This window comes from Bufo bufo, chromosome 7 (assembly GCF_905171765.1).
Source record: "Bufo bufo chromosome 7, aBufBuf1.1, whole genome shotgun sequence".
NCBI lineage: Eukaryota > Metazoa > Chordata > Amphibia > Anura > Bufonidae > Bufo > Bufo bufo.
Window position 1 is genome coordinate 28,110,048 of NC_053395.1, and position 115,997 is coordinate 28,226,044.

A 115,997-nucleotide genomic window follows, 5' to 3' on the forward strand; every position below is an offset into this window, starting at 1 on the left:
CGGGGCGCAACTGGGCGACAGTCCCTGACCTGTGTAAGTGCAAACAGAGAGATAGAGACAGCAGGGAAGCGATCAGCCAATGAGAGGTAGCACTCGAGCGGACACAGAGGTGGAACAAGCAAGGTACCACCAAAAACGGAAGGGCGAGGCGGGTCAACTAGCCGGGGTCAGTCCAGGAGGTCATGTCAGTACAAGAGAAGAGGCAAAGACAAAATCCAAAAGCAAGCCGAGGTTAAAATCCGAGAGGTAGCGTCAAGGTTCAGGGAGCAGGCAGAAGAGGTGTCAGGAAGCAAATCAAGGGTCAAATCCAAAGGTAAGCTAAATAACAATAATAATACACAGCCTAAGGGACAAAAATCACAGGCAACCTGTAGCCAGCAGGTTGCCTGTATTTATAGTGGGGAGTGAGGGTCATGTGACGCTCAAAGTGTCCCTCTGGAGTATTAAAAGCAGTTTTCCACTCATCTCCCTCCTTAATACGTACTAGGTTATACGATCCTCTCAAAACAAATTTAGAAAACCACGAAGCACCCAAAATCTGGTTAAACAAATCAGGAATCAACGGGATGGAATACTGATTCCTATTAGTGATTTTATTCAAATTTCTATAGTCAATGCAGGGCCTGAGACCACCGTCCTTCTTTTTAATGAAAAAGAATCCTGCTCCCAGGGGAGAGGTGGAGGGCCTAATATATCCCTTCTTGAGACTCTCCTGGATATAGTCTTTCATGAACTTGCGCTCAGGACCGGAAAGATTATAAATCCGTCCTTTAGGAAATTTGGAGTCGATAACACAGTCATAAGACCTATGGGGAGGGAGAGTATCTGTCTCAGTGGTGCAAAAGACATCTGAATAATCAGAAATAAAATGAGGAATAATATCTGATGAAACCCCAGCTTGAACTACGGTTAAGCAAGAACTCCAGTTAGGCCCCCATCTCTCGAACTCGCCCGAACTCCAGTTAATGACCGGATTGTGTTGCTGAAGCCAGGGCATACCAAGGACTACCTAAACAGGAAGATTCTCTAAAACAAAGAAAGAGCATTTCTCTGAGTGGCAGACCCCCACAGACAGGGTAACCTCCGGAGTACGGAGTTTTACCGTGCCCCCTAGCAGGGGGGTAGAATCGATGGCGACAACCTGGATCGGGGTGGACAATTCAAGTATAGGAATTCCCATTTGTTCAACAAAATTGCAATCAATAAAACTAAAATCTGACCCTGAATCCACAAAGGCATTTCCTGACCCCTTTAAGACTCCAAAGGCAATAGAAACCGGCAATAATAATTTACTTCTTACCACCTCCGGGAGTACCTTGTCCGTGGATCCTTCAGACTTGGATGACTTTCCAGAAGGCGGAGCTTTAGGACACTGACAGATCCAGTGGTCGGGATCCCCACAATAAAAACAAGACCCCCGACGACGGCGTAGCTCTCTTCGCGTCATCCCGAGTTGCATGGGCTTGTCCGAGTGGGCCTCCATCTTGGGTTCAATGGGGGAAACCTCAGGTTGAAGAAGGGTATGAGGAGAAAACAAATGCTCTCGCTGTCTCTCTCTGATCCGTCTATCTAGTCTGATGGCTAGCGTCATGGTCTCCTCTAAAGAGTCAGGACAGGGATAACAAACCAACATGTCTTTTAACTTCTCAGTCAAGCCTGCCCTAAATTGACATTTTAGCGCTGTGTTCAAAGTAATAGCAGTGTGTTTAAAAAAGTAAATAAAGCTCAAAATCCTTCTAATAGCTTCTATTTCCATACACACAAATGCATTGGGAACACTTCACATTCTATTCCAAATCAAAATATGAAGAAAAATATATATAATTTGTGTTGTTCCTCTAAAAAAAAATATAAGAAAAGTAAATATTAGACTGTTCAAAAAAATAGCAGTGTTTGTATTCTTTACAAACTCAAACATTCACTATATAAACTGAGAAATGTTTGAAGATTTTGCTTTCCTTTGGATCACTTAGCTAATAGTTAGTTATATGTTTCTGAGAACTGCTGTACATCTGTGTTGCTCGGAGTCAACCAACTTCTGGCCCCTGTGAACAGGTATTCCAGCCCAGGATGATTGGACTACATTCCACAGTTCTTCTCTATTTCTTGGTTTTGCCTCAGAAACTGCATTTTTGATGTCACCCCACAAGTTTCCTATTGGATGGTCTGGAACCAAGATGTTGCCCGTTTACTGGTGTGTTTGGGGTCGTTGTCTTGTTGGAACACCCATTTCAAGGTCATTTCCTCTTCAGCATAAGGCAGCATGACCTCTTCCAGTATTCTGATGTATTCAAACTGATCCATGATGCCTGGTCTGCGATAAATAGGCCCAACATCGTAGTATGAGAAACATCCCCATATCATGATGCTTGTCCACCATGCTTCACAGTCTTCACAGTGTACTGTGGCTTGAATTCAGTGTTTGGGGGTCGTCTGACAAACTGTCTCCGGCCACTAGACCCAAAAAGAACAATCTTACGTTCATCAGTCCACAGAATGTTGCGCCATTTCTCTTTAGGCCGCTCTTTGGCAAAATGTAACCTCTTCAGCACATGTCTTTTTTTCAACAGTGGGACTTTGTGGGGGCTTCTTGCAGATCGCTCGGCTTCACATAGGCGTCTTCTAATTGTAACAGGACTCACAGGTAACTTTAGACCTTCTTTGATCTTCCTGGAGCTGATTGTTGGCTGAGTCCTTGCCATTTTGGCTATTCTTCTATCCATTCGAATGGTAGTTTTTCACTTTCTTCCACGTCTTTTAGGTTTTGGTTGCATTTGCGATCATTTTAGCTGAGCAGCCTATCATTTTCTGCACTTCTTTATATGTTTTCCCCTCTCCAATCAATTTTTTAATCAAGTTATGCTGTTCTTCTGAACAATGTCTGGAACGACCCAATTTCCAGCATGTACAACATTTGCTGCCTTCTTACCTTAAATAAGGGCAATAATTGCCACCTGTTTTTCAAAGAATGAATGACCTCACTAATTAAACTCCACACTTACATTTTGAACATGCCCCTTTCAATTAGTGATTCAATTACACAGAATCAGCAGCATGCATGTAATGACTGTTGGGTCTGTTGGATTTCTATTACTCTACTACACCTGCTAGTAAATTCTTTGCCATGTAGAAATATCATTTCTACCAAAAACAGTGATTGATCAGGTTAGTGATGTCTGACTGCTATTATTTTGAACAGAACTGTAATTCCTGTTCATGACTCCAAATGCAATGTACGCTGCCCCCTGGGCCCTATTTGAGAATGTACAGAGTCTTGTGACGCCAGCTGCAGCATTTTCCGTGACCCAGGGCCGTCTTTTCAAGGCAATGGTGGTGGGTACCCAGGTGTAGAAGTGGTATAGGGTGGCCTACAATGACCTCGGGTGCTCGAGTAGAACACTTTGGGATGCTCGGGTGCTCTACAGAGTACCCGAGCACAATGGAAGTCAGTGGGAGACCCCGAGCATTACACCAGGCCCCCCTGCTCTGAAGAGGGGAGGGTGTCTGGTTCTCATGAAAAGGTCATAAATTGATGGAAACACCACTGAAATGGTTCGGGAACAGCATGAGGAGGATGTCTGGAGGCATCTTGGACTCCCAGGTCGCTGCTGGGAACGATGTTGTCCGAGTAGTACGCCACTTTTACAGACTGACAATTATATGCACCAAACCGAAGATAAAATCAATTTTAGAGGAGAAATTGTTAGGAAACTTATTTCCTGTATATTTACTTGTGTATAAAGTGCAAGTGCTGCCAAAACTTACAAGGAAGAGGCACTCCGATACAACCTGTATATCACATAATGGAGGGCCTCATTCACATTGTGGTACAATTGTTCAGGTAGTGGGACTCCTACACTCATAAAGCCTATGCACTAAGTGAAAGGGCTGCCAAAAATTACAAGGAACCGGCCTCCAATACACCCTTTATTACACATAAAGGAGGGCATCATACACATCCTTGAAAAATTATAATTGCTGGCCTGCTGGTGACCCTCACAAACATTAGGATCAAGGGCCTGCTGGTGACCCTCAAAAACCGTAGGACCAAGGGCCTGCTGGTGACCCTCTAAAACATTAGGAGTGAGGGCCTGCTGCTGATCTGACCATCTAAAACATTAGGGGTGAGGGTCTGCTGCTGAGCTCACCCTCTAAAACATTAGGGGCGAGGGCCTGCTGCTGCTGAGCTGACCATCTAAAAAATTAGGGCTGAGGGACTGCTGCTGAGCTGACCATCTAAAGATTAGGGGTAAGGGTCTGCTGCTGATCTGACCTTCTAAAACATTAGGGGCGAGGGTCTGCTGCTGAGCTGACCATTTAAAACATTAGGGGCGAGGGCCTGCTGCTGACCTGACCATCTAAAAAATTAGGAGTGAGGGTCTGCTGCTGAGCTGACCATCTAAAACATTCGGGGTAAGGGTCTGCTGCTGATCTGACCTTCTAAAACATTTGGGGTGAGGATCTGCTGCTGAGCTGACCATTTAAAACATTAGGAGTGAGGGCCTGCTGCTGACCTGACCATCTAAAAAAATAGGAATGAGGGTCTGCTGCTAAGCTGACCATCTAAAAAATTAGGGATGAGGGTCTGCTGCTGAGCTGACCATCTAAAACATTAGGGGTGGGGATCTGTTGCTGATCTGACCTTCTAAAACATTAGGGGTGAGGGTCTGCTGCTGAGCTGACCATCTAAAACATTAGGGGCGAGGGTCTGCTGCTGAGCTGACCTTCTAAAACATTAGGGGTGAGGGCCTGCTGCTGATCTGACCATCTAAAAAATTAGGGGTGAGGGTCTGCTGCTGAGCTGACCATCTAAAACACTAGGGGTGAGGGTCTGCTGCTGAGCTGACCATCTAAAATATTAGGGGCGAGAGCCTGCTGCTGACCTGACTATCTAAAAAATTAGGGGTGGCGGTCTGCTGCTGAGCTGACCATCTAAAACATTAGGGACGAGGGCCTGCTGCTGGCCTGACCATCTATAAAATTAGGGGTGAGGGTCTGCTGCTGAGCTGACCATCTAAAAAATTAGGGGTGAGGGTCTGCTGCTGAGCTGACCTTTTAAAACATTAGGGGCGAGGGTCTGCTGCTGATCTGACCTTCTAAAACATTAAGGGTGAGGGTCTGCTGCTGAGCTGACCATCTAAAACATTAGGGGTGAGGGCCTACTGCTGAGCTGACCATCTAAAAAATTAGGGGTGAGGGGATGCTGCTGATCTGACCTTCTAAAACATTAGGGGCGAGGGGCTGCTGCTGAGCTGACCATCTAAAAAATTAGGGGTGAGGGTCTGCTGCTGAGCTGACCATCTAAAAAATTAGGGGTGAAGGTCTGCTGCTGACCTGACCTTCTAAAACATTAGGGGCGAGGGCCTGCTGCTGAGCTGACCATCTAAGGTGGACGCTGACACGGTCTGATACGTACTCCTTCACCATCTTCCAAAACTTTTCCCTCCTTGTGACACTAGGACGCGCATCAGGGTGAGGGTGCTGGCGGGTGTCATGAAACTGTCCCAGGCCTTGGAGAGTGTTGCCCTGCCTCTGTTGAAACTGCTGTGTGTTCCCCTCGTCTCCCCTCCTCGGTTGCCAAGGAACTACTCTGCCGCCAGCGTTGTCAGCTGGAAATTTTTGGAGCAATTTTTCCACAAGGACCTTCTGGTATTGCGCCATTTTGCTAGTCCTCTCCACCACAGAAATAAGAGATGAGAAGTTCTCTTTGTAGTGGGGGTCGAGTAGGGTGAACAACCAGTAATCGGTGTTGGCCAAAATGCGAATAACGCGAGGGTCACGGGAAAGGCAGCATAACATAAAGTCAGACATGTGTGCCAGAGTCCCAACAGACAAGACTTCGCTGTCCTCGTCAGGAGGGTGACTCTCAATCTCCTCATCCTCTTCAGCCCATCCACGCTGAACAGATGCAATAAACCTGCTATAAGTACTACCCTCTGTAGCAGAGGCAACCGGCTCCTGCTCCTCCTCATCCAATTCGCGCTGAGAAGATGAACTGAGAGTGGTCTGGCTATCACCCTGTGTACTGTCTTCCCCCATTTCCACCTCTTCCACATGCAAAGCGTCCGCCCTTATTGTGAGCAGCGAGCGTTTCAGTAGACACAGAAGTGGGATGGGTACTCTGATAATAGCGGCATCGCGGCTCACCATCTGTGTTAATTCCTCAAAGTTGCGTAAAACCTCACAGAGGTCAGACATCCATGCTCATTCCTCATTTGTGAAGAGCGGAAGCTGACTGGAAAGGCGACAACCATGTTGCAGCTGGTATTCCATTACTGCCCTCTGCTGCTCACAAAGCCTGGCCAACATGTGAAACGTGGAGTTCCAGCGCGTGCTCACGTCGCACAACAGTCGGTGAGCGGGCAATTGCAAGCGCTGCTGCAGCGTTGCCAGAGCGGCGGCAGCTGTAGATGACTTTTGGAAATGGGCACACACGCGGCGACCCACACGAGTAGCTCAGGCAAATTGGGATCGTTTTTGAGAAACCGCTGAACCACTAGGTTGAACATGTGGGCTAGGCATGGGATGTGTGTGAGCTTGCCGAGCTCCAAAGCCGCCACCAAGTTACGGACATTATCAGACACAACCATGCCTGGTTGTAGGTTGAGTGGCGAGAGCCACAGCTCAGTCTGGTCCCGTATACCCTGCCAACGCTCTGCGGCGGTGTGCTGTTTGTCACCTAAGCAAATTAGCTTCAGCACGGCCTGTTGCCGCTTCCCCTCTGCAGTGCTACACTGCTTCTAGCTACTGAAAGATGACAATTCAGAGGTGGAAGTGGAGCAGGAGGTGGAGGAGGAGAAGGGGGGGTTGCAGCCACTAATGTAGGTGGTGGTGGAAATCCTGATGGAAGTAGGGCCCGCAATCCTTGGTGTCAGTAGCACCTGTGCCATCCCAGGGTACGACTCGATCCTGGCCTCCACAATGTTCACCTAGTGTAGCGTCCTCGGCCAAAAGCACTTGTCTATGTGTCAGTCGTTAAGTGGACCTTCCCAATAACTGCGTTGGTCAGGGCACGGGTGATGTTATGGGTCACATGCTGGCAGGGGTGTAGCTAACGGCTCATGGGCCCTGGTGCAAGAGTTGAGCTTGGGCCCCCCTTCTCTCAGTGTGTTGTGTGTCTTCTTATGTGGCACAAGGGTCTTTGGGCCCCCTCAGGCTCCTGGGCCCGGTAGCGACTGCTACCTCTGCACCCCCTATAGCTACGCCCATGCATGCTGGTGTAAGGCGGGGACAGCACACCGGGAAAAATGGTGGCGGCTGGGGACTGAGTAACAAGGGACACTGATTGTGGACCCAGGCGTTCGGCCCACCTATTAGGGTGCTTTGATGCCATGTGGTGGATCATGCTGGTGGTGGCGAGCTTGCTAGTGTTCATGCCCCTGCTCATTTTGGTACGGCACAGGTTGCAAATGACAATTCTTTTATCGTCCACACTTTCCTCAAAAAAACGCCAGACTGCGGAACACCTACCCATTGGCAAGGGAAATTGCTGCAAGGGGGTGCTCCGGGGAACAGTTGTGGGCCTGTTTGGTGTGGCCCTCCTTTTGCCACCCCACTGCCTCTTCCAGCCTGTTGCGGTGCTGCGGATCCCTCCCCCTCTGTACTGCTGTCCTCGCTCGGCTTGCCACCTTCCCAGTTTGGGTCAGTGATTTCATCATCCACCACCTACTCTTCCAGTTCCTCACTCTGGTCATCCTCCTGACTTGTTGACCTAACGAGAACCTCACTTATTGACAACTGTGTCTCATCCTCATCATAAACCTCTTGAGACACTAATTGCGGTTGACTTATTGGCAACTGTGTCTCATCATCATCATCCACCTCGTGAAACACTAATTACCGTTCCCCACCGTCATCTTTTTCTGACTGTGGATGCTCAAGAGTTTGGGAATCAGTGCACAAGATCTCCTCATGTGCCTCTTCAAGCGGGCTTGGCGAGAGGGCCAAATCAAAGAATGGCAATTAAAAGAGCTCCTTGGAATAGCCGAGTGTGGGATCACTTGTTTGCCAAGACTCTCCATGGTGGGAGGATCAGGGTGAGGATTCTGTTGACCAGACTCTTGGCTACTGAGACTGGACTTTGTGCAAGACCGGGTGGTGCTTAACCGACTGAAAGCATTATCTGCTGCAATCCAACCAGCCACCTGGTCGCACTAGTGTGACTTCAAAAGTGGTGTCCTGCAAACTGGGCTTCCCCATCCCTTACTGCTCGCCTTGAGCATATTAAATGGTTTATATGCTTGCAAGTATGTTACACGTACAGTAGCGCAGGTTTTGTAAGTGTATGTGGAAATAAATTAAACCGAATGTCACTGATATTTAGGATCCTCAAACGTTATACAGGAGATGTAGCGCAGGTAATGTCGCTGTCACCAGCGGCAAAAAAATGTAACTGAATGTCACTGATATTTATGATGCGCAAACGTTATACAGGAGATGTAGCGCAGGTAATGTCGCTGCTATCACCAGCGGCTAACGTTATACAGGAGATGTAGCGCAGGTAATGTCGCTGCTGTCACCAGCGGCTAACGTTATACAGGAGATGTAGCGGAGGTAATGTCGCTGCTGTCACCAGCGGCTAACGTTATAGAGGAGATGTAGAGCAGGTTATGTTGCTGCTGTCACCAGCAGCCAAACAATTGCACGCAATTTATTGCACATTGCGCTAATATATTTCACAGCCAGATAAAGCAATAGTCCTTAAAAGGACTGTTGGGTCTCTAACACCTTTCAAAACTCAAAACTCCCTAAAAAAAAACACAATTCCTCTCCCTACACTATTTGTCCCTTCTGCTGCAGCTCGTCCCGTGCCTGTGCTGTGGACCGCAAATTGTGGTCCGCTAAGCACGGGCACCTGCCGTGTGGCAGCCGCATAGGGATCGCGGCCCCATTCACTTGAATGGGTCCGCAATCCCTCTGTTCTGCAAAAAGATAGAGCAAGCTCTATCTTTTTGCGGTGTGGAAGCATGGAACGGAACCTCAGAAAGCACTCCGTAGTGCTTCCGTAGTGTTCCGTATCTCTGGATTTGCGGGCCCATTGAAATGAATGGATCCGCATCCGTGATGCGGAATGGCCACGGAACGGGACCCGTGTATTACGTATCCGCAAATGCGGTCTGCAATACGGGTACAGGCTTCGCACGGTCGTGTGAATAAGCCCTAAGTCTGAGCCGAACCATGTGTCATTGGGTGCTATATAGCACCCGATGACGCGTTCCGACCAGCCAATCACTGTAATGCCAGTAACCAACAAGGCTACGGCATTACAGTGAGTGGCACTACTTCCCCGCACGTTTATTGGCTGCGTAGCAGCCAACAAACGTGCGGGGTGAAGACTCGAGCATAGAGGGGGGTGTTAGAATGGAATGCTCCATTCTACCTAACTGTATGTCACACCGGTGACAGGTTTTAGAAGGTCTGACAGATTATCTGCACATTAGTGATCTGATAGCCTCTTTTGGTTTTGGTTTCACTTTGTCTGTGTGTTGCTGGTATGTCCACACCTCCTGTTCAGGTGAGGATCATGTGACCTTTACCTCCCCCTATTTAGTCTGACTTTACCCATCACTCCTTGCTCTGGACAGCTTCATTTGGTTTTTGGAAGAGCTGGAGTGTGGTTCTAGTTGAAGTCCTGTTCATCCATCATTCTCAGAAGTTAAGTGTTTCGCTTGTTGTATTTTGTATCCCCCCCCCACCTTTGTTGTTTACTAGGCCTCAGCGAGACGCTGGTTCCTTCACCAGGGAAGGAGCTGGTTGTCTCTGCCCTGTCATTACCATTAGGACATCCGAGGGCCACCAGGGTTTTCTAGGTTCCTGTGTATGGGCATCATTACCATTGAGAGGTTCCCATACGGATAGGAGTTAGGGCCAGGAGCAGGGTTTTATAGGTGGTGACCCTTTTCCTTCCCTAGCGGTGACGCCTAGTGTCTTTTACCTTCCTTTTTGTTGTCTTTTGGTGTTCTCCCCTACTACATCCGTGACACTGTAGCTCTGCAGTGTTTGCTGCCACCTGCTGGTGAACCAGGCACATTACATATAAACATAACAGTTACAAAATAGGAAATGCACAGTGTTTGGACCTGAAAGGTGGTAATGCCACTCTGAGGAGTTACATATCTATTCAGAAATTAGCCCCATAGTCTGTAAGAAATAGACATCCGTCCATCCAGTTCCGACTATTCTCCTGCTACATTGATCCAGAGGAAGACAAAAAAACCCTCATGAGGTAGAAATAAATTTTCCCATCTTAAAGGGGTTATCCCATGATTAATGTAAAAAATTAAAATATCATATAGTCCATGAAAGCGTCTTTCTAACAAACTTAAAACCAGCCCTGTACCTCATAAGGATCCAGGGATCTCCCCACTCATTGCTCCAATTGATCTGCTAGATTTATTTCAAGATGGCACCTTAGGGAGCGTGCACTCTCAGGGGGTGTCAATTGAAAGATGGAATTGGGCATGTGCTTCCATCTAAATGAGCAGGACAGAGGAATAAAAAACAAAAGAGCAAATAGCAGGTGGCGCTATACAGCTAGAGTTCAGTGAATAACTCAGTGGCTATACCGAATTTTTAATTAATGCAATTACAAAAGTATTTAGATTCAGGTGTTGGTTTGAAAAATGAATATTTTTTGTTGGACAAACCCTTTAAGAGAAAAAAAAATAATTCCTTCCCAACTCTAAATCTGAATAACTCCCTGGATCAACAACCCTTCTCCAGAAATCTAATGACTAGAACATGTAATAATATTATTACGCTCCAGAAATACATCCAGGCCCCTCTTGAACTCTTTTAGTGAACTCACCATCACCACCTCCTCAGGCAGAGAGTTCCATAGTCTCACTGCTCTTACCGCAAAGAATCCTCTTCTATGTTGATGTAGAAACCTTCTTTCCTCCACATGTAGAAAACGCCCCCTACAGTCCTGGGGATAAATAGATGATGGGAGAGATCTCTGTACTGACTTCTGATATATTTATACTTGGTTATTAGATCTCCCCTTTTTCTATAGTGAATAACCCTAATTTTGATAATCTTTTTGGGTACTGTAGTCCATTCATTACAGTTATTACTTTAGTTGCCCTCCTCTGGACTCTCTCCAGCTCTGCTATGTCTGCCTTGTTCACAGGCGCCCAGAACTGTACACAGTCCTCCATGTGTGGTCTGACTAGTGATGTGTAAAGTGGCAGGACTATGTTCTCATCACGGGCATCTATGTCGTTTTTGATGCACTCCATTAGCTTATTGGCCTTGGCAGCAGCTGCCCGACACTAATTGCTACAGTTTACTGTAAACTAATAGTCCTAAATAGAGATGGGCGAATCGGGTACCGGCGCATGCAGTCACCGCTTAGCCTCTGCGCGTGTGCCGTTACTTGCTGCAGGTACGAGACTGGCAGGGCTGGGCAAGATGCCTGGGCCTGTCAAAGGCAGGGGGGAGCCCCGTGCTGCGCAGGAACTCTGCTTGCTGAATGAATTAATACAGACCCCTGTGGTATCCCACTAGTAACAGTGACCCACTCCAATACTGACCCCTGGTGGTACCCCACTAGTAACAGTACCCCCTCCAATACTGACCCCCTGTGGTACCCCACTAGTAACAGTGACCCCCTCCAATACTGACCCCCTGTGGTACCCCACTAGTAACAGTGACCCCCTCCAATACTGACCCCTGGTGGTACCCCAATAGTAACAGTACCCCCTCCAATACTGACCCCCTGTGGTACCCCACTAGTAACAGTGATTCCCCTCCAATACTGACCCCACTAGTAACAGTGATTCCCCTCCAATACAGACCCCTGTGGTGCCCCACTAGTAACAGTGATTCCCCTCCAATACAGACCCCTGTGGTGCCCCACTAGTAACAGTACCCCCTCCAATACTGACCCCACTAGTAACAGTGACCCCCTCCAAAACTGACCCATGGTGGTACCCCACTAGTAACAGTGACCCCCTTCAATACTGACCCCTGGTGGTACCCCACTAGTAACAGTGATCCCCTCCAATACAGACCCCTGTGGTACCCCACTAGTAGCTGACCCCCTCCAATACAGAGCCCTGTGGTACCACATTAGCAAGTACTCTGATTTTATGCACCAGGTGGAGGCACAGACGGTTCAATTATGGCTAGTGATCATTGATACTACTCATAATTCTCTATAGTTCATGTGAGTCTAAAGTAAAGAGATTGTACTTTCAGCCTCACCGATCACAGGGACTGATGTCAATTGTCCACAGAATTTGTGTTCTACACTGAGGACCACGTTGGTGCTATATTACAAGCTATAGCGCAGTTTTTGGTAGTCATTATGCTCTCACAATGTTATGAAATCCTAGATCATGCACTGTCCTGAGCAGAGCGGTCCAGCACTTCCTCCATTCTCCTCCTGGAAGAGTCCACAGCTGTGTACACAGGTCACCATTTGCCATTTATGCTTTTTTTAGCTGGTCAATTATAGCAGATTCTAACCTTTATCTGCCGTTACAGAGGGCGTTGTGGGGGTCGTGTATAAAAAAAAAAAAAAAAAACGAGCGCACGGGTCCGTGAAATAATTGAGCATCTGCAGCCAAACCGGTGACATTTCATTTACTACGAGACCACACTTATTATTTGGACACTAACCTGGTGTACATGCTGTGCACCTAATTTACTAAGGGGTTTAGAGGATTTTTGCACCTTACTGGATATTGTTGTAAAGTGTTTTGAAAAAGGTGCATGCTGTGTGGATTCAGAAGATGCATCCGTTATTTGGCATAATAAATGGTGTAAATTTAGACCATTCACATACAAATGGTGGTTTTAGCTCACAAATTTTTAAAAAAAATGTAATTATAATAATATTCTGCCACAGAAAGCACTTGCATTTTTCCCAAACTACATGTTTATGGTTTTTTTTTCTAGTTCCTTTTTTCCTATAGAGGAGAAAACGAAATAAAAAACAAACAAACTTCAGGATGCAGTGTTTAAATTAAAAAAAATCCACAAAATGAACACAAGTTATTTTAAAAAAACAACTTCTATGTCCTGCTTTTCATATTCCCTGTACACTTGCTAGTCTTTGTACCAGACACCACCAAAACTGCATCAACACACCAGAACCGCGCGCCGCCCCCCCCCTTCCCCAAACGTGCCAACTACAAATGCAGAAAACCGCAATTAAAAACCTAGGGGGGAGATTCATCAAGACTGATGTAAAGGAAATCTGGCTTAGTTGCCCCGAGCAACCAATCAGATTCCACCTTTCATTTTCCAAAGGAGATTTGAGAAATGAAAGATGTCATCTGATTGGTTACTAAGGAAAACTGCCCATTACACCAGTTTTGATAAATCCCCCCCCCTTCTCATATATATATGAACCTATCCTTAGACAGCATTATTAAATAAGCCCATTTATATTTGGAAAGACAATGGTCAACATTTACTAAGTAGTGCCTAGAACTTGGTGTAAAATATACCAAAATTTGGCGAATACCATATCCCGTATATAAAAAAATATGCAGACTGCCCTCTACTGGTCTGTTTTGTGACTGCTCTCCTTTGATCCCCTTCCCCCTCAAACACTGATCTGTATTGATTCAAATAAAAGGCAATCAGTAATTTAGGTATTTTATGGGGCAGTTTTGGGTTAGAGTCGCTGTTGCTCATGGCAACCAATCACAGCGCAGCTCTTATTTTTCAAGAGCAAAATGTAATAAAAGCTGCACTGTGATTGGTTGCTATTAGCAGTTGTATAACTCTCCCTCATATCTGTACGAGCAGAGTTTACACAAAGTGCCCATAATTCACCCAATTACTATACAATGGGTATGACAATTCTAAGATGCCTACTAACACACCACAGAGCCACATGCAAAAAGAAACAAAATACAGAATGCATAGTAAAACAGCGCTGGAGGGGTTAAAAAAAAATGTTTAACTCACCTTAGTCCACTTGATAGCGCAGCCGGCATCTGCTTCTGTATTCTTTTATTTAGGACCTGGGTAAAGGACCTTTGATGACGTCACTCCAGTCATCACATGGTACGTCCCATGGTGAATCACCATGGTAAAAGATCATGTGATGACCGGAGTGACGCCATCAAAGGTCCTGTAACTGTATTTAATGCTCACCATAGGTCCTTCAACAAAGGAGACACAAGGAGATGCCGGGCTCCGCGATCAAGTGGATTAAGGTGAGTTAAATTATTTTTTTTAACCCCTCCAGCGCTGTTTTACTATGCATTCTGTATTCAGAATGCTATTATTTTCCCTTATAACCATGTTATAAAGGGAAAATAATAATGATCGGGTCTCCATCCCGATCGTCTCCTAGCAACCGTGCGTGAAAATCGCACCGCATCCGCACTTGCTTGCGATTTTCACGCAACCCCATTCACTTCTATAGGGCCTGCGTTGCGTGAAAAACGCACAAAGAGGAGCATGCTGCGATTTTCACGCAACGCACAAGTGATGCGTGAAAATAACCGCTCGTGTGCACAGCCCCATAGAAATGAATGGGTCCGGATTCAGTGCGGGTGCAATGCGTTCACCTCCCGCATCGCATCCGCGCGGAAAACTCGCTCGTTTGAAAGGGGCCTAAGGGTTCATGCACACGACTATGTATTTTACAGGCCACAAAAAAAAAAAAAAAAATTGCGTTTTTTTTGCGGATCCATTGTAACAATGCCTGTCCTTGTCCATAGAACAGACTAGAATAGGATGTTTTTTTTTTTTTTGCAGGACGGACACAGAATGCACAGTAATTTCCGTTTTTTTTTTTTTTTTTTTTGCAGCTCAGCACCACGGAACGATTTGTCATTTTTGGAGGTGGATTCCGAGGCTAGAGTGTTCTTTTGGCCTCCGTTAGGTAATTAAAAATTTTTTTTGCCGGGTAAGGACCCCTTCACACAACTGTAACAATTTCTGGCAAAAAAAAAAAACAAACAAAACAAAACACCGGACACCTGCATTTTGCAGTCCTGCAAATTTCGCCCTATTTTGGAAATGCCAATTCTTGTCCGCAAAACAGTCAAGAATAGGACATTGCGGCTGCGGAACAGACAGCACATGGTTCATATGAATTGGGCCGAATCCAAGCTGCAAAAAAAGGAGGATTGGATGCGGACCAAAAATAAGATTGTGAATCTGGTTGGTTAAAGTTATCCACAGGTCCTCCCGCAGGGGCCCCGTACTTCCTGTAGGCCCCTGAAATGACCGGCGCGGCCAGTCACATGTGCAAGGCAGCTCTGTTCATTTCTATGGGAGTTCCAGAAAGATGCTTCAGACGCAGTGTGAACAGCGCCTTACACCACACCTCAGCTATTTGTGTATCGGCCTTGGATACAGACAACTTCTCCATCGTTGCCATAAGCGCAGTAATAAAAGACAAGACAAACGCATTTCTAAAAAACAAAGTACAAACTTTTTTTTTATTTTGTTTCTTTACAAAGGCCGACGCCTTGCAGGGTTTTTATGTCACTTTCTTAACAAAATATAAAATAGCTTTTATTTTCCCTCAAACACAAGAGCTGAAATGGTTAAAAAAAAAAATATAATGTAGGAAGATCAATCGGTAAGGTGAAGAGGAGGGAGGGGGAGGAGTGCTGGGAACACCCTCCTGTGTTCTATGCCGAGGGGTAACGTGACATAACCGACAGTGGGGAAGAGTTTACCTCACCTATAGAAAGGTCAGAGCGTGGCCAAATTCATGCAAAATGGACTACACACCAAGAGTCCATCCAAATAGGACTTCCTCATCAGGTTTTCTAGTAATAGGATACCATGGGAACCAAGTTAATAGGCCTTGATTTATAAAGGGTACAGGGCAAACATTGCAGCCCCGTCAGAGAAACATCTGGCTGGGAACACGGTCGGCATACGTGTCAGAAAAGCCCCCGGCGCATACGCTGAAAGTAGCCATAGGCCAACAGGGGGAGAGGTTTTTCTAATGTATAGAAGAGCGCAGTCAACTAGGATTTTCAATGCAGACATTCTGCAAAAATTTAATAATAATTTTTTTTTTTTTTTACATGAAAGAACATGGACAGCACACGTCCGTGAGTCACCAAGATGTGAAGGCCTCAAAGGGGTTGTCTGCATTTCTAAAAAACTGATGTCACCCTCAGGACAGGTAATCAATATTAGTCCCCATTCACACAACCATATTTTTTTTTGCAGATCGGATGCAGACCCATTCGTTTTAATGGGGGGGGGGGGGGGGGGGGGTCGCAAAAAAAATGCAGCCATTCCATGGCCCTGCAAAAAAAAAACACCATGGATGCAACACAGACATCGGTATTTTTGGCGGATCCACGGTTTGCGGACCACAAAATACATATGGTTGTGTCAATGCACCCTTACCTCGCCGAGGGTCCGAAAACTTGCACTTGCAACCAATCTACTGTTTTCGGCAGCCATCGGCACCAGAAACAGTGGACGGAGCCTGAAGAAGACGCCGCCCACTGTGTATTGGCCATGTCAGTGTATGGCATCCAAGCTCCCTTCTGACGCCCGAAACAACTGATTGATAGGGGTGGCGGATCCTTCACCGATCCGATATTGATAAACTATCCTGAGTCATCAACAACTATACAGCAGAGAACCCCTTTAATATGTACCTACCACCATAGGAGTCAATGGCTAGATAAACTGCATTCACCACTGTAAGTCAGCGCACGTTAACTTGCTCAGCAGCCATCGAGGAGGTGGCAGCGATCTACCTAACCTTTAGCATTGTTACTGGCAAAATGATCCCTAGCAGACGAAAAGAAAAACAAAAATATATTTAAGTGCTTATGATCCGAGGAACTATTTAAAAAAATAAAAAAAACATATGGATGAGAAGTAAACGGTGAAGGCGTCGTATGAGCTCGCACCTCCGCGGACAGAAAGCTACTGACTTCTGGCATCTGCAGACAGCATCAAATCTCATGGGTGCAAATACAAAAACACTCCGGCGCAAGGTGACTCCGGCGCCTTGATTGGCTCAGTCGAGAAGCGACGTCACTAAAAGCGCAACCTAATGGCCGGTCACAGTGAAGCGTCCGCTATAGCCGTTCCTCAGAACTAGAGGCGTTATGTGGGTCTTCACCGTGTCCGGACAGTAGGTATACTTGTAGTACCGCCATCACCTAAAATAATCTAAAAGTAGGATTGCTGGGTTTTAAGACAGACATTCTTGGTCGAACGACTTAGCTACTGACCCCCGTTTTAAAGAAAGGTTGGCAAATTCTCACGGTGACTCAATCCTTTCCCACCTGTTGCAAGCTATGCGAAGCAGCAGACAGTCCCTCCTCGAATTTTTTTTTACTGCATAGCCCCCCCCCGGGAGTATCCTTTACCTACAAGCAATAGAGGGAGCCATTGTGGGGGCTTTAAAGGGGTCCCCACCTAAATATGTTTGTACAATAATAAGATTAATACAGCAGTGAGACCGAGAAACTGTCTGGAAGTTAATTTAAAGTTAGTTATTTTAGAGACCCAACTTGACAACCCCATTCTCTGGCCTCTTAGGGCATACGGACAACGTAATAGCCAAAAATAGCTGGTGGGGGGAGAGAGGGGTAGGCTCCCATCCTGGTGAATTCAGCATGGTTGTCCAGTCATTTATATGGGAGCCTTGCAGTAACACATCTCCCCTGTAGGGGACGCTGAATGGGGGAAAGCGTGGCATTAGGCAATTTCAACAGCCTTTCTTCCAGAAACAGCACCACACCTGCCTACAGGTCAAATGTGGTATTACAGCTTTGGTGCCGTTTTTGGTAGGAAGCAGACATGCTTATTAGCTCATAAAGGGCTGCTTAACATCGAATGGGGATTTTTAAAAAGGGCCATGAACCCCCCCCCCTCTCTGTTTTACTGTAACCCCCATTTACAAAGGCCTGGTAAAACAGCATTCAAGAGGCCGGTTCCTACAGCCTAGAAATTTACCAAAGTTGTCTGCGGGTGATGGATACCCCTCCAAAAATAAGACGTGCAAGACCATAACATATGTTTAATTTTGCATGAAGGGGTTGTCCAGGTTCAGAAATCATGGCATCGGCTCCACACACAGGTTGTGTCTGGTATTGCAACTGCTCTCCATTGAAGTGAATGGAGCCAAGCTGCAATACCACAGACACCCTGTGGACAAGGGTGGCGCTGTTTTTAATAGAAGCAGCCATATTTTTCCTATACTGGACAATCCCTTTAACCTGATACCATTCCTTTAGACTGGGACTATTTGCATTTGCAATGTCTTTCTCATTTTTTTAATGCAGTAAAGCAATATTTCAGCAACTTGGGTGATAGCATAAGAGTGCATCTATGCTAGGATAAACCCAACTTTGATCCTGGGTATTAAACCAACCCTGATTTCATAACAGATGCAAACATAAAAAAAAAAAATATATATAAAAATATTATAATAATAAATGAAGGTCACAGCGGAAAAATAAAATAAAAAAAGCTAGTATATTGAAATATGGAAGCCAGAATGTAGTGCTAAGACTCTGCGTGGTCTGCTTACGTAGAACTATAACCCTGGGGTCCCTAAGACTTTATGAAAGTTATACATTTTAGAATGCAAGATCCTAAAGGAATCTCTGCTCTCCACAGCGCCATCATGTGGTGAAGAAGAGAATAAGGCCTGCACGGTATTCGCTTTCAGGCAGCTAGAAGTGTAATAGGAAATACCATGGAAATTTGGGTGGCTCAAAATAAGGTCGGGCTTGGTGAAGCTAGATCCATGAACGTGCCCCAACTGGTGCTCGATATAGGTATATTATACATAAGCTATAAAATATAGAAGTATAAAATGTATCTATAAAGGTATAAATTGAATGGTACGGTTGCATCGGTTAATACTACCACATCCCGTGGGTGGCAGGACTACGCTTATCTTTCTTATACCTATATACTGATGAGAGGGGACTTCATAGTCACAAGTGCAGGCCTTAATCCCTTTGACTGGGAAAGGCATAAAAAAGAAAAAAGGTTTGAGGATTTGAGGGACTGCTGCAAATTTAAGGAACAGAAAAAAAATGTAAGCACCCCCTACCACAATGACACTCCTCCTCTGTCTAACAGACCGGGACATCCCCTTAGTGCTTTTACCCTTTTTCTCCCTCAACAACCTCATTACAGTATCTTTGCGGTCAGCAGTAGACCACCCTATAAAACCCTACAGATTTGGGGAGGAGGCCGGCAGGGAGCAACCCCCGACTGTGCTCCCTCAAGTACCCTTAGCCTCCTCCCCCTCCAGTTCCCCCCCAGTCTCTTGCCCAGTCCTGGGAAGGGCAGCAGATGTCAGGGGTCTTCCATGGCATCATCCTTGTTTTGATCTGCCTCGCTGTCATCGCATTCTGTGTCCGACGCGGTGTCCGAATCTTCGCACGGGCGCACGGCGTTCACGATGACCGCCCTTCGCTGCTCGTCGTCCTGCAACTGTTTGTCTCGTGTGCCCTCTATGTGCTGTATGGCCTGACGGAAACAAGGAAAACAGCGGGTTAGCCAAGTGGCAAGTCTAGCATTCAGGACCCTCATCCATTACAAGAGGGGCTACAAAACGGTGTGCCTTGGTTTCCTTCTGGAGGACCCTACACGTCCATGCATTACATGGGCAGACTGTGGATTTCAATTGGAACGGTGTAATGCTTCATTTCCCCTGTGGAGGCGCTGCAGGGTAACGCTTACTGCAAACTAAGCCAACCAATCATTGGTATAGACCTAGACAAAAGCATCTATCCCGAGCCACTGTGAGAAGTATGGTGCAGGTCTAGACAGCCAGTCTAAGGTACGCCATTGATAGGATTAGTAAATCTAACCTACTGTTATCAGCTAATTAGTGGGGGGAGGGGGGGGGGGGGGACAGTCCAACACAAAAATAGTTTAAAAGAGGACAATCCCTTTAAGTGAAGCTACCATGACTTACAATACCAAGTCATAGATGTGGCACCTGATGAGCCTAGTAGGTCACTAGGTGCACCATGAATGACCACTATAGCTTCAACTGGAAAGCACAAGGCCTCTTTCACACGAACTATACGGATTGGCTCAGGATGCGTTCAGTTAGGCTTCATGCACACGAACGTTGTTTCTGTGTCCGCAAAAAAGCGGATAGGATGCGGACCCATTCATTTCAATGGGTCCGCAAAAAATGCGGACAGCACACCGTGTGCTGTCTGCATCGGTATGTCCGTTCCGTAGCCCGCAAAAAAAAAATAGTCTAGCCTATAGTCTATTCTTGTCCGTTTTAGGCATTGTTACAATGGATTCGCAAAAAAAACTGATGGCGTACAGCTGTCATCTTTTTTTTGGTGGACCGCAAAACACATACCGACGTGTGCACATAGCCTTAAACTCACACCATTTTGCAAGCAAAAAAAACAAACAACTGAAGGTTTACAAACATCTCCTAGCAATCAGTGAAAAATCACTGAACCCCTATTCCCTTCTATGGGACGATTCTGCGTGAAACCCCCCCCCCCCCCCGCAGAATATGGCCTCATGCACACGACCGTTGTGTGCACCCGTGGCCGTTGTGCCGTTTTCTGTTTTTTTTCGCGGACCCATTGACTTTCAATGGGTCCGTGGAAAAATCGGAAAATGCACCGTTTTGCAGCCGCATCCGTGATCCGTGTATCCTGGCCGTGAAAAAAATATGACCTGTCCTATTTTTTTCACGGCCAACGGTTCACGGACCCATTCAAGTCAATGGGTCCGTGAAAAAACACGGATGCACACAAGATTGGCATCCGTGATCGTAGGTTAGTTTTTATACAGACGGATCCGAAGAGGTTGTTAATGCTATAGAGGGAGGGGGGGCCAATGGGGGGCGCACACTCTGCCACCAACGATTTATTACAATAGAGGGAGGAAGGGGGGGGGGGCGCACACTGTGCCAACGATTTATTACAATAGAGGGATAGAGGGAGGAAGGGGGGGCGCACACTGTGCCACCAACGAATTATTACAATAGAGGGAGGAAGGGGGGGGGGCGCACTGGCCACCAATGATATTCAAACTGGGGAGGGGGGGGGGTCTGCCCCCTGCTGCCTGGCAGCCCTGATCTCTTACAGGGGGATATGATAGTACAATTAACCCCTTCAGGTGCGGCACCTGAGGGGTTAATTGTGCTGATCACGGCCCCCTGTAAGAGATCGGATGCTGCTAGGCAGCAGGGGGCAGTCATGTACACAGTTTGTAGTATATTCTAACTAGAAGCGTCCCCATCACCATGGGAACGCCTGTGTTAGAATATACTGTTGGAAATGAGGTTTCACGATCTAACTCATATCCGACAGTATATTCTAACAGAGGCGTTCCCATGGTGATGGGGACGCTTCAAGTTAAAATATACCATCGGATTGGAGAAAACTCTGATCCGATGGTATAAAAGGGACTCCAGACTTTACATTGAAAGTCAATGGGGACGGATCCGTTTGAAATGGCACCATATTGTGTCAACGTCAAACGGATCCGTCCCCATTGACTTGCATTGTAATTCAGGACGGATCCGTTTGGCTCCGCACGGCCAGGCGGACACCAAAACGACTTTTTTCATGTCCGTGGATCCTCCAAAAATCAAGGAAGACCCACGGATGAAAAAACGGTCACGGATCACGGGAAAACGGAACCCCGTTTTGCGGACCGCAAAAAAATACGGTCGTGTGCATGAGGCCTTACAAACATCTCCTAGCAATCAGTGAAAAATCACTGAAGCCCTATTCCCTTCTATGGGACGATTCTGCGTGAAACCCCCCCCCCCGCAGAATATGGCCTCATGCACACGACTGTTGTGTGGTCTGCAAAACACAGATGGCGTCCGTGTGCGTTCAGAAATTCGCGGACAGCCATTAATATAACTGCCTATTCTTGTCCGCAAAACGGACAAGAATAGGACAGGTTATACATTTTTTTTTTTTGCAGACCACGGAACGGAGCAACGGATGTGGACAGCACACATAGTGCTGTCCGCATCTTTTGTAGCCCCATTGAAGTGAATGGGTCCGCAACTGAGCCGCAAATGCTGCGGCTCAGATGCGGACCAAAACAACGGTAGTGTGCATGAGGCCTATAGAACACGCTGCGGTTCTCACACAAAGCAGAGACGAAGCGTGAGGGGGAAAAAAAATAAACAAAAAAAAAGTGCACAGACCCACTGAAATGGATGGGTCAGGATTCGGTGCGGGTGCTATGTGTTAAATGAACGCATCGGAGCCCGCGTGGAATACTTGCTCATATGAAAGGAGCCTAAAGGTGCACAATCTTCGTGGTAATGATTCGGAAGGCGCACACCTTTCATAGTAAATGATTTTTTATAAATAAAAAAAAAAAAATAGATTGCCTTAAATTCAGGATATATGTTATGCGTTACTAGATGTGCGAGTTGTACACACAGTCTTGCATTGATTTGATCTCTGAATGTACTTTGTAAATGTTGGAAAGAATATGTGCAATTGTTTTTAAATAAAAACACAATTCTTAAAAAAAAAAAAAAAAAAAAAAAAAAAAACACATTATTTACCCATTCATTCCCTTCTGCTCCAGTCCTGTCACTTTGGGTCCCGCACCCATCCACATGGCTGCAGCAGTGACATGCTCCTATAGCACACGACCGCTGCAGCCACTCTGCAGTCATAAGGGTAGACAAGAAGTCAGTGCTGGAGCCAGGTCAGCAGGGACTGGTGGGAAGGACCAAAGTGACAGCGCTGGGACAGCTGGGAAAAAGGTAGGTAATGTGTTTTTTTTGATGTTTTAATTCACCCCCCTCAGCAAATCTGACAAACCCTTAAAAATTATAGGATGTCATCTAGGTGAACGCACGCAATGTTTTTTCCGTCACCTTTTTTAAGAGCGGCTGAGTGCTCTTGCCATTATCATTTAGACGACGTTCGCCAACACCCCCTTCTACCTTATCTCGCACTCACCTGCACAATAGTGTCCAAATTTTGCCGGGAGGTGGACACAGAACTGATCACCGAGGAATGTCCCACAGTCACAACATTGACGTGATGAGAAGGTGCAGGGGGTGGAGCGGGGACTATTACTGTGGGGTGGTGAGTGGGCGCCAGGGGCATATGTGGTGCCAGGAGCTGCTGGGACAGGATATATGTTAATGTAAAAACTGCACAAAAAAACACAAATGGCACAAAAATATATTTATCTATGTAATACAGGATTACGCAATTAGATGGGGGGCATAGTACCATCTGGAACAGGTGAGAGCAGGCAGCATGATGGCTAAGGAACAGAAGGGTGCTCTTTTATAATGGGAGGAAGGGATATCTGTCTCACCTGAGATTGGAGAGGCTGGTCACCCCTGTCCAGTGACTCGTCCGATTGTCCCTGCCCTCCCTCTTCCTGGATTTGTTGAGCTATAGCCTTCAACTTTTCAGGGTACATGTGAGCATCCAGAGCCCGCACCTGCCAGTTATATCAGTCAATTAGAAAGCCTGACCAATGATCTACTATAGCAGAGATGCTCAACCTGCGGCCCTCCAGCTGTTGCAAAACTACAACTCCCAGCATGCCCAAATAGCTGTAGGCTGCCCAGGCGTACTGGGAGATGTAGTTTTGCAACAGCTGGAGGGCTGCAGGTTAGGCATCCCTGTACTATAGCATCAACTTTAAGGGGTTCTCCAGGACTTTTATATTGAAGGCCTAACTTAAGGACACGTCATAAATATCAGATCATAGAAGGTCCAACACCCGGCTCTCAACCAATCAGCTCCGGAACTACACCACTATGTCCACTGTGGACGGAGCCGACTACTGCAGCACCAATGCCATTGCGCTGAACGGGAGCAGCGCTGCGGTAACTGGCTCTGTCCACTACGCAGTGAGGAGCGCTATAGTTCCAGTGCTGGAGGGGGTCCGGGAAGTCGAACCTCTCACGATCTGATGACCTGCCATCAATATAAAAGTCCTGCGGAACCACTTTTAAGATGCTGTATACAGGCATGCAATGCGCCAGTCTACCTACTGTGCCATCCTACACTGCCGGCATCACTCTCCCTACAGGAAACTAATGGGTGGGTATGATCCTATATGCCATTTGCACGCCCCATGCAATACCAAGGTTGGAGCCAAGTATTAACCATTTACCTGCTCCTCCAGCATCATCCTCACAGAACGTTCCTTGTCCAGTTGCTGCCGCAGTTCAATCATTTCCCTTCGCAGGTCTTCGGCTTTTTCCTCTTCCCAGATATCCGGCGAGCCGATGCCCTCATCCTTGTCTTCCGCCCGTCGTCGCTTAGGGGATGAGCCATTGAACTCCTGCAATAGGAAGAGTATACTTACTGGGTATAACCATGTCATATTACACTACATCACCCAGTATGCTCTCCAGCAAGGCAAGAACTACAAGTGCATGGATCTCCTTACCTGTATAAAGCGCTTCAGCTGGGTATTCTGCTGCAGTAGCCTGGTCTTCTCCTGTTCCAGGGAGAATATATAGTCTGCCGTCTGCTGCAGTATCGCTGCCTGTGTACAGAGGACAAACAGCCGGCAATTTACCACCACTCCTCCATCATGCAAGTCCCATGTTCATACAGCATTAGAATCATGGAGTCTGAGGAGTCTTATTGCTGCTCTTAAGGCCTCAAGCACACGGCCGTTCCGTGCACTGGGGGCAACTGGCAACATACGTGCGGATTCCAGACGGATCCAGACCCATTCAACTTGAAAGGGTCCGTGATCCATCCGCAACAGGTTCTATTTTTTTTGCGGTTTGGGGGCACGGAGAGAAACCCCACGGAAGTAGTGTTTCCGTGCCTCTATTCCGCACCTTCAGGATTATGGAGCCATTCAAGTGAATTGGTCTGCATCCGTGATACGGTGAGCTCACAGCCCGTGCCCGTATATTGCGGACCTGCAATACGGGCACAGCCGTGTACATGAGGCCTAAAGGAGTATTCCCACCTGGGACATCTATGGTACTTTGATAGAATACGCCATAAAGGTCAGGTTGAAGCGGGTCCCAGAGGAGAGACCCGCAACCATCTCCAGAACTGGGCCCCGAAGCAGATCTTTCCCCTTAGGGTCCATTCAGACATCCGTAGTGTTTTGCGGTCCGCAAATTGCAGACTGCAAAACACTGACGCCGCACATCGCCGGCATTTAATAGAGGATTCCTATTCTTGTCCGCAGCTGCGGATAAGAATAGGACATGCTCTATTTTTTTTGCGGAGCCGCGGACTAGAAATGCGGATGCGGACAGCGCACTGTCCGCATCTTTTCCGGCCCCATTGAAAATGAATGGGTCCGCACCCATTCTACGGATGTCTGAATGGACCCTCATACCTTATGTCTGTGGAGGCTCCAATCCTGGTTTTGGCTCACAATCCCCGATGGAAATCACTGACGTGTGAATGAGGCTTTATATTGAGGACATCTCTTCTGGATAGGTCATCGGTATCTGAAAGGTGGGGGTCCAACACCCAGTACCCCCACCAATCAGGTGTTTGAGAAGGCATCGGCGCTCGCGACCTTCTAGCAGCTTACCCTAGGCCATGTGATGTCACGTTCATCGGTCGGCACAGCTCAGCCTCGCTGATGTGAATGGGGCTGAGCTGTGATACCAAGCACGGCCACTATATAATGTACGGCGCTGAGCTGAGAGAAAGCCGCAGCACCACTGCGAGCACCTCTGACTTCTCAAACAGCTGATCGGCAGGTGTCCTGGATTTCTTAAAATCCCAGACAACCACCAAGTTGCCTGGAAAAGTACCAGTTTTGTCATTGCTGAACATTACACTTTGCTGCATGCTGTAAAGCGAGTTTGTTTTCTATTTTATTTTTTTTTTTAAAGATTGGAGTTACTGACATCTAGTGGCCAATGTGAAAATTGCAATGTAATTTTTATTTTATTTTTTTGTAAGGCTAAAAGAAGACTTTTTTTTAAAGGAATGAACATAGAACATAAGACACAAACACAGTCCCATGATGTTTTGCCCCCACGTCTGACATGTCGGATTTTTTTTTTTTTTTTTTACAAAGAGACATTACGCACCTTGCTTAGTTTCTCCCCATCTGTGTGAGGGATTAGAGTTTTCAAAGACTGGAAGCCAGCATTGATGCTCTGCATGCGGCGGCGTTCATTGCTATTCGCGATTTCCCGACGTATCCGCCTTTCTTGGTCCCGTTGCGTCTCTGGCGTCAAGGGGATGTTTGCTAGGCTGAAAACAGAACGACCATTAGTGGAACCAGAAACTATTCTCAGATACGTTACAGATGCAGATGTATGCGTTCCTCACTAGCGCGCATTTAGCTTTTGTAGCAAAGGAGGGGTTAAGGTGGGTGTAGATCGTATTCGGCCTCCATGGTGCGACCTATTAGGCACCTCTGTGTGTGGCCTCTCACAGGAAAGGATGGAAGCCGGATCTGAGGACCCCCCTTTCATCCCCTCCTGTCTGCCCCGGAGGGCTGCGTAATAATTTCCAGATGACAATATCAAGAGGGGAATGAAGGCAGATGACCCCCCTCGGGGCAGAATGAGGGAACTCCGGCTTCCTGCCCCCGCCGATACTTGAGATTAGTCACAGGACATGATTAACCGGAGGACAAAGCGCAGCAGCGAGACACTTCACAGCAATGGGATGCAGAATATCTGGCTCCTCTCTGGCAATAAAACTGTTTATACATCCTCCGTTATTTCCAGCAGATAAAACCAGAAAAGCTCCTAAAACGCACTTGTCAACAACAGGGCGGAGGCGGACATTTTATGAGCTGAAGCCACCAAGGTCTTGAACCTTCAGGGAGCATCTCACGACAGTTCCTCGGGTCTACAAAAAACATTGGCTCAAGATGGAGAATGGCCTTATCTACTTAGCGTAGAATGGGCCACTTTTAAGGATGTATTTTGGGTAGAGGTGCGCTTTAATAAGAGGTTACAGGACACGACACCAGTGACAGCGTATTTAGTGAGCTCTAAATTTAATGGCGGTCATGGACACCATTGCGGCAGAACATAAAAGTCTCCGCATGGCCCCAGCGCTGTACACCTCAGAGGCTGCAGGTTCATGTGGGCCCTTGGGCGATCAATCTCAGTGGGCCCCCTTGTGGCATTTGTCAAATGTCACCATGGCAACTGAGCGTGTTAAAAAAAAAACGGAAGCGCGGGCTTCCTGGACCGACGCGCCTTCCCCCAGCGGAGATCAGGGAAAGCACCCTGTTCTAAAAAATGAGCCGCAGCCTGTACTAGGCTTCCAGGCTCATTGTTAGTATATCCCTGTTCAGGCCACTAGGTGGCAGCACTAAACTGTGATATAGTGATTTCTATAGAGAATAATGGAGCAATTTCCATTATTCTGTATACGTTGCAATCTGATGAAAAAAAAAAAAAAAAGTTATGGACATCGTCGCATGCGAAAACACCCATACTATTAAAGTATTAAAAAAAAGCCCATATGGTGAAGGAAGTAACAAAAAAATAAAAAAAAGTCTGATTTGCTGTTTTTTCATCACTATCTCTCAAGAAAATTGAATAAAAAGTGATTAAGTCATACACACCCCAAAATGGTATTGTAAAAAAAAAAAAAAAAAAAAAAAAAAAAAAAAGGCAGACAAATGAGCCCCCACACATCTCTGCAGAAATAACTATAAAAAAAAAAAAAAGTAATGGGGGTCACCGGGAAGCAGGGGTTCTGTTAGGGTTGCCACTTTTCCCCAACAAAAAATAATAGTTAAATTAAAAAAGTTGGTGTGTCTATTTAGCCTCTATTTTTGAAATGATTATGCTGGGATTAGAACTCACAGCCTTCTACATTAAAGTCAAGAACCTTAACCACTGGGCTATAGAGGTTCATGTTAACCTGCTGTACATATACAGTGGTCCCTCAAGTTACAATATTAATTGGTTCCAGGAGGACCATTGTAAGTTGAGTAATCGGTTCCAAAGCCCCAAAATATCATCCAAGATAAGAGAAAAGAAGATGATTTAAGAAAAATAAGCCGATGACTAAGACAGATAAGACAAGTCCTTACATATAACAGTCAGGAATAGCTGCTAACTAGCAACTAAGGGTTACTTTCACACTCACACTTTGGGCGGATCCGTCATGGATCTGCTAAAACTGATCCGTCACAATAATAAAACCACATGCATCCGTCATGAACGGATCCGTTTGTATTATCTGTAACATAGCCAAGACGGATCAGTCATGAACGCCATTTAAAGACTATGGGGGACCGATCCGTTTTCTATTGTGCCAGATTGTGTCAGAAAAAACTGATCCGTCCTCATTGACTTACATTGTATGTCAGAACGGATCCAGTTTCGTCAAGCGGACAGCAAAACGCTGCAGGCAGCGTTTCGGTGTCCGCCTCCAGAGCAGAACGGAGACTGACCGGAGGCAAACTGATGCATTCTGAGCGGATCCTTTTCCATTCAGAATGCATTAGGGCAAAACTGATCCGTTTTGGACCGCGTGTGAGCCCTGAACGGATCTCACAAACAGTGGCCTTCTACTTGACGGTGCTGGGCCATACTTTTTTTTTTTTTACAAGTACTATAAAAATAATTAAAATTATACTTCTGTTGTATAGGAATACCTAATACGTGATAAACTACTATGAAGTTTTTCTAGTAGTTTAGCATTGAGCTTCGTAGCTCAGTGGTTAAGGTTCTTGCCTCTAATGTAGAAGGTTGCGAGTTCAAATCCCGGCAGAAACATTTCAGAAATAGAGTCTAAATTAGGCTCCATTCACACGTCCGCAAATGGGTCCGCATCCGTTTCCTCAATTTTGCGGAACGGGTGCGGACCCATTCATTCTCTATGGGGACGGAATGGATGCGGACAGCACACAGTGTGCTGTCCGCATTTGCGGAGCGCGGCCTCGATCTTTGGGTCCCGCAGCTCCGCAAAAGATAGAACATGTCCTATTCTTGTCCGCAGCTGCAGACAAGAATAGGCATTTCTATAGGGGTGCCGGGCGGGTGTGTTGCGGATCTACAATTTGCGGGTCCGCAACACACCACGGACGTGTGAATGGAGCCTTAGACTTAAATACACTGGGTGTCCCTAAGTATACTGATCATGTTCATAGCACTGACTCCATAATATGGACATAGCCCCAGCAAATGCGCAAGTTGTGCTGTCAACCCATTAATTTCTCTGGCAGCCCCGCTACACTAAGATCTTTGGTCGCGTGACATCTGTCGCAGCCAATATTGCATACCCCACGTAATAATTCAAGAGATTCTATTCCTATGATTCGGTTGCGTCATTCCTTTATTATTCCTGCTAAAAGTTTGTAGGAAAAAAAAGGCCAGGAGGGGAGTTACCAGTTGCACAGTCTGACACTGCCAGCACTGATTGGATAGTGTTAGATTGTGCGGTGACACCCTACAGCCAGACTCATCGCAAACTGCTGGCAATTCATTCATAACAAAGGAATGGCAGGACAGTCATAAGAATAAATGCTGTGGGATTGTTGTTACATGGGGAATGTAAGTAGTTCCTAGAAGAGAACCTGTTACTGCTTCAGACATATCTGTTTAAATAGCTACTCCGCCATGTAATAATTCTCGACCATCTTTTCTTATTACTATGTTGTGCTATTCTTCTCTTATTCCTGCTAGAAGTTTATGGATAAAGGTACCGATGGGCGTTACCAGTTTGGGGGGTGTCACTGTACAGTCTGACACTGGCAGCACTGATTGGACAAGGTCAAACTGTGCAGGGACACCCCCCCCCCCCCCAACTAGTAACTCCCCTCTGTATCTTTATAGCAAGAACAGAAGTAGGGTGGCACAACATGCTCCAAAATTGTCATTTTGCGTTGAATAGATTTACTAAAAGAAGCAGATCAGTAGAGGCGACGGGTCCTCTTAAAAACTGACTTAGCGATAACCTATCCTTCAAATAAGTCATCAATAGTCAGATCAGTGGTGGCCCCCTAAATTTTATATAATTATTGCAAGAAAGTATTCTTCTGTCAGCCATTTTTTGCTTTGTATATTTCACTTTTGGCCAGTAGACAGCACCTATCTAATGGCTGCTAAAAATGGGTACACTAGTGGGGGGAGGGGGGGCTCCTTAGGGGAGATTGATAGAGAGAGATAGATATAGATATATATATATATTCTCAATCAGAGAAAAATGGCGGCACTCAGGCAACTATGGAAAAATAAAAAATAAAAATCGGGTACACGTTCCAAGGGAATAGACTTCTTACCCCAGTAAATACTCCAGAAAATGAGCGGCACTCCGGTAGGAATCATTTGCTCTTGCGGTGCCGCACGGGTGATTAAAGGAATCATTTGCTCTTAACTTACCGGAGTGCCGCATATAACAGAATATAATATTATATTATAATATAATTTGGGCAGCACTGCTGTAAATCAAGTACAGGCGGAGTGCCAGCGGCTGTGAAGGCGATCCCCCTTCAGATACTAAGCGAGAAGAATTCCACGGCACCTCCAAGGCGTAAAATAATATCAAACTTTATTCACCAGACCCGCAACATTTCGATCCGCTTCCTGGGATCTTTCTCAAGCAGGGTCGAAACGTTGCGGGTCTGGTGAATAAAGTTTGATATTATTTTACACCTTGGAGGTGCCGTGGAATTCTTCTTCTCGAGAGAGAGATAGATATAGATATAGATATAGATATATATATATATATATATATATATATATATATATATATATATATATATATATATATATATATATATATTTTTTATTACTCAAAATTACTCACCTTATCCACTTGCCCGCGCAACTATGAAAACTATTTTTAATGGCCATTAAAATGCACACATGGTTGAAAAATAGCGTGTCCGTTTTTTAAAGGCCATTTTTCCACTGTTGTGTGAATATTGTCTAACATTTCCTCAACACCCTTTAAATGAGTACACCCGTTTGTATTGTGCAGACAACAGAACAATTCTTCAAAGCCACCGGCTTATCAGAGGCAATAAAATCCGGATTAAAGAGACTCTCCGACTTTAGATAACATTGGTTATTGGCCTGTGAACGCCTTTCTTCCTTATTGCCCTGCGTTATCAGCCCAGCAAGTGAAAGAGCTGCATTTATACCTCAAGGCAAAAAATATCCAGACGGCTATAAAGACATGCGTACATGCAGCAGAACGTCCATGTTCGAAGGTCAGCAACCTTCGGCTGTTGTGACACTACAATTCCCAGCATTCTCCATTCATTTCTATGAGAGTTCTGAGAAGAGCAGAGCAGGTATGCATGCTGGGAGTTGCAGTTCCACAACAGCTGGAGCGCCGGAGGTAGCCTACCCCGTCCTATGATATAGAAACAACGTGTATGTACGTGCTGCGGAGCGGGAACAGCAATATATGCCTAGAGAATGGTAATGCAACTCTGTGGAGGGGAGAAGAGGTGACCCAAGACGAGACAGACCTGTGTTACCAGACATCTCGCAGACTGACATGCGGTGTTCTCTACCCTCGAGTGTCCATCGCAGTCATTTGCAAACGTTCTATATTTTATGGGCTGCGACAACAAAGCTCCATCCTGATGCTCCCCTCCGCAGCCGCTATATTGAGGTCACAGCGAGTGCCGTTCGATGAGCCGTCTCCATGTATTCCTATGAAACACATCATAGTGCCATGAAATACAGCGACAGGATTGGCACACTAGCCTACAACCCCAGCCCAATGTCACCCAACAGAAGTCCTTGTGCGTCTCAAAGCAATCCTGCTATCCGCAGGCGCCATGTAAGGTCCTATGGCACAGTACAAGGAAAAAATGGAAAACGAAATCTGCGCCGCGAGGGGTTATGGGCAATAAGGCCAGTTTTTTTTCTGGGATACCATTTTGAATTAAAGGGGTGTTCCCGGCAGTAGAATATTGATGACCACAGGTCAATCAGCGTGGTGGTGGTCCAACACCCTGCAGATCAGCTGTTTGAAGAGACCGTAGTGCTCCAGTGAGTGCCGCCACCTTTTCCTAGGCCAGTGATGTCACCTTCATAGGTCACATGGCCTAGGCGCAGCTCAGTTCCATTTAAGTGGGTGGGCCTGGGCTGCAATACCAAGCTCAGCCACTATACAATGTATGGCGCTGTGCTTGGTACGCTGTGAAGAGGATGCAGTGATCGCCGAAGTGCCACGGTCTGTTCATACGTCTGAATCAGTGGCGGTGCAGGCAGAGGATAGGCAATCAATATTCTACTCCCAGACTACCCCTTTAAATCAAGATTAGGAGTAGGGATGAGCGAATCGACTTCAGATGAAGCAGGAGCTCCATACAGTATTAGAATGTATTGGCTCCGGTGAGCCAAAGTCAACTTGGAACCGAACCAGAGTTCGGGAAATGTTTTTTTTACAGTACAAGTTAATTTATGAAGTTATTGCACGAAGTCTCGCGAGACTTCGCAAAGCAATAACTTCAGCTCATCAGAGCCAATACATTAAAATACTGTATGGAGGTCCTGCTCTGTACAGTATTAGAACGAAGTTTTATGCGAATCGACTTCGGATGTTTGATCCGAAGTCGATGCGCTCATCCCTAATTAGGAGCATTAAAGGGGGTCTCTGGGAATAGCCAGTTTCTAACAGGTGGCAGCAGCTTGCCTTCCCTACTGAAAGGATCATACTTGCCTGCTCCCTGCCGCTCCGGTTTTCCTGTGCTTCCATCTTCCGATTTGGGGTTTGTTTTCTTCCTCCCCGCCGTGGACTTGGTCACCTGATCCTATTCAACCAACCGCTGACTTCAGCGGTGATGTGTCCATAAGTGTCACGACACTGCTGAAGCCCGTGGTTGGCTGGTGAAGATAAGGTGACCATGTCCATGGCGGGGAGCAAAAAAACAAAACAAACCCTGGACCAAAAGATGGAGATGCAGGAGCCAGTACGGAGAAACGAAGCGGTGGGGACCTGGCAAGTATTAGCCTTTCAGTAGGGAAAGCAGCCTGCTGCCACCTGTGTATTACCAGAGAACCCCTTTAAACCTTAACCGCTTCACGTCCACCCATAGGATATAAACGTCCTATGGGTGGACGTCTGTTTCTGAAAGCACGTTTTAGAACGTCCTTTCAGAAATAGCAGCTGCACGCTAATCGTGCAGCTGCTAATCGGGTTGCCCGCTGTCAGTGACAGCAGGGCAACCCTAAGACAAGGCAGGGACAGTGCCCAGGTGTCCCTGTCTTCTAGATCGCTGCAGATACAGCGCTCACCGAGAGCTGTGTCTGCAGAGAAGGAAGCGCTATGCGCTTCCTGTTCCGGCCGTCATGTGACCGCCGTGACCGGAGTGTGCAGGAGCTGTGTGAGGTCTCTCAGAGACCTCGATCAGCCCTGCTCTGAGGCTGTACAGCCTCTCTAGGGGTGCATTTGTCCTGTAACTGGGGCTACTATGTCAGCCCCAGTTACAGGAGAAATCAACTGTGAAAAAAAAAAAAAGAAAAAGTGAAGCAAATGTCCCCCAGAGGTCTTGTATGACCTTATGGGGGACAAAAAGTGTAAAATAAAATAAAAAAAATAAAGGGTTGAAAAAATAAAAAAAAGTTTCACATGTAAAAAAAAAAAAAAAGTTCCCAAGTAAGGAATAAAAAAAAATAATTTAAAAATAGAAAAAATAAAATAGACATATTTGGTATTGCCGCGTCCGTAAAAACCAGCTCTATAAAAATATCACATGACCTAACCCCCTCGGGTGAACACCGTAAAAAAAAAAAACTGTCAAAACAAGCAATTTGTCACCTTGCATCACAAAAGGTGCAACACCAAGTGATCAAAAACGCGTATGTCCCACAAAATAGTACCAATAAAACCGTCACCTCATCCCGCAAAAAATTAGCCCCTACATAAGAAAATCTCTCAAAAAAAAACAAAAAAAACTATAGCTCTCAGAACATGGACACATTAAAACATCATTTTTTTGTTTCAAAAATGCTATTATTGTGTAAAACTTTAATAAATGAGAAAAAGTATACATATTAGGTATCGCCACGTCCATAACGATCTGCTCTATAAAAATGTCACTTGACTGAACCCCTCAGGTGAATGCTGTAAAAATAAATAAATAGAAACTGTGCTAAAACAACCAATTTTTTGGTCACCTTGCCCCATAAAGTGTTATAATGAATGATCAAAAAATCATATGTACCCAAAAATAGTACTAATAAAACTGGCACCTTATCCCCTAGTTTCCAAAATGGGGTCACTTCTTGGGAGTTTCTACTGTAAGGGTGCATCAGGGGGCTTCAAATGGGACATGGCACCTAAAAACCATGTGGAGTTCCTTTTCTTCTGCGCCCTGCCGTGTCCCCATACAGCAGTTTATGACCACATGTGGGGTGTTTCTGTAAACCGCAGAATCTGGGTAATAAATATCGAGTTTTGTTTGGCTGTTAACCATCAATGTGTTAAAGAAAAAAATTGATTAAAATGGAAAATCTGCCAAAAAAGTGAAATTTAAAAATTTGATCTCCATTTTCCTTTAATTCTTGTGGAACGCCTAAAGGGTTAACAAAGTTTGTAAAATCGGCTTTGAATACCTTGAGGGGTGTAGTTTCTACAATGGGGTCATTTATGGGGGTATCCACTATGTAGGCCCCACAAAGTAACTTCAGACCTGAACTGGTCCTTATAAAGTGGGTTTTGGCAATTTTCTTATAAATTTGAAGAATTGCTTCTAAACTTCTAAGCCTTCTAACGTCCTAAAAAAATAAAATGACATTTCCAAAATGATGCCAACATAAAGTAGACATATGGGGAATGTTAAATAAAATATTTTATGAGGTATCACTTTCTGTTTTAAAAGCAGAGAAATTGAAATTTAGAAAATTGCGAATTTTTCAAATTTTTGGGTAAATTTGGGATTTTTTCATAAATAAAAGGTGAAATATTTTGACTCAAATTTATGATTATCATGAAGTACAATGTGTCACGAGAAAACAATCTCTGAATGACTTGGATAAATAAAGGCGTTCCAAAGTTATTACCACATAAAGTGAGATATGTCAGTTTTGCAAAATTTGGCCTGGTCAGGAAGGGGGCAAATGGCCCAGATGGCAAGTGGTTAAGTCGTGGCTCATAAAAGATCTGTCAGGACATGTGCAGGCTCTCAGCCATGTGACATAACGTCGCGATTATGGCGACAGACGCATTTCTGAACTTCCTGTCAGTCATCTCATTTGAAGTACACCAGGACTGAGATGGCTAATAAGGCCGGATACAGACGGCCGTATAACGATGATTTTTAATACCCAGTGAGGTAAATCCCTGTAGGTCACAGTTCTGGGGGCTGTCAGAGACCGTTGTCTCCAAGGCTGCATTCTGCGAGACACGGACCAGGACAGGACACGTCCCGAGCTTCTCTGCGCGGTCCATGTGGAAAAACGGAGGTGTGAATGGCACAACTGTATGGGTTGTGTGCAGACAAAAAATACACTCCTCCGATTCAGGCCCGAGAACGATACGGTGGGGTACATTTAACTAAACTAAATAAGGCGAAAAAGTGGCAAAAAGAACATATTTTGGGTGCACAAAATGCTGTATACCTACTACAACCATCACAGTTAGTTCAGAATATGGAGTTACGCCCTCTTGACATCTTTACGCCCAACGGCAGCGTACTGACCCATATTAGGTAGTCACTGACTAATGTGATACAAGGGATTTAAATTATAATTTTTTTTAAATGGCGCCTTAAAAATAGGCGCAAAACCGAAAATAGTTAAAGTAATTTACGTACTGCGCCATGTCCTAACATAAAAATACGCAAGGCCGTTCTTTGCAACTTTAAACCCGTGTGATATTTTGTCACACGGGTGGTTTTGGGACTTGGGAGTGTCAGGGGCTAGGATGTCGGCCCCGATAAATTTACCGACATTTACAGCTGGAAACCGGCGTAAATGTTGGCAAAAACTACTCCAGTCAGGGGCCGGAGTAATTTTTACACCTGGCGCCGGAAAAGCGCCTAATTTAGGACGAGGCCTTCAATTTATGTGCCTCCTCCGCCAGCGCAAAGGGGAAACAACTGCCGCGTAAAAATCCGGTCTTTGCAAGTGCCCATTAAATTATAGTATACACGCCATATTTTCAACCGCATTTTGCTTGAGTTTTCCCCTCACACATTCAATTTATCAGTACGGATACGAACGAGGCCCCTTGTTCTCTTCCACGCACTAATACGCGCAGACGGACGCCATTTTGGCCACTTTTGTTAACCGATAAGTTTTATAAAATGAGTTGCACTTTTTTTTTTTAAAGACGTGGAAACGGAAGAAGTGGCGCAGAGGCTTCGAAAACACGATGGTGTGGCGAAAGGTCACATTTCTTAAAAGTATTTACCCAAAATAACTGGCACTACATTGGACAACACGATAAATTTACTTCACAAATGTAAAAGTTCTGGGTGTATTTATTATGCCAAGGCTTATTATTTGCCCCATTTTATTCAACTATATGGAAAATGGAGATCGCATAAACTTTATTTAAACTAGGACAAAAAGCACACAAGACCAAGAGGGATGACATAATGTGTACCACAGCAGGAAGTGGCTGCAGACAGGGCTGAGCTTAGTACACACACGGTCGCCTGCAGCAGCAAACACTGGTCACATGACCAGCCCGTGCCATGCTTTGTGCTTAGGAGAAAGCATGGTCAGCCGCAGACTACATCTCCCGGCGTTCCCTGTGCCGCCGAACTACGTTTCCCGACGAGCCGCGCGCTCCGACACTCCTACTCCAGGCGGGCTGCAGAGTCACGGCCAGGCCTGTCTGCGCTATAACATGGCTCACTCCCCCCTCGGCGCGGAAACAGGCGGCAAGGTCACGCATGGGAGCCAAAACGGTTCCCATAAGCTTTGCTAGTCCTGAAAGGACGTTAAATTACGCGGTGCTGTCCGCCTCACCTCAGCCGTGGCGACTATAACAGCACGAGTAGGGCAGCAATATGGAGGGGGCGTGTTACACGGCTGTCCTCCCTCACACATGTTATAGCCACAATGATTCAGGTCCAAGATCTATCTATATATCTATATCTATATAGTTGGACCAGTATACGGACCATAAACGCACACTGCCATCCATAACTGTTGGCGGCAAGCTTTTCCAATGTACCAAAATGCGTTGGTCGATGCTCAATGTCAATTTGATCGTCACAAATTTGGTCACGCCAATCGTCGCCACCGTTTTTAGCCAATGGCTTGTCACCAGGGTGAAATAGCGACGCATCTCGGCTCCAATAAGCGTGCGACTAACGCGTCGGTGGACGCGAGGCGGTCGCGTCATTATTATCGATAACCCAACGAGTAAAGTTACCGATAATAAAATGACACTTTTTTCAGCTAGGGACCGGACAGCCCTGTTCCGGGACAATTGGAAGCCATCCTGCGCCAACCCGGACATAAAATTTCTGATGGCCTGTTGCGTCGACGCAACCTAAATCGTGACGTCTACGGCCGCCTTATGAGTCAATGGCGGCGACTGATCGGCAGGGCCACATGCAGACCAATCTTGACCTTGTACCAAAACCTTAAAAATTCCCCCAACCAATTATCTCCATGTGTGCCCTATAATCTGCCAGTCTACTTCCTCCTACAGGAATACCATGACCTTGTGCAAGCAGCATGGCATCAAAGCACAGGTTAGGATGCCATGCTGCACTGCTAGCCCTCTAGCACACCTGACTGCTGTACCCCCCCCCCCCCTGCGGCGGCGCAGATTACAGCTCCTTAGGTGTTGCTGGCTTTTGTAGTCCACAGCACACCTGGATTGCAGCAGCACAGATTACAACTCCTCAGGTGTCGCTGGCACCTGTAGTCCTCCAGCACACCTGGACTGCTATACCCCTTTGTGGCAGCACAGATTACAGCTCCTCAGGTGTCACTGGCACCTGTAGTCCTCCAGCACACCTGGGCTGCTATACCCCCCAGTAGCGGCACAGATTACAGCTCCTCAAGTGATGCTGGCACCTGTAGCCCTCCAGCACACCTGGGCTGCTATACCCCCCCAGTGGCGGCAGATTACAGCTCCAAGTATTGCTGGCACCTGTAGTCCTCCAGCACACCTGGGCTGCTATACCCCCCAGTAGCGGCACAGATTACAGCTCAAGTGATGCTGGCACCTGTAGTCCTCCAGCACACCTGGACTGCTATACCCCCCAGTAGCAGCACAGATTACAGCTCCTCGGGTGTCGCTGACACTTGTAGTCTTCCAGCACACCTGGACTGCCATAACCCCTAGTGGCAGCACAGATTACAGCTCCTTAGGTGTTGCTAGCACCTGTAGTCCTCCAGCACACCTGGATTGGTGTAACCCCCCCACCAGCAGTACAGATTACAGCTCCTGAGGCATTGCTTGTCTGGAGCTCCACTGCATTAGCAAATGCTATGAAATCAGCTGATTGCCAGGGGGGGGGGGAATAAAAGGAAGAGGGGGGGGGGGGGGGGGTTGTAGTGTGTGTGTGTCTGGAAGAAGGGCTCAGATCTTATTTAATAGCCCCCCTCCCTCCCTTGTACTGGAAGGGGCAGTTAGGGAGGACTGGGGCAGCAGTGTTTGCATGCTGCCTGATTCCAGCTCTGCAGCATGGCCGAGGCACCACGTGGGTCTGTTTGCAAGTGACAAACCTTCCCCCTGCGCCCTTTAAAAAGCCCTTCTCTCCACTTCCACTGATCCATCCCAACCCCATGGTCACCCCCCTATACCAACAGGCAGGGATTTTGGGGGTGCAGCGGTACCTCGGAAGGACCCCCGCCTCCTCCTTCTGCTTCCTTCCAACCTAGACACAGCTGACCCCCTCCACCCCCTGCAAGGTGATCTAAGGAGATCTGCAGCATGCAAACTGGGCTCCAGGCGTGGGCACCGCCGGCGGGCGCGGGTACCTACCTGCACAGGCCACCAATGACTTCTTTCTCCGTCTTCCTGAAGTGTTGCAGGGAGGGTACTTTCTGCGCGGGCATCATGAAATACTCCATAGCAATCAGCAGGAGGACCAACCTCCACCCCCCCCAAAATGTGTATCCCTCCCACCACCCCCCTCTAGTAGTAACAGCAGCAGCAGCTCCCCCCTTTAGCTCCGGTGGGATCCCCGATCAGCCTTATTGATCAGGTGATGGTGCATGCAGGGGGATCAATGGTGTAGTGTGTAGGATGTCCCAGATGATCGGGGGAGGCGTCTGTCTCTCTCCTTGTGTTCTGCCTCTCAATGTGAGTGTGTGTGTTTGCAGCTGATGTCTGTTTCAAGGCGGGAAACAGCTGGTGAGAGATCAGAAACAGCACCCCTCCCCCTCCCTCCAGGCTGGGCCCCCCTCCTCCTCCTCCTCCTCCTCTCCCTCCTTCCACCCAGAGCCAAATCCCAGCCCTTCTTCCGCAGAGTAAAGGCATTGCATGTAAACAAAGGACTATTTGCAGAGCCTTGCATGTGCTGCTGCAGAGGGGAGAGGGCAGGCGGCTGCAGATCCGGCGCATGCATGCTGCTGCGGGGAGGACAGGGGTAAATTGGGCTGGGATTTGGGGGGGCATAGGGGGGAAGGAAGGATGGGGGGTAACAGAAGCTTGAATGGGGAGGATGAGAGCTGATCCCGGCTGCGTGCGCCACGCTCGGGTGATCAGTCCCATCAGCTGACAGCTTGGCAGAGAGAGGAGAGCAGGGGAAGGAAGGAGAAGAAAAGAGCAGAGCACATGGTGTGTGCCTGCATCATCCCCCCTAACCCCTGCACTGCCAGGGAGGCCTGCTGCAGGGACCATTGTAGCATGGAGAACAGGGCTGCATAATAAGGGAGGGGGGTCATTTTGCTCTGCAGCTGAGTTGTTTTTTGTTTTTTTTTAGCTCTAAAAATCTCCATATGAGAAAAAAAAAAATAGTCCCATGTAAATTGCTCAATTTGTAATTGAATCTCCATCTGTTAAAATCTCTGTACTAAATATATAATGTATAATCTCCTATAATATATATATATATATATATACTAGTACATAGCTTTTTAGAGATGGAGATAGCATTAAAACTTTTTTTAGCAATATTTTATTAATTTATATAGGATATTACACATTATATATATAATCACGGTAGTACAGAGATTTTTATAGATGGGTATATATAATGTCATTTAATATCCTATATATGTGTAATCTATAAAATACATTTATATATAACTAGTACGGAGATTTTTAGAGATGGAGATAACATTAATATTTTTTAGCAATATCCTATTAATTTATATAGGAGATTACACATTATGTGTATATATATATATATATATATATATATATATATATATATATAAAATGTAATTTAATCTCAATCTATAAAAATCTCTATACTAATTATATATATATATATATATATATATATATAAAATGTGTAATATCCTATATAAAATATTGCTCAATTTTTTTTTTTTAAATGTTATCTGCATGTCTAAAAATCTCCATACTAGATTTTTAGAGATGCAGATTATATATATATATATATCTCCTATATAAATTAATAGGATATTGCTCAATTAAACTTTTTTATTTTTTTATCTCTATCTATAAAAAATGTCTGTACTAAAATATATTAAGTGCTAAATAAGGGCTCATGCACACAAACTTATATTTTTTTCTAGAGATGAGCAAAGCGACTTCAGATGCCACATCTGAAGTCGCTTCCCTAGAAAATTTGTTGTAATACCATACAGAGATTCGGACAACTGACAGGAATAGGACATGTTCTATTTTTTTGCGGAACGGACATGCGGACATACAGAAACTGAATGCACACAGAGTCATTTCTGTTTTTTTTTTCTTATTAGCTGGATTCTACATTGCTCTGAATTTTGTAGGCCTAGGCCCGGAAGAGGCAGGTCTGATAGTGCAGGTCCCATCTGCAGAGGCACCTTGTCGCTGGTAGATGGGCCCAACACTATTTTGATGAAAAAGTATGGCGGTAATACAGTTCAGATTCATCCATGTTTCCAGTGTTTACATGTGTTCTTGCACATGGAGCAGTGGGCTGCTGCATATAGGGGGAGATTTAGCAAAACTGGTGTAAAGGAAAACTGGCGTAGTTGCCCATAGCAACCAATCAGATTCCACCTTTTATTCACAGCTCCTTTGGAAAATGAAAGGTGGAATCTGATTGATTGCTATGGGCGACTAAGCCAGTTTTCCTTTGCACAAATGGCCCAGTCTACACCATTTCCCCCCCCTTTTTTTAAAAAGATGATTAGGGTGGAGTAGAAATGCCACTTGCTCCTACATTTTGTGACTTTTTTAAACCAGAAAACTGATGTAGGGCAATTGTAAATGACCCTCATGGTGCTTTTTACAGGTGGAAAACAAAAATCACTGGAAAAAAAAGAAAGTGTTTGGAGGCCTAAATTATTAACGTGGAGTTGAAACATCAATTTGTTTATGTCTTATCGGGTTATGCTATCATATAAAATCAGTGGTCAAACGCTACTGTGTGAACATGTTCTGAGGGAGGGACTGTATTTGGAAGTATGTGATTGTCTGCAAGTAATTAACCTGCTCACTGCTGCTTCTTGCTGGGATTTCCTGCTGTGAGAAAAATAGAATGTGTCGGCAGATAAGAACCATTCGGCCCATCTAGTCTGCCCAATATACTGAGTACTATGGATAGCCCCTGGCCCTATCTTATATGAAGGATGGCCTTATGCCTATCCCATGCATGCTTAAACTCCTTCACTGTATTTGCAGCTACCACTTCTGCAGGAAGGCTATTCCATGCATCCACTACTTTTAAGAAGATAGAGACCGGCATAGCTGCCTGGTTCATTGTTTGGACGCAAATCGGTTCTGCTGGACTAAGGCCTCTTGCACACGACCGCGTGTCCCCCGTGGCGGTATTGCGGCCCGCATACAGGCGGTCTGCAATACACTGGACACCGGCCGTGTGCATTCCGCATCCCGGATGCGGACCCATTCACTTCAATGGGTCCGCAAATCCGGCAGTGCGGAACGGAAGCACTACGGAATGCTTCTGTGGTGTTCCGTTCCGCAAAAAGATAGAACTTGTCCTATCTTTTTGCAGAACAGACGGATCGCGGACCCCATGCAAGTGAATGGGGTCGCGATCCGCATGCGGATGGCCCACGGTCAGTGCCCGTCCATTGCGGACTGAAAATTGCATGGGCACGGCCAGCACACGTTCGTGTGCAAGAGGCCTAAGCGTCAGGATGGTTATTTAAAGGGGTTGTCTGGGTAACATTACTTTCTATACCTGTAGTTGATAGAAGGGGATGTCTCTGAATTAGGGCCCTCAGCCAGAAGCCAGGGCAGAGAGCGGTTGGGGGAAGCATTTTATAAGAAGACCATTGATTGCAATGGGCATGTTGTAATGCTTCATTTCTACTGTGGTGGCGGGGCTTTTCCACGGATCTCTGGGATAATAGCATCAGAACACCTTGTTTGGGGACCCTTCTAATATATAAAAAGGGATTACTCAGGGTGGAGAACCCCATTAAACTGTTATCAGTCTCAAGGAGAAAGTGTCCTCCTCATATCATGCACCATCATTGTGGTCTCCGTGAAGAGCTCCTTTGGGCACCTGTTGTGCTATTGAACTGAATGAGTGACGTTTGCCACCATAAATCTTCCCAGCACCTCGAGGCTGTCACATGCCTCCTTCACTGGCGATCTTGTCACTTGGAGTCATGCAGGGTGAGGGCAGCAATGAGGATATTTGCTCGGAGTCATATATTAGGTCCAATTCACACCACTTTGCTCCGTGTCTGATGCACATTTTTTTGCAGATCAGATGTGGACCCACTAATTTCAATGGGGCTGCAAAAAATAACCGAAATTGAAAGGGTTTTTCAAATGATGACCTATACTCCAGATAGGTCATCAGTATCTGATCGGTGGGGGTCCGACACCCAGGACCCTGCCAATTAGCTGTTTGAGAAGCCAGTGTTCGCAGTAGCGCCGCAGCTTTCCCTAGGCCATGTGACGTCACGTTCATCGGTCACGTGACCTAGGTGCCGATCAGCCCCATAGAAGTGAACGGAGCTGAGCTGCAATACCAACCACAGCCACTATACAATGTACGGCGCTGTGCAGGGAGAAGGTACTGCGAGTGCCGGTACCTTCTAAAACAACTGATCGACCCGGACCCCTACCGATCAGGTAGATAGGTCATCAATAAAAAAAATCTCAGAAAACCCATTTAATGCATTTGGGAGGAATTTGCTACGAACAAGGCAGCACAGAAACCAGCTAAAATTGTTCTATTCCCAATTTAAAAAAAAGCACTAATCTATGATATAGCAAGTGGATCAGTCCTGGTTTAGTTCCATGTACACGGCAGTATGCTCAGAATGGCAATCGTTTGTCCCCATATAGTTTGTGTTATTGTCCGCAGCACATCTCCGTTTACATGAGGGGATGTGCTGCTGACAAATGATTTTTTGTGTCTGGATGCGATTAAAGGGGTTGTCCCACAACAAAATATTCCACTTTTCAAACCAGCACCTGGGTCTGAATACTTTTGTAATTGCATGTAATTAAAAATGTAGCACAGCCGCTGAGTTATTCAATAAAATGTATCTGTATAGCGCCACCTGCTGTTTGTTTGTTTTTCTCATTTCTTTGTCCTGCTCACTGCGATGGACGCACATGCTCAGGTTCATCCTTCAACTGCCTCCTGAGCTGTGATAGGTGGAGCATGGACACGCCCCCTGAGCTGCAGCAGAAAAGACACATCCCCTTGAGCTGTCAGCTTGATATAAATCTAGCAGAGCAATGAATGGGGAGATCTCTGGATCCATGCGAGGCACAGGGCTGGTTCTAGCTTTGTTAGAAAGAGCTGTGTAGTTCCAGTGCCAGAGCTACTCCCGAACAGCTGATCAGCGGGGGTGCATGGTGTTGGACCCATATCAATATGATGTTGATGGCCTATCAATAGGCAAAGCGATCGGATCCCATTATAGTCAATGGAAACCGGTGCTGAATGACATCTGGCTAGGCCAGATCCGGTGAACTCTGGCAAGTTTTTCTCTGTCAGATCCGTTAAATGCAAATGTGAACCTGCCCATACCACATCAAAGGGTTTATGCCGATGATGTGATTAGTAAGCAGGAGAAGTCCGAGGTAGGGGAGGCATTGAGCGACTCTTCTTAACAGTTCGCCTTCTTTTCCAGCATGTCCTTCTTGCTCAGGACAAGGATACGAGAGGAGCAGGTGTAATATAATGTCACCGCAGTCACTGTCTAGGCAGTCTGAGGAAACCGTCTACAAATACTGATGCACAGTAGGTTCATATAGGTCCTGTTCACACAGTATCGGCACATCAGTGCTATGCATCTGCTGTTCCTCCTGATTTAGCAGTTCTGGTATTTTTTCCTCAACGTCATTGGTTTCCAGCTGCTGCAGAACTACAATTCCCAGCATGACCAGAGGTTGTCAGAGCATGCTGGGAGGTGTAGTTACAGTAAGTAGACAGCCACAATTTGGAGACCACTGCAAAAGCAGATGCATTATGCTCGGCATCTCTTTGGATTTTCCCCTTACTGGCGCCATGTGGTAGCCGCCATGATAGCTGGTCTTAGAGCTGCTTCCTGTAATCTTGGCCTAGCAGCAGATGTATTAACTGTATATTTGCGCTTTTCTTTTTAGATGCAGTAGTCCTGTACCACTGCCCCATCATGGAAACCCAGCCGTATGTGGTCAGTCGTTTGGTACGCAATAGCTTATTATACTGGGTCAAGGAAAATCAGTTTAAAAGGATTCTCTTGGCTACAGATATTCCGGAGGATAAGACGTGAATATCTGTTCGGTGGGGGTCCAGCCCCATCACCTGTTTCGGCCAGCTCCAAACATTGTATAGCTTCTGGAAGGAAATAGAAAAGTACGCCGTGTATTGGTCGTGCTGGGGTACTGCAACTCAAGCTCCCATTAAGGCGCCTTTCACACGAGCGAGTTTTCCGCGCGGGTGCAATGCGTGACGTGAACACATTGCACCCGCACTGAATCCGGACCCATTCATTTCTATAGGGCTGTGCACATGAGCGGTGATTTTCACGCATCACTTGTGCATTGCGTGAAAATCGCAGCATGTTCTATATTCTGCGTTTTTCACGCAACGCAGGCCCCATCGAATTGAATGGGGCTGTGTGAAAATCGCAAGCATCCGCAAGCAAGTGTGGATGCGGTGCGATTTTCACGCATGGTTGCTAGGAGACGATCGGGATGGGGACCCGATCATTATTATTTTCCCTTATAACATGGTATAAGGGAAAATAATAGCATTCTTAATACAGAATGCAAAGTACAATAGGGCTGGAGGGGTTAAAAAAATAATAATAATAATTTAACTCCCCTTAATCCACTTGCTCGCGCAGCTCGGCTTCTCTTCTGTCTTCTTCTTGGCTGTGCACAGGAAAAGGACCTTTGATGACGTCACTGCGCTCATCACATGGTCTGTCACATGATTCACCACCATGGTGAAAGATCATGTGATGGACCATGTGATGAGCGCAGTGACGTCATCAAAGGTCCTATTCCTCAAAGAAGAAGACAGAAGAGATGTCGGCTGCGCGAACAAGTGGATTAAGGTGAGTTAAAAAAAAATGTTTTTAACCCCTCCAGCCCTATTGTACTATTCATTCTGTATTCAGAATGCTATTATTTTCCCTTATAACCATGTTATAAGGGAAAATAATACAATCTACACAACCTTGAACCCAAACCTGAACTTCTGTGAAGAAGTTCGGGTCTGGGTACCACATTCAGTTTTTTATCACGCGCGTGCATAACACATTGCACCCGCACGATAAAAACTAAACAACGGAACGCAATCGCAGTCAAAACTGAGTGCAATTTGGTACCTACTCGCGCGGGTTTGCCGCAACGCATCCGGACACGCTCGTCTGCAAGGGGCCTAAATCAGTGCTGGAAGCTACACAGTGCACGGCGCCTTCTGCCTCCGATTCATATACTGTATAGCTTCCGGCACCGCGGCTGCTGAAACAGGTGACGTGTCATCAATATCTGTAGCCCGGACGACCTCCGTATACATAACTAGGTCTTGTATTGTTTTTTTTTAATTATCATAAATGTGCAAACGCTTATTCATTGGGCGATCGTGTCGTTCTGCCAGCACCGAAAACCATCCTTCCTGTGCAGCAGATTGTACGGTCAAAACGATAATCTGCTGCGCAGGAATAATAATTCTGTATAGGGACAAGCGATTGATGTGGAGGTGATTGTTACATGTAAATGCAGCTCTCATCTCCGCTGATGATCGGGAGCGTCTTCTTCGTTACCGATAACCTGCCTGATCATCTATATGTGTAATAGGACCCTCAGGATAAGTCATCTATATCAGATCGGCGGTGTTCCGACTCCTAGCACCGCCATGCATGCAAGTGCTGCTTCTGCTTCAAAATTTACTGTGCGCCACCTCATTTGCAGTGGCCACGCAGTGTAATTACAACCGCTCGTCCCAAGCGAGACGACACGCAGGTAATTTTGAAGCGGCAGAAGCGCTTGCACGCATTGGGGTGCCAGGAGATGAACCTTTATCCTGAGCATAGGTCATCAATATCGAGCCACTGCACAACCCCTTTAATGGTAAACTCTCAGGATTTTCAGCCACCATGAGGCTGTAATACATGCCATGCTTATGTGTTTCAATATACCTCTGTATATATCTGTAGATGGAGCACAACTTATAAAATCTACTTTTTTTTTTACCGCCATGGTTATTATGCAAATCCAGAGGACATCTGAGCGTTGCCAATGTTGGTAAGAGTTTGGCAGCCTGTTCCCTGAACGCGCCCTCTGGGCTTGATTGACATCCGCCAGGCCGGGCTTCGTCATCTTCGTGTACTTCCAAGTACAGCAGAACGGCGCATGCACCTTGACATGAGGTGTACTGTCCTCGACTTCATTCACTACACAGATGTAACCAACGATAGTACCACCTCACTTAAAGGGGCTGTCCAGGATTAGAAAAACATGGCTGTTTTTTTTTTCCAAAAACAGCTCCCACACCTTTCCATGGGTTGTGCCTGGTACTTTAGCTCAGTTTCATTGAACTGAATGGGGCTGAGGTGTAACTCAACCCGTGGACAGGGGTGGTGCTGTTTTTAAAAGAAAAAGAAGAAGCAGCCATCTTTTTCTACTCTTGGACAACCCCTTTAACTAATGTGTTGAGTTTGATCTGGGTAATAAGTGAAGCTGAGGGCATTATACCCCACTTCACTGCATATACGCCGTACTCCTGGCTTATAGGAAGTAGCTGGAGGTGACGTAGCTCAGCCTGGGATGGGGGAATGTCAATCCAGCCCGGAGGTTGTATTTAGGGACGGAGTCCTGACTGGACTTTTATAGGTCGTGCTACATCTGCACGTATATACGGGGGTATCTTTGGAAACATGGGCACATGATGTATTACACTAGTGCCAGTCTTGTCCATGGGCCATGTCTGGTATTGCTGCATAGCATCATGCAAGTGAATAAGGGCTCGTTCACACGAACGTGTGCTGCCCATTGCCGTACTGCGGACCGCATTTGCGGATCCTCAAAACACGGGCACCGTTCCGTGTGCATTCCGCATCACTGATGTGGACCCATTCACTTCAATGGGTCCGCAAATCCGGAGATGCGGAACAGAACACTACGGAGTGCTTCCTGGGGTTCCGTGCCTCCGCACCGCAAAAAGATAAAACATGCTCTATCTTTTTGCGGAACGGAGGGATCGCGGACCCATTCAAGTGAATGGTTCCACCATCCCAATGCGGCTGCCCCACTGACGGTGCCCGGGCATTGCTGGCCGCAATTTGCGGTCCACAGCACGGGCTTCACACGTTCGTGTGAACGAGCCCTAAGACTGAGCTGGAATATATGACACAGTGATTTGGACAAGAGTGGCGCATATCGCTATGGCATGGAGTCCTGGCCTTTAGGGTACGGCTAAAGCAAGCCGAGTCGCGTGTCGATAGCAACTTACGTTAAAGTTAATGGAGAAAAAGTTGTGCGTGACTTGCAACCTGTAACACAAAATCCATCGAGTCTGCATTTTTTGCGACAGTTGCGTCGTAGTCATAGTATGTTGCATTGTGACATAATTGACAATCATTAGAACAAATGTAGCCGTACACGTAAAGGAGTTGCCACCTATGTCAGATAGGTGCAGGTTCCTCTAGAAAGGACCCCCCGAAGTGAAGGAGAGGACACCGTGCATGCACGGCCTCCCTCCATTTATTTCTATGGGAGTGCCGGAAATAGCCAAGCAGCGCTCTCAACTAGTCCCATAGAAATGAGTGGAGAGCGCATTGGGCAAGCACTTCTATGGAACTAGCCGAGCCAGCGCTTGGCTATTTTTGGCGCTCCCATAGAAATGAATGGAGGGCAGCCACGTATGCGTAGTGCGCTCTTATTCACTTTGGGAGCTCTGGGACCTGCGCCGATCTGACAATAGTCTCAGGTGAGGCAACCCCTTTTCTACATTTTTCAAACCAGCACCTGGATGTGAATACTTCTATAATTGCATGTAATTAAAAATGCTCCAGTAGCCACTGAGTTGCTCAATAAAATGTATCTGTATAGCGCCACCTGCTGCTTGTTCTTTTTCTTATTTTTTTGTCTGTCTCACTGAGGTGGTCGAACGTACTCTGTTATGTTAGAAGCTGCAGCAGAAAGGACACGTCCCCTGAGCTGCCAGCCTGAAGAGGATCTGCCAGAGCAACTGGAGCAATTAATGGGGAGATCTCTGGATCCATCTGAGATACAGGTCCGGTTCTAGCTTTGTTGGAAAGCGATTGTCATGTACTATATGATGTCTGATATTTAAATTTTTACATCAATCATGACGTAACCCCTTTAAGGGCAATTGCACATGGAGCGTCATCATGAACAGGTGCGTTCAACATCTATGTATAAAGATTAAAACTAGAAAAAGGGTCTGCGACAAAAGTTTATTCAGGTGTTAAATAACTTTTTTTGCTTTTATCTGTTTGCAATTAATTTCAAACGTCATGACCGGAGAATGTAGAACACAAGAGACCTGCGAGTGGCAAAATTTTCTGTTTCCTCCGCATTCACCACAGAGTCCTCCCACGCACCTCGTGTACACTCCGACAATAGCCCACTCCTAATTCCAGGCCGTCTCCCAGTCACACCCTGCTCCTTAACTCACCACACAGCACTGGCGGCCTCTTGTTTCATCTCACACATGGAGCCCGCACATGGGTGTAATCACAGCTTCCCAGGCATCTGCTGATCTTCTGCAGGCCCAGGAGTAGGAGGAATGAGCAGCTCAATAACATCCTGCAAGGAATATCCAAGCTGTACTGGATACTATCAGGGGAAGGTGTCGAGAATGGGGCTGAACAGCAAATTATGTGGCACCGTCGGGGCCTGAGGAGATAGCCGTGCTCCATAGGAATGCACTGAATCACACCACCTCTGCAAACCTTTACCGTTAACTGCATGTAACTTGTGACCCAAAACTGCATAAAAATTAAGACCCCCACCATTTGGAGAGGGCATCAATATTTGGAACCCCAAAAACACAGTCCGTGTACTGGCCGCTTCTCCCGGGCCGACCGTTGCTCCCCTGATCAAAACTGACTGTATTAGGCCTCATGCACACGACAGTATTTTTTCACGGTCTGCAAAACGGGGTTCCGTGATCCTTTTCCGTTTTTGTTTCCATGTGTCTTCCTTGATTTTTGGAGGATCACCAGACATGAAGGAAAGTGAAAAAATAATCTAAGTCAAGTTTGCCTTGCAAATGATAGGAAAAAAACGGACACGGTCGCGCGGACACGGATGACAATCTTGTGTGCCTCCGTGTTTTTTCACGGACCCATTGACTTGAATGGGTCCGCGAACCGTTGTGAAAAAAATAGGACAGGTCATATTTTTTGGACAGACTGGAATCACGGACGCGGATGACAAATGGTGCATTATCCGAGTTTTCAACGGACCCATTGAAAGTCAATGGGTCCGCAGAAAATCACGGAAAACAGAACAACGGACACGGAACACAACAACGGTCGTGTGCATGAGGCCTTATAGTAATTTATTATACAGCCAGTTTGTATTTGATTGTGGGGCTACTGCAGTCTACTGACCTAATCATGTCCGTATAGAATGTGACTTTTGAGAATCTTTTTGTTTTTTTTTATAGGTCACTTTGGGGGAACATACATTGGAGAACTATAGGGGTCAGGAGCATTATAATTGCTGTGGCACTACAAGGTGCAGAGGCATTTAAACTACTGGGGCAGAGGCATCATAACTATGGGGGCACTGCAGGGGAAAGGGGCATTATAACTACTTGGACTGGAGCACTACTAGGGGCAGGGGCATTATAACTACTGGGGGCAGAGGCATTATAACTACTGGGACTGGAGCACTACTGGGGCAGGGGAATTATAACTACTGGGGGCAGAGGCATTATAACTACTGGGGGCAGAGGCATTATAACTACTGGGACTGGAGCACTACTGGGGGAAGAGGCATTATAACTACTGGGACTGGAGCATTACTGGGGCAGGGGAATTATAACTACTGGGGGCAGAGGCATTATAACTACTGGGGGCAGAGGCATTATAACTACTGGGGGCAGAGGCATTATAACTACTGGGGGCAGAGGCATTATAACTACTGGGACTGGAGCACTACTGGGGGCAGAGGCATTATAACTACTGGGACTGGAGCACAACTGGGGGCAGAGGCATTATAACTACTGGGACTGGAGCACTACTGGGGGCAGAGGCATTATAACTACTGGGACTGGAGCACTACTGGGGCAGGGGAATTATAACTACTTGGACTGGAGCACTACTGGGGGCAGAGGCATTATAATTACTGGGACTGGAGCACTACTGGGGGCAGAGGCATTATAATTACTGGGACTGGAGCACTACTGGGGGCAGGGGCATTGTAACTACTGGGATGGAGCACTGCTAGGGGCAGAGGCATTGTAACTACTGAGACTGGAGCACTACTGGGGGCAGGGGCATCATAAGGGCTCATGTACATGACCATTGCGGTACACAAAAATTCGGATCCGCAAAAAATACTGTGTGCATTTCGTATTCCGGAACATCTGGCCCCTAATATAACAGTCCTATCCTTGTTCGTAATGCGGACAATAATAGGACATGTTCTATTTTTTTACGGAAACGGAATGCACACAGAGTAAATTCAGTTTTTTTCTTGCAGACCCATTGAAATGAATGGTTCCGCATACGGCCGGCAAAAAAACGGAACGGACACGGAAGGAAAATATGTTTGTGTGCATGAGCCCTAACTATGGGGGCACTACAGGGGGCAGGGATATTATAACTACTGGGTCACTACTAGGGACATTATAGCTCCTGGAGCACTACAGGACACACTACAACTACTGGGGGCACTATAAGTGATATTATAACTACTGTGGGTATTTTCACTACTGGGGCACTATAGAGGGCATTATAACTAGTGGGGGCACTATTTGGGGCATTATACAGTAATTACTGGGGTTACTATAGGGTAGATTATAACTACGGGGTGCATGATAGAAGGGTCTTAATACTACTGGGGGCCTTATTAATATGATGGTCACTATAGAAAGGCCTTATTACTGCTGGGTGCGCTATGGTGGGCATTATAATTGGGCACAATATGAAGGGCAGCTGGATAACATTGTTGGGGCACCAGGGTGGGAAGTATAATGGAAAAGTATGGAATCTAAGATGTCTGTTTGGTAAACTCTACAGAGACGAGACACGGCTGAAAGAAGTCGGCATCTGCCGAATGGAAAAGGGGAAAGAGAACATCTACATCAGAGGAGATGTCACTGGATGTAATAGGTTTGTAGTGCTATATTCTCCTGTATGTTTGGTAGTGTCAATCCAGCAAAAAAAATATGTCTTTAGTGCTAGATTGTAAGGGGGATAGGGCAGTTACCTCAAGGATTTGGCACATATGCATTGGGACTTGGGCCCCGGATCTTCGGAGACCCTAGCAACGCCCCAGTACAAAAGACCTATACCTATATTGCCAAAAGATGAGGTGGATTTTGGACCCAAATCTCTACTTACACACAAGCCCCATGCTCTTCTCCAACTGCAGAGCTGGCATTCTTCATGAAGCTAGCAGAAATTTAACTCAAGTCGAAGAATGTCAGTGCCTTTGAGCCAAAAAGGTTAGAACAGTGACATATGGGGAGCAGGAGCAGAACAGGTCACTAGGGACACGTGTGTCATTAAATGAGGACTTTCACCTTTTTTCGGCTTTCAGGAAACCTACCTCATAACATGAAAAAGTGGCACTGGAGCATATTTATAGACATGGGGTAAAAGTGGCACAAGTACGTGCGCCACCCGGTGCCTTGAGGTAAAGCTCTCCGTGTTTGTAAACTGACTGGTGTCAGGAATTGCCCGTCATTTATTGATATAAATACTACCAGTAGAGGGAGCACTTCTGTATAAGGAACAGAAGTTTCACAGACCTATGTTATATGGCGGTTTTCATACGCACTCAGTGTCACAATTCAGAACAATCCCACTCATTATCACAATTGTTAACTGGCATTTTCTGTTCAGGTCATAAACTATTATCTTTAGCTGTATGGACACCTTAGTCCATTATACCACCAAATATATAACATCTAATTACAATAACATAATAATATACTAATAAAATATAATAATATCATATATATATACTGAAAATAATATTGGTCATGGAATAGAGCTACAGCACCCTTTCGTGCCCCTTTGTTTGTGGATCTCTGCAGATTTGCTGAATTAAAAAATAAATAAATTAAAAATTAAAGGGATCTGTTGCCATAAAATGAACAGTTAATGCAGGCACAATGCCTTGTAGGGTTAACTCAGCCGAGTGCCATGATACCTTTTACTTTGCAATCTGTTGCTTCATTCTGCTGATAAGTAATTTGTATCCATATGCAAATGAGCAGTTAAGTGCACAGGGGGAGGGCCCAAGCCACCTTGTGCACCCTTGCTCCTCCTCTAGCAGCCCCTTCCTCTTCTTGATTGACATGGGCAGGTGAGACGACTATGCAGGAACCTGGCCCTGGCAATTTGCAGACCGCAAAACAGTACGGTCGCGTGAATGCGCCCTTAAGGGGATGTGCCACTTAAATGTTATTTCAGTCTAATTCAGCAGGAAGACCTAGATACTTTTGTAATTTATTTTCTGTCACAAAAGTGCTCCAGTTGTGACATATTCTCTTGTCCTCCCCTGGTGTTTAATCTGTATAGTAATGTGAATGTCCACCTACTGAGGTGGTCACACATGCTCAGTTTCATCCTTCACCTACCACCAACCATATCTACTGTTAGAAACTGTGACAGCTACAGAATAAGAGCAGCAGCAGACAAGGAGGCAGCTGCAGCAAAAAGGGCGTGCCCCCTGAGCTGTGATAGGGGGAGAGCTGCAGCAGAAGGAACACACCCCCTGATAAAGGTATCTGCAGAGCAACTGGAGCAATGAATGCGGAGATCCATGTGAGGTACAGGGCTGGTTCCAGCTTTGTTAGATTGAGCTTGTTAGGATAAGCCCTTTAAAGAATACCACAGTCAAGTAACAGGATCTACAAAGTGTCTGCCACATGTTCCCCGTATACAGGGGAGCAGCATGCCCCTAGAAGTGACGGACATGTCTCCATACAGAATTACCTAGATACAAGGCCGCCATCTGATCCACCTAAGTGCAAACCAGAGGCCTCCACCCGCCATGCAGGATACTCCCCTCCTCCAGGCTCCTCCCACTTGTCTGTGTGTGCGAACAGGAGGCAGCATCACTAAATGAGAGCGCCACCTGCTGGTAGCAATGAATATGTCTCCTCTGAGGCAGAGGAGACAACAGTGGTGCAGTTTCCCAATTCCCAGTGGGTGCCTCACTGGCTGAGAAGACTTTTCTGGAAGAAGGGACCCTCCCGGGACAGCGGTACTAGATGCTAAATCCTGAACGGCCCCAATGAATCTGAGATACCTGGTACCAGCAGGTTCAGATGTAAAGATGGCCACAGTATTTTCACGGCGGTGCATGCTACATAATGGGTAACGATGTTCATTTTTTTTGCTCTCCCCGGCACAATATGGCAGGGCTGACTGATTCATTTAGCATACCAGGACTATTTAGACCCAGCACCTGTGTGTTATTTGCACATTTTTACCTTGTGTGTCTGTGATAAGTGTGTATTTGTACGTGTTGTTGGTGTATGTGTGGTCTGCGTGCACCACTTTTCCCTTCTTACCATTAAGGTACAGATTAGATAGTGTAGATGTCGAGGTCTGGGCGGTAGGGTGGGCATTTCATCTTTCTTTATTTGATGAGTTTTTCTTGATTTTTCTCAGCAGTCTACGTGGGGTCATTATTTTGTTATAGACTTTTTTTTTTCCATTCAAATATTTTATAGAGGGTATTGATTTAAAGAAGCACTCCGCTTTTTAATTTTATTTTACCTATACTGCACACCAGTATTTTAGCAGTGTAATTTGTTGCATCCATATGTTTTAAACCTTTTCATTACTATTCAACCTCAAGTGTGACCACCAGCCGAGAACTTAGAGTCACTTTAAGTTCACAAAATATAATTTCATTTAATTGAGAATGGTGTAACTAGTAAATTTCTAAATCACTTCATTTTAAAAATCTGCCTGCATCCACCTCAAAAAAAGCTGTAAAGTGGTGGCCACTAGGGGTCTCACTTCCATCTATGTTGCAGTCCACTGTCTGCTCTCAGGCAAGATCCGTCCCTGGTAACAGAGACTCAGAAGACGGCTGAGAGGAAGTGGGGGCGTCAGAGCTAGCTGAGATCCTGAGCCTGATAAAGGACTGCTTCTACACTGCTTCTGAATTCATAAGAGTGTCCTGTGTGTCTGTAAGTGTGATTTCCCCCTCCTTAGGGCTCATGCTCATGACCGTAGCCTGTTTTGCAGTCCGCAGCGTCCAGCTCATAGTAGAACAGTCCTATCCTTGTCCGTAATGCGGACAAGAATAGGACATGTTCTGTATTTTTGCGGATGGCAGGGAACGGACATACGGATGCAGACAGCACACACGGTGTGCTATTCGTATCTTTTGCAGCCCCATTGAAGTGAATGGGTCCGCATCCAATCCGCAAAAATTGCGTATCAGATGCGGACAAAAAATACATTTGTGTGCATTAGCCCTTATCTGTTCGGTGAGCTCCAGAGCTGAAAACAAATATAGTGGGAAGTAAAGGAAAGGATATCACAGCAGTACAGTGCTGGCAGATTTCACAGAAGAAATATACCCCCTGCTTCTGAGTGAAATGCATCCAGCTGTGCAGCTGAAACATGGCTGAAAAAAAACTTTAGGGAAGCCCAAATATAGCTGTTCTTTCACAGTTATGATTGTAGAATAAAGCACAGCCATTATGCAAACTTTTTTTTAAAACTCAGGTACACTTTAATGTGTAAATAGTAACTCGGTCTCTTCTTGTGGTTGACTTCCTGTGACTTCATGAATCAAATCCCTCCTGGAAGCTCAGATCCTTCCACACGTTCCATGTTCCTCTGTATGTTCATGTATTCTGTTGAAGATATAATGCCTCCCCTATGTAAAGGACCAGGAGTACAGATACTGTATATATAGTAGGTAAGTGTATACAAGGATTAAAGAAGTGGGCCAGGCTTTTTCATATTGATGACCTATCCTCAGAATAGGTCATCAATTTCAGATTGGCGGGGGTCCGACACCCAGTACCCCCACCGATCAGCTGTACGAGGATAGACATAACAGTAGTGAGCAGGAAGACAGAAGGGAGACAGCATTTGTGCATTGTGCACGCCGTCTACCCGTACAGCTGATCAGCGGGGGTGCCGATCAATGTCAGTCAATATTAAAAAGCCCCGGCAACCCCTTTGACTGCAGTTATATAAACCTCCTGGCTCACGTTGCCTGCCTGTACCATCTGTGTGTGCTGACTCTCCAGTGTAGTTCTATAAGATGTAGTTTCACACTGGTCTCCTGCATGTAAGAGCTGAGAGGATCAAGAAGAACATGGAGACCCTGCAGTGTGAGGGGACAGCAGTTTTGTGTCACTGATCTGTCATGGCTGCCCTTACATGGAAAAGTGCAGTGTGGTGAGAATCCACCCCCTCTGTCTCTACAAAGCCAGGCATGATATGAAATGTACGATTCATTAGGAAAACCATATCTGAGGGGAAGAAGGATCAATATGGCTGACAACACACAACTGGCACTTCAAATAAAACAGGTATACACATGAGCCTTTTTCTTTAATAATGGCCTGTCCTGCACTATGTAGGCAAGAAACAAAATCCTGGAGTGCTTCTTTAAGGAAACATGTTAAAGTAGCAGGAGGGCACACACAACAAACAATGGACAAATTACTCAGTGTTGTTTTGACTAATTTTCTGATATTTTATGGGTTTGATTTTTTTTTTATGACATCCAAAAATAAACCTAAGAAAATGGGAAATGGCCCTTAATATTTTCTGTGTTGAGATGTCGTCATTGAAAGTCTCAGGGCCAAAGCCTAAATAGAGTGACAACATGCTGTTCCTGATTTCTGTCAGGTGCAGTTGTCATGAAGCGCGTGCAGGGATTCAAATACCAAAATCATGAATGGCCCCATAACTACCACTGTTCAACCCAGGTAGGTGGGTAGTTGATCTGAATTCATACTGGGTGTCTATGAAAACACTGTACCTGATGGAAAGCAGAGCAGGATATGCTGCCATTAGAATTCCTCAGTAGTGCAGCCTCAGGCTTTGGGCCTGTAGAAAGGGGTTGTCCTGAAATAAAAAACAAAACAAAAACAAACATACCTCTATCCCCTACCATTCCCATATTGACACTTCCTGGTGCCTCTTGACACACAGGAAATGACTGCTCAGCCAATCACAGGCTGCAGCCACGACCCACCTCATTCAGTGATTGGCTGAGTGCTAATTTCCTGTGTGTCAAGAAGCAGCAGGAAGCAGAGGCTAGTGAGGGACTAAGAACGGGATCGGAATTTTTTGTTTGTTTTTTTTTATACAGTATTCTGAGCCTTTTTTCTATATTTTTATTGACCAGACAACCCCTTTAAATACCTCCATCCTTGAAGAATTGGTCCTAGAGAAGTCCCATTAGTCAGATTTTTGCTATCCTATAAATGATGGTATTTGTAATCACCTCTCTGTTTACCTCTAATTATTCCAGAGCATGATGAGGACAGGAGCTTCTGCTGAACACTAATGAAATTGATTGGGGCATGCATAATGCAGTTGCTTTATACTGATGCGCCGATCAAGGAGTGCGCGATGGTCATGTGAATGTTGTCATGCTGTCACCAGAAGGAGTGCAAGAAGTGCTTCAAGTGGGCATTGATGTCATGTAAGTGAAAATCTCTGGAAGAAGTATATTAGTAAGTGCTAGGATTTAATGGTACCTTAGAGCTATTTTCGGTGGCCTAGAAAACCCCCTTAAAGGGAACCTGTCACCGGGATTTTGTGTATAGAGCTGAGGACATGGGTTGCTAGATGGCCGCTAGCACATCCGCAATACCCAGTCCCCATAGCTCTGTGTGCTTTTATTGTGTAAAAAAACCTGATTTGATACATATGCAAATTAACCAGAGATGAGTCCTGTCCCTGACTCATCTCACGTACAGGACTCATCTCAGGTTAATTTGCATATGTACCAAATCTGTTTTTTTTACACAATAAAAGCACACAGAGCTATGGGGACTGGATATTGCGGATGTGCTAGCGGCCATCTAGGAACCCATGTCCTCAGCTCTATACACAAAATCTTGGTGACAGGTTCCCTTTAAACCCTCCAAAATTTTTAGCAAATGGGTTATATTCTTAAAGGAGTAGTCCCAGGATGAAATATAATTTTCCTTTGTTAGATCAGGCAAAACAGAACACATTTTTAATTGGAATAATATTTTAAAAATGTTATGTATCTATATATTGCTGTTACAGACTTGTTATGGCGCCCCCTGCTGTTACTTTAATTCTATCTCAAAAAGTCCCACTAATGTGTCCAGTGCCGGTGAGAAAAAGTTGCCCTGATTCTTATCGGCTGCACAATAGCAGGAATCACTCCACTGCCCGTGTGCAAGAGGATTCTGGCCGTGCTACTGAGCATGTGTGACCACGAGCACTGGACGCATTAGGTGGATATTATCAGAGAAAACAGAAAGGGCGCCATAAGAAGTATATAACATCAATTTCTAGATGCAGGAGAGTGTTTAAAAAAAAGATTCCACCTAATAACCGTTTTGTCTATATTTACCGGTGAAACAACAGGGATAATATGCAAAGGATGTCTTTAAAGGGGTGGCATATCCAACACATATGACACATTGGTGGCATATCCAATGACAGATAGGTGCGGGTCCAAGAGGCCTAGAACAGAGCCCCCAAAGTGAACGAGAGCGCACTGCGCATGCGCGGCTGCCCTCCATTCAATTCTATGGGAGTTCTTAAAATAGCCGAGCACTGGCTTGACTTCGCTATTTTCAAAACTTAATTAGAGATCTCACTGCGCAAGTGCTGCCACCACTCCATTCACTTCTATGGGACTGCTGGAAATAGCTGCTATTTTAGGAACTTCCATAAAATTGAATGGAGGGCGATCACATATGTGCATTGCACACTCGTTCACTTTGTGGGCCCAGTTCTAGAGATAGGTCCGGGTCCCACCTCTGTCTGACATTGGTGGCATATCCTAGCGATCTGCCACCAATGTGTGAGGGGGACACACCCCCTTTAAGTTTTCTTTTGAATCAACTTTTTGAAAAGACCACCCTGAATTTTTTGGGACATGTTTATTTTATCATCTTAGATGTATATTGGCACTGGGTACCGCTGGGTGGTGGTTGCAAAAATAGTTGCGCACTTTATACACCTACCGATGATGCCAAGGGGCGGACTGGGAACTTAAAGTGGCCCTGGAAAAAATACTAAAAGTGGCCCCGTTTTGTAGTCGGGTCCAAATTGATGGAAGGCAGGGCCAACAATACCATTTTGCGGCACATTACACCACCCCAACAGAGCCAAATACCACAGGCCGTCACAAAATACATCCCCAAAAACTTCCACTGGCCGGCTGTGTGGCATCGGCCCACGGGAACTTTCCCTGTAAGATCTCTGGCCAATCCGCCCCTGCCGGATCGACTGGTCATATCTGTTCTTCGTGGATCGCATCCATACAAACCTTCCTATGTCCTTCCACTGAGACCAGATATGACCAATCTATGATGCTTGGCGGGCTTATAAAGAAAAAATAGGTGCCCCCCCCCCCCCCCCAGGACCACAATCGTAACACAAGCCATGCTAGGAATTAGGGCCTCGGTTCTTCTAGAACCAAATTAAACTTCATGAATGTGGAACACAGAGCTGACCACATAAGAGTATGTGTCATGGAGGCTGCGGGCGCGGAGACGAAGGCCGATATGTAGGTTGTGTGTGTGTGTAAGGTAGTGTCTTATATGTGCTGTATGCGCGTAGGGGTGGAGTTGTGTATGTGTGGTATTTGTGTAGGGGTGAGAACCTGGCTCTGAGAGATCCCTTATATTATTGAAAGCCACTCCTTTCCCCTGTGTACTGGGAGAGAGGGCTCTGCAGCAGGCGCCTTTCCCCCTCCTATGGGCAGAGACTAGGAGGGAGAGAGCTGGGAAGGGAGGCGAGGGGTTATATGGCGATGCCCCCTCCTCTCCCCTGCAGCCCCTGTCTGGCTGGGCCGCACATGCGTACAAGCCGCAGCCCTGGAGTAGAACTCATGTTGGAGGGTCATTCTCAGACAGTTCTGCAGGGCTGCGATAAATCACCCTGCACATTCCCACCCCTCCCTCCCTCTGTCTGTCTCCCTCCCTCTCTCCCTCTCACTCTCTCTCTCCTTCCTTCCTTCCTCCCATCAGCTTGCCACCTCTCACTTTGCAGCCTCTTCTCCCTTGCTTTCCTTAACCCAGGACCCCCCCTCCCCCTTGTCCCCCCAATTCTCACCCTCTAAAAATTGGGGAATATAATATGCTCCCCCATATCCTAGCCTTTCCTGATGAGTCAAGAACACCCTTTATCTTAAAGATCTAGGGAGGTTCGGTGCCAGATAATAGGGAGAAAAAAAAAAGAAAGAAAGACCCCTCTCTTCATTTTCAACCACCCGAACTGACATCCCCAACTCGGCTACATTATGACTCCTGGATCCATCTAAAGGGTGATCGATGCATCTCTACTGGATCTAGAGAGAGAAGACTCAAGAAGCCTCCTCCAGACAGGGATCCACAATTCCAGACTGTGTTGTGTTTTTTTTTTTTCTTTTTTCTTTTTTCCTTTTTTTTTCGGTTGGGGAAGAAAAATCTATAGCACATAAATCCGGAAATTCAAAAATATATCAGACGAGGGAAGGATTTTTTTATTTTTTGAAATTTTTATTAGATTTTCCTTCTTTTTTTTTTTTATTGATCTTGGCACCAAAGAAGACGGGATTCCTTTTATCCTACAGATATTGCAACCTGCAAAAGGTGAGAATGGGGGGGCAATTGGAGGGAAGGGGGGGGGGGTGACCGACGGGAGATCTGAAGCCGATAATTGGCAATGTATCTGTATCAAAGGCTGATACATTGTATAGGTTACATATAGATTACAATGTATCCCCCCCCCCCCCAGGTGCTTCATGTTTATGGGACTGTTCTAAAAAGTGTCGCTATATTAGTGCTTGGTTGAGTACGGCGTATAATATGCTGGGCAGCTAGTGTATAGGGGGTACCTGTCACATCACAATACTAAGGGGGGAGGGCAGACTGTCACATCATTATACTGGGGGAGGGGAGTCCGGGGGGATTTTCTATACGTACCCCGCCAGTGGGAAGTGTGACGGTGTTACTGCCAGGTTCCTAGCCTGTCATATGTCACTGAAAGGAAGCTGTCCGTCACTATAGATTATCTAAGGGCCCAAGGATAATTGGTGGCACGAAGTAACATGTACCGTAGCCTAATTCATGTAATATTTAAAAAGCATCCGACGAGATCGGTAAGATACAGCGCAATGAGTATCTGCGCCTACCCATGATCCGCATGAAAATAAATATTTCAGACCCCCTTCTACATATATGGGCTAAGAATTTCCCACGTTGGGCAATGCAAATTTTAATTTTTTTTCGACCAAACGTTTGCAAAATGCACCAGAACGCTCCCCTGATAAGGGTGTAGGTTTTTGGGTCTCTGGACTGCTTCAGCCTGGGCCATTATTGACTCCCTGGTCTGTGGGTTGCTAGAAGGGAGATATTCATGAGATTATTTATCGGTGACCGTTTCCCCTGTAGGATATAAGAGGCGGCAGTAGAGAATTTCAAGGCCAGGCGTATCTCTGATGTGTGGCTATAAATTAATGCACATGTGTCAGACATAATTATGGAAATGAGAGGTCTTTGTATTAGGAGCGTGGATTCTGGCAGCGAATATATACGGTTGGTTTACAGGAGCCAATGATATCGAAAGCCTTGTACCGATGCCACTAAACTACTTATAATATCCCCAGAATCTAATGTATTACCCCTCTGTCATCAGCCAAGACTGTCTGTGAACCGTGATGGGTTAGAAAGTATTATGGTAGGAGAGGAATCTGCCCTGAAATGTGAATGTATTAAGAGGAGGAGGAGGGGTGATGTCTGTGTATTAGGAGGAGGAGAGGTCCGTGTCCTGATGTCTGTGTATTAGGAGGAGGAGAGGTCCGTGTCCTGATGTCTGTGTATTAGGAGGAGGAGAGGTCCGTGTCCTGATGTCTGTGTATTAGGAGGAGGAGAGGTCCGTGTCCTGATGTCTGTGTATTAGGAGGAGGAGGAGAGGTCCGTGTCCTGATGTCTGTGTATTAGGAGGAGAGGTCCATGTCCTGATGTCTGTGTATTAGGAGGAGGAGAGGTCCGTGTCCTGATTTCTGTGTATTAGGAGGAGGAGAGGTCCGTGTCCTGATGTCTGTGTATTAGGAGGAGGAGAGGTCCGTGTCCTGATGTCTGTGTATTAGGAGGAGGAGAGGTCCGTGTCCTGATGTCTGTGTATTAGGAGGAGGAGAGGTCCGTGTCCTGATTTCTGTGTATTAGGAGGAGGAGAGGTCCGTGTCCTGATGTCTGTGTATTAGGAGGAGGAGGAGAGGTCCGTGTCCTGATGTCTGTGTATTAGGAGGAGGAGAGGTCCGTGTCCTGATGTCTGTGTATTAGGAGGAGGAGGAGAGGTCCGTGTCCTGATGTCTGTGTATTAGGAGGAGGAGGAGAGGTCCGTGTCCTGATGTCTGTGTATTAGGAGGAGGAGGAGAGGTCCGTGTCCTGATGTCTGTGTATTAGGAGGAGGAGGAGAGGTCCATGTCCTGATGTCTGTGTATTAGGAGGAGGAGAGGTCCGTGTCCTGATGTCTGTGTATTAGGAGAGGTCCGTGTCCTGATGTCTGTGTATTAGGAGGAGGAGGAGAGGTCCGTGTCCTGATGTCTGTGTATTAGGAGGAGGAGAGGTCCGTGTCCTGATGTCTGTGTATTAGGAGGAGGAGGAGGAGAGGTCCGTGTCCTGATGTCTGTGTATTAGGAGGAGGAGAGGTCCGTGTCCTGATGTCTGTGTATTAGGAGGAGGAGAGGTCCGTGTCCTGATGTCTGTGTATTAGGAGGAGGAGAGGTCCGTGTCCTGATGTCTGTGTATTAGGAAGAGGAGAGGTCCGTGTCCTGATGTCTGTGTATTAGGAGGAGGAGAGGTCCGTGTCCCGATGTCTGTGTATTAGGAGGAGGAGAGGTCCGTGTCCTGATGTCTGTGTATTAGGAGGAGGAGAGGTCCGTGTCCTGATGTCTGTGTATTAGGAGGAGGAGGAGGAGAGGTCCGTGTCCCGATGTCTGTGTATTAGGAGGAGGAGAGGTCCGTGTCCTGATGTCTGTGTATTAGGAGGAGGAGAGGTCCGTGTCCTGATGTCTGTGTATTAGGAGGAGGAGGAGGAGAGGTCCGTGTCCCGATGTCTGTGTATTAGGAGGAGGAGAGGTCCGTGTCCTGATGTCTGTGTATTAGGAGGAGGAGAGGTCCGTGTCCTGATGTCTGTGTATTAGGAGGAGGAGAGGTCCGTGTCCTGATGTCTGTGTATTAGGAGGAGGAGAGGTCTGTGTATTAGGCCTTATTCACATGTCCGTGTCCGTTTGACATCAGTATAGCATTTGTGTACTTTTTCACAGATCCATAGACTCCTATGGGCATTTTATTGTCTGCAGCACAGGCCAGAGTAGTGCCTGTTGTTTTTGTACCGACCCTTGGTCAGTGGAGAAACAGGTATTTGAGAATAAACACAGTAAAATCAATGGATCCATACATATTGGCACTGTACTGATTGTAAAGCTAGCCGTACACATTAGATCGATGTCGGCTGACCTTGCCGATTTTAGCAGGGCCGGCCAACCCTGTGCTCTGTATTGGAGATAACTAGAGATGAGCGAATTTCATATTTAGAAATTCGTTCACGCTTCGTTTACTGGTAAAAGGTGAATTGCGTTATGGATTCCGTTACCACGAACCATAACGCATTTCTATGACGGCATTCCGTTATTCATTCCGTCATAATAAAAGTCTATGGGCTGCATCTTAACGGATCCGTCTCATTTCCGTTATTCCGTTCCGCTGCATAACGGATTCGTCCCGTTTCCGTTATGCAGGAGAGGACTCCCCTTGCATAATGGAAATGGGACGGATCCGTTATGCAGCCCATAGACTTTCATTATGACGGAATGAAAAACGGAATGCCTCTAAAGGCATTCCGTCATAGAATTGCGTTATGGTCCGTGGTAACGGAATCCATAACGCAATTCACCTTTTACCAGTAAACGAAGCGTGAACGAATTTCATAACTGGAAATTCGCTCATCTCTAGAGATAAGGATCGGGTACTTGCATTTCAACTGCCCAATCCTTTCAGGAATATAAGCTGCCACCAGCGGAGTTCTTACCTCTTCATGCATACTTGGCCAAACTGAGCGTGCATGTACACGGGGATTACAAGCGCTCAGCCGACAGCTATATTATCTAAGACTGCGACAATCCTATTTCTCTATGGGGGAAAAAATAGGTTGTAAGCCACCCCGTGACCTCTGCCAATAACACTACCGTGTCAAAAAAAAAATCTGTAGCCGGAAGGTCACTTTCAACTTTTTTTTGTTCATAGGGAAACACTGAGATCTTGATTTTACCGCCGCTTTCTGGTGTCGTAGCGTCGCCTTCCGCTAACCATGGCATCAACAAGTGCGATATGTGAAAAAGGCCTTAGCAGGAATGTGAATGTCCCTGCCTTGACTTTATTAGAGAGGGTTGAGAAGGTACATACCTGCACACTTACCTGCACAAATCACTGGTTGGAAAGCGCATAAATTGAACTATTCATGAAATTAATGGATATTTGCCTCGTGCAGATCTCATCGTCTCAGGCCTTTTCAGTTTCAGAAATCCACGGAATAACAAAAATCCGATCTGATAAAAAAAATTCCAAGGGGAATTTTCCACGGGTGTGCATCCGATTCTACTTGTGGGTGCATCATGGATTTGGCCTCATTCGCACGTCCACGTCCGTGATGAAATCCGTGATAAGACGGTCAGTGATTTATCCGTGAAGATGTCTGTGAAGGATCCATGCTGGTCCGTGTGTCCGTTTTTTTTTTGCTCTCCCTGTGTTTCACAGACACTGTACAGCTCAAAATGAATTTTTATCGCATCTCCTCCTAATGGTGGATGGAACACGGATGGCATCTGTGTTGCATCCGTGTTTTTCACAGATCCATACACTATAACGAGCGTGATGGATCCGTGAACACTGACAAAATAGAGCATGCCTCTGTGCAAAAACACGGATGTGTGAATACACACATTAAAATGAATGGGTATCTGCTCTCTCCGTGAATCACTGACGTGTGAATTCTTGCAGGTTTCAGCCTATGCATTGCAAAGGGTAAAAATCTGCAACATAAATTGACATGCGGCGTGGATTCCGCGTGTTTTTTTCCTTCTGCTGCTGCTGTAGTACGCTGCGGATTGTGCACCTGCAAAATTTGGATGCAAAATCCACAGCATATGTGTTTCCCCGCAAATTTACACTCAAAGGGGTTGTCCAGGACTTTGATATTGAGGCCTTGTCCCCAGGTCTGACATCATGGACCCCACCCATCAGCTGTTTAATATTAGCTCCGGCGCCAGATCTACACAGCCGTGGACGTAGCTGGTAACGGCTCCCATTGAAGTGAATGGTAACCAGCTACACAATGGACGGAGCCGATCGGTGAGGCTGAGGGTTGTCATGCTATACATGACCTATTCAGAGTATAGGCCATCAATGTCAAAATCTTGGACAACCCCTTTAAGGCTACATTCACACGTCAGTATTTTTCTATAATCCGATTTTCTGTCCGTTTTTTGCGGATCCGTTGTTCCTGAAAATGTTTCCGTATGTCATCCGTTTTTTGCGGATCCGCAAAAAACGGAAACATGTATAAATTTCAATAAGCAAATAAAGTTGTTTGGATTTCTTTAAAAAAAATAAAAAATAAAAAATTCAACGGATTCCGTATAAAACGGATGACATACGGAATGACATCCGTATGTCATCCGTTTTTTGCGGATCCATTGACTTTGTATTGTACCAGGATCCGATTTTTCAGGAAAAGAATAGGACATGTTTTATATTTAAACGGACATGCGGAACGGAACAACGGAAACGGACAGCACAGACAGAAAAAACGGAACAGATCAGGAAAGAAAAAACGGACGTGTGAATGGACCCTAAAGGAAAGGGTCATAATCTGGAGATGATGTATATTTTCTATGTGCTGAGATCTTTCTCCAGGCAGTCCCATGGGCATGGATCCTGTGTATCCCATAGAGGTCAGTGATCTCCAAGGCACTATCCTATGTAATATCCCCCTTCCTTTCTTTAAAAGTAATTGCACCCAGCTCCTGCCTAGTTTTGGCCCTTTGGGGTGTCATTAAGGGTTTGGCTACACATATCACGGCCAAAATCTTCGTGTAGCCGAACCCTAAAGGTTTTGGGAATGCTGCCAGCGGACATAGCGTGTCTTCAGAGATGAATGAGGCCATGTATATAAGACGTGGGTGTGTGTAAAATCCTGTGTGTGGGATTGGACTGCACGGGGCCCTGTGTGCTCTGATTGTTGCAGCGTCGGACCCTGCATACCCTTGCTTTGTGGCCCTGGTACCAGCTCGATAGACGTGAGTGCCCCTTTGTATTACAAAGCGAGGTTCTGTGTGACCCGGAGCTGTGTGCGTGAGGCACAGTGTATCCTGGGGCTCTCTGTGAGGTGCTCTTGTATCTAGAGCTGAGTGAGGCCTTGTGTTTGGGCATTAGATATGGGAGGACCTGGTGCTTTGCTGTGCTACAAGCTTCCCTTAGGCCGGGCCTTGTATGCACCTCAGTGTTTGGGGCCCTGTTTATGTCCAGAGGTGGCCCCTTGCCTTACCTCATAATAAGGGCTCATTCAGACGGCCGTAGTGTTTTACGGTCTGCACATGGCCGGCACTATTATAGAAATTCCTATTAGTGACAAGAATAGGAAATATTCTATCTGTTATGTGGGGCTGTGGAACGGAACTACGGCATGCTGTCCGCATCTTTTGCGGCCCTATTGGAATGAGTGGGTCCGCACCCGTTCAGCAAAACTGCGAAACGGATGCGGACCCATTCATGTAGTCGTGTGAATGAGCCCTAGTGCATATGAAATAATTCTTTATATAGTCTCAATACACAAAAATCTAAATTTTTGCAACTAGGCCCAAGCACTGCACCCGTCTGCAATGCTATTTTCTAGCAACAGCATTTGGTCCATTTACAAGTCCTTATTCATTTGTTCTGTTACAGTCAAAATGAGCCCCCAGAAGGTTTCTTCACCACCCCCACTTTGGAAACTGAACCTCTTCAGCCCTTATGTCATTTTACCCACTATCCCAGGTTTCAAGTACATGTCCACCCTTTCCTGACAATTTTTAAAATTCCAAATTGGTTTAAAATGATTTGCTAATTTATTAATTAATAAATATACCTTTATTGCTGGTAGAGCTTAGTTCCAAATGAATAGCAGTCTGACAGCCACCTCTAGGGGGAGCTCACTGCACACTGTGTCATTATTGAGTTCAATGTATAAACAGTATGCTCCTAGGCTCCCCCTAGTGGTGGCTGCAGGAAGCTAGAATTGTATTCTCTGCCATTGATTTGGAGCTCTGTGCCTGATAAATGCAGCTCCAGCACTTCAGGATTTCTTCTGTCTCCTTAAAGGGGTTATCCAATGCCTATAATGCCCGCCCATATGCCCGGGCCCCTCACAGAGGTTGTAATTGCCTTGCTTCCCGGCACCTGCGTCGCTTCTGATGGCGACACCTTCACACGACGCCGGATGTTTTCATATGCGCGACTGGGAGATGCAGTGGCGGCCGTGCAATCATCAGAAGCGACACTGGTGCCGGGGAGAGGGGTAAGTACAACCTCTGTGAGGGGCCTGGGCATATGGGGGGGGGGGGGAAGGGGGGATTATAGGACTTGGATAACCCCTTTAATTTTTAACCACTTCAGCCCCAGTCATGGACACATGCATATTAAAAAGCTTGGGCTATCTACTGTATGTGTTAGTTAAGCCGTGTTTCCTGGATATTCCCAGAAGCCATATTATAATGAAAAGATGTCGTAATAAGATCCAGCGGCTAATCTGCTTGATGATGGCTTCCGCATTTACAATTTACGTAAAGGATTGAGCTAATTCGGAACCCTAATGATTTCCCGTTACCATAGAGAAGTTAGGGTGACCTCTATCTCCCCCGTAAATATACACGCTGAGATCGGGCAAGAATGGGGAGACAAGCGTCTGCAGGGTACATCTGGCGCCGCATATTTTCCGTTTTTTTTTGCCCTGAAAATGACAAAAAGGGAGTTTCGGCTAGGCTGCGACTGTTTCGGCTAGGCTGCGACTGTGTTTACGGATGAAGTTAGATATAATTCATGTTACGCAGCCGATATAAATTCATTATCTTGTTGGAGCCCTGTCTGCCGCTCCTTATCTGAGCCGCTTGGCTTCTCTACATGACGCGCCGGCCATCAGCTTGTGCCCTGTTCATACCTGTCAGACAAGCTAACAACCATATACACATGAACACAAATCATCGTCGGTGATATGTCTATTACCTGCCCGCTGTCATCTGTCACCGAGGTGGAGCAGGGAATGACATGAGCACAGACTGCACATCCATCACTTGATGTACGGCGGTGCGGGCTCGATGAGCTGAGCGGCGTTTACACGGCACACGGGTTCTCCCATGATTAATGTAAAAAATAAAAATCAGACATCATATAGGACGTGACAATCTCTTTCTAATAAAAAGGTAGAACCAGCCCTGCACCTCACATGGATCCAGAGATCTCCCCATTCATTGCTCCAGTTGCTTTGCTAGATTTATATCAGGCTGGCAGTTAAGGGGGCGTGTCCTTTTTGCTGCAACTGTCTGACTCCCAGGACTGCCCGCCATCAGCTGTAAGAAGGAGACCGCAGCACTCCCCGGAGCCACAGCCTCCTCACAGCGTACCATGCACTGCGCCGTACATTGTATAGCGGCTCTGCTTGGTATTGCAGCTCAGGCCTATTCACTTCAAGGGGAATGGGATATGCCTTGGCCATGTGACAAAGAACAGTGCGTGGCACTCACCACAGCACCAAAGCCTCTTCACAGGGTGCCAGCAGTCCGAACCACGCCGATCTGATATTGACTTATCCTGAGGATAGGTCATCAATATCGAACCCCTGGAATCCCCCTTTAAATTAAAGGGGTTGTCCTACGAAAAATGTTCTACAGTTTTCAAACCAGGACCTGGATCTGAATACTTTTGCAATTGCATGTCATTAAAAAAATCTAGTATAGCCACTGAGCAATTCAATAAAATGTATCTGTATAGCGCCACCTGCTGTTTGCTCTTTTTTCTAAATTCTCTTCCCAGCTCACTGAGGACGCACATGCTCAGTTCCATCCTTCAACTGCCACCAGCTGCGGCAGAAAGGACACGCTCCTAAGCTGACAACTTAAAATAAATCTAGCAGAGCAATGAATGGGGAGATCTCTGGATTCATGTGCGATGCAGGGCTGGTTCTTTGTTAGAGGCCATCATGTACTACTAGGTTATGTATTATTTTAAAAAAAAATAATTACATTATTTATGGGATAATTCCTTTAAGGCATTTATCAGGGGCCAACTAAACTAAAGCAGGCCATAGAAATGACATTTTGTTGGTGGCTCTTATAGGAGTTTTCCAAACTTACAGATATTGATAAACTACCCTCAGAATAGGTCATCTGTATCAGATCGGTGGTAGTCCGACACCAAGCATCTGTCCGTGGTATCCGCCGATGCAGGAACTAACACAGAGAACAAAGAAGAGGCAGACAGCTCCATCTTCTCTGTAGTGGCCGTGCCTGGGTACTGCAGCTCAGCCCCTGTCCACATGTGTCAGATCTACTCTCTGTCGTGTCCCCTTTGGTGACACCTGCTCTGTTAAGCAGGGGGGCAAGAGATTACGTTTTCAGAGCTGCCTTTTTTTGTTATGTCCTACATCCATCTAGTATACAATTACTGGACTGTATATACAGACGGGTTTGCAGAAGCTGAGATTTAGCTGATGAATGTTATAAGCAATATTCTGGAGTTCAATTATTACAGATGTGCAATAATTGCAAAGGGCAGGAAAGTTAATTTCCATTTTCAGAAACTCAAAATTTAGATAAAATATTTTCAGATTCTCAGCTTAAAGGGCCCAAAACTCTCCAGCTTATATATACGTGCATCTAGAGTTAGGGCTCATGCCCACGAACGTAAGGGCTCCGGTCCGCAATGCATGGGCACAGACCGTGGAGCAGCCGCATGCTGATCGCGGACCCATTCACTTGAAGGGGGTCCGCGTTCTGCATCTGACGGTCCTCACCGCAATAAAATAGTGCATGCGCTACTTTTTTGCGGTGCGGAAGCATGGTCAGAAACACCACGTAAGTACTCCGTAGTGCTTCCGTGGGGTTCTGATCCGTGCCTTTGTTCCGCATCCCCTGGATTGCGGACACATTAAAGTGAATAGGTCCACAATGCGGGATGCACCCGGCCGGTGCCCGTGTATTGCGGACCCGCCGTATACGGGCCGCAATACGATCACGGGCAACACATGGTCGTGTGCATGAGCCAGGGGTTGTCCGGGTTCAGAGCTGAACCCAGACACAACCGCATCTGCACTCATTCACCATGAATTTTCATGAGATTCTGTGACGTACCGGGCTCTCTATGGGTAAGCTAGACAGAGGCTTCCGCCTAGCAGTGTGCCCGGTGACATCATCGGCACTAGTAGGTGGGCTAGGGTTTTTACAGGCTAGGGCAGCGCTAAAGACTATCCATTAGAGCCGGTGACATCACCAGGAACACTGCTAGGCGGAAGCCTCCGCCTAGCAGTGTCGAAAGGCAAACAAACAGCCCTTGCCTTGCGCTATACAGGTGAGTGGTAAAAGAGAGAAGATGCGGTTGTGTCCGGGTTCAGCTCTCAACCCGGACAACCCCTTTAAGGGCCCTTTACGCGGGCCAAGAATTGCACAGATTATCACTAACGAGCGTTCATAGTAACGCTTGTTAGAGATAGTCGGGTGGTGTAAATGTACCGCCAATTATCCGATAAAACGCTCGGGCACGGGGTAATGCGATCGTTTGTGCGTACGCAGAAATTATTGTGCCGTGAAAATATGATCTCCTGTGTTGGCAACCAACGAGTCAGTATGGGGAAGAGCAATGGCATTCGCGATCACTACTCCCCATACTGTGGAGGAGATTGCTGCATGTAAGTGCACCGGTCGCCTCCGCTAGCGATCAGCAGATTGCCGGGAAGGAACGCTTCTTTCCTGACAACCTGCTGTAATATCATCCTGTGTAAAGGGACCTTTAGTATCGTTATGGGCAGGGATTTTGTGTCATCCCACAGAAGAGCACTACGGTCAGCTACTGCTCAGCCTGAAATGGCACAGTTAGATAAGATCGGCTTCTGGTTTTCTCCCAGCACTGACTATTCCCCTCTGAACGAGTCCTTTGATTTGAAGCCTCTAGGGTTCCAGCTGACAGAACTTGTGATGCAGCCTTTAGTAGCCCTCATGCCCTTTACATGACTGGCGGATCCAGCCATCAAATGACGGTCTCCATCAGCATCAATCCTATGTGTATATGGCGACTGCTGACCAACATGACAGACCGCTGAAGGCGACGTTAGGGTGACAGCGTGAATACAGCATCGTATAACAGCCCGCCATGTAGTGCTACTCCTAGGGTCTTACAATAGACACTGAGTATAAACGCAAATGTCGGGAGGGAGAAGCCGGACTGTAGGATGCGTCCTGTGGGATGGAGGAGCGTTAGGGCGTTCACCTGGTCACTTATGGCCGATGTTCTCCGGGGGAAAACAGGAGGAAATTCTTGAATGGATGGAGCGGACATGCTTAAACTTGTGAGGATTTAGCCTTAAGTCAGTAACAACTGTGGTTTATAGTGGGGGGTATATTAACGCCATCTTAATCCCCTCGTCCGGGTTGTTGATGTTAAGAAAAAGGCATCTCGGAAAAAACCTGCACAGAATCCAAGTGTGCAGGCCTAGGGCTCCACAGGCTCCTGATAGAGGTAAAATATATGTTGGGCCTAAAGGGGGTCTTCCAGGAATGAAATATCGATGACCTATCCTTAAGACATGTCATCAATATAACCTCTGTGGGATTTTGACTACTGGCACCCGTGTTGTGCAAGAATGTGTATGTGTATGGGGGTTGGCAAACCCCCCGATGTGGCAGGACCTGTAAAGGAAGCGTGACTTACCTGCTTCCCGGTGCCGGCTCCCCGCTCCTTCTCTTCCAGGCCTGGAATAGTCCTCCCTCGAGGTTAACATCTGGTTTGACATCGCCGCAGCCAATCATTGGCCAGGGTCGAGACAAAATCCCCTTGCGTCATGTGACCATTTGTCATGATGTAAGACAGGCATGCTCAACCTGCGGCCCTCCAGCTGTTGCAAAACTACAACTCCCAGCATGCCCGAACAGCCTACAGCTATCAGCCTACAGCAGGGCATTGTGGGAGTTGTAGTTTTACAACAGCTGGAGGGCCGCAGGTTGAGCATGCCTGATGTAAGGGGAGCCGTTCCCTTTATGTCAACCAGATGTTGACATAGAGGGAGGAGAAGGACCTGGGAGACAGCACTATGAGACAGGTAAGTAATCTTTCGTTTATAGGTCCGTCCGTCCCCCTCTTCTTTCACAACCCCTTTAGGACTGAACGATTTTCCGTTTTTTTTCATTTTTTACTTCCGCCCTTCCGGAGTATAACTTTTTTTATTTTTCCATTCACATAGCCATATGAGGGCTTTTTTTTTTTTTTGCGGGACAAGTTATGCTTTCTAATTGCACCATTTAATGTTGCATACAATGGAAGATAGAAAAAAAAGTCCTAACGCGTGGGATTGGACAAAAAAAACGCAATTTTTCAATAGTTTTATGGCTTTAGTTTTTACAGCGTTCCCTATGTGGTAAAACTGACCTGTTACCTTGATTCTTAGGGTCAGTACGATTACAGCAATACCACATTTGTATAGCTTTTCTTGTGTTTTCTTTGCCATGTTTGCTGACATAAATACTGTGTGAGGGCCCCTTTTTTTTTTATTATTGATACCATTTTGGGGGTACATATAAAATTTTGATCAAATTTATTCAATTTTTTTCAGCCTTTTTTTTTTTTTTCATTATGGCATTCACCGTACAGGATACTTTTAGGATGCGATGATTAGGATTTTTATATCTTTATCGTTTTATTGTTAATTTTTAATATGGGGAGAAGGAGGTGAATAAAATTTTTATATGTTTTTTATATTTTTAAAAACTTTATACCTTTTTTTTAAGTCCCCCTAGGGGACTTTTACATGTGATCATGTGGTCGCTTCTCCCATAGACTGCAATAACTTACCATTGCAGTCTATGGGAGATTTTCTATATTCCTATCTGCCACAGGCAGGGCTCCATAGAAACATAGCTGTGGCGGGCTTTGGATCATTTCAGAGGGATTCGGCTTGCCACAGCGAACATACAACTCCCTCGATCTCAGCAGCACTCAAAGGCCCCTTTCACACGGGCGTTGCGGGAAAATGTGCGGGTGCGTTGCGGGAACACCCGCGATTTTTCCGCGCGAGTGCAAAACACTGTAATGCGTTTTGCACTCGTGTGAGAAAAATCACGCATGTTTGGTACCCAAACCCGAACTTCTTCACAGAAGTTCGGGCTTGGGTTAGGTGTTGTGTAGATGTTATTATTTTCCCTTATAACATGGTTATAAGGGAAAATAATAGCATTCTGAATACAGAATGCTTAGTAGGTGATCAATTGAGGGTTAAAAAAAATAAAATAAATTAACTCACCTTCTCCTCTTGTTCGCGTAGTTCCCGGTCTCTTCTTTACTTCTTAAATCATGAGCTGTGGGCTAAAGGACCTTTGGTGACGTCAGATCACATGCTCTAATCACATGGTTCATCACCGTGGTGATGGACCATGTGATTGGAGCATGTGATCTGACGTCACCACAGGTCCTAGCCGGTAGTTCATCATTAAAGAAGTAAAGAAGAGACCGGGAGCTACGCGAACAAGAGGAGAAGGTGAGTTAATTTTTTTATTTTTTTTTAACCCTCAATTGATCACCTACTAAGCATTCTGTATTCAGAATGCTATTATTTTCCCTTTATAACCATGTTATAAGGGAAAATAATACAGGGAATAGACGGTCACCTAGCAACCATGCGTGAAAATCGCACCGCATCCGCACTTGCTTGCGGATGCTTGTGATTTTCACGCAACCCCATTCACTTCTGTGGGGCCTGTGTTGCGTGAAAAACGCAGAATATAGAGCATGCTGCGATTTTCACGCAACGTACAAGTGATGCGTGAAAATCACTGCTCATGTGAACAGCCCCATAGAAATGAATGGGTCGGTATTCAGTGCGGGTGCAATGCGTTCACCTCACACATCGCATCCGCGCGGAATACTCGCCCGTGTGAAAGGGGCCAAAGGGTTTCACCGCTCAGATGCCATGGTCACAATTGACCTCAGCATCGGAGGTGTTAAATGTCAATGATCGGCGATACCGCCAAACATGGACATTAAGTCTTTGTATCTGTTTAAAGCAGCAGAAACCTGGCATCTATTGCTTAACATTAGACTCTTACCATACATGTACAGCTGTTGTCCTTAAAGGAGTCTTGAGTCCCTGAACCCCCACGATCAGCTGTTTCAGGAAGCATGCGGCCCTCACCAGAGCCCTAGTGAGTGCAACAGCCTCCCAGGCGCTTACCAAGGACAGCGCTGTGCATTGTACAGTGGCAGTGCTTGGTATTGCAGCTCAGCCCCATTGAATTGAATGGGGCTGAGCTGCAACTAGACCATGTGACTGATGTACGGTGAAATCACATGGCCTAGGAAGAGGCTGTGGTATTTATGGAGCACCCGGCCTCCTGTAACATATGACACCTGGGACCCCTGCCAATCTGATATTGATGACCTATCCTGAGAATAGGTCATCCGTATTAATTCCCGGATAACCGCGCCACCCCTGTCTATGGGCTGTGTCTGGTATTTGCAGCGCTGCTTCACTGATGAGCATGGGGCTGAGATGCCAGTACCTCAAACAACCCCTGGACAGGTGTGACACTGATTTTAATAAAAGCAGCCATGTTTTTTGTAATCCTGGACAAACCCCTTTAACGAATAAAGGAGCAGCTGGTGTCCTCGGAAACAATGGCGGACGCCGCGGAGCCCAGACCTGGACGCTAGTGACTGAGTTTGGGATTGACTGGATCATGAGGAGAAGAAAAGGCGTCCTATTTCAAAGACTGGACTTTGGATCTTACCTGTAGGTTCATATACTGTATATTCATGGATGGACCGGACAGATACGGTATAATGCACATTCCCATACACAGAACAGGATGAGACTCTGTGATCAGGGCTCCGCTGGGAGACGCACGAGGTGACAGAGAGCAGCCAGCTGTGACCAAGGGCACAGGAAGAACTGATGGCAGCCGCGGGACTAAGGGGCACTGACAGGTGTAACCACCAGGGAAGAATAAAGTGTCAGAGGGCACAGAAGTGGCGTGACTGGTGAACATGCACTGGGGAGAATGCAGAAACGAGGGCAGACAGGTGAATGCAGCGTAAACCCTCACTTTTCTAACATTGTCAACCAAGTTTTGGCGTTTAAATAGTTGTCGGATCCCTTCTTGCAACTTTTTAAATGACCATGCAAAAATATTTTGTTGGACAGGCGTTTTTACACGGTCCTCGCCACTTGAGAGTAGCTTGGGGCCGGGGCAAATTTGCTATCTTTTATACCTAAAAACAGGCATAAAAGAGCAGTAGAAACTACACCAGGTGCACAAATTGCCAGAGGTGCACACCTCATCATAAATTAGGCGAATCCTCAGGCAGTGCAGGAGGGAAACAAATGGCGGCGTAAAAAGTCGGTCTGTGTAAATGACCCCCAAAATGAGCAGGACTAGGGAGCTGGCTTGGCAGCGTATACTTAGGATGACAATAAGGCATATTCAGAATGGTGTTTCCTACCCCAGTCTGGAGTAAGATGGGCCACAGGTATACAGGCTTCTTAGTAAATTTGGCGCATCTGCCTGCTTTCTGTGCACCAGATATTGAATACTACCCCAGCTAGGAGTGTAGATTTCAGCTTCAATTTATACCAGTTTCTGGAGTAAATTAATAGCAAATTTTGTGGGCCGCCGGAGGCCACGCTCCCTTTTCTCAACTCTAAACTCGCAAACCATGTTGCAAATACGGTTGCGCCCTAACGTGCAACTTTTTTACGCATCTAATGTGGCATAAATGATTAATGGTGTTGTCTTCTCAGGGTGGAAGGATGGACTGAAAGATCTGTGGATATTTTCAGATCTGAAGCCAAGAAGGTTGTGCTAAGGGTTCTTTTGCGTGGCCCAATGAGCGCCGATCGATAACACGGGTCATTAATACGATTGTTTGGGCCTCATATAGTTTCCATATTGTCGGCAGCACATCTCCTGCTGCATAAAAGATCCGATCAGCCGACAGACAGGCATTTACTCATTTGTCGTTCTGACCTGGTATATCGTTAATTGTATATGTATGTGTGTACAGTATGTATATACATGTGCATTGTATATGTATGTGTACAGTATGTATATACATGGGCATTGTATATGTGTGTGTTGTATGTGTGTGTGTACATGTGTGTGTACATGTGCGTTGTATGTGTGTGTACATGTGCGTTGTATATGTGTGTACATGTGCGTTGTATATGTGTGTACATGTGCGTTGTATATGTGTGTACATGTGCGTTGTATATGTGTGTACATGTGCGTTGTATATGTGTGTACATGTGCGTTGTATATGTGTGTACATGTGCGTTGTATATGTGTGTACATGTGCGTTGTATATGTGTGTACATGTGCGTTGTATATGTGTGTACATGTGCGTTGTATATGTGTGTACATGTGCGTTGTATATGTGTGTACATGTGCGTTGTATATGTGTGTACATGTGCGTTGTATATGTGTGTACATGTGCGTTGTATATGTGTGTACATGTGCGTTGTATATGTGTGTACATGTGCGTTGTATATGTGTGTACATGTGCGTTGTATATGTGTGTACATGTGCGTTGTATATGTGTGTACATGTGCGTTGTATATGTGTGTGTGTACAGTATGTATATACATGTGCATTGTGTGTACATGTGCGTTGTATATATATGTGTGTACATGTGCGTTGTATATGTGTGTCCATGTGCATTGTGCATGTGTGTGTATATGTGGGTTTCTATATCTTATATTTCTATGTATGTGTATACATGTGCATTGTACTGTACGTGTACCTGTCACCCCATTACTCCCTCTCCTGCGCCATCTCTCTCCCTCCTGTTAGGTCTCTCCTCCCCGTCCACTGTCAGCCGTCTGCCCCTCTCTCCCAGTGTCCTTGCCCTCACATTCCCGGTGTCCTCTCTCACCCTCCCCTTCACATCTCTCCACCCTCCCATTCTCTCTCTCCACTCCACAGAGCTCCCAGGCCTCCAACATTCCTCAGTGTCTGGCCACGGCTGGCCCCATGCCCAGGATGGGGGGGTGGTGCGGAGGGTGGGGGGGGGGACACGCCTTTATCCCCACATGGCACTAGATGGGTGACCCTCCCTTTCCCAGAGTCCCTTAGGAGAGGGGGGTATGTTACATCTCAAAGGGGGATGCTGCACCCCCCTTCACCCCACAGGAAACCACACGTGGCAATTGGTATTACCCTTTCACTGACACAGCACCCGGGCACATCAGTGTATTTAACCCCTGCGTGCCTGTGAGCTTACCGTGCACCTTAACAGGCGATGCCTGGCAGGTCTGTGATGGGTTAATGGTGCTGTAGATTTGTGACAGGCCTCAGTGTATTAATCTGTGCATATTGTTCAAATCGACTTCTCTGTTCAGGACAGCCGGGGGTGCTCTGGGTGTAGCCATTGATCATGCACTCGCTGGACGAGCCCCTGGACCTGAAGCTCAGTATCTCCAAGCTGCGGGCAGCACGAGAGAAGAGAGATCGGAATGGAGGGGGCACTAAGAAGATTTCAGTCCACCACGAGCTGATGATACGGGATGATGGAACCACTGTCATCACCCCGATTTGCCCTTCACCCCCTCCAGGTATTCTGTTTTGTATACGTCATTGCACCCCCCACTTTATATACCCTGTAAATTAGCCACATGCACTGCCAGATAACCTGCTCAATACCACCGCCATACCCAGACGGTGCCAACTTTGGGAACCGATATCAATGTCTTCAATTTCTGGTTAAGACTTGCTTTTTCTATTTTGTCCCCTACAGGGTTCCTGCCTCGATTTCGGGAGGGGGACAGTCCCCCGTTCTCTACTCCACCAATTGTGGACCTCAGCCTCTCCCCCTCTTCTGGTATGGACTCTCCCAGCCGGGCATCTTTGTCCCCCGAGAGGTTGACTGTTGGGGACACTCTATTGGTGAGTCTTTTCAACCATCCCTAATTACAAGGGCAGCCTGAGATGTCTGTTTTATGCTATACTTATCCCAACCTGTAGGAGGCAGAGTTTTCCATCTGTGCTAAAAAGGTTGTTATTCTTTATCAAAGCCCCTAGATTTCCTATGTATTTTCTATGAGAAGGAAGGACATATCTAGCTCCGAGCTGTTCCATTTTGCCTTTGTATTCCCAGAGGAAATACACTCCCTGAGGATAGATGTTAGGATCATACATCATCTCCTACATGTCATATTTCTTCAGGGAATGACCCTCGGCTCCATCCGTCTCCTTCTCGTCTTATTTTGCGACTTTGCTTAAAGTGATCTGTCTTCTGTTCCCTAGGATGTTGCATCACTGCGCTGCAGGGGCGATTCAGCTCCCAGTCCGTTCCAGTTCTTCCTGCCTCTTGGCTCTGGTCTACAGCTGCCCCCATCCATGTTCCTGACTCCACCCAAGGAGAAGCGTCTGTCCCTGGAGTACACAGAACAGAAACAGCTGGTGTGTCAGTGGGCAAAGGTAAGTCACCCAGTGCAGCCTGCAGTTTGTCATCTGTCTAATTGCATTGTGTCACTCACTATACACTCCTAAAATCAGCAGCATCAACCCCGTTAAACCAGGCATACTGCTTGACAGGGTTGATCCTACTAATTAAAATGGTACTGGCCTTGTGAAAATTGGTTGCGGCACCTCCAAGAAAAAGACTTCTAGTGTTTATGCAAATAATGGCTTTAGTGCACCTAACCCATTGGTGCATCTCTGCTTTCCAGCGCTGGGTGCACTGAAGCCCTCATTTGCATAAAGACGTTCTTTTTTTTTTTCTCCACCACAAATGATTTTCACAAGACAGGTCTCATTTGACTCGCCAGGGACAATCCTACCAGATAGCATGCAGGGTTTAATAGGGTCAATCCTGCTGATAGGTGCTCCTATTGGGCGAATGCGCTACGTATTTTCCACCTTATAGTTGCAGGTTGGAAGTATGTAGCATTTACAGTAAAGTGGATGACCGTTTACTAAAATCTCATTCACACAAATTGACCTGCAGTGTGGATTTTGAATCCCCAGCACGTCAATTACACTATGAGTTTTTCTCTGCAGATTTCACCAATTGCAGTGCAATGGGATGAAATCTGCGGCGACAATGCTGCAAAAGCTGTGAGCAATCCATAGGCAACGCATGCAAATTTCTCTGCCAATTACGTCCAGCAGGAAAGTACCCTTAGGCTAGGTCTACACGACGACAATAAGTCGCGCGACACATAGGGCACAACTACACTGCAACATGTGTCGCGCGACATTTTGTCGCACCAATGTCGCGCAACAATTGTTATAATGATAGTCTATGGTGTCGCACTGCAACATGTAACATGCTGCGACGCGACAGTCGCAGAAAAATCCATTTGAGCACTGCAAGGCATGTTTCCAACACTCTGCAGGTATCATCCATTACGACCTGTGCACGGCCCTCTCTAGGCTTCAGATGATTCCCTCCACGATGTTCCACTCGGTAACGTCTCTTCACGCCCAGTGTCAGTCCATGCCCGAATGGGAGAGTGTGTTTGGACAATCCCTTTAAAGGGCTTCTGTCACCCCGCAAACACCAATTTTCAGTTTTTGACTTAATATATTTGCTAATGTATGCAGGTTCCATATATACCCCTCTTACCTCAGGCTGTGCTGTAATTTCAGTAAAAATCGTACTTTTGTAATATGTAAATTTCTTTACTACCAGCAAGTTGGGCGGACTTGCTGGTAGCCGCCGCATCCTCTGTCTGAAAAAACGCCCCCTCCTCCACTTGATTGACAGGGCCAGCGAGCGCGCTCCTCCTCCAGCTGGCCTTGCCTGCAGCTCAAATCCCGCGCCTGCGCCGTACCGGTCCTCATTCGGTGCAGGCGCTCTGAGAGAAGGACGCTCGCTTAGCTGCTCCTTCCTCAGTGCGCCTGCGCCGATGACGTCAGCCCTACACCCGGAAGAGAGGACTCCCACCAATCTCATATTGATGACCTATTCTATGGATAGGTCATCAGTATGTTGGTCCTGGAAACCCCATTTAAGGATAGGCCATCAATATTCTAGTTCTGTAAACCCCCTTTAATGACAGTATATTAAAGTAATGGGTACAGCAGGTGTACTGCACTGCAAAATAAGTAGGTAACACCAGCAATCCCTTTAAGGGCTCATGCACACAACCGTATGTATTTTGCGGTCTGCAAAAATCGGATCTGCAAAAAATACGGATGACATCCGTTCAGCAAAATACGGAATGCACACTGAACAGCTGGACCTTCATAGTACTATCCTTGAGGCTACTTTCACACTCGCGTTTGGTGCGGATCCGTCATGGATCTGCACAGACGGATCCGTTCAGATAATACAACCGTCTGCATCCGTTCAGAACGGATCCATTTGTATTATCTTTAACATAGCCAAGACGGATCCGTCTTGAACACCATTGAAAGTCAATAGAGGACGGATCTGTTTTCTATTGTGTCATAGAAAACGGATCCGTCCCCATTGACTTACATTGTGTGTCAGGACGGATCCGTTTGGCTCAGGCAGCGTTTTGGTGTCAGCCTCCAGAGCAGAATGGAGACTGATCGGAGGTAATCTGATGTATACTGAGCATTAGGGCAAAACTGATCCGTTTTGGACCGCTGGTGGGAGCCCTGAACGGATCTCACAAACGGAAAGCCAAAACGCCAGTGTGAATGTTCTATTTTTTTTGCAAAATGGAAATACGGACATACGGAAACGGAATGCACATGGAGAAACTTGTGAATCGTTCTGCATACGGTCTGCAAAAAAACCGGAACGGGCACGGAAAGAAAATACGTTTGTGTGCATGAGTCCTAACTTGGATGTGTAACTTAGGCCTTGTACACATCTCCATTTGTGGATCTTGCAGGCTGTTCCGGCACAGAGCAGACTGCCGGATCCTCTACTACACCGCCAAACTCCATTGCAGTCAATGGGGATCTGGCGGTGATCCGGCTGATTTCAGGCATAAATCTTGGGTTTCGGCAGGTAATAAACTGCTGCATGCAACAATTTTCTTTTTCCGGCATTTTCGCTGGAAATCGGACTGGTCACCGCCGGACCCCTTTGCAGTCGGTGGAGATCCGGCGGTAAAGTAGAGGATCCGGCAGGCTGCTCTGTGCTGAAAAAGCCTGCCAGATCCACAAAAGGAGATGTGAACGAGGCCTGAAAAGGGGTGGTCAGGATTACAGAAAACATGGCTGCTTTCTTCCAGAAACAGCACCACAGTCCATAGGTTGTGTCTGGTATTGCATCTCGGCTCCATTGGAATCAATGGGGTAGAGCTTCAGTAGAGCCCACTACCTGTAGACAGAATTGGTGCTTATTTTGGAAGAAAGCAGGCTTTTTTTTTTTTTTTTATAATGCTGGAAAGTGTTTGGAACAAAGGAACATATCTGGCAGTGACCAGCATCCCCCCCCCCTCCGCTCTTATTACCTTCTGCTCACCATTGATCATTTCTCAGCTTGCTCAGTTTCACCTTTCACCTTTGACTTTTCAGTGCAACCGCCTATTCGAGTTATTGCAAGAGTTGGTGGATCACGTTAATGATTTCCATGTGAAGCCAGAAAAAGATGCCGGATACTGCTGCCACTGGGAGGGATGCGCCCGCCGGGGAAGAGGATTTAATGCCAGGTGAGATGGAAATCCCAGAGCGGTCAAACAACGCTCCACGGGAAATGGACTTTGTCACATGTAATGAGCTGTCCCCCGCTCATGTGAATACTGTAATGCCAGGCACGGCCTAAGGACAAGAGAGGCGCTATTTCTATGAAAAAAAGGTATATGCAGTGGCGTGCCTAGGGTGTTTGGCACCCGGGGCGGGTCCTTTCCCTGGCACCCCCCAGTACTTGACCACATACCTCTTACATCCAGGGACATCTCCTGTCATGTAGACCTCTTTCCTCTTCTCCTCCATTAGACCGCCATGACAAATTGTTTCGGCCGCATCTCGTCTCTACAGAGTTTGTAACACAGACACGTTAGATTTGTCAGTTTTTCCATCAACCTCCCCATCCTGGTGTCCCCACAGTGTCATCCTGCTGCCACCCCCAATACTGTGCCCGTTGTGCTCCCCAATGCCCCCAGGTATTATACTGCAGAAAAATAGTGACCCCAGTAGACATGATTGGGGTCATTTATCAAAGTGGTGTAAAGTAGAACTGGATTTCCAAAAGAGCTGTCAAATATGAAAGGTGGAACCTGATTGGCTGCTATGGGCAACTAAGCGAGTTCTACTTTACACCAGTTTGATAAATTACCCCAAATGTCCCTATAGTGTTTACAGCAGTTAGAATGTCCCCTAGAGTCCCCCAGTAATAATAACACCCTATATTGTGCTCCAGTTAATAATCCCTGTATAGTGTCCCCAAGAATAATAGAATTGCCCCTACAGTGCTTCCCCAATAGCAACGCCCCCCACACTGCCCCCATACAGTAATTTCCCCCACACTGCCCCCATACAGTAATTTCCCCCACACTGCCCCCATACAGTAATTTCCCCCCACTGCCCCCGTATAGTAATTTCCCCCCACTGCCCCCGTATAGTAATTTGCCCCCCACAGTTTCCCCCACATTGCCCTATATAGTAATTTGCCCCCCACATAGTAATCCCATCCATAATTATTGCCCCCACATAGTAATCCCTCCCATAATAATTTCCCCCACATGTCCTCCTGTGTCCCCCAAAGTTGGCACATAAAAACTAAAAAAACAAAAAAACTAAAAGCTTAATACTCGCCTATGTCCAGGCGCTTGCTCGCAGAGGAAGGCGCACACACTTCACTGTGCTGCTGCGTCCCGACACAGGCGCGCGAGATGACGTCATCACGCACGCCTGCACCGGGATTTCACTACCGCATAGGCCTCAGGCCTATGACGGTGATCGGCAGCGGGGCAGGGAACTATGCGCTCCCGTCCCCCGCCGCAGTATGTGGGCGTCAGCGCTCCAGCAATGAGCGCTTCCATCTGTATTGATGGAAGCGCTCATTGCTTCTGGGCCTGGCACCTCCATCAGAGCCAGCACCCGGGGTGGACTGCCCCCACCCCCCGGTCACGCCACTGGGTATATCTCCTAATCAATGCTTATGGAAGATTTCACTGTGCAGCTTTGCTGAAAACCTATAGAGCAGGGGTACTCAACTGGCGGATCGGACCCAGTGTCTGAATAAAGGTGCATTCACACAACTGTATGTTTTTGCGGTCTGCAAAATGTGGATCTTCAAAACATACAGATGTCTGTGTTGCATCAATTTTTTTTTCCGGATCCATTGTAATAATGCCTACGCTTGTCCGCAAAACGGACAAGCATAGAACATGTTCTATCTGTTTTGCGTTGCTGCGGAACGTACATATGGATGCGGACAGCACACTGAGTGCTGTCTGCTTTTTTTGCGGACCGATTGAAATGACTAGGTCCACGTCCAATCTGCAAAAAATGCGGATCAGATGTGGATCAAAAATACGGTCGTGTGCCTGGGGCCTAATAAAAACAGAGACGCCGAAGAGAAAGGACCTGGAATACAGCAAGTGGGGGGAACAATCACGACTGGACCGGTGAAGAAGTGTTCCAACCAATCAGTGTGCGGCACACAGGCGGCTTTACCCAAACTACCAATCAATATGCTATGGGAAGGAGTTGGCTCCGCCTACATCGTGTCTGCCATGAGTGACTTTGTGATGCCGTTCTGTGGCTGTAATGTGTGTGGCAATGCAGAGCAGGTTTTTTCAGCTCACTGCACTGGAGAAGCAAGTGGCCATCCACACGTGGACTGTAAGGAGGAGAGACTGACTGGGCAGGGGTGCACCTAGCCTTTCTGCTGCCTGAGGCAAAAACTGAAATGGCGCCACCCCCATGCCAATTTCTTAACCCAGTGATGGCGAACCTTTTAGAGGCCGAGTGCCCAAACTGTAACCCAAAACCCACTGATTTATCTCAAAGTGCCAACACAGCAATTTACCCTAAATACGGGCTCATGCATACGACCGTATGTATTTTGCGGTCCACAAAAAATGACGTCCGTGTGCATTCCGTATTTTGCGGGACGGAACAGCTGCCCCCTAATAGAACAGTACTATCCTTTTCCGTAATGGGGACAATAAAAGGACATGCTCTATTTTTTTGCGGAACGGACATATGGAAACGGAATGCACACGGACCCATTGAAATAAATAATTCCGTATATGGTCTGCAAAAAAAATAATAAAACGGAACAGACACTACTACAGTCCAGTATAGTATATCTTCCATGTACTTTATCATTTAGCTATAATAGTCTGCCTGCATTCAGTGCGCTGCCTGTGCCGTTCATAGTGCGCCCTGCGCTGATAAATGGCGGGAAAAGGCGTATTGGTACACTATAGACTTTTTTTCCAGGGTGCGGGTGTCTACAGAAAGGGCTCTGAGTGCCGCCTCTGGCACCAGTGCCATAGGTTCGCCACCACTGTCTTAACATAACCCCTTTTCCACAGTGAAAGCACTCATTGTCCATGGCCCATCTGCTGCCCCCCTCTTACCCCTTCCTGGTGCTGCCTGAAGCGATCGCCTCACCTCGCCTCATTGGTGGTGCGCCCCTGTGACTGGGGCACATTTACTAATTGATTTGCAACACTTTTAGACGTAAAAAGTGTCGCAAGTCCCCTTTTCTGTTCGGCCGTGCGACACAATTTTGGCGCAGGCTGGTTTTGCACCTTGTATGCCAGTTGGGAATGACAGGGCCGGGGCGTGTCGGGGGCCATATTGGCGCTGGGACTCCAGCCCTGGCAAATCTACATACAGAGGCTGCCGTAGTTTTTGCTCCAGGAGCACGGACTGCCACATATGCGCCTAATTTATGGCGAGGCACACACCTTGTCAAAAATTAAACGTATCTAGCGACAGCGCAGAGGGGTTAGCTAAAACCGGCGTTAAAAGCCGGTCTTAGTCAATGTGACCCCAACAGGTCAGGGAACTGCTGCAGTAAAGATGATCGCTATTCATTACTGGGCAGGAGGAGAGTCGGGGTGCCTCCCTTCTTTGTTATACATCGTACTGGCCGAAATGCCTCTTATATGGCTTCCATGGTGCATGCTGTCATAAAATTCCGTTACGGTCCGTGATAACGGAATCCGTAACGGGATTCTTAGATAACCCGAACCTGTACGCCGAACTTGAGAACACAAATTTGCTCATCCTTAGGCCTCTTGCACACGACCGTATGCCCTCCGAGACATACAGTCCGTGAGCGGGCCATATGTCCCGGAGCTGCATACATAATATCATATGAGTGCGGGACAATAGCCCCGCGGGCGGCCTGATGCGCACAGCATCATAGTAACCTATGATGATGTGCGCTCCCGTGCCCACCATGTATGCTGCTCCAGGACATATGGCCCGCTCACGGACTGTATGTCTCGGAGGGCATACGGTCGTGTGCATGAACCCTTAGTCAAGATCAAATTAAGACACGGTAACCTGCCTGGACCAAGAGCAAGAGAGCACAAACAGAATAGAAATAATAAATCAAAAAGTAGAAAAAAAAACGTAACTGAGAACAAATACTAGAAATGTGATTATTATTTTGGGGCCCCCAATCTGTGTGCGGTACTCGCACCTGTTGGTGTTCAGCCTGGACCTCTACCTCACAGCAGATCCAATTATGAGGACCTTTACAAAAAGTAGTTCAGTACCCCTGCTATAGAGGCTCAGAGGTGGCTGCAGTGTGTACAGATCTGTGAACTATACACAGCAGCAGCACAAATCTTTTGCTACAGTGTATCAGTGAAGGCAAAAAGCATCATCCTGGAGGCCACTGAAGATTGCCTAGACTGGGTGCAATTCTAGCAAATGATTTGGTCTGTACGGGTTTGCAGTTTTTATGAAGGATGTTTCCATTCACTGACAGCAGGGATTTTGCAAATTGGAAGGAAAGAAAGCCTATGAGAATCTAGTCTAACCTCTCATTTTACTTCATGGACTAAATCCAGGAATGCATCATATTACAGCTTTGTCTGGACAGTAACGTATGGGTCCCTGAGAATTGGTTACGACAACGCCACCTTGAGGAACTGCCGTAGTCTGCACCTTGTGGCTCTCCAGCTGCGGTAAAGCTACAATTACCAGCGTGCTCAGAAAGCTGGATGTCCGGGCGTGCTTGGAGTTCAGTTTTACCACAACCGGAGTGACACATCTCGCAGACCGCCGCCTTACATATTGTTTTCCTGAAGATCTAGACGGGCCAGATTGTAATAGTCTCTTATAAAACATTCAATTCCTCCTGTACCCCAGGTATAAGATGCTGATTCACATTCGCACCCATACTAACGAGAGGCCGCATTGCTGCCCGACTTGTCACAAGAGTTTCTCACGGCTGGAAAACCTGAAGATTCACAACCGGTCACACACAGGTACGTAATATCCAGGTCTGTGGTCAGGAGACGCTTCTGTCTATGGTGATGCCCGAAGCTGGAAATTCAGACTGAGGCTGTCCGTATTCCGGCTCTGGAATACGCATGGATTCTGGATGATATACCATCAGTATTGCTTCAGTAATTCATCCGGATTTACATGCGTAGTCCTTTCTCCCGACATTTTTTATGCACTCCCATAGACTATTATGGGTGTATTTGGAGGCAAATGCGTACAAAACTCAGACATGCCGTGGATTTCATAAATGTGAATAGCTCTATTCTTTAACATTAACAGCAGATTCCAGTACATAAAATCTGTACCGCGTGCTGCCCGTGCTGTGGACTGCAAATTGCGGTCTGTAATGCACGGGCACCGACCGTGGGGCAGCCGCATGCAGATTGCGGACCCATTCACTTGAATGGGTCTGCGATTCGTCTGTTCTGCAAAAAGATAGAGCAAGTTCTATCTTTTTGCGGTCCAGAGGCACGGAACGGCTTCCGTGGGGTTCCATTCCATGCTTCTGTTCTGTTACGCACCGCATCTCTTGATTTGTGGACCCATTCAAGTGAATGGGTCTGCATCTGTAATGCGGAATGCACACGGCCGGTGCCCCGTGTATTGCCGACCCGCCATATGCGCGCCGCAATACTGCAATGGTCGTGTGAACAAGCCCTAAGGCAGAGATCCGATTAATATTCATCCACCTCTGGCAAGCACTGTTAACTACAGTACTAAATGAATAGTACTGCAGCCCATGAGCACGGATCAGTAATTTGTATGTCGATACTCACCTCTGTCCTCCCACTGTGCACTTGCAAATGGACCCTGCAATGCATTGAGAGGACTTCTCCTGGGGTCCTCTCCATTATGTGCACGCTCATGAGTCCTCTCCATTATGTGCGCGCTTATGAGTCCTCTCCATTATGTGCACGCTCATGAGTCCTCTCCATTATGTGCACGCTCATGAGTCCTCTCCATTATGTGCACGCTCATGAGTCCTCTCCATTATGTGTGCGCTCATGAGTCCTCTCCATTATGTGCGTGTTCATGAGTCCTCTCCATTATGTGCGCGCTCATTAGTCCTTTCCATTATGTGCACGCTCATGAGTCCTCTCCATTATGTGCGCGCTCATGAGTCCTCTCCATTATGTGCGCGCTCATGAGTCCTCTCCATTATGTGCACGCTCATGAGTCCTCTCCATTATGTGCACGCTCATGAGTCCTCTCCATTATGTGCACGCTCATGAGTCCTCTCCATTATGTGCACGCTCATGAGTCCTCTCCATTATGTGCACGCTCATGAGTCCTCTCCATTATGTGCACGCTCATGAGTCCTCTCCATTATGTGCACGCTCATGAGTCCTCTCCATTATGTGCACGCTCATGAGTCCTCTCCATTATGTGCACGCTCATGAGTCCTCTCCATTATGTGCACGCTCATGAGTCCTCTCCATTATGTGCACGCTCATGAGTCCTTTCCATTATGTGCACGCTCATGAGTCCTCTCCATTATGTGCACGCTCATGAGTCCTCTCCATTATGTGCACGCTCATGAGTCCTCTCCATTATGTGTGCGCTCATGAGTCCTCCCCATTATGTGTGCGCTCATGAGTCCTCCCCATTATGTGTGCGCTCATGAGTCCTCCCCATTATGTGTGAGCTCATGAGTCCTCGCAGTGCATCCAGGGAATTCCATACACATGCACTCTGTGCTGAGTCAAGCCTGCATGTGTTCTCAGTAGGGAGAGAGGAGTAAGCTGCTGCCAGACACCTAGGGTGACCACTTTTCTCCTATGACATAGAAAGATCAGGCCATTTAAATCCAACTGCCTGATCTTTCTCTCCACCGGGTAGAGTTGGGAAACCACCATACACATTAGATCAGGAATCGGCAACTTTCAGCACTGCAGCTGTTGTGAAACCCAGCATCCTCCATTCACTTTTATGGTAGTTCTGAGAACAGCCGAGCAAGTGTGCATGCTGGGAATTGTGGTTTCACAACAGCTGGAGTGCCGGAGGTTGCTGACTTCTGCGTTAGATGGCTGCTCAGTCATGCTTTGTCATGTCATTCGGCTGACATAAAAATATCTATAAGGGCTCATGCACACCCCATGGCCATGCTGAGGACTGCTAATAGCGGTCCACAATGCACGGGCACCGGCCGTATGCCCGGCGTTTGCGGATGCAGACCCATTCACTTGAATGGGTCTGCGATCCGCAACATTCAGTCCGCACCAGAAAAAAATAAAACGTTCTTTATTTTTACGGTGAGGAGGCACAGACCGAAATCCCACAGAAGCAATCCGTAGTGCTTCCGCTCCGCAACGCTCCATATCACTCCATATCTTGAGGATTGCAGTCCCATTCAAGTGAATGTGTTTGCGGGCCGCAATGCGGGCACAGGCCACACATTCATGTACTTGAGCCCTAAATTAGGAAATTAGATTGCCTGGCCACTGCTCTTAACTTTTATTTAAAGGGGTTTTCCAATACTTTTTTTTTTTTTTCAGATGACCTATCTTCTGGATAGGTCATCAGTATCTGATCGGTGGGGGTCCGACACCCGAAATCTCCGTTGATCAGCTGTATGAGAAGACCCCTGCACTCGCAGTAGCGCCGTGGCCTTGTTCAGCTTTGACTAGGTCATGTGATATCACGTTCATCAGTCACGTGGCCTAGGTGCAGCTTAGACCCATAAAAGTGAATGGGGCTGAGGTGTGATACCAAGCACAACCACTATACAATGTACGGCGCTGTTCTTGGTGAGCTGAGAGAAGGCTGTGGCGCTACTTCTCAAACAGCTGATCGGCGGGGGTCCCAGGTGTCGGATCCCCGCCGATCAGATACTGATCATAGGTCATCAGTAAAAAAAATAAAAAAATTCTCGGAAAACATTGAATGTTGTAGCTGGAATTCCTCTTTAAATAAAAGATCTGGACTGGAGATTACTGCGAACTCCACTGAAACTTGTGTTCCCCTTTAATATATCATATGCATTCCACTTGTTTCAGACTATTGTGGATGGATTATCCTGTCATCACCTTTTTAACCGTTTTTTACTCGGTCTATTTACAACAGGTGAAAAACCCTACATGTGTCCCTACGAGGGCTGCAACAAACGTTACTCCAACTCAAGCGACCGCTTCAAGCATACGCGCACCCACTACGTGGACAAGCCCTACTACTGCAAGATGCCTGGGTGTCAGAAACGCTACACAGACCCCAGCTCCCTGCGCAAGCACATCAAGGCACATGGCCACTTCATCTCCCATCAGCAACGCCAGTTACTGAAGATCCACCAGCCACCCAAATTACCAGCAGCGGGGGACAGCAGCTATGCAAGCGGTGCACAACTCATTATTCCCAACCCAGCAGCCATCTTTGGCAGTCAGAGCCTACCAATCCCACTGGCACCAGGACCTTTAGACCTCAGCTCGTTGGCTTGCAGCGGTGTAGCCTCTGCCTTGGCTGGGTTACCAAATCCCATGTTGACACTTGCAGGTTCCCCGCTCAACTTGGCCAAGGGCTCCCTGTTGTCCCAAGCTTACTCTGCAGCAGGTCTCGGCTTGCCTTTAGTCTCTCTGATTTCAGCAGGAAAATCCGAAAATGACAGGCGACCTAAAGGTCAAAGGTCGGAGAGCGATGAGAGGACTGAAGGGTCAAAACTGAGGCCCAGTTCAGCAGACGCACTGTCTCTGCTCCCAGGCGGGATCTTAGATCTTTCCCCTGGCATGGGCTCAGATTCTCTTCTGCCAGGATGGGTGGTCATCCCTCCAGGGTCGGTGTTACTAAAACCAGCAGCGGTCAACTGAGAAGGCCGTGCCCCTGTAAGATTTCCACCTGCGCCCACTACGCACCACAGGGGCTCCTCCTCTGCAGAAGTGACATTCCTGGCCCCTGTGATCCCTGTGGACCTCTTGCACAAGCATCTCTGTCTAAAGGGGCGACCGGATAGATATCATTTTGCATTGCCGCCTGCAGATTTGCTTCCCCCCCCCCCCCCCCCCCCCCCCTTCCCCTTTTTGTACGTGGGACCAAACCGGGCAGGCCGAATGCCAAAAACACCCACGCGATTGAACAGTACAGAAACTGTCCAAGGACTAGAGAGGTGTTGCAGACTGAGTAGAATCGAAGCACTTTGTGGTATTCGGAGGCCAGGTGAAGTTACATTGTGGTCTGCAGGTTTTTTTTTTTTTTCAGAATTCACGAAAGAAGGTTCTTCGCCTTCTGAGAAAAGCAATAATAACGGAGATGCTCAGACCCGAGCTGACTCTGCAATGACAAGAGGGAGAGGAGCGTGGACAGCCAGGGAGGCCTAGCATCTCCTGCCCACGCTCCAGTTCTCTGCGTACTCATCATCTCTCCTGTAGATCGGCTCTATGATGATGGCCTCAATCTTCTGCACCATCCTCACCCCAGAACGGCTCCCCTCCAGGACTTGTATCGTCCCATCCTCTCCTTCTCTTATATCACATTCCGCTAGTCGTTAACCTTTCTTTCTTTTCTTGACACATACCTATGCACTAACCTGCTCTCTGCACTTTCCCATAATCCTGACGACCTCCCCTTACTCCACGCCGCACCATTTCTTTATCACAATGCCCCCCCCCCCCCCGCCCCAATTCTATAGATATCCCGTGACAATGCATTCAGGCACCGTGAATGCTGCTTCTCTATTGCTTCTCCTCAGAGCGTGCAGAAAAATTGCGAATCCGTATATATATATATATATATATATCCCTCATGTGTGAGGAGGAGGAGGAGGGTGATCTCCGCAGGCTCCCACATTGAGGGAGCAAACTAAGCTACGTTACAGACTGTGAGTGGTGTGTGAGTTCGATGCTCTGCTGGTAATATTTAGAGGTCCCCCCTAGTTCATGAATTGGGGGTACAGGCGCAAGTCTGGAGTTAAAGGGGCTTGTCTGATTTACCAAAAGTATTTTCATATACCCTATTAGGAAAATCTTGGGGGGAAAGGAAGAGTTCGGGTGGGGGGGGGGGGGGGGCATTTGTTCAGGATGTGTGTCTCCATCTTTGGAGAGCCTGACATTTCCATGGGCAGCATGTAATACTTAATTTCCCCTATGGTGGTGAACAGTCCCCCCCCACGGATTATAACTGGGGGGGTCTCAGCCCACAGGACACCCTGTGATCAGCTTATTAAAGGTGCTGTCCTAACAAAAGGGATCGTCCAAAGGGTCTTTAAAGGAACGAATAAAAGACAGGAATGGTTTTGGTTTGATATCATATGTAATACAACTGCAGTGAGACAGAGAGAGGAGAAAACCTACTGGGCGCAAAAATGTATTAATTTAGGGGCAAAAACATTGTGGTGTTCATTACAAAACTAGTGAATATTTAAAGGGACTGTCCAGTCATGAGCGTTAAAATGATTCACTAATTCAGTACCTACAGGGGGTGGTTTTCTGATGTGTATTTGCCTCGGTTCCTGCTCCTCAGCTGCTTTTTACATCAGCTTTATTAGAGCAAAGCTGCGATCTGTGATTACACTTCAGCTACAGTGTCTACAGCGAGACTGAGGTAGTCTGAGACACGCCCCATTTCATCATTGGTTCAGGCTGCTGCTTGTCCCTCCTCCCTGCAGAGCTGATTGGCTGCTGGGACTTCAGCACATGGAGAGAGGATTTTTATTATAGCACAGGGCACAATGATTTATAAAGTACAGATCGCTAAGAATAAAAGGGGTTGTCCACTTTCTGCTTGATTGGTCACGAACTTCTCCAAAAAGTTTAGATTGGTGGGGGGTGATCAGACCCCCACTGAGCAAAACTTTTTATATGTCACTTTGTACCACTTTGCAGGGAAGCTTTGAATTTCCTCATATGTGAGCGGCTCTGCTGCACCCTGCCATGTGGGTGAATCACGTGACCGACGCGTTCATCGCTTCCAAGATGGCGGTGGTCATGTGATTCACCCTTTGCGTGCTGCAGTATGCAATGACCCGGTTAAGCGTTTCATGCTTTATTACAGAAATGTAAGCGGGAAGCAGACAACCCCTATATTACTGGGTTGTAAAAGATTAGAAAAATATATCTGCTTTCTACCAGAAACAGCGCCCCTGTGTCCACAGGTGGTGTGTGGTATTGCAACTCATCTCCATTAAAGTGGATCCTGCAGTACCAGACACAGCACACAGACAGGAGACTAACGGGGGGAATAACAGTGGGCTATTTTTTATGCTCTGCGTGACCCCAGAACATTCCTGATAAGCGGCATTTTTCCTGAACACTTATGTAAGCTTTGATGCCCGAAATCCAATCGGTCACAGCGGGGAATAAACCGTCCTGGCTCTAAAAGCAGCGATCAGCCTGACGTGTGGGTCAGCAGCAGCACCACCATATGCCTTCATATACACATCTGAAGGGTTTGTACGCTCCGTGGTATGAGCCAGCGCAAGCGCATCCACAGCACACTCAGGGTCCATGGATCCCGTCTTCCTTAGAATGGGAAGGATGACCCTGGCTCGTCTGTGATGCACGTGGCTCGTAGCACTGGAGTTTAGCCGGTATTCCCAGTATAGACTGAGACAGAAGTGAGGAAATAACTCTATATTATTTTTTTTGTATATTCAGAGTCCCCTTCCCCTCAAAGGTCATTTTAATTATATAAGGTTTTCCATTAAGGTCTTTTAAAGGCTAATAAAAGATTATAAAAAGGGTCTATTTTTATGGAAACAGCGCCACCACTTTTTTGATAGGCTGCTTACAGTATTGCAGCTCAGCCCTATTCAAGCGAATACTGCAATACCAGACATAGCCTATGGGAAAAAGTGGCGCTGTTTCTGGAGAAATGGAGACCTAAAAGGCCCTTTTCATAATCTCAGCCCTGTTTTGCAGCGTGGTCTTGTTTAAAGAGGTCCTCTGCCTGGCAGAAAGGCCACTGCCGGCTGTTTTGTGTCCAGATGGGTTTTTGCCGTTTGACAGCTCTTGATGCAACCAGCTTTATTAACATCTTATATGTCAACGTTGTACATATCGATTCTGAACCTTGCACCTATGATGCGCTTGTTACCATGTCCACCTCCAGGCAGATCGGCAGTGGTCTTACATTCATGTGTACATCTGGTTTGGTTGTGATAACGTCCATGCGAAGGCCTACACAACCTGCGCCAGCAAAGGAGGCAGCCATTTTGTGGCCTAACAAGCCAGTGAAGATTTGGCTACATTCCATCACAGCCATCTACAAAATGGTCGCTCCTGCTGTCAGGTGATGGCGTCTATTGCCCACATATCGCTTTGAAAGTAAGAGCCGGCATTTTGTGGTTCTGGGTCAGGCATGGCCAACGTGCGGCCCTCCAGCTGTTTTAAAACTACAACTCTCACCATGCCCTGCTGTAGGCTGATAGCTTTAGGCCAGGGATGCCCAACCTGCGGCCCTCCAGCTGTTGCAAAACTACCCAGCTTGCTTGGACAGCCTACAGCTATTGGAGCATGCTGGGAGTTGTAGTTTTGCAACAGCTGGAGAGCCTCAGGTTGGCCATCCCTGTTCTGGGTAACAGGACAGGTAAACCATCGCAAGGCGACGCATTTCAGAAAATGTCATTGACTAAAATGTATTTTTTTTATTTTGTCCTCCTAAAATGAATCTCCACCTTTTTCACATTGTGTTATAATGTGCATTCATCGTACAATAGATGTTCATGGTGGTCACGGCACGAGACATAAAAAATTAAATGCTAAATTTCTGCAGCCACCACTAGGGGGAGCTTATTGTATGCGGTTTTATTGTTGAGTTCAGTGTATGCAGTGAGCTCCCCCTAGTGGTGGCTCCGGTCAGACTGAATTTTATCATTTATTAGCTGTATGCAGCTAATATGGAACTGTGTCTAAGAAAAAAAAAAAAAGGACCGCACGTACAGTCACTTTAGGCCTCATGCACACGACCGTGTCCATAATTTCAGTCCGCTATTTACAGGTTGGCAAAATATGGATACCGTCAGCGTGCATTGCACATTTTTTTTCACTCCCATCAATAGAAAAGATTATTCTTGTCCGCAATGCTGACCAGAATAGGACACACTGCGTAATTTGTGGCGCAACAGAAAAATACGGATGCGCACATGGCGCCATAGAAATGAAAGGTTCAGTGCACTGTATGCAGAAAAAGATAAAAAATATGGTCATGTGCATGAGGCCTAGGATGCAGACCTATTCATCTCAATGGGTCCGCAAAAAATGTGTGCTGTCCGCATCAGTATGTCAGTTCCGTAGCCCCGCATAAAAAAATAGAACATGTCCTATTCCTGTCCATTTTAAGCATTGTTACAATGGATCCGCAAAAAAAACGGATGGCATACAGATGTCATCAGTTTTTTTTTTGCGGACCGCAAAACACATACGGTCGTGTGCATGTAGCCTAAATCTAAATTGATTAATTTAGAAAAAAAGGTAGACATTCATACAGTGCAGTAGGCTGTCAGTGGTGGTCGGGCTTTTTTTAGGGAAAAATTTGCCGAAATGGTTCAGAGTGGGTTAAAAAAAAAAAAATGTTTTCTTGCCAATCCACCGTTGCTCCTGTTTCGTCAATTACCCGGTCTCAGTTGGTTTCTACTGTCTCCTCGCCAGTTGCAGCTGCAGTCGATAGCTGGTTGAGCGAACATTTCCTATGTTTCAAGACGGGGCCAGGAAGACCAGATGGGACCCCAAGTGTCGGGGGATTCGTTTCGTTGTTTTTTTTTAACGCACTCTGAGCCCTTTGCCCCTTTAAAGAAGCCGTGCTAGTAAGTACTTCTTAAATAGCTTCTATGGAAATGTTTCTGGTAGGACAACGTGTAAAAGCCGCTTATAAATCCTAATTCGCACATGTAATATTTAAGGCCAGGCTGTACCCAGTGAGACTGAAGCCCCCGGAATGAGACAGGTCACTTTTGTGTTGGGGACACTTGAGTACAGCAGACATACAATGTTCTAAGGGAGTGATGCTCTGTGTGGCCCTTGGTTCCTGGAGTAATGATCTGCAGGCAGCCACACGACGTGCCTTCTGTATCACATTGAACCTCCCCTTACCCCCCTGGGGGTCTTTTAACTCCTCCTTGTCCAAGTGAAGACAGCTCTTGCATCGGTGTGCGTGGGAGATCCTGAGTGACTGCGACATGACGAGACCGCCCCCTAGAGTGCGGAGAAGATTGTCCAGTGAGCCCCATATGGGGCAAAACTGCCAACGAGATGCTTCCCTGCGTTGGGGGCATTTATTCAACCAATAAAATAAATAATAAAAACAAAAAAAAGTCTCCATGTTTCTTTCTTAGAACATACACACTGTATAGTCAGCTATAGGGGTTGTCTCATGAAGGTGCCCTATTTATAAGCCACATTTACTGATTTGACCATTTTTATAACAAAAATTCCTTAGTATTATTTTTGTAGGTACTGGAACTCTATTTTTATGATACAGGGTCTCAGACTCTCCACTAGGGGGAGTTTAGGAGCTTGCTGCAAACTGCATATATTGAACACGCTGCAGCAGGCTCCCCCTAGTGGTGAATGCAAGAGGCCAGAATTTTATTGTTTGCAGTGTTTTCTGCTGCACCATCAGACAGCGGGTTAGAGAACCTGAGAGCTGTGATGTATAGGTTTATATTCTTTGGCGCAGGGTAAATCCCGACAGGACTCCTAGAAGAGCCAGTGAGAGTCCCCATTACCCCAACCACACAGGATGATTGACGGCCTTCTCTATACACACACAATGATACGGGGTGAGCTGCCCATCATCCTGTGTGTGGGCAGGGTGCACAGCAACTGCAGGTGGCAATGCCATCCCGTTTACTTTTATTAGTTGCAATGCAGGCAGCGCCACACTCCGATCTTTGGCCATGCAATGTGGGTCGCAACCAAGGTCGCTGTGCAGTCATAGTCTTGACGTGGTCCTCTTTTTAGATTATAAATTTCCATCCAGATTTAGTGCAATAGGACCTTAGAGGGCTTCATTTTGTAAGGGCTCAAACACATGAATGTGGTTTGGGTCCGCATTTTTTGCGGCTCAGATGTGAACCCATCTTGTCCGTTTTGCAGACAAGAATAGGCATTTCTATTATGGGACGACCTGTTCCATTAATTGCGGAACACACACGGGCAGCATCCATTTTGCGGATCCACAATTTAAAGACTGCAAAACACAGTGCGGTCGTGTGCATAAGGCCTTAATGTATGGATCTGCTATTCAGAGTCATAAACCCTTCAGGTCAAAGACAGCACTAGGACAACTAAATACAGTGTGCGGGCTTCAGCAAACAGCTCCTCAAAACTCAGCTTCCTTGGCCAACCCGATGTGATAGGTTGTCAGAGATTATTTTTGCTGTGGGCTGTGTCTGGTAGAGTACATCAGCTTCACACAAGCGAATAAAGCCTCATTCACACGTCAGTGATTTCCATCAGTGATTGTGAGCCAAAACCAGGATTGGAGCCTCCACAGACATAAGGTATAAGGCAGAGATGCTCAACCTACGGTTCTCCAGCTATTGTAAAACTACAACTCCCACCGTGCCTTTCTGTAGGCTGAGAAATATGGGAGTTGTAGTTTTCCAACAGCTGGAGGGCCGCAGGTTGAGCATGCCTGATCTAAGGGAAAGATCTGCCCCAGTTCTGTGTTTAGAGCTGCACCTGGTTTTGGCTCAAAATCACTGACCGAACACTGATGTGTGAATGAGGCCTAAGGCCCCTTTCACACGAGCGAGTTTTCCGCGCGGGTGCAATGCGTGACGGGAACGCATTGCACCTGTACTGAAACCGGACCCATTCATTTCTATGGGGCTGTGAACACGAGCAGTGATTTTCACGCATCACTTGTGCGTTGCGTGAAAATCGCAGCATGTTCTATATTCTGCATTTTTCACGCAACGCAGGCCCCATAGAATTGAATGGGGCAGCGTGAAAATCCCAAGCATCCGCAAGCAAGTGCGGATGCGGTGAGATTTTCACGAACGGTTGCTAGGAGACGATCGGGATGGAGACCCGATCATTATTATTTTCCCTTATAACATGGTTATAAGCAAAATAATAGCATTCTTAATACAGAATGCATAGTACAATAGGGCTGGAGGGGTTAAAAAAAAAAAAATATATATATATATATATATATATATCAACTCACCTTAATCCACTTGATCGCGCAGCCGGCATCTCTTCTGTCTTCTTCTTTGCTGTGCACAGGAAAAGGACCTTTGATGACGTCACTGCGCTCATCACATGGTCCGTCACATGATCCATCACCATGGTAAAAGATCATGTGATTGACCATGTGATGAGTGAGTGCAGTGATGTCATCAAAGGTCCTATTCCTCAAAGAAGACAGAAGAGATGCCGGCTGCGCGAACAAGTGGATTAAGGCGAGTTAAATTATTATAATTTATTTTTTTTTTTAACCCCTCCAGCCCTATTGTACTATGCATTCTGTATTCAGAATGCTATTATTTTCCCTTATAACCATGTTATAAGGGAAAATAATACAATCTACACAACCTTGAACCCAAACCTGAACTTTTGTGAAGAAGTTCGGGTCTGGATACCACATTCCGTTTTTTATCACGCGGGTGCAAAACACATTGCACCCACGTGAAAAAAACGGAACGCAATCGCAGTCAAAACTGACTGCAATTGGGTACCTACTCGCGCGGGTTTGCCGCAACGCTCGTCTGCAAGGGGCCTAAGACTGACCTGGAATACCAGACTCGCCCCATGGACAAGAGTGGCGCTATATTTATCTACAAAGACCTGTGAAAACATTACTGTGGATAAAGGATTTCTTTATTGGGAGGAACAAGTGTCACAACTGATCAACCCACGCAGCTTGGGGGGGACCAAAACATGACGCCTGGTGTCCAGGTTTATACACCATAACCTGACATCTGAGCAGCAGTACAAATAACCGACTAACCAGCGAGACACCCTGGAGGCAGCCGTAAGTGCTGAACCTGCGTTCAGGCAGCCGATCCGTTCAGTAAGAACCTCTGGCAGCGTCCAGGCACTTTTTTTTTTTCCTTCAGTTGACACAATGGCTGCCTCCACTGTGTGCACGTGACAGGTGAGATACTAGGCCAGGTGCCCTACAAAAATATAAAACTTTATTATCACAGAATAAATTACAACATTAAGGCGACCCAATTCTTATGTTGGCCTAAGTGGCGACCCCAATATTTGATGTCACAGAGGTTTACGCGGTCACCGTGAGGAGCATCGACCCTGGAGCCATGCACGGCTATTGGCAGGAGGCATCTAGAAGGGCCTGTATCACGTAGTCTTGGACTCCTCTCCTGAATCTTTCACATTGTTCTCGATCTGTAACTCCTGGTCAAGTCTCTCTTTGGCTCGAACAACCTGGAAATATTGGTAATATGCATAATTGTCAGGACTGGATGCGGCCCAGGAGCGGGTACACCATACATGACATGGCACGTGCGCCATGCCTCTTACTGTGCTTTACAGATACCGGATGTTGTGTCACTGTGCGCTCCTCTGTATTCAAGGCCTCTATGGGCCCCAAGGTAAAAGCTTCTCAGTGCGCATCTGTCCTTGATAATGAATGGCTTCATGCATCCTGATCAAGGTCAATTCAAGCAAGCTATATGTGCTAGGGCTCATGCGCCACCATATTACAACTCCCATTATGAGCTGTACATCTTAAAAGGGGTTATCCCATCATAATGATCACTGTTAAATCTGTTAATAATTTGACAGTGATCATTTTTGTAAATATATTTGATTAACAAATTCCCACCGTTTAGGATAAAATTCAACCCCACATTCTTACCTCGTTGTTGTCATTCGGTCTCCCATGGTTACGGCCACCGCTCTTCTCTGGAATCCCGTTGGCCGCGCTTGCGCAGAAGACTCCTCCTTTTCTCCCGGCCGGGCTGCTCGCTGTCCTGAATGCGCACGCTGCCGCGCATGCGCGATGGTGACTTCTTCCTGGCCAGAATAGTACAGAGCTGCAAACCTGCACTATACTGGACAGGAATAAGTCACCATGGCGCATGCGCGGCGGCGTGCACGTTCAGTCAAGCATGCGGCCCGGCCAGGAGAAGACTTCAATCAAGATGAAGCGCGCCCCCAGCCAGAATCCAGGAAGTGAACGGGGCGCTGGCAGCAGGTAAGTATGAAAAGGTGAAGTGGGATAACCCCTTTAAGGTAAGAAAGAAAGCGAACGAGCGATCCAGAGCAGGCATGGCCAACCTGCGGCTCTCCAGCTGTTGTAAAACTACAACTCCCACCATGCCCTGCTGTAGGATAATAGATGTAGGCACTCTGGGCATGCTGGGAGTTGTAGTTTTGCAACAGCTGGAGAGCCTCAGGTTGGCCATCCCTGATCCAGAGAAAAAAAAAATAGTGCAAGCAAGCCGGAGCAGTAAAAAGGCTACTTTCACATTTACGTTTTCCTTTCCGGTTTTGAGATCCAGTTGAGGATCAATGGGGACAAAACTGAACAAACCGGAACGGAGTGCACCAGGATGCATTCTGTTCCGGTTTGTTGCGTTCCCACGCCGGACACAAAACCGCTGCAAGCAGTGTTTTTCTGTGGGGCATGGGAAACTGAACATGATCCGACACCGAAAAGCATGCAAGTCAACGTTTTTTCAGCGCCCATTGACTTACAATGGATTTAGTGGCGGATCCAGCATGTTCAATATAATACAACCGGATCTGTTCTGAACAGATGCAGCCGTAGCTGTATTATGCAAATCGATGCATTCTGCTTTAGTTTTGAGATCCCATGCCGAATCTCAAATCTGGACAGCAAAAACGCATATGTGAAAGTAGCCTTAGGCCTCTTTCACACTTGCGTTGTCCGGATCCGGCGTGTACTCCACTTGCCGGAATTACACGCCGGATCCGGAAAAACGCAAGTGTACTGAAAGCATTTGAAGACGGAACCGTCTTCCAAATGCGTTCAGTGTTACTATGGCACCCAGGACGCTATTAAAGTCCTGGTTGCCATAGTAGGAGCGGGGAGCGGGGGAGCAGTATACTTACAGTCCGTGCGGCTCCCGGGGCGCTCCAGAATGACGTCAGAGCGCCCCATGCGCATGGATGACGTGATCCATGTGATCACGTGATCCATGCGCTTGGGGCGCCCTGACGTCACTCTGGAGCGCCCGGGGAGCCGCACGGACGGTAAGTATACTGCTCCCCCGCTCCCCGCTACACTTTACCATGGCTGCCAGGACTTTAGCGTCCCGGCAGCCATGGTAACCACTCTGAAAAAGCTAAATGTCGGCTCCGGCAATGCGCCGAAACGACGTTTAGCTTAAGGCCGGATCCGGATCAATGCCTTTCAATGGGCATTAATTCCGTATCCGGCATTGGGCAAGTGTTCAGGATTTTTGGCCGGAGCAAAAAGCGTAGCATGCTGCGGTATTTTCTCCGGCCAACAAACGTTCCGTTCCGGAACTGAAGACATCCTGATGCATCCTGAACGGATTTCTCTCCATTCAGAATGCATTAGGATAATCCTGATCAGGATTCTTCCGGCATAGAGCCCCGACGACGGAACTCTATGCCGGAAGACAAGAACGCAAGTGTGAAAGAGCCCTTAGTTGGTCGGCCACTGCCGGGTTTGTGGTCAGAGATCGCTTCAATTCCAAATTATTCAAAAATAAATCCCACTCACTTTTGACTGTAGGTAGAAGGATCCTCCCGCTGCCTTGTCATTTACTTTGAAAAGATGGTCGTATTGCTAGAGGAGAAAAACAATGATCAGACCCTTGTGCCTCTGGAGACATCGCTTATTCTGTAGTGCTTCCGTGCCTCCGTTCCACACACCTTTCGGATTGCGGTGCGCAAACGGCTGGTGCCTGTATACAGCGGGCCCACTGTTTGCAGGCCGCAATACAGGCACGGTCAGGCAAGTCTTAGGGCTCATGCAACGGCCATGTGCATGAGCCCCAAGGCTTTGTTCACGTCTGCAGTGGAGGTTACCGTATGAGGAGTAGATTCTGGCAAAATGACGGAAGCTGTCAAAGATGGGTCCATCGGCGCCATTGGTTGCAGAATCTGGCCCTTTTTTTTCCCCATTAATTATTTTGTTCCTATACTGGAGCAGATAAAAGCAGAAAAGCTCCGCAGACATGAAGCTAGCCTTTTAGGGAAGCTAGCGCGGTGGCAATACAGCTCAGCCCCATTCACATGAATTAGACTGAGGTGCAACTAGGCCATGTGACCGATGTACGGTGACGTCACAAGGCCTAGGAACAAACTACGGTGCTAATGAAAAGTCTTCTGACAGCTCATCATGGGGGTCCTGGGTGTCAGGCCCCTGGCAATCTGATATTGATAACTTATCCTGAGGATAAGTCATAAATATTAATTCCCAGCAAACCCCTTTAACCCCCTAACTGTTTCGCCCCCGTCCAGCTCCAGTGGTGGGAAAAGTAACTAACTGGAGGGGGGAGGGCTGCATTAGATGCTGCCATCATCTGAATGGTAGTAGCTAGAAACTGGTCTTGTTTGAAAGCTTTATTTTTACAAAGATTACAGCAGATAAAAAGGTTCTCCGTGTTTTTCTCTTTTATTTTGTTTTCAACAGAAGCAAAGTAACATACGACATTCCAAGCTTTCAGACAATACCAGAATGTCAGCAATATGTTCAGTGCAGGGGAAGATATCACTGATAGAAATCGGGATGCTGTGCATGCAGCTGAAAGCGAAAGTAAAAACAGGTTTTACCTGCGATTATTCCCGACTCGATTTCTAACAGTGATTTCTCCTCTGTTGCTTGGACTTTAGCTGTCATTTTCTTGTACGAAAGCCCGGAATGTCAGCTTTCAAACGAGACCAGTTGCATGTTTCTAGCTGCTATCACTCAGGAGATAGTAGCACCGAATGCAGCCCTTTCCCCTCCAGTTAGCTACTTTTGCCACTGCCCGAGCTGGACTCGGGCAAAACAGTTAGGTGGTTAAGTCTGCAGGTCCCTAATAACTTCATTGAAGGGGTATTCCGGTATACAAAACTTGGTTCCTATTGAAAGTATGGGGCTCAAAGAGATTAAATCTAGAGATGAATCAATTGAGTAACTTGAAAAAAAAAAATCCTCGATGCAGAGTGACATCCGGTCCCAGCAAATCGCATGAAGAGGACGGTGGAAGAGCTGTGGATTGTCGGCAGCGCCCCTAGCAGGAAAGGTAAGTATTTTATTTGACTGGCACTGGGGACTGGTGGCTAGGAGGGGGAGGGGGGACTGATGGCGCTGAGGACTGATGGCATGGGGGGGGGGGGTGATGAGTTGTTAGAAAACGTTCTTTTAATTAGTTTTTTCCTATTAGAGTATTGGATTAATCAGTAGAATACTTGATTACTAAAATAATCGATAGCTGCTGCCCTAATTAAATCATTCACTGGCCCAAAAGTTGATGTTGATAGCCTGCTGCTTAGACCTACCACCTGTAGTTCATCTTCAGACTGGGGGCATCAGCAATGCATGATGGGAATTGTAGTCTATACCCACACCACTCTTCCCGCACCAAGCCGGAGAAAGAGAGTGACGACAAAAGGGGTTCTCGGGGCTACAGATACTGATGACCCGTCGCCAAGATCGATCAACAATATCCCAGTCTTAGAAAACCCCTTTAATTTCAAGGTTCTTGTCCGAACTGCGAGAATACCCCTTTAAAGGAAAAGTGCACGTGGTAACCTAGGATTGGTCTGACGCGCTCACGCCGTGTCTGTGCTGCTCCTACCGTCTGAATCTCTTCAGGGTCCAGTTTGGAGACGTTCAGGATCTGCTGGGCCTCCTGCAGGCTTATTCCGGACAAGCTGCTGGCCGCTGCCGACTCTTTCCCGGCACGCCCACCTCTCGCCTCGGCGGCGGCTCTGCTTGCTGGATGACGACACATGGGGGAGACCATATCAGAAGAATATGCAGGGTGACCACCTGCGCAGCCCCCCAGTATACACTTCTGTACACTTACCGGCAAACTCCTGGCGCAGAGCCCTTGTAAACGCCCGGCCCACGACCTGCGCCCCCATTACTAGGATCTGCGCTAAGTATTTCGCCTGTACAGGAGGGAAAGCACGTAGAATAAATATAAGGGGAGGAAGGGGAGGACTGGTGAATAATGCATGATCGCAGGTGCCCCCAGCAATCACACAAATGGCGCCGAGCAGTAGTGCGAATATCAAAGCCCAAGGACTCCCTGTATTACACGGACCCCACAGATCTCCCCTGTGGCGATCACCCTGAACCTACCCCAGTGATATCAGGGCTCAGGATGGCTTCCCTTTAACCTGCTGGCGAAAAAGCTTTGCACATTGACAGCACTGAGGGGTTAGCGCAAAGCACCCTGAATGTACGGCCATTTAACCTCTTAGGGCTCTTTCACACTTGCGTTCTTGTCTTCCGGCATAGAGTTCCGTCGTCGGGGCTCTATGCCGGAAGAATCCTGATCAGTTTTATCCTAATGCATTCTGAATGGAGAGAAATCCGTTCAGGATGCATCAGGATGTCTTCAGTTCCGGACCGGAATGTTTTTTGGCCGGAGAAAATACCGCAGCATGCTGCGCTTTTTGCTCCGGCCAAAAATCCTGAACACTTGCCGCAAGGCCGGATCTGGAATTAATGCCCATTGAAAGGCATTGATCCGGATCTGGCCTGAAGCTAAACGTCGTTTCGGCGCATTGCCGGATCCGACGTTTAGCTTTTTCTGAATGGTTACCATGGTTGCCAGGACGCTAAAGTCCTGGCAGCCATGGTAAAGTGTAGTGGGGAGCGGGGGAGCAGTATACTTACCGTCCGTGCGGCTCCCCGGGCGCTCCAGAGTGACGTCAGGGCGCCCCACGCGCATGGGTGACGTGATCACATGGATCACGTCATCCATGCGCATGGGGCGCTCTGACATCATTCTGGAGCGCCCTGGGAGCCGCACGGACGGTAAGTATACCGCTCCCCCGCTCCCCACTACTACTATGGCAACCAGGACTTTAATAGCGTCCTGGGTGCCATAGTAACACTGAAAGCATTTTGAAGACGGATCCGTCTTCAAATGCTTTCAGTTCACTTGCGTTTTTCCGGATCCGGCGGGCACCTCCGGCAAATGGAGTACACGCCGGATCCGGACAACGCAAGTGTGAAAGAGGCCTTAGATGCTGCAATCAATATCAACGGAGGCATCTAAGTGGTTAGACGGGGGGCTCCACCTGCCATCCCATCATTGCACCCCCAGAGCGATCAGGGGGCGCCAATGCATTGCTATAACAACCGAGGCCTAAAGAAAAAAAACATCCCCCACCAAAAAAAAAACACAACACATGCTATAGGATATGTGGGCTGAATAAATAAAAATAAAAAATATGCGGAAGACGATCTTTAAGGGATCGGGGCAATTTATTTTTTTCTATTGTCACAAGATCAGATATTTAGGATGATAGGAGTGATTGTCCTTACACATGGCTTATTATCATTAATGGCGGAAAGATAATAAATACATATATATATAAAGCCAGGTCCATAAAGCATGGTGCTGTAGGCGACCTAAATCTTGCGATTATCGGCCGACTTCTTCCTAAGGGACCACTGCTGTCTAAACAGAGTCACTGGCAGGGGCTGCTGGGACTTGTAGTGCAATCTAAATGGCGGCGACAGGTCTACATGACACAACACATAGTGGCGACAGGACAACACGACGCATCGTGACGCTCACACACATTCACACTAGAGCTCCGCTCGGCCCCTGCGTTTCTTACCATCTCTCTCTCTCTGCCGCCGTCAAGGTTACATGCGCTGCCGTAGCACACACGCTGTCTGCAGCGCAAGGACCTTAATGACGTCACGACCAGCTGACCGCGTTGACAGACCACGTGACGGCGCCATTTTGGAAAGCTGTAGTTCCAGCTGGAGAATTGAATTCTGGGAGTTATGTAAACACGTCATGGGTGGGCGGAGCTAGGAGCTCAGACGTGGTTATACAAGACCATACCCTGACGCACTGCAGGGCGCTATAAACGCTGGTACAGAAATGAGTGCAAGTTTTACCTGTAGCAACCAATCAGGGTTCAGCTTCTATTTTACCCTAGTGAAGACTAAACATCAAAGCAGTGATGTGATTGGTTGTGTTGTAGAGAGCAAAGGAAAAATGTGACGCAGTTGCCTATAGTAGCCAATCAAATTCCAGCTGTGTCCTGATTGGGTGCTGTTACCACTGTTTCTATAATAGTGGAGCCTTTATCAACCAAAGCTGTTACCTGATTGGTTGTTATGGTCTGACCTTTCACCTTTTCCCTTGCATTAATAACCCCTTCAGGACCCTGCCTGGTATTTAAGAAAATGAAAATACTTAAATATTACTAGTATAAATATATTCCCAAATACATTTCATTCGCTATAATGGTTTATTTTGTCTAGGTAACAATCATTAGGAGAAATAAAATGGCTGCCGTCCTACTAGGGACCGGTTCAGGTCTGAAGTCACTTTGTGAGGCTTACATAATAGAAACCACCCATAAATGGCCCCATTTTAAAAACTACACCCCCCCCCCCCCCCCCCCCCCAAGGTATTCAAAACCAATTTTGCAAACTTTGTTAACCCTTTAGGTGTTCCACAAGAATTAAAGCAAAATGTAGATGAAATTTCAGAATTTCACTTTTTTGGCAGATTTTCCATTTTAATCATTTTTTTCCAGTAACAAAGCAAGGGATAACAGCTAAACAAAACTCAATATTTATTACCCCGATTCTGTAGTTTACAGAAACACCCCATATGTGATTGTAAACTGCTGTACCGGCACACGGCAGGGCGCAGAAGGAAAGGAACGCCTTGTGGTTTTTAGAGGGCAGATTTCACTGGGATAATTTTAAGTTGCCATGTCACATTTGAAGCCCCCGATGCACCCCTAGAGTAGAAATTCACAATAAGTGACCCCATTTTGGAAACTACGGGATAAGGTGGGACCAGCTGACCATCCAATATGTATGGAGGTTTCCAGACTCTCCCCCAATGACAGATGTCCGGGGATGAGATGGATTAAGCAGGTCTGCACTGTCCTTAAAGCGGTTCTCCGGGAATAATCAGTGTCTAGCAAGTGCCCGCAGCCAGCCTCTCTAAGCAGAGGATTCATACTGGCTTCAGTGGTGACGTGCTGCTCGTGGCCGTGTCACTGCTGAATCCAGTTATTGGCTGCAGAGGAGCATGTGACCATGCCCATACAGTGCCAGAAGTAAACCGTGCAGTGACACACCAGAGACAGCACGGAGGACCGAATCAGAAGGGAGCAGGTAAGTATGAATCTTGTGTTTAGAGAGACAGGCTGCAGGCACTTGCTAAATACTGATTATTTCCAGACAACCCCTTTAAACTGATGTTTAAAGGTGTATCCTTAGGAGAGATCATCAATATTAGATTGGTAAAGGTCCGACTCCCGGAGCCCCCACTGATCATCTGTTCTGCAGTAGCTCCAGGACTACACAGCACCCTCCACGGTGTAGTGGACAAAGCTGGTAAGTGCAACGCTGCTCCCATTCACTTGCCAGCTGTGTAGCGCCAGAGCTGCTGCAGAACAGCTGTTCAGTGGGGTTGCCCCCGCCAATTTAATATTGATGACCTATCTTAAGGCTAGGCCATGAATATAAAATCCTGGAGAAGATTTCATACCCTTATTTTCACCCAGGCAGACCCTCTGAGGCTAGCATCGGAGCAGGGCAAAGGCATTTTTTGGAGGTCCGGTGACGTACCGGGCTCTCTATGGGGCTGCCAGGAACTGATGGGCAGGATTTAGCGCTGCCCTAGCCAGTAAAACAGCTAGGGCAGTGCTAATGCCTGCCCATCAGAGCCGGTGACGTCACCGAACACACTGCCGGGCGGAAGTTTCCGCCCGGCAGTGTGTTATTGAAAACAAAAGAACCCTTGCCCTGGTGCGCGATTTAGTGCAGGGCAAGGGAGTGCATGGGAGCATGAGATGCTCCGATGCTAGCCTCAGGGGGGCTGCCTGGGTGAAAATAAGGGTATGTCCGGGTTCAGCTCTGAAGCTGGACAACCCCTTTAAGAAAGACAAGCTTCTGACAGAAGAGTCTGGCATTGTCTCCTTTCCCCACTGAAAACGTATACACTCACCTAAAGAATTATTAGTGCCCCCATACTAATCCGGTGTTGGACCCCCTTTTGCCTTCAGAACTGCCTTAATTTTACGTGGCATTGATTCCACAAGGTGCTGATAGCATTCTTTAGAAATGTTGGCCCATATTGATAGGATAGCATCTTGCAGTTGATGGAGATTTGAGGGATGCACATCCAGGGCATGAAGCTCCCGTTCCACCACATTCCAAAGATGCTCTATTGGGTTGAGATCTGGTGACTGTGGGGCCATTTTAGGACAGTGAACTCATTGTCATGTTCAAGAAACCAATGTGAAATGATTCGAGCTTTGTGACATGGTGCATTATCCTGCTGGAAGTAGCCATCAGAGGATGGATACATGTTCTCATTCTGTTTACGCCAAATTCAGACTCTACCATTTGAATGTCTCAACAGAAATCGAGACTCATCAGACCAGGCAACATTTTTCCAGTCTTCAACAGTCCAATTTTGGTGAGCTCGTGCAAATTGTAGCCTCTTTTTCCTATTTGTAGTGGAGATGAGTGGTACCCGGTGGGGTCTTCTGCTGTTGTAGCCCATCCGCCTTAAGGTTGTGCGTGTTGTGGCTTCACAAATGCTTTGCTGCATACCTCGGTTGTAACGAGTGGTTATTTCAGTCAACGTTGCTCTTCTATCAGCTTGAATCAGTCGGCCCATTCTCCTCTGACCTCTAGCATCCACAAGGCATTTTCGCCCACAGGACTGCCGCATACTGGATGTTTTTCCTTTTTCACACCATTCTTTGTAAACCCTAGAAATGGTTGTGCGTGAAAATCCCAGTAACTGAGCAGATTGTGAAATACTCAGACCGGCCCGTCTGGCACCAACAACCATGCCACGCTCAAAATTGCTTATTACACCTTTCTTTCCCATTCTGACATTCAGTTTGGAGTTCAGGAGATTGTCTTGACCAGGACCACACCCCTAAATGCATTGAAGCAACTGCCATGTGATTGGTTGACTAGATAATTGCATTAATGAGAAATAGAACAGGTGTTCCTAATAATTCTTTAGGTGAGTGTATATGATCAGCCGAGCATGCATGTGTACGGAGCAGTAAGACGGAACTGTTGTCGACAGAATAAGGCTACTTTCACACTCGCGTTTGGTGCGGATCCGTCTTGTATCTGCACAGACGGATCCGCACCGATAATGCAAACGCTTGTACTCGTTCATAACGGATCCGTTTGCATTATTCATTAAAAAAAAAGTCTAAGGGCTCTTTCACACTTGCGTTCTTGTCTTCCGGCATAGAGTTCCGTCGTCGGGGCTCTATGCCGGAAGAATCCTGATCAGTTTTATCCTAATGCATTCTGAATGGAGAGAAATCCGTTCAGGATGCATCAGGATGTCTTCAGTTCCGGAACGGAACGTTTTTTGGCCGGAGAAAATACCGCAGTATGCTGCGCTTTTTGCTCCGGCCAAAAATCCGGAACACTTGCCGCAAGGCCGGATCCGGAATTAATGCCCATTGAAAGGCATTGATCCGGATCCGGCCTTAAGCTAAACGTCGTTTCGGCGCATTACCGGATCCGACATTTAGCTTTTTCTGAATGGTTACCATGGCTGCCGGGACGCTAAAGTCCTGGCAGCCATGGTAAAGTGTAGCGGGGAGCGGGGGAGCAGTATACTTACCGTCCGTGCGGCTCCCCGGGCGCTCCAGAGTGACGTCAGGGCGCCCCAAGCGCATGGATCATGTGATCGCATGGATCACGTCATCCATGCGCATGGGGCGCTCTGACATCATTCTGGAGCGCCCCGGGAGCCGCACGGACTGTAAGTATACCGCTCCCCCGCTCCCCGCTCCTACTATGGAAACCAGGACTTTAATAGCGTCCTGGGTGCCATAGTAACACTGAACGCATTTGGAAGACGGTTCCGTCTTCAAATGCTTTCAGTACACTTGCGTTTTTCCGGATCCGGCGTGTAATTCCGGCAAGTGGAGTACACGCCGGATCCGGACAACGCAAGTGTGAAAGAGGCCTAAGTCAAAACGGATCCGTCTTGACTTACATTGAAAGTCAATGGGGGACGGATCAGTTTTCAATTGCACCATATTGTGTCAGTGAAAAACGGATCTGTCCCCATTGAATTACATTATCAGTTTGGCTCTGCATCGTCAGACAGTCACCAAAACGCTGCAAGCTGCGTTTTAGTGACCGTCTAAAAAACGCAACGGAGAGCAAACGCAGCCAAATTGATGCATTCTGAACAGATCCTTATCCATTCAGAATGCATTGGGGCTAAACTGATCCGTTTTGGGCCGCTTGTGAGATCCCTGAAACGGATCTCACAAGCGGACCCAGAAACGCCAGTGTGAAAGTAGCCTAAGTTATGTTATTTGTACGGCCAGTATAAATGTGTTGGCAGCCATCATTAGAGGGATCTCACTGCAAATGTATATGAGGAGCAGTCAGACACAATGGTCTATGGAGACCCCTCTGATAGCAGCAATAGACATTTCTCTGTGATAAGATATATTAGAAAGTTTCTTCTAGTCGCACGTACTATGAATTTAGGCAAAGCTGTGTGAGTTCAGTGACCATTGAGGGGACATGCACGCAGCAGTGTAGTTTAGAAAGAATTTCCACACTGATTTTCGGGTGGTTTTTGCTGTGTTTCTGCACCAGAATCAGCAAGTGTTACTCACCCTTTGTAATGCAAATCTGCACTGAAAATCCACAAAAACAATTGGGGGATAGGTCAGCAACATGAAAATCCTGGAGAATCTCTAATTGTCTGCTACACCTTCTTGGAGAATAGTGCAACACTAAATTACTCATTCAGGAATAGCCACTTGACTTGGTTGTTTTTTTTTTTTGTTGTTTTTTTAATTTTTCACATCTTTCCATTGCTCTCAGGATTGTGTTTGAGACTAACAAAAATACTGTCCTGCGTGAGGAGCAGAACCCTATTCGCTCCCTCTTTCTATAACATAATGAATATGTGCAAATGACACAAGTATCTGCTGTCACACCAATCTCCAGCTCCTATCTCTCTACAGGACCCTCGTGGTCTCCCCCCCCCCAAGGATCATGCCTGACCCTTATGCCTTCTGTCTGGATCTGTGTTCTTACGCAGAGCTTTCATCTGAAGGATCCCAGCTTCTTCCACCATTGACCTTTCGGCACTGCAGTACATTCACAGTCACCTCATCCCTCTGAAGCAGATACCAGCATAAGAAGGGCATTCTGAAGTTTTGACAGTTTTATTAGAAGTATAAGGCAGACCCTGCTTTGCAGGGCACATTTGGCAGTGCCACACGTGGTCCCTGTGTTAGTAAAATATATGGCTTCTACATGGCAGGTAAACATTAGACATGAGACCTGTTCCCCTGATCGACACGGGCTCGTCCCCAGAATAAACCCATGCAGTCAGGAATGGCGTTTGTTTCCACATTGTAAACAGATTAGGATGTGACCGCTGTGCTTAGAACATCACAATATGCTCCAGATCATACGCTCACTAAGCAAGTACTCTAAAAATGGCACCAGGAGTCGGGGGATGCCTAAGTGCCGGGGGGCACATGCTTGTGGCTGCTCCTGGGGTATACAATGATCCAGTTTTCTGGTGGGCCAGGAATGCTGGGAGCGTGTAAACAATCGGCCTGAGTTTATTTTTCCCTGGGATTGGAATGTATCAGAAGCGGAGCTGCCCTCCAAGACTTTTCCAGTTACATGGGAGGAAGGTGAGGGCTGGGCGGGCGGCTGGGGGTTACCGGAGGTCACCGCTAATCCTGAAAGAGACAAAATGCAGACCTGTCAGGAGAACAAAGAGCGTCTGTGCAGCCACATGTAAGGCTACTTTCACACTTGCGGCAGAGTGATCCGGCAAGCAGTTCCGTCTGCATGCAAACGGACAGCATTTGTAGACGGATCCGGATGTGGAAAAGTCAAAAAGACTGAACTGAAGACATCCTGATGCATCCTGAACGGATCCGTCTGTACGTTTGTCATACGGACAAATGGATCCGTTTCTATATTTTTTTCACATTTTTAAAGGTCTGCGCATGCGCAGACTGGAAGGACAGAGCCGGCATTGCAGTATTTTTAATGCCGGATCCGGCACTAATACATTTCAATGTAAATCAATGCCGGATCCGGCATTCCGGCAAGTGTTCCGGAATTTTGGACGGAGATAAAACCGCAGCATGCTGCTATATTATCTCCGTCCTAAAAAGTCAAAAAGACTGAACTGAAGACATCCTGATGCATCCTGAACGGATTTCTCTCCATTCAGAATGCATGGGGATGAAACTGATCAGTTATTTTCCGATATTGAGCCCCTAGGACGGAACTCAATGCCGGAAAAGAAAAACGCTGTTTAACTTTCCGTTCTTCTGATCTGTCAGAAGAAGACAAAAAAAAAAAAACAGGGTCCTGTATAAAAAAAAAAAAAAAAAAAAAAAGATCTTGCTGCATCAGGATACGTTTTTTTTTATAGGATCCTGTAAAAACAAAACCAAAAAAACCCAACAGATCCTGTTGCATCAGTTGGCATCCGTTTGAGCCATTTTCGTCTGAGATCCGTTTTTTTTAGATGGAAAAAATAGTACTGCATGCAGGACTTTTTTTTTCTGTCTAAAAAATGGGTCTCAGACAGAAATGGCTCAAACGGATGCCAACTGATGCAACAGGATCTGTTGGGTTTTTTTTGTTACAGGATCCTATAAAAAAACAGATCCTGATGCAGCAAGATCTTTTTTTTTACAGGATCCTGTTTTTTTTTTGTCTTTCTCTGACGGATCAGAAGAACGGACAGCTAAACAGTGATGTGAACTCAGCCTAACATGTGGAAGACTAGATGTCCAGCACACGTATAGACTGAACAGAGATGTATGACCCCTTTATTAACCATTAAAAGGGTTTCCGATCATAGACATTTATGGCATATCCATAGAACAGATGCAGGTCCTACCTCTCCACAATGGAGGGGGTCCCCTGATCCCGTCTGGAACCAGTTTAAAGGAGTTATTCAGGATTTATATTGATAATCTATCCTCAGGGTAGGTCATCAATATCACATCAGCGTGGGTCCGACACCCGGGACCTCCGCCGATCAGTGAGCACCACAGCCTCTTTCTAGGCCATGTAACGTCACCGTACATCGGTCACATGGCCTAGTTGCAGCTCAGCCCCATTGAAAGTGAATGGGGCTGAGCTGTAATACCAAGCACAACCGCTATACAATGTACAGCAATGTGCTTGGGCGGGAGCCGGCTGTGCTCACCAGAGCTCCGGGGATGCGGTGGCTCCATGAAACAGCTGATCGGCGGGGGTGCTGGAACTCCCGCCGATCTGATAATTATTACCTATCTTGAGGATAGGTCATCATTATCTATAACTGGATAACCCCTTTAACAAATGTGTGTTTAAAGAGCACTTAAAAAAAAAAAAAGCTCTTCAGTTGATAATTAGCAACAGACTACAAACCTGGCACTGGTATCTGTTGCTAAGGAGCAACTGACATCACTTTAAGTGGTGTGCTGAAAATATCAGCAACACCAAATCTTCAGTCATAGATGCGACTGGTTACTGTGCAGGTATAGGACTAGGACTATATACAGTCTTCCTAGGTCGGCCATACACATAATATGATCTATATGAGGTTTATATTGTAGGCTCTCTTTTGTAGACCTAAGGTGGACTTTAAAGGGGTGGTCTCACCTTGAACATTGGTGGCATATTGCTAGGATATGCCACCAATGTCCGACAGAGGTGGGACCTGTACTTATCGGACATTGATGGCATATCCTAGCAATGTGCCGCCAATGTTCAAGGTAAGACCACCCCTTTAAGGCTGAGGCTACACTGTGACACTTGTCACGCAACTCGAAAGCTGCTGCAACCCCAGAATTACAGAAAAATCCAACCCTGGTCAATTTTTTTACGGTTCTGGGCTCACGGCATGTTGCGGTTCACTTTTATGGTGGCACTGCCAACACAGCGATCGCACGACAGGTGTCAAGGTCAAGGTGTAAAAGTGCTCATGTAGAGACTGCATCCTTCAGAATAGTCAGCGGCATACAGGCCTCCATTTGTGACAGCCACAGGTGACACGCTGTGTCTTCAATGCCACAGATACCATACAAAGCAGGCTTTGCTGACAGGCTGCTTGTAAAAAGGGATCGAATTCCAACAATGGAAATGTCTCACTGAGCGCTGAATATCCAAAGTGCAGGTTCAGGAAAGGAGAACCTACAATTTAAATGTCTCTGTGGACGGTCAAACCCACAGCCCAGATCCGCAGGAGTCTTGTCGCGCCCTGACTAGGAATGGTTTGCATTAAATCAAACAGAGCTTTCCCATTCTGTAAGTTAGGAATACGGGCGGTTCTGACAACGTATACGATATCGGGTGTTATTCATCACTCACCCACTCATCCTCATCCACCCCTTCAAATGCATCCTGAGGCAGAGGGTCATCCCGGTTCCCCAGTTTTGCCACCATTGCATTCAGAAGCTGCGGTACAGAAAGGACATTCGTGTGAATTAGTCATCACTATCTATAAACGTTCTTTAGATCTGCATCTGGAAAGGACAGATGGTGTGAAATTTACATGACCTCTTGCCTTAGTGACATCACTGGTTCCTAGTGGACTGATTGGGATGCAATCTGTTGCATATGCTTCTACTATGAAAAGATACAGTAAGTCCACATACGGTGGACGACAGATTTTCCGCCACAGATCTTGCTGCAAATCTGTAGCGGAAATCAGAGTAAATTTTGCAGCAGATTTCACCACTGCTACCCTAAAAGTGGTGAAATCTGCGCTGAAAACGTCAAAAACAGAAGGAGCATGTGAATATTTGTAAAATCTTGTCCACTATGGATTTGGCAGCAAACCTGCCATGTGTTAATTGACCCAGAGACTTGAGCTGCAATGTAAAAGGATAAAGGTGCAGGCCTGACCTCCTCCTTCTTCTGTTCATCGGTCTTCTCTTGAAGGTACACAGATGATGGCACATACTTCTTGGTTGGGACCTCCTTAGGCGCCTGGCTCACTGCGGACAGAGAGGACAACTTCAGTGTTACGGCATGTATAGATCCCATGCGGTGTGATGTCATAGGCGAGGAGCCAGGTATAGGTTTTGCATTGGATTGGCAGGCGACACATGGGTGTATTCACAGCACGTACCAGGAATCATGCCCTCAGGACAGAGGTTGATGCTTCGCTGTTGCTTGTCTTTACCACTGAGCCATTCTTCTGCTGTCAGCGCAGGCTCCCAGGTGACACGGGTTGGAGGGAACACATCATCTTGGAAGAACTCTTTCTACATAAAAAAAAAAAAACACTCCCGTTAACGCTTCGTTTACACTATTATAACCAACCTGCCAACTGAATCACGGGCAGTACCCACCTTAACGCGTGGCACCCGGAAAGCCACAGGCTCCACAGAGTTAGAGCAAAGGCGAATGGCACGCAGAATCTCCACCTCGGGCACCGTGCAATCCACTTTCCGCAGGTACTGGAAGCCCTGGAGTTAAAAAGAACAGAAGTCTGATCATCGCTCTACACACATATACATCCTGCAGGGCGCCGGCTGTATCGTAAGACGTGTGGTCTCACCTTATGTGGCTCACTGGAGATGAAACTGTTACATTCCAAAAAGTAGGGGGACTCTGGGATCACCTCATAGAGAAACACTCGGGTGTCACCCTAAAAAGAATAGCGGCACCATCAGAGCAGGAAAATAACAGCAAAAGAGTGCGACGAGAGTCCTGGAAAGAAATGCCCCTAACATCCGCTGCATCCCTCAAGTACCAGCACATCTTAAAGATGACCGGTCAGCTCTCTTGTTTTACCAAACACATGTATTCCTCATTAAATATTGGAGTGTGGAGCATCCTCTGTTTTTCCTCCTGGAAAGGTATGAATAAATTAGACAACAAGGTGCAACTATTCCACAGTCTGCATGTCAGCACGGATTAGACAGTGTTGGAGTGTACAGTCGTGGCCAAAAGTTTTGAGAATGACACAAATATTAGTTTTCACAAAGTTTGCTGCTAAACTGCTTTTAGATCTTTGTTTCAGTTGTTTCTGTGATGTAGTGAAATATAATTACACGCACTTCATACGTTTCAAAGGCTTTTATCGACAATTACATGACATTTATGCAAAGAGTCAGTATTTGCAGTGTTGGCCCTTCTTTTTCAGGACCTCTGCAATCCGACTGGGCATGCTCTCAATCAACTTCTGGGCCAATTCCTGACTGATAACAACCCATTCTTTCATAATCACTTCTTGGAGTTTGTCAGAATTAGTGGGTTTTTGTTTGTCCACCCGCCTCTTGAGGATTGACCACAAGTTCTCAATGGGATTAAGATCTGGGGAGTTTCCAGGCCATAGACCCAAAATGTCAACGTTTTGGTCCCCGAGCCACTTAGTTATCACTTTTGCCTTATGGCACGGTGCTCCATCGTGCTGGAAAATGCATGGTTCTTCCCCAAACTGTTGTTTGATTGTTGGAAGAAGTTGCTGTTGGAGGGTGTTTTGGTCCCATTCTTTATTCATGGCTGTGTTTTTGGGCAAAATTGTGAGTG

At 46.7% G+C, this 115,997-nt stretch overlaps 3 protein-coding genes and 1 long non-coding RNA gene across 8 annotated transcripts in view; 2 read left to right on the forward strand and 2 right to left on the reverse strand.

Annotated features, from left to right (window-relative positions):
• Positions 1 to 17,150: 17,150 nt before the first annotated feature.
• TFAP4 (transcription factor AP-4) lies at positions 17,151 to 39,125 on the reverse strand. Of its 2 annotated transcripts, XM_040441816.1 has the most exons (7): positions 38,769 to 39,124; positions 25,973 to 26,138; positions 24,346 to 24,444; positions 24,067 to 24,237; positions 23,257 to 23,385; positions 22,890 to 23,054; positions 17,151 to 19,440 (listed from the first exon to the last, which is right to left on the reverse strand). In XM_040441816.1, exons 1-7 carry the CDS (start codon positions 38,855 to 38,857, stop codon positions 19,267 to 19,269), a joined length of 993 nt encoding a protein of 330 aa, XP_040297750.1. In that variant the 5' UTR covers positions 38,858 to 39,124; the 3' UTR covers positions 17,151 to 19,266. The 2 variants fall into 2 exon arrangements, with proteins under 2 accessions (XP_040297750.1, XP_040297751.1); XM_040441817.1 differs by lacking the exon at positions 23,257 to 23,385 and having other exon boundaries at positions 38,769 to 39,125.
• Positions 39,126 to 39,340: 215 nt separating this feature from the next.
• On the forward strand, positions 39,341 to 48,526 carry LOC121008970. Its single transcript, XR_005780657.1, has 3 exons — positions 39,341 to 39,375; positions 44,502 to 44,563; positions 48,488 to 48,526. It is a non-coding gene; the product is annotated as an uncharacterized LOC121008970 (long non-coding RNA).
• Positions 48,527 to 51,556: 3,030 nt separating this feature from the next.
• Positions 51,557 to 94,433, forward strand: GLIS2 (GLIS family zinc finger 2). Of its 2 annotated transcripts, XM_040441825.1 has the most exons (9): positions 51,557 to 51,694; positions 52,125 to 52,220; positions 57,048 to 57,221; positions 77,396 to 77,608; positions 77,791 to 77,939; positions 78,300 to 78,473; positions 81,495 to 81,628; positions 86,259 to 86,377; positions 89,460 to 94,433. In XM_040441825.1, exons 4-9 carry the CDS (start codon positions 77,431 to 77,433, stop codon positions 90,191 to 90,193), a joined length of 1,488 nt encoding a protein of 495 aa, XP_040297759.1. In that variant the 5' UTR covers positions 51,557 to 51,694; positions 52,125 to 52,220; positions 57,048 to 57,221; positions 77,396 to 77,430; the 3' UTR covers positions 90,194 to 94,433. The 2 variants fall into 2 exon arrangements, with proteins under 2 accessions (XP_040297759.1, XP_040297758.1); XM_040441824.1 differs by lacking the exons at positions 51,557 to 51,694; positions 52,125 to 52,220; positions 57,048 to 57,221 and adding an exon at positions 59,730 to 60,357.
• Positions 94,434 to 98,438: 4,005 nt separating this feature from the next.
• LOC121008971 (mitochondrial import inner membrane translocase subunit tim16-B-like) overlaps positions 98,439 to 115,997 on the reverse strand; it is a 136,674-nt gene continuing 119,115 nt past the window's right edge. Inside the window, exons 23-31 of one of the 3 annotated variants that reach the window (XM_040441820.1) lie at positions 115,024 to 115,113; positions 114,815 to 114,931; positions 114,592 to 114,727; positions 114,366 to 114,457; positions 113,829 to 113,915; positions 103,300 to 103,384; positions 103,069 to 103,208; positions 101,004 to 101,069; positions 98,439 to 98,713 (exon numbers count right to left, since the gene is read on the reverse strand). In XM_040441820.1, coding sequence (XP_040297754.1) covers positions 98,627 to 98,713; positions 101,004 to 101,069; positions 103,069 to 103,208; positions 103,300 to 103,384; positions 113,829 to 113,915; positions 114,366 to 114,457; positions 114,592 to 114,727; positions 114,815 to 114,931; positions 115,024 to 115,113 — 900 coding nt within the window. In that variant the 3' untranslated portion in view covers positions 98,439 to 98,626. Of the gene's footprint in view, positions 98,714 to 101,003; positions 101,070 to 103,068; positions 103,209 to 103,299; positions 103,385 to 105,070; positions 105,218 to 110,641; positions 111,191 to 113,828; positions 113,916 to 114,365; positions 114,458 to 114,591; positions 114,728 to 114,814; positions 114,932 to 115,023; positions 115,114 to 115,997 lie in introns of those variants that run through there. The other 2 variants (XM_040441818.1, XM_040441819.1) reach the window with 2 other exon arrangements.

Bases quoted from the DNA above. Each gene is read 5' to 3' on its own strand.
- TFAP4 (XM_040441816.1), bottom strand. From the start codon at position 38,857: ATGGAGTATTTCATGATGCCCGCGCAGAAAGTACCCTCCCTGCAACAC. The intron at 26,139-38,768 runs GTAGGTACCCGC...TTCTGTTTTCAG, and splicing joins GTCATTGGTGGCCTGTGCAG to CCTAGCAAACATCCCCTTGA. The intron at 24,238-24,345 runs GTAAGGAGATCC...TTCCTATTGCAG, and splicing joins AGCTGAAGCGCTTTATACAG to GAGTTCAATGGCTCATCCCC.
- GLIS2 (XM_040441825.1), top strand. From the start codon at position 77,431: ATGCACTCGCTGGACGAGCCCCTGGACCTGAAGCTCAGTATCTCCAAG. The intron at 77,940-78,299 runs GTGAGTCTTTTC...TCTGTTCCCTAG, and splicing joins CTGTTGGGGACACTCTATTG to GATGTTGCATCACTGCGCTG. The intron at 86,378-89,459 runs GTACGTAATATC...TATTTACAACAG, and splicing joins TCACAACCGGTCACACACAG to GTGAAAAACCCTACATGTGT.